The sequence below is a fragment of the Sphaeramia orbicularis genome, chromosome 1 (assembly GCF_902148855.1).
Source record: "Sphaeramia orbicularis chromosome 1, fSphaOr1.1, whole genome shotgun sequence".
Classification (NCBI taxonomy): Eukaryota; Metazoa; Chordata; class Actinopteri; order Kurtiformes; family Apogonidae; genus Sphaeramia; species Sphaeramia orbicularis.
This window is the reverse complement of record NC_043957.1, coordinates 38,734,769-38,878,947: the sequence shown is the minus strand read 5'-3', so window position 1 is coordinate 38,878,947 and position 144,179 is coordinate 38,734,769. Positions and strand designations below refer to the sequence as shown.

Below are 144,179 nucleotides of genomic sequence, written 5' to 3'. Positions count from 1 at the left end.
GAGCGGGGACGACTTTGACACCGTGTGGATTTGTTCTGGGCTGGGCAGGTCACGGCGGGTGCAGTGTAAAAGTAAGAATTAGTTTTATGTTAGTGTGAGGAGGAGGGCAGTTGAATGGAGGTTGTGTGTGTCTATCTGTGTGTGTGTGTGTGTGTGTGTGTGTGTGCTCCCCCAGGAGAAAAGAGGACTCCTAATCTGTTTTCCTGGCTCTTCTTTAAAGGGAGAGCAAGACACACTAGAGGCTTCCTCTGATCTGCTGCCCCATCCATCCCTCACTTTCTCTCTCTCCTCCATCTCTCCTTTCCTCGGTTCCATCATCTGTCTCTCGTTCTCTCTGCTTTTAGCCCTCGTTTTCTCGGCCCCCCGTCCCTATGCTCTCTCATCTGTTGTGTTGGCCCGCTCTGGTCTTTGTATGGCGACAGCCCCCATCTCCAGATACTGCCTAAGAGCTCTGATTCCACTTAATCACTCAGTTTTTTATTAGTTTTCCCTCGCAGGGTATTTTGTGTTCTGAATTGCGTTTATCTATTATGCTGTTTCAGATTTATTGCTTTAGGAGGCAGACTGTGTGGCACACTACCCACCAATACGGTACACGATGCTGTGATCTCTCTACGTCTGCCCCTCTTTATGCCTGTCTGCTTTCATCCCTTCAAAATTAAATGAACAAATACACAAAGAGGGTGCTGTGCCACATTCAGTCACAACTCATCTCATACTTTTTCCTCCACTTTTTTATTAGTTTTCTTTTAAGTATAGCAAGCACCCAAATGCATTTATTTATCGTGCAGCAAAGACCACAGGGGAAGAGTATGTGGTATCAGTTTCTCGGATGGTTCTCTTCACTTGGATCCATCTGTCCTGGCATCTTTTTGCGCCTCATTGCTTTACTTTTCCAATTTCAAAATAAAGATGAAAGTCACAGGTATGGCTTTTTCTGTGAGCACAGATGTCTGTCTTTGAATGAATTTTCTTTAATTTGCAGCTTATTTATTGTGGCTTAGCAGTGACTGTGGCACTTTTAAATTACACTGTAGTCCAAACATGAGGGGGAGAAAAAATACTGTTTATTATTCATTAATTAAGAGCCATTGAGAATTTTTAGCAAACAAGCACTAATGCTTCAGGTTATTTCAGTGCCATGGCTTTGCACTGCAGCCTGAACTGCTTATTTCTACTTAATTAGGAAACATGGCACACATGCTCAAAATATTTTGCCCCAAAATGGCGGCACACCATCCCGACCCTCCATTTTGTTCTGTCACTGGATCCAGTCTGGATCCTGCACCTGACTTGTTGGACCAGTGTTTGCATTTGAAAATACCCTCTCTCCGTGCCCCGCTGTTACTATGCATCCTCTTTAGGTTTATTGGTCAACACGAGTGTCGTTAACCCGCTGCACCAATGGCAAGGCTGTTTCTAACTGATGCTTCCTCCTTCCCGTTTTGCTTCCAGAGGCTTCCTGTGACCAGGGGGATGTGGAGGAGAGAGCAGGGTGGGTGGGGGTGTGGGGTGCTGGCCATCACCCCACTCACCCCACACCAAATCCAGAACCAAACAAGAGACAGAAGGAGGAGGAGAGAAACAGTGATGGAGCAAAGATTTGGTTAAAACACAAATGGGTGACAAATTATAGGAAAACTGTGCATCTTTGTGAGGTGTTGGTCTGTCATATATTGCCAGAATCACTTCAGTGTGCCTTGGCATTGATCCAACAAGTCTGTGAACTCTACTGGAGAGATGAACACCATTCCTCCAGGAGATAGTCCCTCATTTGGTGTTTTGATGATCTTGCATAGGTGTTGAGTTAGGCTGGTAACTGTGAAGGCCATAGCATATGATTCACATCATTTCTATGTTCATTAAACCATTCAGTGACCCCTGTGTGGATAGCAGCATTGACAATCTAGAAGTGGCCAAGCCAATCAAGTTTTTCCTTTAATTTGTCACCTGTCTCTTATTAAGACAAAGCTGGGATTGTGGTGGCTACATACAGAACAACGGCTCCTAATTATATTAAAAAAGAAAGAAAGAAAAATGAATATTCATGACCCTGTCCCTCCCATCCAAATTCAGCACCCTCTTCCTCCCTCCCCTACCAAATCCTCCCTCCTCCTAACTTCCTCTCCCCTCCATTGGGTGGCAACACTTGGTAGGGCACATGGTGAGACAGCTGTTGCAGGGCAACATGGGCATCTGTGGTGCTACATAGAGGAGAAGAGATGGTATGGGGGTGTGGAGTGTATGGTGTTACAGAAGGCATTAGGAGAGGGAGATAGGACCATGTCTCAGCTTTGTGTGCAGACGTGTGTGTTTGTGAGTGAGTCTAAAAAATGGGGGGCTATTAGTGGAACTGTGGGGAAAGGTTAAGAGGTAGAAAACAGGGGGCATACTTTCATCTTTGTCTGTGTAAGGCTGTCAGTGAATAGTAGCACCTTGTCTTCCAAGCTAAAAGACATTAGCATAAGAACACTAGGATGGACCACTCCAAGACTATAGTTAGTGTGTTTCATTCTGTCCCCCCCACCCCCCCCCCCACCCCCTCTGCACCTTCCACTTCAGAGGGAATGGGCGTTTTCCCAGGGTTATTATCACATGCCAGCCCCCCCCCGGGCCCCCCTCCCCATAAACACACCACACATTCACCTCACCCCCACCCATCTCCCCCCCCAATTCCTACCACACACCCTTGCCATTTCACTCTCCCCCAAAGCGCCAGTGCAGCCCCACCTCGCAGTGCCAAAGTGGGCAGCCTCTGCCTTGGCGTTGCCTAGGCCTTCTGGTGCCCTAGATAGCTGCATGAGTGTGTACATGTGTGTTTGTGTGTGTGCATGTGTGTGTTTGTAAGCACTGGCCCAGCTTTGTACGGACACAGCCAGCCCTTTAAACTGTGTCAAGGCTCCAGATGCTGGGAGAGACTGGGATTAACACAGGCGATTGTATGCAGACACATACGCACAAACAGACTCACACAAATAGTCTGTAGGTCCTTATATTGCATCACGCCTCATATGCTTTGTGTTACATGGTTTGTTTTGACAAAAGTTCCTTTGCTTGAATGAGTCGCAAAGAATAACTATGAAAAAGACAAAAAAAAACAAAACAACAACACCTGACTTAATATTAGTGAAACCATTTCACTTTGAGGAAAGAACAGTAATTGGCTTTCGTCTAAACCTGCAAACACTCTTTTATGACATTAATAAAATGTTGGATCACACACAAAAATGTATGAGATGGGATACAAAGGTATCAGAGATCCTATGGTGAATCAACAGACCCTGGCACTTCTCTGAGATGATGTACTGATGCCAATGCAGCACCTCAGAGAGTGGATTTGGATTAAGCAGACAGAGAAAAGGACCTCGGAGACCTGACATACACACACACCCCAGTGTCCGTACACTAGCCCTTTAGCAGCATGCCACTACCCTGAGGGCATGAATGCACACACACAAATATGCGAAGACACACACAAATTCAACCAAGTGTCCACCTACTGTTTCTTTAGTGGTGTGCCACTGCCCTTAGGGTATGCAGATTCTATAAACACACACACACACATACACACACAAGGACACATGCAGAATATACACACAAACATCCCAGTGTGCACATTCCACTGGTGATTCTGACAGGACAGTACCTGAAGGCACTGAAAAGGACTGAAATGATGTGAATGATGGCGAGTTACCGATGCAGTCTCCCCACAAGCTAGCAAAGGCTACTGACTGCTAATTACAAGTATGCAAGCATGTGTGTCCAAGTGTGTGAAAAAGAGAGTAAGTGAGTGTTTTCTTCTAGTGTTCGGCATCTCTCTCCCTCTCCCTCTCTCTCTGTGTCTTGCTGAGCAGTAGTTATGGTGCCAGTTATGGAGTGTTTGCCATAGCAGGGAGCTCCCTTGGCACTGTGCCCTAATTTAGGGGAATTAAAAAGCACTAGACAGGCCCCTTTGTGGCACCGTGCGCACGCTTTAATCTCCCCACGCCTCAGCGGGCACCCACAGCACCAGGAGTGGGCACCGTGCCCATATGACCCCAGGCAATATGGAAATCGCCACCAAAAATCCAAACTAAGCGCCGAGCCCTGCCCCTGGTGCACAGTGCACACAGACATACACAAAGTGATGCACACAAACACAGTGCAAGAGGGACAACGACCAGCTCACAATGGGGCTTTGTACACAGCCCTCACAAATACATACGTAGAAATATGATTTAAAAAACTGAAAAAGTAATTGTATACGGTTCACATGTCAGTGATTACAACACACCCGCTAACACATATAGTTGTTTCAGGAGGCCACCAGGGCATGAAATGAAATACTCCCACTGTTGTCCCTGTTGGCACACATGCTGGCATGTACACAAACACACACATTCACTTTTCCACTCATCCAAAGTTGGTGCGTGTTCTCTTTGAAGTGTAGGTGAGTGTAATGCTTGTCATGAGGTCATCCATCAGGGCTAATGAAACTGGCAGACCCTGACACTGTCTCACTGGGCAGCACCGCTGGCGCCACAAGCTAACTCAAGGAGAAATGGACTGATTTAATTACACAGCGAGGGCACGCGCATGCACATGTAAACACACCTGCGCACAGTAAAGCACATACATGAACACATGCAGGCAAGTATGCACACACATGCTCATACTCAGAAACTTTTTCATATACAGGTTACATATAGCGAGAAGTAAAATCCTATTGCATGCTGATTTACCCATATAAAAATGCATAGATACACCCTCACAACACTCATCAAACACTACCCACTTGTCACTTTTTGCCAAAAACCCAAAGTGCAGCCTAGCAAACTCATGCAACCTTTTAAAGTAGCTAAAAAATTCTGAATACATCCTTGAGTTCAATGTTTCCTGACATAAAAAAGAATGCAATTCACTATCACATTTAAAGTGGACTTGTCATCTTTACAGCCAAACTCAATGAAGGCACCATTAGCAAGCTAGCTGCCCCTCCTGACTGCAGGTTCACAGTGTTCCCAAAAAAAAAAAAAAAAAAAAAAAGAAAAAAACCCACTTTGGCCCTGGAACAGGACGCTCTCCCATCTTTCTCCCTCTCGCTTTCTCTCATTCCCCAGTTTCTCTGTCCCTTGTTACGTTTTCTCTCTCCCTCTGTGTCCATTTGTCTCCCTACTGGTTTCACTTAATAAGCTTCAAAGGTTTCTGGGCAACGTGGGTTTTAAAAAAAAAGTTACCATGGCATTTTTTTGGCACACAGCATCCTCCCTCTCGCTGAGGATATGGGGTTTCCATGACATCGGTGGGCACCTTATAAAGCATACAATTGTGTATATGTTGTGTGTGTGCACATGTGTGTGTATAGTGGACATCTTGTGCCAGCCGCGGCTAAATGATTAGACTCTGGTAGGAAAACCAGGACAGCAGTAAAGCCGGTTGCAGAGTTCAGTTTTAACCGCCAACTCATGCTCACAGACCGTTATATTCCCCAGCACATGATCATCTTCCAAACAGTAATCAATGAAAGTAATTAACACCCCCTGACTTCTGATAGTCAAACATACCATGAGTACTTTTACAACAATGCTTTTTTATGTATCAACATAAAATAAATATAACAATTGTTGACTTTGACAAAATATTAATTAATAAAGTCAATAACAAAGGAGCTTCTTAGAAGTGAGGAGCAAAAAAAAAAAGAAAAAAAAAAGAAGGAGCAGAGATGCATTTTCAGCTAGTACATTCTGTGTTTGTTTTTGTTAAACTTACCCTAGAGAGACTCAAATCCGAGTGCTAACTTTAAAATTGGCTGTAGAAACCCACTGATGGATAATGTTTTCGTACTGGCATCTCTTTTTGTTTCTGCTAATGTTTTTTGTGTGTGTGTGTGTGTGTGTGTGTGTGTGTGTGTGTGTGTGCGTGTGTGTGTGTGTGCTCTTCCATCCAAAGTAATTAACAGCGAGTGCCCAAGTACTCTTTATTTGCTAATATGCAAAATACAAAATTGATTATACAGAACAAAATGATCAGTCCAGTCACTTTTTTTTGTATGTGATTTGTGTTAAGTAATCTGAAATAAGAATAATTCTTGTTCTTTTTCATGGTATTCAAGTGGTGTCTTGACCCCAAAGTTGTATTTGCTCTGAGTAAAACTTCCATTTGTGGTCTGGCTGTAGGAGTTGATGTACACTTCAGCGCAATTCAGCCTCCAGTAATGTGAAATGAATGTGAGCAGAGAAGAACTGGAGCCTGTCTTTAACGTTGTACCATTTTAATAATCACACTCAAGAAAAAAAAAAAATAAAAAAGGACTGGTTTGAATTTAGGCTGATTAAATATAGCGCTTTCCTCAACTGAGTAACATGTAACAGATGTCCATATAATTCCACATTTTCAGTAATAAAAGTGGCAGAAATGTTGCATTGTCCAACTCTGTGTTTCCATTTTAAGTAGCATGAAAAAAAAACAACAACAAAAAAACAACATCATATCAATAAATCCCAAAAGTTATTATTATTTTAAGTTGATTTTCAGCAGTGGCCACAGATGTGACCTTGTATCAGGTCACTGTTTAGGACACCAAGAGGAATAATTTGAGCGAGGATGTGGATTTGTAAAGACAAACACATGGTGAAACATTTCAAACCATAGACTCTGTTATTCAACCTGATATGAATTATTGTATTTCAGTTCTGAATATAAATACTAAATACTAAAAATAAGTCATCATCAAAAACAACAACAACAACAACAATAATAATAATAATAATAATAATAATAATAATAATAATAATAATAATAATAATCAGCTTGGTTGGACCCTATTCCTCTACATACATCTACTGTATGTGTTCCTATGGATTGTTCCTCTAGTGGCCTCTAGTGGTTTTTATATGTTGTTACTATCATGTTGCATTTCATGATTCTTCAGATCTTTACTTTTTCATTTATTTTCCAGGGTCTTACAATGGGGGTAAGGCAAAATTGCATGTTAAAATAGAGTGTCACACAATTAAAACATGAGTTACATACAAAAACACAATGCAAAGATATATTTATCATTTAGTTCACACAGAGGAAGTTTAGCAGTAGAGAAATTTTGTCAAAATAGAGCACAACTTTTTTCCCCTTTTTTCTGTCCTATATTTTATTTTTTATATGTAATAAAACAAACTGGAATTCATCTCGAGCAAAAGCAGTTTCTTAATCATCATCCAATTGGAAAACTGAATTGAAATAAAGGATATGCTACTCCCAATCTTTTAAATTAAATAATAAAAAATAAAAGCTTCATTAAAATTCAAGTTAACGTTCTAGTAATCTTGTGTTTTCCTCCAAGTCAGTGCCATCTGTTCAGCGTCCACTGATTTTTATGTCCCTCTTGTCTGCTTTTCCAAAGCCTTGTGTGACCTTTCAAAGCTACCAAGAATGTGGATCATCTTTGGCTTTGCCAGAGTTTTCCTCAGTCTGTAAAAAGCTGAAAAAAAGAGGAACCCACAGCTTTTCAAAAATCAGTCACGATAAAATGGTCTGTTTTAAAGTATAATCCAAAAACCAAATATTGGTTTAATTTCAAATTTTCCTAAAATGAGATGAATTCTATTTTTAGGGTGTGAGACATGAGTGCAGACCAATGAGAGGAAACACAGAACTGTTAAGGCTTTCAGCGCCTCTCACAAGTTCTGCAGTTGTAGAGGATATGTGCAGTACTAATCTGTGTTCGGCTCTGGTTCACTCCAGTAGTCTAAAACACCCAACAGAGCTCAGGTCATATAATCTGCCTTCGTACAAAAATCCCACCCAGGGACTCAGAACATAAGTTTAATAGTTATTCTTACAACCCTGTACAACTGCTGGGAGCCTGAAAAGTAAGATAGCTGTTTTTCTGTTGATTTGTTTACGCTTGCCTGACGAACTTTACCGCTGAAGAAGCCTAGACTCCAGAGCAAAAAACCTTTCTCTCTCCCCCTCACAGCCAAAGTGGACTTATTATGTTACTGATGGCAGAATTCCCAGTGTGGAATTAGGACTTTGAGCTCTGATAACGTTCCTGAATCCCAGCACGGCGCTGCTTTTACTGGTGGTGGTCACACACTGCTCTCTGTCTTGCCCTGAGCCAAACCAGCCGAGGAATTAGTCATTAATAGGGGGACAACTCCAGACTGCTACTGTTTCCCATACTGATGCAGAAAGAATATAGTGCACAATGATCTTTGTGGTTTTGTGGGTGTTTTTGAGACTTTGTGTGAGGTAGGAGAATATTTCTTAAAATCTTGAGAATATGTTTTTTCTTTCCATCTGTTGGCCTGTCCTTACCTCTGAGAGCGTCTATCACATTACACGATTAGATTAACTCTCCAGCCACCTCCTTGAATACTTAAAGCCTCTCCATACTCTTGTTCCTCCCCATTACCAATATAGCCTTTGTGCCCCTGTATTGCCATAGTAAAACAATAGAGTGCAAATCTTCCAATCTCCTTAATGTTCACTAATCTAATGAGTGCGGCGGGGATATTAAGCAGATTGCTGAGCATTACGTTTTACCATTAGAGACGCAGCCACCAGCTATTTCAGCACTTCTGGGCTCTTTTCCTCGAAAGCCCCCTCCACACACACACACACAAGAAAAAAATTCAGATTTTACCATTCTTTCTTCAGTCTGATCCTATCGGCCTGCTGCGTCTTGGGTAGATTAATATTTGGCATGATGAAGAGAAGTAATCAAATCATGCTGCTGCTGCTAAGTGTGGTTACTGCTGAGTGTGGGAGAAAGTGAGTGGGAGTATGTGTGACCGTGCATTTGTGTGACCGTGCATTTGACATAGAAAGGGAGAAAATGGCACGATAACAAGCCAAGTTAATAAAGGGAAACAATTAGGACATACAAGATTGATATGGCCCACAAATTTTAATGCTCTAGTCTGTCTTAATGAAATCCCTTAGACTATATCTGCTTCACACATACACGCACACACAAACACACACATGTACACACTCATTAATGTGTTCTCATTGCTTCCCTCAGGCTCTCCTGACAGGTGTGGCTCCCACATACAGTCTCACATAGATAAACATTCACAAACACACACACATTCTGTCAGTCTCTCTCTCTCTCTCTCTCTCACACACACACACACACACCAAGCCCTACAGGGCATTTTCCCTATCCTGGGACTGCACAATGGGCACTTTGTACACCCTCCCACCTCCCCACCCCAGCCCTTACCATCAACCCCCCACCGGCTTCCAGCACATCCCTTTTTAAATGGGAGATTATGCAAATGAGCTCACACCGCCGCATATAAGTGATGTGCATTCAGTCAAATCTATAGTGAGTCTATGGGAGCATGTAGGAGAGTCAGCACATGAATGTTTCTAGTCACCGACAGACGGATGTGGCCTAAATACAGGGTCGACATCCCAGGTGTTTAAGCCTCACAAAATATGAATATCCTCTCAATCATAACTTTCACTAAATTTACTGTTGCATTCTTACCCAATTTTTGCTCATTTCTGCTCGCATTAGTAAATCAAATATTCTTCGGCTTGTGAGGTAATAAAAGATATTCATTTGATCCATAGCAGCTGTGGAAGCAAACTAATAATACGGTGCTTGGAACAAATTAATAACAAGCGTATTCAGAAATATCTACCCACACCTGTTTTCTTAATCTGTATTAATTTAAGACATGTTAATTTAAGTGAAGTTCATTGAATTTAAGAGTCAAGTTCAAAAGACGCAACTACTCTGCATCCTTTTTAGGAACATCTAAAGTGAGGAAACGATGCCACATATTTTGAAGAGTGCCTTGTTAACACTGATACTTACTTCCATAGGGTGCCGATTAAATGAGTGGGTAGACAGAGACGAACTAGAGATGAACATGTGCAAATACACACAAACACACTCCGCAGGCTTGTTACATACAGCAGTTAGGTTCGGGGTCAGGCTGGGACACAGGTTACCACAGGGTTAAAGCCTCGTGCACATGAGAAAAACAGCAGAAACAGATTTAAGAGAGAGGTGGATGCCAAGAGTGCCATCTGTTTTAGTTACCCCCCTTTCCAGTTTCCTCTCTCTCCTCTCCTCTCCCATCCCTCTCCGGCTTTCTCCATCTTTGTCTCTCCACACATTCCCCCCTTCCCCTCTCAAAGCCACATACAGTACATAGTTTGTCAGCAGCTAAATATTACCATTCATTATTTGTTTCTGAATACTGCTCGAGCACTGATAATAAACTAAGATGGTATAGATACAAGGATGGGTGGTGGGGGTGAGGAGGGGGGCTAAGATAAGTCCAAATCTGGCAACCGTCTCAAGTGTAATGACACCTCCATCTCTATGGAAAACCATCCCCTTTTGTCTTCACTTGCATGGGAGCTCTTTCTTTTTACTGTTTTGTTCCCAGAAAACCCATGGAACATTTGCCAACATTTTTAAGAGCTGCGAAAAGCAGGATTTTTTTTTCTGCCGGTTTTTTAAGTCTTCCACCTCGCAGGTGTTTCTTTTTAAGGCGTGCTCGACAATGCCAAGCTCGTCTTGGCTCGTCTTGAATGCCGTGGGCCTCGAGGGGAGAGAAAAAAAAACAAGGTTGGAGAAATCTTATTGATTAGCAGTTGTCGCTTCCCTTTTCTTTATCTCACTATGGCTCTCCTTTTCTACCTCACTCACTCTATCTCCAGTCACTTTTTAAGTGTTGATATGGGGGATGAGAAACCTTTGTAAAACAGGCCAAGAAAACAGAAAGCAAAAGAAATCTTAACTAAACTTAAAACCTTGTGCTCTCTCTAAGGAAATGACTGGACTAGAAGAGTCAAGGAACAAAGCTGTAGATTTGGAAGTGCTTTTTCAAATATTGTATAAAAATTACTGTATTTATGTGGGTCTGTGTAAATGAAGTTCACATGTCATAGACTCTCAGAAAGTCTATCTAGCTTGAGGCCTGAATATGGGATTTTTATTAAGAGGTGTCTTGTTTCACATAGACCTTTAGGCTAATCAGGGTTTCATTGATTCTGTCAAAATTGATTCATGATGCACGCCTACATGTTGTGCAGAAAATGAAGGAGAATAATCAATCTTATCTCATTCTGATGTGTTCATGTTTGTCTGATTAGTATTCTGTGGGTAATTGTCACAATTGCAGCCAAAGCTCAGTTCATTAATGTTAAGACAGATTGCTGCTCGTTAGAGCCACCATGTGGTGCAATCACAAACAACAGTCATCTTGCAGAAAGTGGAGTTTGTAGTTGTGTAAACCATGTTTAGTCTTACCAAAATGTCATGTAAAAAATAATAATCATAATAAATAATTATACACCACATTGTCATCCTTGAGGAGAGAAAAACTGCTTTGCATTTTTAAATTAAAGAGGGCTGCGAAAGACAAAATAAACAGGTGGACTGCCAGTTAGGATCAGTGGTATACTGGCTAGATGGAAATTAACACAGGACAAGAGAGAGAGGGGGGTGGAGTGTAGAAACAGGGATGAAAAGATGGAGCCGGGAAAAAAGTACCATCTGTTTTTTGGGGACAAGGAAGATAAAAATGTGAGGGTCTGCTCAGAGGCTGAATGTTAGTATAGACTCAGGGTGTGAGAGGACTCTGTGAAAAGGGGAAGGAAACTACGAGGGGTACAGAGAGGTAAGGGAGAGAGGGCAGATAAGAGGGAGTTGGACAGATGGAAGACAGAAAGATGAGAGAGAGAGAAAGAGTGATAGAGTGAACAGAAGAGGGGACCAGAGATTGGGTCTGGCAGCGGTGTGAGCGCACTGGGCACGCTTACATCAGGAGGGGACATGACTCGACATGCCGGCTCAGCCCAGCTGGGTCAATGCTCTGCACTGCCATGTTGTTTTGGCTTGGCGCACAGGTCTCTTACACACACATGCGCAGGCACACAAACCAACAAACAAATCCAGTTACCCCCAGCCCACTCCCTCATTCAGTCTCCCTCAGTCTCATATCTAGACACACACTCACTCACAGACAAACACACAAGCTCACACCCAAAATGCCATGGTTTTGGCTAGCACCGGGCAGGCGGGCGAGGGCCCTGGACTAATGGAAACGCCAAACTCGTTACTCTAACGCTGGGTGACAAGGGCACCTTGGGCTGCAGATGTTCCTGCTGATGACAGATGGAGCCTGGCACTGCCAGGGGACAGTGGGCCAGGCCTGCGCCAGCTCCATGCCACCTGCACCCCTCCTCTGTACCCCTCCACACAAACTCAAACATACACACACTCTCTAGCTTTCTCACTTGGCCTATCTCTCTTGAACACTGGCGCTCTACTCCCCCTCTTCCTACCCCCACCTCCAATGTGTCTGTCTCTCTCAATCACTTTCCTCTTTCTGTCTCGCTCACACACAACTGGCATGCTACTCTTCCTCCTTTGCCCACTGTGAGGATGACTGTTTGTCGACAGATACTGTGACACTGGCAGAATATGTTGGATAAATTGGTGTCCGTATTGGTATTGATCCTATTAACAGAAAGAAAGAAAGTGTTTTGTGAGCATTATTCAAGATGAGGAAATTAACAAACTGTTTTGTGGTGAAATGTCCACCGCAGCATCCCGATAAGCACTGCAGCTAAATGAGTTAGCAATGTTTGTCTCACATTCTGTCAGTGTTATCTGATGACTGATGTAATCCACAGCAATTCCCACTTTTTAACAGCAAGTGGATTCCAGATCAGCTAATGCATGATGGTGACTGTGTAATGATACCATTTATCTTCATGGAAGTGGTGACAGGCTTCTGGAGGTGATTCTCCGGTCTGGCTCGAAGAGACAGCCCACCAGGATAATTTGCTTGATGCTGTTAGTCGCCAGATTACCAAAGTGTGCTCAGCTGTAATTTTGATGATGGTGGTTTTCACAAGGCTTCTGCTTTCAACTCTCCATAAAAAACTATCTTGAATGTCACCAGTAATGTTTTCCATCTCTATCACTCTGTGAGGTAGGAAATTAATGTAGCTTGTCTCTATAAAGGCTTTTAATGAGTTGGTTTTACATGTACTTCATGCTATTACATGCATTTCCCACATTAACTTGTAGTTAAATATTATACACAAATAAATAAAAGGGAAACGGGCTAAAGTGGATGGACACTTGAGGAAAACAGGGGAAGGGCAAACCCAGAGTTCACATCAAAGTCATTTTCTCACAGAAAATGAGATACGATTCTGGAAAACTGTTTGTTGTCCAATGCCAGCTACAAATCCAGGCGCATCGTCTGTCAGTCTGGGATTCCAAGTGTTGAAAGAACACCAAGACACCAGAGATTCATATGTTTGCCGTTTCATAAAATTTGATAAATCTGACCAGGCCCAGTAGCCAAAGTTATGTCTCCAGCTTGGCCCGCTATGGTGATTCCCACTATTGGAATTTGATATTGAACTACTCTGTGATTAATGTGCATTTTGACATTGAAATGTTTTAGAATTTGACTGGAAAACAACAGTTTACATGATTAGAATCAGAGTTTGTTTCTGCGAGGTTCTGACCACTCATCATACTTTACATAGTGTAGAAGCTGCAGGGTTTTTTTTGGAGCATTATTCTACGCTTCCTGTGCTGCAAACCCCCCCCCCCCCCCCCCCCCCCACACACACACACACACACACACACACCCTCCTCTATACTTTCATCACTTTTGCATCTCTTCACCCCTCCCTTTGCCCACTTAATCCAAAAACCATGTGTGGCATGTCATTTCAACTCCCTCCACGCTGAAGAAGGGGCCCTAACAAAACAAAACAATTATCTCTCTCCTCGTTAGGACCTGGCTCATATCCCCTCTCCCTCCTGTTTCTCCTGCCTCACCAGGTTCTCGCTCCTTTCCTTCTGTGGCCATCTCTGTGACAATAAGTTGAGCTGAGGGTCTCTTAAGTGCTTCTTGAGTGGAGTGTTTAGCTGATTTTAGGCTTCATGTTTCTTTTAAAGGTCTCAGCTGGAGCAGAGGCAGTGGATGGCCGTGCTGGGAAAGGGGAGATGGTGAGGTGCCCACCGGAGAAAGAAGAATCAAAAGCAGGACAGTGAAAGCAGCACAATAGATGGCGGCATGTATCTTACGAGGTGGGTTCTAATGGAAAAGAGGAAGGGGAATGGATGGGCTGGCACTAGGCGGGTGAACAGGTTTCACCGTGCCAGCTCTTAATTACTTTAATTGGAGTCATTAGCTAAGTGAGCATGAGAGACATCACCTGCATGGCATGCAGGACCGCACCTGCCACAGCGACATTGCTGTCATCATCACACTCCAGCAGAAGGTTTGCTGACAGCTCAACACTCACCCACTCTAATGTGGCCACACTGAGGAAACAATCACACAGAAGCAAACACACTTAAACCCAAGCATGCAGACACAATCTTATACATTTTCAAGCTGCAGGCAAGTGATCACAGGTCAGGGATCCTTTCATTCAGTACCAGACTTTGACAAAGACAGTGCTGTGTAACCAGCTGACGGTTTGTTTTAGCAAGATTCTAAAGGCTGTAGGTACAGTAGGATACTGTGGAAACATTTTAGGGTATATTTATAATGGCCGCACATACGCATTTCTTAGGCCGCGTTTCCACTACGTGGAACCGGCTCGGCCTTTTTGCATTTCCATTACAATAAAGGACCTGGAACCTGGTACCCGGCACTAGTTTTTTGGTGTCACCTCCGCCGAGGTTCCAGTCTGGGGACCAGATACTAAAAGGTGACGTGTACACACTGGAGACCGCTGATTGGTCAGACAGTCGTCTCTGTGACCCGCCATTTTACAAAAATAAATGCGGAAGTTTACAGTAATGCCGCGTTTCCACTATGTGGAACCGGCTCGACTCGACGCGGGTACCAGGTCCTATTCCTGGAGACCGTTTCCGTTACAGGATACTACAGACTTTACAGTACCTGGACGTCATGGCGATGCGGCGGGTTACTTCCGTGTGGTCTGCTCAGAGTTGCTCATAAAGTTGCGTGTTGTCTCGTCAAACTCATACTGAATTTTTACATCTGAACCTCTCAACAAACCATGGTGTAGTTTTGCGGGCTGTCATCGTGTGGATGAACCTACCGCTATATTTACTGTCAACTTCCGCATCTGTTTTTTTGTAAAATGTTTTGTCACAGAGACAGCCCTCTGACCAATCAGCGGTCTGCAGTGTGTACACGTCACCTTTTAAGTATCTGCTCCCCAGCCCTGGAGCCTCGGCGGAGGTGATACCAAAAAACTAGTACCGGGTACTAGGTTCCAGGTCCTTTTTCATAATGGAAACATAAAAAGGCCGAGTCGAGTCGATACCATGCAGTGGAAACGCGGCATAAATATAGCGGTAGGTTAATCCACATGATGACAGCCTGCAAAACTACACCATGGTTTGTCGAGAAGGTTCAGATGTAAAACTTCAGCATGAGCTTGACGAGACAACACGCAACGAGGAGTTTATCAGCGACTGCCACAGCAGACCACAGGGAAGTAATGCACCGCATCGCTATATCCATGAACTCTAAAGTCAGTAGTATCCTGTAATGGAAACGGTCTCTAGGAACAGTTCCTGGTATCTTGTAGAGTCAAGCCGAGCCAGTTCCATGTAGTGGAAACGCGTTGTCTGTGTTAAAGCTGCGGGAGACTTTCGTCACCAGTTTTTCATCAGCTCTATCAAACCCCTGTCATGTCCTCAGTGTTATGAATCTGTAAGTCTGTCTGTGATTACTCACCTGAATCTCTTCCCTCACGGTGAACAATGTTGAAGTGTACTCCACCATAAACAAACCATTTGTTTACAAACACAGTTGGTAGGTAACTTGGGCCTCTTCGGAATTTTGTGGCGACGTGCTCTGTGGGTAGCGGAGGTTCACACACTGCCTGGCAGCGACAGTGCAACCATATGATATTATATGGTCAAACAGACACGCTTCCGTCCAGCCGTTTCCATGTCGTATTAAATATACATACAAAACCAGAAAAGCTCTCGGAGAGTGCAGACCTCCGCCAAGGCAGATCAGTCCCCCCCCATCACCACCAAAATTTAATCATTTGTTCCTTGTGCCAGTATCAACATGAGTTGTCTTGCACACGGACAGACAGACAGACAGACAAACCAATGCCGGCGAAAACATAACCTCCTTGGCAGAGGTAATAAGACTGAGAATAAGCCCTGTGACAAACTGTTGACCCTCTCGAAGATCAAACAGTTCACAAAATGAATGAAAAAATGAATGAACCACAAAAATATCAAAACAAAATAATATAGACTACAGTCAATTAAATCTATTTCAGGGATTTTTATGCATAAATATATATATGATATTCCATTTCATAAAATATTTAAGTTGCATACCCAAATTATTTTGATCAGGTTTCTATGAGAAATCTGCTTTGCATGTGAACTGAGGTTTAAATATTGATTTCTGGGCCTATTTTTTCAACTAAACACTCCTGAAAAAAAGTACAAGTTTGTTTGTGCCAGTGTATTTAGTTTATGTAGTTTAGTTATTGTTGGAGTCTGTGTTATGTTCAAAGTTAATCATAGCTAAAGTTGTAAACTGTAGAGGATCAGAATAGAGGCATTCAGTATAAATATGGGTCAAGTAAACTTCTTTCATCTTTTGAATTTTCATGACATTTTGTCCTGAATCTTCTACATAGAAATCAGTCTAGAGGCTTTCATCATGGGAGAAGGAACTCATTGTTTAAGATTTGTTATGATACATTCACACATTACAAATGAAATAGTAATTAGTATGCGTATATTTCTTCATGCATGTTAGATATTGTGTCTTTCAACCTACGTGCTTCCAAATGAAGAATATTGTGAGATATAATTACATTAAATTATGCAACCTAAATGGAAATACATGCACATACTGTATGTATTTAAAGTGAATTTGATAAACTTTAGCTGTAGTTGCTGTAAAGATGCTGTGTACTAAATACCACATACTAAAACCAAAGTAGGATTTCATCCAATGACAAACTTTGATGTTGTCCAGATCTGCGGGCTACACCTATCCCTGTCCTCCTCAGCACCCAACAGACAATCTGGCAGACAGGCCAGCAGCCAGCCAGAATGGCAGTAGGCTGGCAGGCTTAGCCCGGGGCACAATCTCCAGCAGCGCCAACTCTGACCAGCTGGTACGGACTAACACCACAGAGTATGGTGTTAGTCCACACTTGTACCACCGTATCAGTGGGGAGGTAGATTTTAACCACGGTCCAGACCCACTCACACCTTCAGACTGATAAGCCCGTAGTGGTGAGACTTTGGTGAGAAGATTCAATCTGGCCTTTGACTTAACAGGTCATTTCGCTGTTCCTCCTGGTGTATCCCTGTCAACTTCCCAGTTTCATCAGAAAGTTCATGGTGTGCCCCTAATGCCAAGTACTCAGTTCAGTCTGGTCCAATCCTCCATGATGGTTTAGCTCTACCAGAGCCCCAGGTGGCTGGGCAAAATCTGGTGGAGTTTCACTTCTGCTGCTATTTAGCAAATGACTTAGTTGAACATAGTTTAGTCTGTGAAGGCTTTGAGATCAAGAGGAACTACACATGAAGTCAGGAATATGAGGTTCTCAACATCAAAAATGGTTCAACCTGGGAATATTTGACATTTGGCCAAGTACCTTAAAGCACAGAGGGTCACATTAAGCACCTCACATGGCTAATTAACTGTATCTTCCAGCCTAGGAAATGCTTTTTGAAGTAAATGCGCAAAAATAGACCTCACATCTTTGTTTTGTAATACGGTTTCCCCTTGACACACCTTGATTGAACTGATGATATTGGTTTAGTTCAGTCGTCTGTGACATGCACCTCCCAACCATTTCCATGTCTAACAGTTAAAAGGCCTACACACACAGAGAAAGAGCAGGCAGCTCATTGTGCGTTTTAAAGCGCTAACTAGGCCACTTAGCACCCCGTGACGTTGATCTGATCCCTGAGGCGTTGAACTTGGCAGAGGGCCCGCCTCCTTTCGCTCCTTCCTTTCCTCTCGCCATGGGAACCAGGCCATCCTTAATGACGCAGGAGTGCTCCGCCGGATCCCACAATGCAAAGGGGGCTGACATCTGTCTTGCTAAGTGGTGCACTCTCTTGTGCACCTTGTTTGTTCAATCAACAACCCCCCCCACCACAACTACTACTCCTCCCCTCCCTCTTCTATGCCCATTTTCTTTTTTCTTTTTTTTTTTCTTTTTTATCTTTTTCTTCAGGAGAAAAGACAAAAGATTGCAAGAAGAGTGGTACAGAGTTCAGAAAGAATAGACAGTGAGATACTGAGATCATGAGTCTCCCATCCCCACAATCACTGCATGAAAACTTACCCTGACAACACACACAAACACAAAAGTGTGCGTTGGTTACAGACATCTGTTATTTAATGATAAAAATACAACGGAGGCCAGAACATGATGTAGGTCTTAATAACTGACTGTGATTCTGTCATGGACCACCGTCATGTATGAGCAGCGAAGTAGTGGAATCAGGTCACTATCAACTCTGTTACCCTCTACGTACGTACTTAGGAAGAGGCCTGTGATTAAAAGTGCCCCCTAATTCTTCATATTTAAGACCTGGGCAAATATTTGTCCCATCAATCTCAGAAAATATAGCCATCAAGGCAAGATGTTAATCACATGCTAATGGAATCCAGGGACTCAATGCACCCCCGTAGTGCAATGAGCGCTTTCACTTTTTCAGAAAGCCCACGTGAATGCAAATGGCCATCTAAGCAGTCATTTTGACAACATGCCAAGACAACGTAAAGAGCCCCCTTCTTTATGCTCCTCTGGGAATGTATGTAGGGACGTGTGGGATGAGTTCACTTTACCAGGCCCAGGTGCCAGGATATAAATGAATAATAGGTTTTATGGGCCCTAACTGAAAACAAAGCACATACACACATAGTCACACATACTCAAGTGCATCTGTGGTGAATGATGTTCAAATTCCCACATCTACACTGAAAAGAGATTGGGCATTAGAACTGGTGGTTCCTATACATAATTCAGGGGCCCATGCTGAAACAATTATGTTTGCTTACCGCTAAGTAGCTCAATAGCTCGTTTGCTCTCTAGTTGGGTGCTTTCAGATGTAAGTGCTACGTGCTAAAAGTCGCTGGAACAAGGCTTTTTAATAAAATATAGGAGCTGACACTTGAATACTTGAATACCAAAGTGGGTGGAAAAACAACAAATGCTCTTCATGCTTTTACTTGAGCTTGCAAGCAAACTAAATAGCACTACTAAATCTCATCTGTTGGCAGCAAACTATTATAATTAGCAAACACAGACAAAAGGAAAGTGGACAGAAAGGTTCTTTATTGGTGTTATTACAGGTCACAGTATTTCAGTTTAGATGAAACTAAACAGTTTTTAACATGAAAGTCCAATGTGGACTATTCCATCTACTTTAACAAAAATGTGCATGACCAAATATGGATCATTTTGTCAAATATCACTAGTGGAATATGTCACCAGAGCTCTCAGACTCATACAAATACACATGAAAATACATACAGTATGTAAATATTGATTACACTTGTCATAATTATTACACAGTTGATGAGATGTGAAATAGTGCCATTATCTTGCCATCAACTGATCGTAAAGTTGTGAATATTTTCCTCATTAAGTGTCATGTCGTTTTGTGTGTGGCAGCCACGGCAATCCTTTCCTCACGTCCAGTTTCACATTTACACTCCTCCACCACCATCACGCGCTTCTGCCGGACCTCGGCTCCACAGCGCAGGGGAACGGTCACAGTGTGGGTTTTGGATGGAGCGCAGCGGGAGCAGGGGGTCCGGCGATGGGGGCCCATCCCAGTGCCGGACCTGGCAAACTCTCCCTCAGATGGAATGAACAAGGAGTTGCACTGGCCAAAGCACAAGTTATTATACACTGTGACTGTTTCACATCCGTCGGCTGTCACACGCTGGGAGGATAAAACAGAAGGCAAAGATAAGGACAAATGTTGGAATATTAGAAGTGCTTTTTCCACTTCTGATAAAGAATCAGCAGTATATGTTGATGTAGGCCATGAACCATCACTATCACTGCTAATCCTCCACTAAAGCCATAATCAGTTCCATTGTACATAGGTCTGGCTTCTGATCTGTCTAACAATCATATTACAATATATTACAGCAACCCCATTAATTACATTACGGGAGCATTGTTTGGAACAGCTTGTTGAACACAAAACACTACAAACAAATAGAGAGATATCACGGATGAAATCAACTCTAGTCTTTATAGGTCTGTTAAGATGACACACACACACACACACACACACAAATTAATTTCCTCAACATTTAACCTTTCTTAAGTAATTTATCACTTATTGTTTTATTCTGTGAATTTTTCAGAGTAAATCAGGTATTTTTCTATATTTAATTCACTGATCATGTAGATGTTCATAAAATATCCGAACTCAAAGGTTATTATACAAAAAAGAAAATGGAAGAAAAAGTCTGAATGTCCAAGTGATCTGATGAGGAAAAGCTGAGAAACTGCATTTTACCAGAATTATTTACATGTATTGATAGGGTTAATGGATCAGTACTTATTAGACATTTTCAATTAGAAGATGCTTTAGGTCTAACCTACAGATCATTTTAATGTCAAATTACAGAGAGAAGAAAGGAGTATTTAAAACAGCATAACAACATCCTGGAACTCAGAAAATTAATGTAAGTGTCTGAATATTCAGAAAAGCCAAAGATACATGTGGCTTTCTAGAGGACTTGTTGGCTAAGGAGAGAATTCAGATCTCTAAATTTTTCCAAATTATTGATTGCACTGCTATGAAACCAGCAAATAAAAGAAAAACTGTGCATACTCTCACTAAAGATTATTATTTATTAAAAAAAAAAAAAAAGACAAATTGCACAACACAAATTGCACCAAACTGCATAGAAGTTGATTCTGTGCCCTTATGTATATACAGTGTCTTTTAAATTTAGGTTTTTACATTATTTAAAATTTCTGTCTTCTATCTATAATGTACTAGAGAGCATATTTCGGCAAAGAATTCGTTGTATGTCTTTATATAATTGTTGAATAAAGGTGATTCTGATCTTCGTGCACATGCTCAAGCTGTTTTTTATGTCAGAGAAACAGGGAATAAATATAAAATCCATATAATATGGATAACCGTTGTCTTACCTGTGTGAATGGTACTGCAGTGCACGTCTGTTTGGTGTCCTTCAGGCTGACGGGCAGGGACACGGCCATCTTGTCTCCTTTATCTATGGCTCTCTGCCACATCTGCAGACCTTGCCTCTTCTTCAGTTCCACCTCAGACGTGGTTTTAGAGCGCAGATAGTTCAGCGGATTCACCGGGCCTTTAGGGATCGGGGCTGGACCCGGACGCCCCTGAGACAGGAAGGCAGGGAAGGACAATCTGGAACTGAGAGAGGGGGCCCTTCTGGGGGTCGGGCCCCTTCGGAAGAGACCTGACTGGGCCAGGGTATGAGGATCCAGCTGCACAACCTTAACTATTCCCCGGACAGGTTCATCTGATCCACCGCCAGATGATTCCAACTCGACCCGTGACCCTCTCCAAGTGTTTTCGAGAACACTGTGAGGGAATGTTAGACCTAGAGCCGCCCAGCTGGACAATAAGATGAGACCGATGAGAGAAGCCATACTCACACACAGACAATAATTCTCAAAAATGACTGGGGATATCTGGAATATAAAGTTAATTTCCAAAAACAAATAAAATGACTGAAGAAGTCACAAGTCAGAAAAAATAAAACTGGAAAACCTCTGGTGTTTGGTCCAAGGTTCCAAAGGGTAACCTTGCTGTCAGTGTTCTATCAGTGTGACAGAGAGACTCTTTTATACAGTTGGAGCCAGTTCTCACCTGTGTTTTAATGCGTAAAAGGTGTCACAATTCCCACACCAGACAAAACATCACACCAAGCTTAAAAGTACAGGTAGTGGATAGCTGCCAGACTGAAAGGATTTCAGTTTAAGAACATGGTCATAAAAAATATCTGAAAAGTTTAACTTTGAGGTAGTATTGTATTGAAATGTTAGATTTCATGGCCACAGACAGTTTAGTTTTTGGTTTCAGTCATTTCTTTTCAGCTAGTTTTGGTGTAGATCAGTGTTGTCTAATCTACATCTACGTGGACAATGAGAGAAAACATATTTTCTAAGGCATTAGGTTAAACTCATATCATCTTGTACTTATTCTGGTTTTATTGATGAAATGTTCATGTTGTTTGTAAGTATCAGATACATTCCCCAGAGGTGTTGAGTTGGGTTGACTATGACCCCATCACACCATTCACACTGGGAAACATGACATTAGATTGAGTTATTATAGTCATTAAATAAATGTGACATTAATTAAATAGACTAGACGTATTCTTTAACAAACATTAAGATGAATTAAGTGGCATCATTAAATCACTTACTGACAATATTTTAACACTTTTCAGCAGAAAATTTAACAGAGAAAACAGAGTGATTTATTTTAATTATTTAACTCACAGATTTCAGACATTTGCAAATATCTGCTTGATTTTTTGTTTTTCTGAAACGTTTCTTAGATAAATATAAAGTTTAATGATACTTTAGTGATTAATACATTTACAAATAATTCTGACAAATGGTTGGAAGTAAATAAATTGTGGTAACAAAATTACACTTAATGTTTTTCTGCAGATTATGATTTCTGGAAGAAGGATATGAGATGGTATACTAAAGTGATTTGCATAAATCTAACTACATTTTACCAAAGGTTTTTGTAAATCTAAAATCTCAATATGCGGACACAATATTTAGTAAATGTAACCACATATTTGACAAATTATAAACAGATTTTATATATATATATATATATATATATATATATATATATATATATATATATATATGTGTGTGTGTGTGTGTGTGTGTGTGTGTGTGTGTATGTATGTATATATGTATATGTATGTATGTATGTATGTATGTGTATATATATATGTATATGTATGTATGTATGTATGTATGTGTGTATATATATATATATATATATATATATATATATATATATATATATATATATATATATATATATATATATATATGTACTACATTCCATGAGCAATATCAAATGTAAAATACAAAAATAAATTAAATTGAAAATACCAAGTGTATAAAAATAATAAGAATGTCATTAAAATCACAATTAACAAACAAATGTAATTTGTCATTTATCATTTATTTTTCATAAGCAAAATAAGTCAAGATGAAGTTTTATATGGATGATACTTGATGAAACATCTTTTTAAAATGTTGTGTACACTGAACTTGTAAATTTATCATTTTTATTGACCACTAACCAAAAAACACTTAATATTATTTAGTTAATGATAAAACAGTTGTGTCAGGTAGATGACGCAGTTTATATAGTTTAACAATGAAACCCTTCTTATTCAGGAAGAGTTCCTGTTACGTTCCCCCCAAAGGAATAATGACTTTACGCTCTCTGAGTAAACAAGAAGTCTCCTGTCCATTTATTCCCACAATCAGCCTCTCAGCCTCTCCCTTGATGTCCCATTATTACACCATTAGAGTTCAATGTGCTCCGTCACCCGTGACGTGATCACTCATTGTTCTGTTGGTGGCCGGCCGGCTATCAGTCCTACAACAGACAGGCTGTTTGACTTTCTCATAGAGATCTGAGCATTAAGAAGCACTGCCTCCTCTGTCTGTTTCTCACTGACACAGACACATTAAGATCCAGACTGGTGCAGATTAATAACACAGGTGACATAAGGTGAAGATTTTCCTGTCTTCACCATTGATTCACACCCTATTTTGAGATGTATAATAAAGTAACTGCAATACATTTAGACATTTTCAGATTGCCTGTACTCTAGTTGCAGAATAAGTTTTGCCACAAGAGGGCAGACTTTACAAAGTGTTGCACCCTCCACCTAACTGGTAAAATAAAAAGGTCCCTTCCTAGTTAATAATTCACCACAGTGGATATGATTGCAACAAACCACTAAGTTGAAATGTTGGTTCCCTTCATTTTACAATAATGTGCAGCAAAGCCTAGCACTGTCCATCAGCTGCAGGTTCTAAACGCAGTTTACTGTGGAAGATGTTTAGGTCTTACCTGAACAAGACAAATATTTTCAGAAGAGGAATCTCAGTTGAAATATTTTTTTTTTTTGTGATAAACTTATATAAACACAAGCATATTTTCCTTCACCCAATCTGCTTTCCAATCTGCTGCTTTTCAATTAATATGTTAACTGAAACCTATATAATTCTTCTGAAACAAATCAAACTGATATATTCATTGGTAGCCCTATTTTTTTTTTAGTTTTCTGGAGAATATTAGATGTAAGAGTGTATTTTATATTTTGTGTATTTGTAAAGTGTTTTTGTTACTACTGTGCCTTGTGTATTTAGTGCGTTTACTACTGCTGCTGGATGCTTGGATTTCCCTCTGGATCGATAAAGTATCTCTAATCTAATCTAATCTAATCTAATCTAATCTAATCTAATCTAATCTAATCTAATCTAATCTAATCTAATTAGCCTTTATTTTAGACTTGAGTACATGATGGCTTCAGATATACAGCTACACACATATAAAACAGAAAAAAACATCACTATCACGAGTTGCATTTAAGTGCATGGCCAAGCAATTTTAGCATTTTGACAGAAAGGGAGATACATATTTTCACAGTATGACACTGTGTAGCTGAGTCATATTGAAATATTGGCAGAGCATGTGACGCAAAAACATGCTGCTGCTACAGCAACTAGAAATGAGCTCACATTTAATTTTACTGGTGATATACATTTATTAACTTTTATGCAGTTATCAGATTTGCATGGTTTTATGTCTCCTGAAATCTACCAGCAGCTATTAACAGGACAAAAATGGATTTGGTCACACCAGAAAACAAACCACAGCAATCCTGACCATAAGGCCTGACCATATGGGTCTTTCCTAAATGGACATCTTAATTATTTAGAGCTGAGGGCTTCGTCCACGAAATTACCTGCAACACCTGCAACAATCCACTACAGAAGTTATCCATATTTGATAGATTCTAAACATTAGAAATGACACTGATAGCATCTGTTTAACAAAATAACTCACACATGGAAAACTGGTTTTAAAAAGTATAGTGAATTTTGTGAATTTTGTGTGTGGTTTTGTTTTTTATAGCCATAAAAAATATGTTTATTCTTTTAAGTTTTCAGTCTTTTTTCCGTGTTAGCAAATTTCTGTTTAAAGGGATCATATTTAGCTAAACCCACTTTTATTAGTCTTTGGTACATTTATTTCTATATTTGGGGACCCTAATAGCTCAAAAAGTTTGAATTTGAACCCTCCAGGTGCTGCAAAGTTATCTTTACATTCATTCTGGCAAAAATCGAGTGGATTTCTACAACCTGTTTTAATTCCTGCTTAATTTCTTGCATCTATAACTAATTACGTCATGACATTTGCACATTTAAGGTCACAACTTCCAACGAAGCAGCAGCAGTTGTAGTCCATACTGAAAATAAATCCAAATTTTGAGCCGATAACCTAAAATGTTCAGTTGTTGGTTGAACAGGACAGAGCAGCACAGTCAACAACCTGGAGGGTGGGACGTGAAGTGGCTCATTTGCATTTAAAGGGAAAGCACTCAAAACAACCTTTCTGGCGCCATTACTCGGAAATAGGGTTGAAAATTAACCTGTTGAGTTTAATTAATGAACAATTCAGACCCAAGCATAGCATTCACAGTTTATGTAGACCACAGGGAAATGTTTTAAAATGCATAATGCCATTTAAAAAGAGCAAAATAACACTCCTTTAAGACTTGAGGAAAAGCCTACAAAACAACAGTTAATATTCAGGACAGTACACTCCAGACTAATTCTAAGACAAATTCTACTTCAGCCATCACATCTTAGCATTCAGGTTTAAGTTAATAAAGTTTATGGGCTAATTAAACACTAACATGTCCCAGTTGAAGGTCTATCAGTATGCATACTGGAATAAATTTTCCATCGTTGTTACTGATTGTAATTGTTTCATCTTTATCTTATCGTCCTTCTATTCATGCTGATAACTAAAAGGGTCGGCGTTATTAAATTATCATATATGTCATGCATAGTTCAGTATAATATAATTTGTTTTTTTATGATTATCATATGTAATTCTTCAGTTTATCTCAACAGACTTTGTTACTTGCAAATCAAACCACATCCAAATCCACATCAAAATTGCTTTATTTCAATTTGATCGAACATACAAAAATATTTCTATCTATCATGTTATTGCAGTTTATATAAGGGATGCAGCTGAGACAGTCATACAAATCCTGTGCATCATTACATATCACCAATGTTTCAGCACATACGGTCAGCTGATCACAACATTTTTAAAAACATAAATAAAATGTACACCACATGTGTAATGACACAATTATAGCGCTCATCAAATACAAAAAAGATAACACAATTTATACAATGGAAACAACTTAGAGGCACAGATATTACAGTGTTGTTATTTCATTCCCATTAATCCTTGGAGCCAACCTGCGTATAGAGGATCATGGACACCACCATGGCTGCAACCTGCAAAAACAGCAAATACGCCCAGGTTATATAAGGTATATATTGCTAATATTATGCATGATAAATTGTTTAGAATGAAATATATTTTAAAAATTTTGAGGTGCCATTTTAAAGCAACACAAAAAACTGATATTGCAAATAACTTAAAGTCAATGCACAGTTCCATTGCAACAGAACAGCCCTGTAACCGAGCGCCTTCTCTGCCATTATGGACTGAAAGCTGATGTCACAAAGAGTTTCAGAGTTTCTAAGCTCTTTTGTCAGTAGTTTGTGTTTTGGCTCTTACTATGATGTTTTTTTTAACCAAGGTAACCATTAAGTGTGGAGCTGTGGGGGTGTTAGGGGTCAGACTAAGGGCCATCTGTAAGCGTTCATGAGTAAAATACTGCACGTTATCTTAAAGCTTGACCTTTCATAAATTTACCTTAAACTTCTCTCTAAAAAACTCCAAATCAGTAATTTTTTAAAGGACTTATTCTGGTCTCATCCATTTCAGTTGGTGCTTCTAGAAGTGATCAGGTGATGTATCTTTAAACCAAAGGAGTCAAATTCATTTTAGTTCAGGGGCCGCATACGCTCCAATATGATCTCAAGTGGGCCAAACCAGTAAAATAATAACAGAGAAAAAAGTAAAATTACATTATCAATAATGATATTTTGTAGATGTATGTTTACATTGACTAGGAATCCTTTAAAAGATGTCAATAACATGAAAAACCATGAACAACCTAAAATTTTTAAAGAAAAATAAATGCAATTTTAACAAAATTATGCCTCAGATGATCAATTATACAGTTAAAGATCGCAGTGGATCTACAAAGGCACAAAACATTTAGTAACAGGTATAGTATTGATGAAATTGCACTTACTTTTAAGACATTTTATGTTGTTCATATTTGTAATTTTACTTTTTTACACTAAAACAAACAGACATTTGGAGCTGTCATTTATGGTTCATTATTATAGTATTTTACTGGTCCAACTCATTTGAGATCATATTGGTCTGTATGTGGAACCTGAACTAAAATAATTTTAATATAAATTACTGTTAATATCTTCAATGTAATTTTTGCATGGCCTCAAAGCAGCATTTCATAAACCAATGGGTGACGTCACTGTTTCTCTGTCCACTAATTATACGCAAACAGTGACATAACTTCATCAAGCATCTGCGTCACAAAGGCATTTGATAATCTTTTTCGTGTACATTGCTCAGAACATCAGTGTCCTCTAGTCTCTCTATCCACACTACTGACTGCTGGTAAACAACTTAACCTTCCTCTTGTGTTATCTTTCTGTTATCATCTCTTATGTTAACAGGTCACTTTTGACCCATGTCTTAAATCAGCTGTAACATACACTAAAGACAATTATTTATCATTCAATTTGTTTCTCATCTCTGGTTTTAATATTTTTGGTGTGGGCCTCTGGGTCTTTTTTTTTTTTGTCAGTATACCCATCGATGTGCACTCTGCAGTCACCAGCTCTATACTGAATTGACCTCACATGTGTGGACATGCTGGTCTTTGCTTGTTTTGTTTTTGTGCAGGTATACTGGATAACAACGTAAAATGAGAATCCCCATAAGTTCACATGATTGGGAGTGGAGCTGACTGTCAGTGCTTTGGCTGACAGTGCACTTACGATTTCAGTTTGGGCTCTAATTATTGCTTTATAATCTAATTTTTATAACTGGGTCGAAACCGACTCTATTAACACAAAGGTCATTATTTCAACCAGAGCATTTCATAAATTAGTGAAAAAGCTTTTTTTTTTTGTATTATTTTGTTGAAATAGAGGTACCTGACAAAGTCAAAAAGCCTTGATGCAATAAACAAATTTTATTTGGTTCTTTCATGCATTTAAAACCTAAAATGGGTCGGTGCTGACCCTATCAAGAGGAAGGTTAAATTAACAAAATGTGAAATGTGTCAGCAGCACAGTTAAAGCCCTGCCATTTGGACTGAAAGCGGCAGAGGCTCATCTCTTTGCTTCTATTCTGGCCTAAAAACTCATTAATAGAGCAATATTTTAAATAATAACCACCAGAACACTTATCAGGAGGTCCAAAGAAAACAGCTGAGACCAGAGTGATTCCTGGAAACCATTATTGAATTAGTATGTTTAAAGAGAGCTATGTAACTGAACTTGTGGATCAAATGACTTCTGTGTTAAACAGAGTGAACATATTCCATTGGTTTAAAAAAACCTAAAGAAACTGCTGTGATCAGATGTAGGTGTGTGATGTACCTCAAGAGCAGCAATGCCCAGAGCCACCGCTGCGATAATCACAGCATTTTCCTCTATGAACTGCACCAGTTTGCTGTAGCACCCATCAACATTCTGGAATAAAATCAAAGGCAGAGGTAAAGGATCACTGTAACACTGTCATTTATAGTGATTTTACTGCTGACCAGAATAAAATGGACACTCACTGATATCTCTGCATTAACTTTACTGCATGGTCCATTCTCAGTTAAAGTACCATTACAGCATTGGACGGGGTAAAAGAGTCCACCATGTTCAGTGTAATAAGGAGATTCGTCAAAGTCAGTGTAGTTGGTGAATCCACAGCACTTAAACTGGAATGAAAACATAAAATGTTACAGACAAATTTCATCATGAACAACTACGAGGCTGTAATAGTTGAGTCAAGTTAAGCAAAAACACTCTGTATTTATTTTTTATGTATTATCATTTTATGCAGAAATCATAAAACAAAGTAAGTGAGTTTTCTGCAAAATCATGGAAACATAGACTCTCTCACAGATATTACAACATTTTGAGAACTGCTGTGTCAAACATAGGATGATATTTTTGCTTATGACAGTAATTTTCAACCTTGGGGTCAGGACCCCACATGGGGTTGCCTGGAATTCAATTGGGGTCACCTGAAATTTCTAGTAATTGATAATAATAAAATAAAAACTTACTAATAAAAAGTATGTGGTGAGTTGAGAGAGACAATCACAATACATAAAAGATATGACAAACTGTGAAGCTGAAACTGAAGCACTGTGGTACTGTTTGTCTTTCAAATGTTCATTGTGGTCGGTTCAAGACGCTGCAGCTCTTTCATTATTCATAGTTTGAGTTCTTGTTTGTTCAGTATTAATTGTCAGCCTTGTAAATCCAAGCTGGACTGACTGTACATATCCTGACCAAGGAAAATAAAACTCTCACTTTGTGCAGTAATCTACACCTGGCTTTTCTGCCTCTGTCCATAATAATATACATTATATAGACTAAATGTAGTCTAAAATTAATGTTTATTTGCAACATAGTATAGCAAACGATTACATAATCAAAAAAAAAAAAAAATTTAATTTAAGCAAAAAAAAAGTCTATGTTTTGAATGTCTGGGGTTGCCAGAAATTCAGGATGTTAAAATGGGGTCACAAGACAAAAAAGGTTGGAAACCACTGGTTTATGATGAAAACAGGATACACTGTGGAAATGGGTGGTTAATATTTGTGCATGTAAATTTACATAAGTTTGTCTCATCACCTTCTGAACTATTGATAGACACAATATTGATACACATTACCTCTTTCATGGTGGCGTTCCAGAGAGAGGTCACACTATTGTCTGGTCCGTAGTTTTCAGAAATATCTTTCCTGATTTGATTCTCCAGACTTCCAACCAGGTCCTCAGCCTGAGAAAGACATGTGGGCACTTCTGTAAAGTGTCTGTGACATTTTGTGAAGGTCTTTTGTGACAGTCTTTGTGGTTTAAAAAGGGTTCTGTGAGAGTCACTTACCAAACCCTGATAGACCAGCAGAATCACAGCTCCTGCAACCTCAGCGATGAAGATAATCAGGACAATACAGAAGAACTGAAAAGGAAGGGGAAAGGCCACGGTTAAACACTGGCAGCAGTGTGATGCATCCTTAAAAACCAAGTCTAACAGAGTGAGAAACAGGCTCAGGATAGAAGAGGTAAATCAAATGTCCTTATCTTTAAACCAAGGGCCAAACCATCAAATATTTAACAGCCTACAGCCAGTTGTGTATTAGTAAATACACAACATATACACCGTTGCCCATAATGTTGGAGTAATTCTGATTTCAGACACATTGCTCTTTTTATTCTTATTCATACACATCAGTACTAATCCCTATTGACCCCGCCCCAGCTACACAATATCTATTAAGAATAAATCACATTATTCCAACGTTATGGGCAATAGTGTTCTTTGTTGCTTGTGATTATCAAAACAATAGTCCATAAGTTCTACAAATGTGACCCATAACATAATCAATACCCTTTTCTTGAAAATGGGTTTAATTTGCTTATTTTACACCTAACTGGTCACAAACAGAGGTTTATAGTAACTGTGAACAGATCTCACCGCACTCAATTCTCACTTTATCTTTGTAACACTTTTTTTTTTTACTATAGTTTTCAGTGAGAAATTGACCTAAGTAATGATGCTCACCATCAGCAGCATACACCTGCTCTCCCTTATGGCTCCACAGCAGCCCAGGAAGCCGATGACCAGCAGCACAGCGCCCACAGCGATGAGCAGGTAGCTGACGTTAACCAGCTGGTCCAACCCTGGTGGGGCGCCATCCACTTCACTCAGGAAGCCCAGCAGGGACCCGGTGTCCACCTTCGCCCATACCCCCACACCCAGGATGGCTGCACCTGCCAGCTACAGAATGAGAGTGACACAGATGTTACAGGTGAGTTTTTTCCACAATGAAATTAAAGCATTAGCTGAGCAAATGAATTATAGCCAGAAAAGTTCAGTCAAACTGTTGTTTGAGCTCAGTGTGCTTAATCCTCCGATATCCCGTCCAGCAAGGCCCTTACTAAGCACCAAGTGTGCCTTTTTGGCACACTTGTGAAATAATGTCAAAAAAATTTTTCATACAGTTTGTTTTTAATTCTTTTACACTTTTTTCTATTTCATCAACTTGAGCCATAAATAAAAATACCAAATACTCAATAATTGTCACATTTTTAACCCATTAAATGCTGTGTTTGTAATGCAAACAAACCATTTTTTTTTTGGGATGCAAAAAACACACAAAAAAAATATTTTTTCAGTATTCTTCATAAAAAGTGGATCACATATTATTTGATTTTTGCAGCCTGGCATATGTCAATGATTAACAGCAACACTGGTTAATTTGCATTATTATTTTTGGCGCTAGGTCAAATGTTCAAAAATACTAGCATCTGTCACCAAGTGTGCCAAAATGACACACCTATAAATCAAACTATTAAATATTATATATTGATTTATTTTTCTGCTCTAATTTGATTTTATTTTTACAAATCAAGGTCAGCCCTAATCATACATATCAAATAGAAGAAATAGTGTGTTTTAGGCACACTTGGGAGACAGATGCTAGTCTTGTAATTTTCTTTTGTTTACAATGTGCAAATTTCAGTTGGTGGCCAGAATTTAAAGATCATGCAAAAATGAACAACTTTTGAATTCTAACCTTATTTAAATTGTAAAAAATAATATGAAATTTTTTAAAACGAAGTGCAAAGTGTGCCTAAAAGGCGCACCCGGATACCGGAGGGTTAAAGTCATATTTTACACTTTTAACCATAAAGACCCAAATATCCACTAGCAACCTAAAGCATCTACTGATATAAAAACCTGCTGATCCATTTACCCTGCCAATCCATGCAAATAATTGGTATAAAATGCAGTTTGTCATCTTTTCATGATCATCAGATATGATCTGTTTGGACGTTCTGAGGGTCTATAATGAATATGGAAACACTGTCATCTTCTACAACACTGATTCACCAGTAAAACCCATGGAGTTTAATAAATGACAGTGGATGGACACACTTGAGCTCACACTTGAAGTTCAAGTTATTGTAACCATTTCATAAATAATTATACATTTAGTGTCATAAAAAAGTGTTTGTACATGATCACATGAGCTTTTATGAGCGTCTATATGATTAGTGAATTAAATATAGAAAAATACCTGAGTTTCTCTTAAAAATGCAAAATACTGAGGGTAACATGATAATAAATGGTGATAAATCACTTAAAAAAGGTTAAATGTAGAAAACAATTCATTTGGGAATTGCCATAAAAAAGCACTGGGTCTTTATGGGTTAAACTGAGGCTTATCAATAAAGATAAGACATGCACACAGTTTTTGTCCATGTTTAGCCATACAAACTCGATGGGAAAAGCTAAGAACTACATGAAATAAAGGTTGACAACACCAGCAAAACTGTTTTTCAACTTACAAAGATGGCACCATTGAAGATGAACATCATAATTTTGAGGAAGCCCTTGCAACACATCTTGGCTGATGTTTTTTCACACTGCTGAAAAGTAAAAGAAATGATTGTTAGTTCAGCAGGAAATCCAACCTGGTCATTTCCTTATTCAAATACTTAGGGGGATTTTGGTAACATGTACTACTTTGCATTTTAGTTAACCATGGAAATCAATGGCTTGAGCCTGACTTTACAGCACAGTAAAGCACTGACAGGGGTCAAATGGCATTTACTCTAGTTATACATTAACAAAGGTAACAGGCCACAAAGCAGGAGAGGGGTTTAATCTTCTTTAAATATGGCAAGCTTTTCATGCTGACGTAATCAAAGGTTTCGGTTGAGCTGTGAGATAATTTTCTTGTTTCCCTGTTGTCATTTTGCTTTGCCTGTTATTCACCCAGATATTATCAAGCATCCATCTGAATCACATGATATATTTGCATTTTCTATTTATTTATTTTTGCTTATCTAATATCAGACTTGGTAAAGAAAGGAACTTTTTTTTTTTACTTCCTCAAACAATGAACTTCTGTATGTGATGTTGTGAAACTTTATCATCAGTGCAGTGGTACAACTCTGAATTAATCTTTATAAATGTGCCCCTAAAAATGAAGACCGAGATGCCATTAATCCTCACATGATGTCAGATGAGTGTGTAACTGATTTCGGTTATCAATTCTTCTTGGTAATCATAGTACAAGTAGCACAGACAGAATCATAAAAGACTCATATAAACCTTTACAACATTGCACAACTTAGTTTTCTTCTGTTCTGTGTCAGGAATCAGCTGAGTTTTACTGTTATTGAATTTTGTTCCTTATTGCGCTTTTAACTGTCATTGACGGTGGAAACCTACTTGGTAACCTTACCTTTGTTCCCAAAGACAATAAAAGTTTTCAATAAAACACAAGAAAATCACATGTTTTTCTCAATGTTTTTCATTAAGGCTCAGAGGTGACAAAGGCGGCAAAGAGCAGAATGTGATTTGAGAAGTAACAGGATATTTAAAGGTTTTGTTGGTAAGAGAAGAGTCACTGTTAGCTGTTACACAGAATGAGAAGGACAGTAAAACACTGTCATTGTAATACGTTAAACCACCTGAAAATGACCTGAAATGGATAAAATTATATTGTTTGCACTCGTAGGTGGAATACAGCCAAGTGCTTTCACACAACTGAGATACTTGTGCTATACCTGAACATTTCCATTATTTATGTCTTTATACTTTTACTCCACTACATCCTAGCTTTAGCGTTGTATCAGAATGACATTTTTCTGCCTTTTCCCATCTGGTGAAAAAACTCCATGTATCCAAATGTATTTCTGACACAGAGAACACATTACATTTGTGACAAACTCAAGGATTAAATGTTCCTTTACAGGCTGAGAATTTCCTATTTGTTTGGCTTCACAAAGCTGAAAACAGGACTCAAAAAAGTCACAAGGACAGTAGCACCGCAAAAAACATGATTATGTCACAGACTGTGGCAGATTAAACGAGCCAGTAGCTATAAAGCACTTAAAATGGACTCATCCTTTTTTACACACTGACATGAACCATTTTACTTAAGGTTGTAAATGCAGAGGTTTAACTTCATATTTTCAGTGCTGTATTAGTACCTCCTTTTCTCAAATAAATGCTGGGAATATATCATGTGCGCGCACACACAGACACAGACACACACACGCACATGCGCACACACACACACACACACACACAAACACACATTTCATTAATTAGTAGGGAAATGATCTTTATCCTAAAACACAACCATTAACTAACAAGTCCATCGAGTGCAAAGTCATTCATTCATTCGTCCCTCATGTCCACATTTTTTTAGTAGAACATACCAGATTAAGGTCTCATCTCCTTCTAAATAATGTGTTTTTAGTTTGTTTCAGATCTCAAATAACAGTCTTTTTGCTTATGACCTAATGATTGAATAAAAGCTTGAAGGAATAATAATGAAAGTCGTACCTGGCTGAAGGGGTGTCTGTCGCTGATGTCTGAAAAGTCAGGAGTGTCTGCTCAACAAGGCTTCCACGTGCCCTTTTATCTCCACACAGGTTTCATTCGCACACACATGTACACACACACACACACACACACACACACACACACACACACACACACACATGCACGCACACACACTGATATCGGGAAAAGTGAGTTCATGCCCTACACGTCACTGACTTTATTTTGGAGGAAAGCAGCATTTCCTGGTGCAAAGTCTTTTTTTTCAAAAATAGACTTTTATTACCTGAAACTTTACAACCAACCTACAGTTAACCCAAACATATTGATGTTAAATAATCATTAGTGGAATGTAACACTGAACCACATAAAGGACCACTTACAAAAAAAAGAAAACAGAAGAGCGTGTGATGAATTAGCTATTTTGCATTGAGCAGAAACTGTGGATTGACTGGATGGATTAGTTCAGTTGGTTTAAAAAATATAACATATGACAAAGTAACTCAATAAAATAAGAATAAATAGGGAAGAAATTCTCCACATAAAAATAACTACAAATCCATGTCCAAAAGGGAGTAGGAAGTAGAATAAAGACAGCATATATGTTTCTATTCCACCTGATACTTAAATGAACACCACTATTTGTCTTATTTACTGGTAAATTATCAGTGTGCATAAGCCTCTTCAGCAGCAACAGAAAATAACAGAATAACCAAGCACTGCAGTCCTGATTGAAATATCATTTCTTCATCCTTGTGCCTTTCTTAAACAAATGTTTTGCACATGTTTTTAAACTGCTACAAATTTTATTTCCATAGTTAATCTAGCCCACAAATTTTTCCAACAAACTGAAATATACAGTACTGTGCAAAAAGTCATAGATCTCCTCTAGCTTTGTTGTTTTTCCGGGTTGAATCGAGTATACATATTTATTCTTGTTCTCTTTTCTACAGATGGAGCAACAAAATACAGGGAATTCGTGCACAGCCTTGAAAGACAAAAAGCTGAAGTAAATAAGTCACTATTTAGTGTGACCCCTGACCCCTTAACATGAAGCAGCACAAATAATTAAAACATCTGACATATGTTGAATGAAACCTGGTATAAAACATCAGAAAATGAATGCAATAAATCTCATATTGTCTGAACAAAAGGGTTAAAGACATGTTACGTACAAAGGGAGCTCACACTAAATATGACCGCTTTGGTTTATAGAAGCTGTTTTTTCCATGAAACTTTTGTTTTTCCTGCTGTACATATTTCACATATATGCAGATTGGATCTTAATACAGACACTGATAAATGTAGATGTCATTAGAACTTTACTAAACCAAACAGAAAATCAAATGTTGGCCTTGGACTTTTGCATGGTACGGTTTATGCTCTTCAGTGTGGTCTGAACATGATGTTTTACTAAATTAAATTTTCCGTTTGAGTCATAACCCTCTTCGCTGAGGAAGGACATATTACCAGGAAGCTGTCATAAATTCTACCATATCTATAAACTTAAAACCCTGTGTCTTTAAAAGCACTGCAATAACTATACACATGACCCTTTACAGCATATGGAGTGTAAAATGCTTTTTTTTTTTTTTTTTTAACGTGTTACCCCATGCCTTCACACAGTGCTTCAAATATTGTACAATAAGCTTCTCTGTGTCATGTTTTATGTGCCTGTTTTTACCAGAACTGCAAAGTTCCTTTCCACCTTTTCCGACACATATTGAAAATAACAGGACAGTAAGAATATCAACCTCTCTAAATAAGAAGATAAACAGGCCCTACATGTAGACTGGATTATTTCTATAACTCATTTGTGCCGCTTACTATTAGGCTTCTTAATACAAAGTCAATCATGTACAATATAACTCTACACTAAATCCTGTTCAGTATCATCAGAACCTAATACAGGGTCTGAGTTATATTGTACTGAGAGCATTATGAATTAGAATTAGTCTTATGTATTTTTGGCTACACATTGATTCTATATTTTTATTTACAGATTGGCAGCTTCTACTTATCGACTGACAGTTCTATTTATTGTTTGTATCTTTTACTGAACCCATAAAGACCCAAACAACCACCACTGACCCAAACCATCTACTGATGTAAACAGTTTAATACCTGTTAATCCATTAATCCTAATAATACATGTAAATAATTGGTGTATAATACAGTTTGTCATCTTTTCATGGTCATCAGATGTGACCCATTTGGACATTCAGAGGCTCCGTGGTGAACGTAGAAACACTGTCATCTTCGACAACATTGATTCACCAGTAAAACCCATAGAATTGGATCAATAACAGTGGATGGAGATGCCTGGTTTATGTTCAGTTAATGATATGTTTTGCAGAAAATGCCACTTATTCTTCACTTTTCTCTGTTTTTGATACCATAACCCTTAACTTTAACATGAGCTTTAATGAACTTCTACATGATCAGTAAATTAAATATCGGAAAATACATGATTCACAATTGAAAATGCAAAATACAGAAGATAATATTAGAATAAATGGTGATAAATCACTTCAGAATGGTTAAAAATAGAGAAAAAAAAAATTGGGAACTGTCACAAAAGTAGCACTGGGTCTTTATGGGTTAATAACTGAAGCCTCATGTCTCATGGTGATAAATGTAAGTATGCAGCACTACTGAGCCCAAAACAAGTTTCCCCTAAGGGCCAATAACGTATAGTATGTACTAAGTATATTTAGATTATGATGTTTCCAGCAGATCTTATGTCATAACATCACTCCTAAAAATGTATTTTCATACACTCTTTCTATGTAAAGATAATCTGTTTGTACTTGTACCAGGGTGTTTACTTGAAATGAAATGATTGTGACAATGTGACTTAGTCTTGATAAAGAAAGTGTGACTGGGATTTGCATGTGTAATCAATGGACCTGGCTAAAGGGAATTACTGATGTATATAAACTGGAATAAAAAGAGGAATGTGTCAGAAAAGAAAATTATTTAGTGTACTATGTCCAAACAACATATTTTTATGTATGAAAAGAACATTTTGTATATATGGGTATGATATAAATGGTTCTATGATTAATTACTGATGTGAGTGTTGAGAATTTATGGAGAATGAATAATCTTTGTGCTATATTTTATAACATAAGTGCTTTTTATAGTAATGTGCCAAAAAGCTAGGTGTATAACATATTTAGATGCAGATGAAAACATACACCATACATACACCATAGACTGATCTTTTAATGTCCATTTTAAGAGGGACACAGTAAAGGAAATATTGGACAAAACAGTAAAAAAATATAAATTACAAGCCAGTGTTAAATCCCTCATAAACAGCGATAAGTCGTCTGGGCTACCGTCATAAATCTGGAATGACACAGCAACTCTCAGGTGTATATTTGACTTTGTACTGTGAGTTAGCAGGCCTTCTTCATCAGCAGGATTATCATGTAAGGAGCATTTTGTTTACGAGATGCACAGTGTAGGTCGATGAGTCACAGTGATGCAGTTTTACAAAACTCCCACAAGGGGGAAGCATGATACAAATGAAGCACAGTGATCCTCAGCCATGCAGATAGGAGTCATGCTTTTCATTCAAGTCCATGTCGCACCTGCAGCAGGTACTAGAGAAGAAACTACTGGAGAAACATGAAAAAGTGAGCAGATACATCGGGCAAAAGGCACAACTCGAGCATTTCTTTGGCATCTCAGTGTAACAGTCACATTCTAATGATTAGGGAGCGCTACAGATGCCACCAGTTTAAGAAAAGACTAAATGAGTCAAAAGAGAACCAAGCATTTATGATAGTGTTACAGTAACATATAGTAAGAAACATTCACAATGATTGATTTTTGGCAATTTCCTTGGTGTGTGAGCACTTCATGAATTTCCCCTGTCAGTTATCAGCATGCACAGCCTCTCTGAGAACCAGGCGCCGTGTTCTCCTTCAGCCCGCCAGATGGATGGTTGGGTGATTGACCGGCATCGCCGTTGACACTCTCGTTCATTTTCTCGCAGATGACGTCCACCAGCTTCTCAAAGACCTGCTTGACGTTGACGTTGTCTTTTGCACTGGCCTCGAAGAACTGAAAGCCTACAACAGACAAAAAAGGTACATGAGCGATGTGTCATAATCAGGAACTGATGTGGTTTGTGTGATACAGCATGTGGTAAACTACGTGCGCTGACCTAGTTCTGCAGCCAGTCTTTGAGCGTCTTCAGTTGGGACCTGCCTGTCGTCCTCCAGGTCCAGTTTATTGCCGACCAGGACGACCTGAGCATTGTCCCATGAGTATGTCTTGATTTGGGTTGCCCTGGGAAACAGAGACAATAATTTAAAAACTTTGACATAGCCTTAAATGATTCACTGCAAATGAAGGAACACATTTCGTTCTCTTTTTTTTCCATTCAGCTTCAGTTTTGGTAAACCTTTTGTACTCATAGTTGCATTTCAGCTGTGTGTCTTGCATATTTAACCCTACCTGATTCTTAAAACAACCATCAGTTTGACAGACAGCATAAAGATTGGACCATATTTCAATGGAATAAAAAGTCATGTGGTCTGATGAGTCCATATTGACCCTGTTCCAGAGTGAGAAGAGAGGTGGATGAAGTGATTACCCATCATGCCTAGTGTCTACAGTACAAGCCTGTGGGGGCAGTGTTATGATCTGGGGTGGATTCTTTTGGTCAGATCTAGGTTCAGTAACAGTATGTGACCAAAAAATAACAGAAACAAGTGGTTCCAGGCACAACAAACCCCGCCTCTCGCACATATTGTAAATTATTTTGGCATTGATCCAGCTGATGTCATCATGTCTACGCATGTGCTGATGTCAGCATATCAACTGCCTCTATATATGAGCCAAGGTTGACATAAATTGAAACAAAATTGATGTTTTTATAGACATTTGAATTTTCACTCATAAGTAAATGGGAGGAAAAAAAAAAGATTTGAAAATTCATAAAATATTTGAAGTTTGACCTACTTTTCCCAAAATGTAATCACATCTATTCTGGGTCACTGGAAATCTATAAACCAAATTTGGTATGAATTCAACCATTAGTTTTGCTGTTACAGACATGTGAAATTTCGCCCATTATAAGTAAATGAGGAAAAAAAAAGATTGAAAAAATTCATAAAAACTTTAAACTTTGACCTTCTTTTCCCAAAATGTAATGGCATATATTCTGGGTCACTGACTATCTATGAACCAAATTTGGTATGAATTCAACCAACAGTTTTGCTGCTAGAGTGTTAACAACAAACAAACAAACTGAACTAAAACTAATACCCCTTTGGAGGGTGGGGTAACAAATGTTGTGAAATTGCATAAACTTTCCATGACATGCACGCTGTAGTCAACGATAAAGGCAGTCCAATGAGATGAGTGTTCAGCTTTCTGTTGGCCGGGTTGTATATTTTACATACACTTCAGTCAGTTTTACGGGCCAAATGCTGTCAGCTGTTGTAAAGCATGCACACAATGATACATATTAAAGTTTGTAATATGTGTCATATCTGGATCTCTACCCACCAATCCTGCACAGCACAGAATGACTCCTGGCTTGTGATATCATACATCAACAGGAATCCCATGGCTCCTCTGTAGTAAGCTGTCGTTATGGTCCGATAACGCTCCTGCCCCGCTGTGTCCTGTAAACATGACACAACAGAATGGGATGGGGAGTCAATGAAATGTGGCGTCTATATAAGAGCAAAAGTTCGACAGCATTAGCTTTTGGAAAAATTGAGATTGAAAGTCTTATCTTAAAATAATAGTATGCTATCTTAAAATAATGATTAAAAATGATGAATCTGCCATATGTCTCTCAATAATCGTGAAAATACATGCGGAGGTAAGAACATAAAGGGTTAATTCAGTAAACCTAAAAGGGAAAGGTGAATCATTAACTTGGCACAGAGGTGAATTCCTCCTGCCATGTGTTGATGTTGCCACACCCTCAAAGCACACTGTGATACGCTATCTACTTTTGGCTTAACTTTAAGGGACAAAATGAGCTGTGAACATCTGTCATTTTATCTTAATGTTCTTTGCGGGAAACTATTAAACCATTAAATGATATCCCATGTAAGAAACTGAGGAGCATGGCAGTAGCTGTAACACACTCTAATGATATGAGACAGACGTAAACCTTATCAGTGATGTCTACAGCATGTGTAAAAGGAATCCTACTGTGGGTGCTGCTCATTTCCCAATTAGAGAACATACTCAACTGGATCCATAATAGTAGGAGTGTTAAAAAGAGCACGGAAGGCAAACTGTGCTGAATACATTAGCTGAAAGAAATAGATGTATTACTTTCATCTAACAGGCGTACTGTGGGTTACTCCGAGCCTTCCACCAGCATTCAGTAATAGATCTGTCCTGGGTGTCAGTCTGCGTAGCAAGCACATTCAGCTCCGGCTGCTTAAAGCCATGCATCTTTCATGAACCCTGCCGTCTGGGGACGATGTCAAACATCAACTGTCATTAACTCCAGAGTGTGAGAAATTAGTTTACACCACATCCATGACAGGCAGCAGCGTGTAAAAGGGCAAACTAGAGAAAGGGGTGAAGATGAACAGACTGTGTTGCGTAACAATGATTTGGAAAGTACTTTTTACTCCTTCACTGCCTTTGGTTAAATCTGAAGGTAACATCTTTAAGTACATTATGGATCTGACATTAGGGAGTATAAAGCTTTTTATACTCAATTTTCTTGATGTATTATCTAGGGCTAGGTACTAAGCTTCAATGCTTTTACAGCATCAAATACTGGCTTAAATTCTGTCAAGTACTATTGAGAAGCACCTTGTCATTTGATACCGAATGATCAGTCTCATCAGTGTCAGTGAATGCAGCATGTAGACAAGGCTTAGATTTAGGCCATTTTTAATATGATTTAATATAATTTCAACAATACCTCAAGTTGTGTTTTTTATACTCCGTTGTTGTAAATATGTTTATATTTTTTGTGTTACGAAACTGCTTTGAGGGCATAAAATACAGAGGGGCTGAAAAATTACAAATTGCATACCATAATGTGTAATGTAATTTTCTTTGTAAAACTGGTACTAAAGAAAGTGAATCGTTATCAATATTGCACTGGAAATGTGCAATGTTGCACTAGTACTAACTATCTAATGCATTCACTCTGTTCTGCTGTATTTTTAGTCTGGTACAAGAACAAGAGCAAGAGCCTCCCAAGCATTTCACTGAAACTAATGCAACACAATACTCTCAGATTCAATATTTATGCACCACTTATAAACACTAATGAAACAGTGGGCCAGTTATTGCTTTTGTGTGTTTTTCCTTCCTAACCACACTTACTTATCACTGAATAAATATCCTGAGAACTATCACAGCATTTGCAGAGATGGCTCATTCACTTGCTCACCTTCCTAAAAAAAATGAACTACTCATCTATGCTGAAAACATGCTTTTAGTCCTTCGTGTTACTTTCCTTTGCTGCTTTTTGCAATTTAAAAAAAATATTCTACAGAGAGTTCTGAACTTCACACACATATTAAGGTATTCAAGTACACTGAGTGGCAAATATCAATGCAAAGTTAAAACACATCAGTCATAAAACCATTAGAAACCCACAGACTGCTAAAAGCAACAGTGAAAGGCAAAATTATCTTGAAACATTTTAAAGACTAACCAAAAGTGACTAATTCATATTTCCAGGCTGTCTGTCATTTTGTGAAGGTGAAAACCAAAGGGAAACACTTCATTTGCAGGGCCAACATGACATCTGCCATGACGAACATTAGGGAGAATTCATGAATATTTATATTTTCTGTCATTAAGTGTCATTCAGTCAGTCGTGTCATTTTTTTATGTAAAGTAACAGGGCATGAGATGTTATGAGAGCTTGACGTTAACAAAGACAATATATCCTGCCATAATAAAATGACATAGCGGGCCTAATTATCAAACTTTTCTTTTCCTTCACATGTTGACATTGCATAAAACTGTCATATGTGACTGGTTTTGACACTGGCTGTCATGAGACTGATAGCTGTGTCATGAATAATTCTCCTGACCTCAGTGACAGTGGTATGATTTGGACCAGTCATTAAAATGTCATTAGATGTTATTCCACTGTCAAATGCTTTTATAAGAGTGTCATGAATAATTCTCTAATAATTAGAGCTGCTATGTCATGGTTGTGACAGGTTATGTTGCCTTGCTTAATATTCAGCGAACTAACAATAGAATTGCCAGGGTTTATTATATACCACAAACTGCCAACAGGGTCAAATGTACCTGTGGCCTCTTTCTAGTCCACAACCATGCCCCTTGTCATTGTATTAAATAATTATCTTCATAAAGGAACAAGTCATAACATGAGTTTGTTAAATCATCACCTGTATTTGTCGGATTTCATGAGTAAAATTTTTTTGATGCCACTAGTTGCTTTGTATGGATGTCGGTTAAAATTAGTTCAAAGCTGCGTATGACATTCATCTCCAATTTTTCATCAAATCTGTAAAAACCTGAGTGATAGCCTAAGTATCACAAATCCATTAGTCTTTCTGCGATTATGCACCTGAATCACTCTCCTCATGGCGAACAACTTCGAAGTGTACTCCACCACAAACAGTCCATTTATTTACACACCAAACTGAAACCTAAACAAAACCGTCACTCTGTTTTTTTCAGAATTCCACACAGCGGCAACAAACACGGAAAAGGCGTCATTGCCTCTTGCTACTGCGGCTGCGTGAAATTCCCCCAGAAAAACCAGAGTGACGGTTTCATTTAGGTTTCAGTTTGGTATGTAAACAAATGGATTATTTGTTGTTCACCGTGAGGGGAGTGATTCGGATGCATAATCACGAAAAGACTAACGGATTGGTGATACTTAAGCTATCACTCAGGTTTTACAGATCTGATGAAAAATTGGTGACAAACGTCATACACTGCTTTAAAGTCACAATGAAAATAGGTATTAGAAGAAAATATTTGCATATCTGTGTGGTTCATTAATGTCTTTCTGTTATCCACTGTCTCATCAACTGTTATAAGTGACATCTTTTTCAGATCACATACAAACAAAGGCTGTTTCCTATAAACCTACTGAAATTACTGCATGTTCAGTATAGAGGGTACATTCTACCTGTTGGAAGTAACAGGTGGAAATGCTCCTGTTTTTAATTGGGATTTATCTAAAGTGAAACACAACACAATTTTAGGAACAGTCAAAAATGGTGAGTTTCAATATTTAACTAAAACATAGTAATGTAAAATAAAACATTCCAACATTCGATTTTAAATGTATTATTATGTTTATTCTGTTGTTTGACTTGGTATTTTTATTTCACTATTTATAACTGTACAGCTGTTTTTATGTCATTTTTAATCTATTCTTGTATTTTAGTCTGTCATTTTGCTTTTTTATTCTTCTGTACGTCAATGTTTTTAATTGTACAGCTGTTTTATGTCTTTAATCTATTTTTGTAGGTCTTTTATTTTGGTTTTTCTCCTGTAAGTCACTTTGGAAAAAAGCCTCTGCCAAATGCATAAATGTATATATAAAATAAAACAACAAAAAAACACGAAAAAAAAAAACACTGTGGGAAATTCAACCAGTTGATGCTTTCTAGTGTTAAAATGATAGGCCTATATTTCACCAATGCTATGTTTACACTGCCAACTTGTCCTTAATTCTGATTTCCTGCTCAGATCTAGCTTGTATTGATTATTCAGATTTTTTTTTATTTATTTATTTTTTTTTTTAAATGTGGCCAGTATCAGGTTCCAGTAACTACTCACAATCTTAAACTAAACCACATCAACCAAACCTAGAGAGTGTTCAGATCCTTCTCTTCTGTTAAAGCACTGACACATACAGTGAAAATACTCCATTACAAGTAAATGTTGTGCATTCAATCCATACTTTTAAGCTAAAATGTGTATGTATTATCAATATTCACTGCACAGTAAAGTCCCTGTCAATCCTTTACTATTAAACTCCAATTCAGAGTTGTGATGCATCTATTTAAAGTAAAGTGAAAGTTGCATGAATTCTGATCTGAAATCACTCAGATCTATATGTAAATTAGGACCCCCATATAGAGAAAAAAAAACCAGATCTGAGGTGCACATGAGTGAATAACTGAGATTTTGGATACTTGCCTGCAGAGTGAATGTATCCTAAATGACGCTTTATGAAATAAAAACATAACATTAATCATAAAAACTCCAGACACTAAACACTGTGTCGTATCATCTTGTACATCCGTCTCTTCCAATGCCACATAATCAATGCAGTTAAAAACTAAAGACGTATTGATGCCTGCACTCTCGACCTATTCAAGAACCAGATTCCTGTGCCAGATTAATTACAGTTAAATCTGGTCGAACTGTAACACAGTCTGCAGCTTTTAGTTTCCTGACTTCTGCGCTGAGTAAACATCCTTCTTTGTGTCAACACGTCTGAACTGGGCTTATCTGTCATACTTAAACTCTTTCTTCCTGCTGCAGAGGAGAAGCCAGACAGAGTGCATGTAATGGTCTGAGAGCAGGAAGGTGAAAGAAAATGGAGGGCACTTTCCCCTCAGCTTGTCTGTAGTTTTTATTTTATGCCAGAGCCTTTTGGCAAACACAAAGTGCAAACCTGTTCGAAAAAGATCGTGATGTATTGCAGCCATTGGTTTTAAAGCTGTTTCTCTGAACTACAGTAAAAGAGAATCTGCAGCCAGTAACCTTTAACATTAAAATATCTACTTTCCTGGCCTTCTTTCTTATTTTATTATTATCTTAGAGATTATTACAACTATTAACAGCAGAGTTTTAGTGATTTCATTTGATTTCACTACTTTTTCTTTTGGCTATTTTTCTTTTTATTCACTGTTAAACATTTTTATCTACTGCTCTTTTTCCCTACTACTAGAGAAAACGTAACATTGAAAAAACAAACTGACAGACAAATTTATTACTGCTCCTCATGGACATAGATACTGAGCATTTTTCCCAGTTCAGTGTATCAGTATGTATCTCATCTCACCCAGATCTGGAGTTTGACCCTCTTGTCTTTCCTGTAGATGGTCTTGACTTTGAAGTCAATTCCCACTGTGCTGACAAATGCTGAAGTGAAGGAGTCATCTGCATAGCGGAACAAAAAGGAGGTTTTCCCCACGCTGCTGTTGCCGATGATCAGCAGCTTGAACATGTAGTCAAAGTTTTGGTCAGCTGCATCTCTCTGCTCCTGGCTCTGCTGGCCTGTCCCTGGATCTCTAGCTAATGCCATCTGTCAAAAATGCAAAAAAGAGGAAGAAACAGGAACTTTTAGACTACAAACTTTATGAGTAAACCGTGAAAATCATTCTGCTGTAATTTTACCATGATCCTAATGGAATCTGTAATAGAAATGACTGAAAAGCCTAATGAAATGGTGTAATACACGCAAAATAAGTCACACAAACATTATTTAATGGCACTGCCTTTAATTTTGATTACAGTAAATATTCAGCGTGGACATATTTATGTCACACAAGGCTTATGCAAATATCAAAGCATTTATTTCCATCCAGAGTTTAATTAATTTTTGGCCAAGATTTTTAACTGATGATGGGAGAGCCTGGATTTCTGTTTAAAGTCTCTTCCAACACATCCCAAAAAACTCTCAGTGGGGTTCAGATATGTATGTGTAATGATGTCTCATGTTCCCTGAATCACTCTTGCACAACATGAGTGGGATGAATCCTGGTGTTATCTTGGAATATGTCTATGTCAAGAAAAAATCCACTGATATTCAGACCTGGTCATTCAAGTATACATATGTTGCTGACCAACTGAATCAACCCCACATCATAACACTACCCCCACAGGTTTGTACTGTAGGCACTAGGCATAATGGGTAATCACTTGAGCCACCTCTCTTCTCATCCTGATGCACCCATCACTCTGGAACATGGTCAGTCTGGACTCCTCAGACCACATGACCTTTTTTCTTTTGACATATACTCTAATCTTTATGCTCTCTATCAAACTGATGGTTGTTTAAGAAATGAGAAGCTACTCACTGCATCAGTTAGTGTAGCTGAAACATGGTAATCACCGCAGTAATCATCCAATTCATCTTGCTTAATATTTTTCCAATAAAACTCTCTTGGACAGTTGGCCAAAACACAATATTTAAGAGCATAATTATGGGCTCTTGGTGTTTTACATGGTAAACATGAAATAAATTAGTAGAATAAAACAACTGACCAGATCAGTTAAAAAATAAAATAATCCTAGTTGTAAAAAAAAAATATAACAGCATCTAGATATAAGTTGTACAATAAGTACAGAGATGTGTATTTAAAGGTTGTGTTCTTGGACTACTGACAATTGACTATTGTTACTTAATCCCAAATCTATACTGTTACCTTCCTTCTAATGTCAACATACTGTCATATTAAAGATATGGAAAAATTAAAGCAGAAGTCTGATACAAGATCTGAGAAAGTATTAATATTATTTCAGTCTGATGAAGGTTTTTGTCAAGGGGAGGTGTGACTGAAATTAGTTAAAAGTCAAAGCAAACGATGGTTTACATAAGCAATGAATTTGACGTCATGAGGGTGGATGTGTGGGACAGGGGTGAGATGAGATGGTTTGAAGACTGATAAATAGATATAGCCTATACTTAACATCCCTCAAGGAAAATTTAGCTAGACCACTCAATGTATTTATTATAGTGTATATTATTGCCTTTCATTATGATTGCTTCATATTCATTATTTAGTGTATTTGATATATATATATATATATATATATATATATATATATATATATATATATGTATATATATATATATATATATATAGTTAATCAGTATACTCTATCTATCTATCTATCTATCTATCTATCTATCTATCTATTTCAATTTCTTAAATAAATAAATGTGAGACATGTACAAATAAATAAACTAGATATGTGCACATGTCCTCAAGAAAATGTAATCCATGTGCTTGCCTCTTGCTGGATTTGTAGACATGTGAATAGGTACGATGTAGAAGCAACAAATAGTACCAAAGAAGGACTGTTTATAAATAAAGCACTGCATATATTTGGATGAAAGTTATGTTGTTCTACATTGCATTTGTATGTACAAGTTATTTATTGCAAAAAGTGTTTGCTCTGACTGTGTAACAGTGCAACAGGAAAGAGAAAAAATAAGGATCAGCTGAATTATTGATTGTTTTTCAAAAACTAAATTTCACCTAAAACAAATCACATAAGATTAACAGTGGGATTTGTAATTTGCATGAACAATTTTGAAAACACATACACACACCACAACTCAAGGACGGAAGTCACAAATTGGGTAAGCAACAAAACAAACTTGTACAAAAACCATGAAAAGGGGTCAAACCAATAAAGGGCCCTTTTAGGGAAACTGAAAATCCAATTTCTAACCACCCACTGAGTCTATCACAGAGAGAGATCAACAAAAAGATGGGCCTTAAACAGTATTTAAAATGGGAGTCAGTGGTCAGGATGGGGGTGGGGCAAACTGAGGTGGGAGGGAAAATCTCCTTTTAAAGACTTCAACTGACTAATTACAACCAGGTGAGGACAAACATGGCAGGTGCACCTGATAACCACTAACGACCTGTGGACAAGATCCAACCAGAAAGAAAACAGCTGTGGGATCTGTGTGTGGAACAAATGACACTGAAAAGATGAAGGGAATTCACTGAATCCATGAAAATATAAATAATAATAGTTGACAGTAAGTCTATGTCTTGTCCACCCTCTACCATGTGTCCTTCTGGAATGTTCTGGAAAAGACAAAACATATAGTCAATGAAAACCTGTTTATAAACTTTCCTCCTTATGGAGGAGACATGGGTGTCCATGTTCAATTCACTATGAAACCACCTCTCAAACAAACTGATGTCAATCCACAACCGTACATCGTATCTCAAAAATTCTTGCACGTGAGACTTGTGGTGAGTCTTCTGAATGTATCAATGTAAAACATGTAAAAAAAAAGTCAGACATCAATAAGCAGTGATTGTGGAAAATAGAGTTAGTCAAACATGTTAGTGAGAGAAATTTAACATTGGAGTGAATGAGACAAAAATGGTCAATGTGTGTGCTTAGAGGCCTATAGAATGAAAATGAAATGTTTTAAGATTAATATGTGGATAGTCTTTGAAAGAAACAGTTTTTCCAACATTTTGATGTATAACTTGTTGCTGAAATCCCAGAAATGTGAGAGTTATGAAGAGTCGTTTCTAGATTTTCTAACATAAAACCCAACCCTTTCCACTCTAAGTTAGAGTGGAGATGATTTCAGCCAATCAGCTGTCAGCACCCCCCCCCCTCCCCCCCATTAATGTGAATGGGGTTTAGTGTATCATGTTGTGCAAAAACCACACGTGATATCGTTACGTGCCACATATAAAATCTTTGGGCCGGGCTGCACATTTGTCATATTGACGGAATAATTTTAGGATCAATCATGTGGGAATGGCAGCCACTTGAAAATGGCCCAATTCATTCTGGATGGACAAATTTGGCCGTTTTTTTGCAACTTTAACAAAATGCATGCATCAGAATGTCAATCCAAATAATAACATATCGTTCGAGATCAGGCTGCAAATTTTTGCATTAATAGAATGGGTCTATTTTCAAAGCTTTTGTATAAGTCATAATAATAAATCTGACAAACAATAGTCCCCTGTGTTTTGCATTACATGCAAACACAAGGGGAATTAGCTCCACTGAACTCTGTTGTATGCAGCCTGAGGGACTTGAGCAGTTTGGAAATACAAATTAAGTGAAATATATATTGGCGTGAACAGCCAAGCAGATGTTGCTGTTGATAAATGGAAATGTTACTTTCAAATGGCCTGTCTTCCTCCATCATCCCTCTTGGCTGTCATCTCTGTGGTAGCTATGAATCACAGCCGGGCCACGCTCCGTCCACCATTTCTCGCTCAATCACTCACCCGCTGCTCTCTCTCTGCCCATTTTTCTCTTGGACTCATGTGTTACAAAACTTATGAGATGAGTGGATGCTGAGCAGTGGTTGCTGGGTAATTCCTCTCCCCCTCTCCTGTATATTTCATCCATCATGTATCTGACCTTTCATCCACCCGCTGACACTCCCATTTAAGCACACACACAAACACACTCTCACGCCCATTAATCTTCCTTTACTCTCCCTCATATTCATCCATCTTTTCTCCCCTTCCTGTCATCATTCATCCGTATCTAAACCTCTCACTATACTCCACTCACTCCTTCCTCTATCTCTCTGCATCATAAGTAGGATGAACCATCCATTCATCCATATATCCACCCCTCCTCCCAGTCTGTCTGTCTGTCTCCCAAGTGACCACCTCAGCATTACCACTTCCAGTACTGGGAAGAGAGTGTGGCTGGCATGCATCTGTACGCACTCAGCAAAACCCCAGCAGCCACGCATGCGCACCAGCGTAAACCGTAGAACTTGATGTGAGGATGTATTTACTTTTGCAACCTACCGTAAGAAAACAGTCACTTAGTCAAATACGCCATATGGGCTGGTCTGACATTTACAGAAGTCCAGTTAATGCTGATATGTAAAGGTAAACTTGGGAAAAGGCGCTAAAATAAGGAGTAACTTTTCAAGAATAGGCCACTTGTTGAGGAGGAAACGTCCCATTTGTTAGAATAAGTATGTACATGTAAAGAAAACCACTATTCCATTATCAAAGTAGACATTCGTAACTATAACATGGCACAGACGGCTAATACATTGGATAGAGTGCTACCATACGGTACAGCACACTGTCATTGAACACTTTCTTAACAGTACTGGGGTGTTAAATACCTTGGCTGGTGGCTGTGGGTGCGTCTGGTCCGTGCGTCTCGGTCTTCCACCTCCACCTGGAGCGGGTCGCAGTGCGCGGCGGTCGGACGCTCCTCCTCAGACGCTCCGCTCCCGGATCTCCACACTTCGCATGAGGCGGTCAGCTGGCATCCACTGCGCAACCTGTCATCTGCGCCACAAGAAGAACGAGGCCGCTTCCGCTGCGGAACTTCAAAATAAAACGTGTCACGAGTCTCCTCTGGAAACGAATGAAAAATGCGTAAAGAGGACAGTGACCATACTGCTCTGTTCACAGCTCAGTTTATTCAGTCATTGGTTTCAACTCAGAAGTTTGTATTTATTTTTTATTTATATATTTTTACTGGTTTTTACTTACTCGTGCAATCATCTTTTAATATTCCATTTATCTTCCTTTATTTTGTTAATCATTCTTTTCCGTTTTTAATGTGGACTCCTCTTTTACTATTTTACTTTTACTATTATTTTAGGACATTTTAACTTTTGATATCTTAACTCACACCTTTGTATATTTCCATTCCGTCTCATTATATTAGGTGGTTTTATTCCTTAGTTTAGATGGTTTCAATTAATTCTCTTGGTCTATTGTTGGCTGGGTTTTTTTTTTTTTTTAATTCAGTCTTTTGCGGAACACACTGTGCTTCCACCTGGTATGAAATGTTCTGTATAACTGTTTCTTGCTGACTTAACTGTCTAAAATTTAAATTTTCAAAAAAAATGTAATATAGTAAAAACCTCACCTAATTGTCCTGCATTTATTTTGAAGTGAAAATTCCTCGTTTCCTTCATTACCTCATCCGTTTTATGTAAACTTTACAACAATTTAGGGTGAACATCTGGTGTGGGCTGCATGGCACAGGCCTTACGCACCAGTTAAGCATCTAAACCCATGGCCTATGAGTTAAACTGTTCAGTTAAACCATGGATAAAATACAACAGCTGATTTATACATCTAACTCTCAACTTCAAGATGCAAACTGCTGCTTCACTGCTTGACTTGAGTAAGACAAATCAGTTCAAGCCTTATCAACAAGCACCAGCCTGACCATGAGCAAAGCACATAATGGGAGTCATGCAACCAGGTACATAAACCATGTCCAAACCAGACCAACCCTGCTTGTGTTTGCGACCTTAAAAGAACAGTATTGCTAAACACAGAGGATACCCAAATCCTTCTGCACTGTAAGGCTTTTCTGTTACTGTAAAACTGAATAAATCATGTTGGAACAAGAAAAATAACCAGACAGCTGCGGGGCAATGGTACAACAGACCTGCCAAAAACTGCAGTGAAAGAGGTTTTATTGGTGTTTGTTAAAATATATGGCCACAAAGACCAAAGAAGCACACCCTAAACACTTTACAACAAGTGAGATTCAACCAAATTTCACATCAACAACGTAAAATGAGGAATAATTTCAAAAGACATGAAACACAATATCCTATCTTGCCTGTGTTCCCTATTTTTTGTTCTACATTGCAGGATGTATAATAAGAGATTGATGACTGATGTAATGACCACATAGAAACAAGTCCAGTGGAGAACTTTCAAGCATTTATAATCATATCAGTCTGTACTTGCACAACAAAAAACAGGTCCTATCTTTAGAACTAGACCAGACCTTTGCTTTGGATCACATCCTAATCAGGTCTGTTTTAACACTCAGAACTTCAAAGATAAAATAAAATCCAAACACAACCTGTAACTGCAGACTTAGTCCTGAGACTCACAAATGAAAACAGGTTAATGTAATTAAATATAAACCAGAAAATACCTTTACTACTCACAAATTCCCATGACGTGAGATTTTCACATTAACTGTTTTCTAAAGCTAAAGAAGAAAACCAACACAGGATTCATGTCAAATATTTAGCCATTTTGTAACTGACTAAACAGATTTCACATGGGTAAGTCATATTTCACAGACCTCTAACTCAGTATTTGTCATAACTGATTAGTCATGGGCTCCGGCTGTAACATGAGCAGGTTTTTGCTTGTTTGATCGTTTTCTGTCTGGGTCATTAAGCAGCCACAACCGGTGAAACTCCTTGATGAAGGGTCTCACCAGGTCTGGATCCTGGGTGATGACGACGTTCTCCATATTACCCTGCACTGCTGTTATCGTCCAGTTGAGGGAGCCAGTGATGAGCAGTTGACTGTCCACCACTGCAAACTTGTGATGCATGTAGCCAGAGTCTGCATCACACCGTACACAGATTCCTGGGGAGTTAGTCAGAGAAGGAAAATTACTCAGTACATCATAGATGTGATGATCACCTCCAGTATCCTCTGTGAAAGTCTGGAATGTGCACAAAGAACATCAATCAAGAATCTGCACAGTAGATCTTCTATTGATCTTTTATATTCATTTTCTTTATGTTGCATCAAGGAAAATGCTGATCTCTAAAATGTATGCAAGGGCCAAGAATGAATACAATATTGCTGAAACACAAACTCCTCAAAATTGCACATGCACGGTTCATCAGCCTAATAAAATCACACGACACATTTGCTCCCCCGATTTGGTCTGAGCAGGAAACTGAGACTCTAAATCTGAGAATGCACAAACACAAGATAAGCCCACCTACCTTCCTCTCATGTTTAGCTGTATATTTAATATGATCACTTTTATCAGCTAATGCAAGAATTTAAAACATAACACTACCACAAATCAAACTGACAAATAGTGGATTTTTAATACTGATAGTTTGGAGAAGATTTAGAGCACAGGTGTCAAACATGAGGCCCAGGGGCCAAATCTGGCCCGTCAAAGGGTCCAGTCCGGCCCTTGGGATGAATTTGGGAAATGCAAAAATTACACTGAAGATATTAACATTCCTTTTAGTTCAGGTTCCACATTCAGAACAATTCAATCTCAAATGGGCAGGACCAGTAAAATACTATCATAATAACATATAAATAATGACAACTCCAAATGTTTCTCTTTGTAAATGTAAATATTTTCATGGATTTACACTCAAACAAAGTAGAATTTTGCAAAAAATGCGAATAACCTGAACAAATATGAACCTGAAATGTCTTAAGAGAAGTAAATACAATTTTAACAACATTCTGCCTGTTATTAAATGTTTTGTGTGTTTGTAGATCCACTGTGATCTGTAAGTTATAATGTACATGTGGAAATGATAAACTGAGGCAGAATATAGTTAAAATTACACTTATTTTTTCAGTTTCCTCATGTTATTCACATCTTTTCAAACTGTAAATTCACTTTTTTCGCTCTAAAACAGAGAAAAGTTTGGAGTTGCCATTATTTATATATTATTATGTTATTATTTTACTGGTTCGGCCCACTGCAGATCAAATGTAGCTGAACCTGGCCCCTGAACTAAAATGAGTTTGACACCCCAGATTTAGAGAATCACTGAAAGCTGATGAATCGGCTCATATCAATGGTGCAGCTTCTTCTAAAAGTTTTGCCAATGAAAACGTATTAGGCATTTCTGAAATTAACAATTGTTGACTTTATCAAAAACTGACAAATGCTGAACCTAAGATCTGAGTCAAAGAGCAGATGTCCAAATAAATCTAAATCACATTTTTAAAAAAAAATCAAAGTCAGAGAAAATCAATAAATGTGAAACTCAACTCAGGTAATTTTTATCTTTTGAGCTATTACTTCTTCTACAAAGTCAGCATTTCCAGTTGAGAAGACTAATATTAACAATCAGGCACCGTCGGAGATTATACCCATAGTTTGTAAAGCATCATATTGATCAGTCAAAGCAGTTAATGTCTGATCTCTTTTTACAGCATTGTGCAAATACTATTCTTGCCATAAATGGTTCACGGAATTCTCTCATTAGGGTACCAAGACTTTTAGCTCAGTTATACAAACCAAGTATTAGAGATCAAAAATTCTAACACACGTACTAATGTAGAATCTATTTGTCGTTGAATATATTGTTGTATTTGTTCAATAGCTACACAGTTTTAGCAGGTCTGACACCTTCATGTTTAATTTAATTTTGCATAATTCTTCAGAAGAGATAGCTTTTACATGAATTGCAGACTAATTATGGAAAGAGATCAGACATGCAAATTCTGTCTTGGAAAAAGGCATGCCCTTAAAAACAAGCAGAAACCATTTCCAGAAATGTTAATCACTCCTGTGAGGCTCCTCTACTCTGCCTTTTTGGCTTTGGAAAACATTTTGTCTTTCTTTTTTTTTTTTTTTTTTTTACAAGAGCTTAAGGTGAAAGGAGCCAGAATCTTTTCATATTTGACCTAAGTAATCTTTGCCCTTCCCATTTTGTAGAGCATTTTATTTAGATAAATAAGTAAGTAAGTAAGTAAGTAAGTAAATAAATAAATAAATAATTAAAAGAGTAACTGGAAACTTATCTGACATACTGTACTTTGGTGCCATACACATTCAGCTACTGGGGCATATAAGGCTTTTTCAGCACAACAAAATACAGCAGATGTGGTTTGATAAAGGCCCCTTCCTGCAAAGTGATACCGGTGGTTTGCAGTCAACATCCACACACAAATACACACACTCTGAAACACTTTGCCTGATGAAATCAGCTGTTTGGTTGCCAATTTCTTACTTATTTAATTCTTAAGAACCTACACAAGCAGTAATTTCTTAAAAGCAGTGGGCTGACAGAGAAAATGACACAGCATGAGACAGAGACGTGACAAAAAATCTTTTTCTGATTCATAGCAGGACGTGTAGTAACAGCCTCTTTCCCTGCAGACAGTTCCTGTCATGTCTCTTTTCGCCACTGACGACCATCAGAGACTTACTGACAATGACACTGGTAGTCTGGGAACACAGAGTGAGCACCTTTCAGTGAGAAAGACACAAGTCATCCTTTCTTGTATTTCAAGTGGAAATAATAACCCCACAAAGTGTGATGTGGCTTTCTGAAGTGCTATGTACAGTACCATTCCCTGAGCTGGCATGTGTGAGATTTCTTGCCATGAGGATACTTCATCACAGCGACTAGTAAGGTCACGGAGCATTAAGGCAGATATTTCAAAGTGAAAGAGAAACCTGTCTGTCTTCTCACCTGCCTTGCGGAGGATCCCTACCTGGGAGCCCAGGATGGCACTGTAGTCATTATCAGTGAGCACCCGGATGGTGACTCCTCTTTTATGAAGCGCTACCACGGCCCTGCTCAGGTCCATGTTGGAAAAGGCAAAAACACACACATCCAATGATGATGATGCAGACAGGAGGTGGCGGAGGAGACGAGAGAAAGAAGTCTCAACACCATGAGGCAAGGGGCAGTAACAGGAACTGGGAATGCACAAAGCAACAATAATCAGCGTGTGCACATCCAATATAGTGCCTGGATAGACTTCATATGATGTAATAAATATCCTCTATGCTGTCTGTCTTTTATAGACTCAACCTCTGTCAAAACATGTCTACAAAGTAAATAAATTACAACTATCTGATCGCTTAAATTATTTTTAAAAAGACTGAAGTCCACAATGAAAGCAACAGTAGGATCATATTCAACCACTCTTTCATGATTTAGGTTCTGTTTAGCACGAACATTTCCACTCTATAGTGTAAAACCAAGTTTTTGAGAGAAAAGCAGTTGAATAAGGATGAGTAAATCTGTTTATTAAATGAAAGATTTATGTAGGAGTACTTGACATTACTAAATGTTATGTAAGAGTGTAATTCATGCATTAGTGACCACTCACAATAAATGTTAATACAACTGTGCATACCTTCCCTGTCCTCAATACAAGAATTGAAATGTTTGACTTACCAAAGTAAAGAAGGGGTGAAGATGTGCTCCAGACAGGCCAACTCTGAGGGGAAGAAGAGGACCTCACTCAGAGGTTTTTTAGTCCTACGGTGATGCAAAAACCACCCAAGTAACTCCACACTGAGAGGAATGGCCACCAACGCCAGGCCAACCACCTTCATTGTCCACATCACTGACACCTAACAGGCACACAAGAAAGGTGGAGAACTGCACACATAATTTAGATCTGGGTTGATATAATTTAACACAAATAACCAATCTGTGTAATGACTGGGCTGCATGGTTTAGTGAAAATTCATATAGACATTATGGTGGTCAACATTATGATTTGGATTTGATTTCCTTAGTTATCATGCATGGATTACTAATTTTGACATTTGAATTTTTTCAACTAAAACACACAAAGTTAAAGTAGCATTAAAAAACATACAAACTGTATAGGGTTGTACAATTAATCGATTTTCAATCAAAATCAGATTATTTAATTTGGACAATGTTTAAAAAAGGGGAATCGTCAAATCAAATCAAATTGGTCTCCACACACCAGTACAAAAATGGCGTTTGTTAAGGAGAGTGAGAAGTTCATGGCTAACAATAGCAAGAGCAAGTCGGTTGTGTGAAACTGGTACGGCTTCGAAGTTTCCAATGAAGACCAAATCATTCCTTGCTGCAAACTCTGCCTGAAAGCGGTGTCTGTCAAAGACAGCAGCACAACCAACTTATTTCAGCCCCTCAAACTTCATCACATGCCATAGTGCATTGCCAGCTGCACACAGAAATGTCGTGCTGACTTCTGTTGTCTTTTGTAGTTTTACCCAGAAATTGAAATCGAAATTGAAAATCAAGTTTTTAGAGGAAAAAATTCAGAATTTTATTTTTTGCCAAAATTGTGCAGACCTAAAACTGTAGCATGTTTCACTTTGCATGTTTTACACCGTGTCTCTCTCGCTCAGGGTCACGAATTCCAAATCACTACCAAATGATTTGCAATGAGACCAACTTAAATCCTATAGGCTCATACTGTGAATGCTATCCAATTAATTGTGCAGCTCCATGCACTACTATAAGTTTATAAATGGTATATTTAATAATGTAACAATAAGCCTAATATGTTTTTTTCTGTATCGTCTACAATTTCATTTCTACCTTTTTAAGGGCTGGGTGATCTAGTCTTAGACCAGACAATGTTCATTTGTTATATGATCTGCTTTTCTTTTTAGATATATAACTTTAGTTAAATAAATTACAGCTGTCAAAACTTTCCTACTCAACCTAACACTTATTTTCAAATGGTACGACTGCAATTGTTTGTTGCAGGGTGTGCTGCATTATTAGTTATCTGTAGCACTATCGCTGCTAGGCTAGCAATTTTGTGTTGTTTTTTTTTTTTTCCCCCACATAAATAGTAAAACCACATAAAAAGAAACAACAACTGACAAAATGACGATCCCAGACAGCAACTCCATAAGCTGCTGGTACATCCTCTACACTCTGTTGTGCAGTGAATCTGATCTACACAGATGCTTTGTTGAAGCAACAGTGCAAAATACAACATTAGAGTGTAAAAACATTTTTTGTTCATTATAAAATTCCAGTGGGACAAATTAGGCCACCGCAGTCTGGGTAATGAATGGAGACACTGCAGCTGTCACAGATGTATGGGTACTGTAAAGAAAATGTGGACTAGTGTTAACTTTGTAAGGGAACAGATCTGCTTCAGGTTTCTTCCAGCTATTATCAGACTATTGAAATATTTTTGTAAAATAATGCACATTTTTTCTATGACATACAATCAAATAACAAAAAGCCATCAACCACAGACCAGGTCCTATATAACCTTAAGAAAACCGGTTTACACTGGTTACACTTTGGATTGAACCAGCCTACATATTATGAGGTGGAAAAAATGTGATTCAGATCATGGATCATGATACTACCTCAAAAGATTGCCTTATGATGTTTTGATCAACTTGTACAGCACTACTTATCTTATTATTACAGCCAACACTACAATTAAGTAATTTTTGTTTACAAATATACCAAAAATAATAGAAATGAATGATGTTTAGTATTGCAGTTTACTGAGATTGATAAGTATGCATTACACAAAGTATTCACACATCCACAGATTAATCCATACACATACAGAAAAATTCAGCATTCACTCTTCACCAAAAACAGACATATTGGTTCAGTCCATCCTGAAGAGAGCAGCTAATGTCACGACAACTGTCGATAAAGAACATAAACACTGCACTTCATCATCCTCAGAGTTTTTTTGTTTTTTCTTATGAGCACCTACCAAGTTCTGGGTAGAGAAGACAGACAACAATAACCGACTAACTATGGTGACATGCCGACAAATGTGAAATGAACCTCAACACAGAGCCTCTACTAGCATCTGTCGCCACCACGCGGGTACAGCCTGCCGTTTGTGTTAAAACCTGTGTCGTCATCATGATTGACAGGCCTGTAGACCAATCACTGGCTAGAAAACGGCACACTTTCCTCCAATCCTTTAACGCAGACAGTTGCCGGTGCTGCGTTTAGGGACGGCTTCCTGCTCCCATCGACAGCGCGTGTTTTCCACAACCAAAGGTAAATAATCTGAAACTTTTACTTGAGATATGAACGTAGGCCTGACATGTATAATAACAGCTGTTTTGTCGAGCATTGTTTGTTGGTGTCCTTTTAAAAGTGTCTGTTTAATTCTTCATCGTGTAACAGTTGTTTTTTGTTGCACTAGAAAACAACAACAAACATGCTAACATTAGCCTGCTAATGTTGTATGTGGAGCAGCTGGTGGTCGGGGTTGTTCTCTGGCTAAATGTATTTTCTCTTTATTGGCATTAACTCATTACACGTGTCAGTCTTGATGGAGCTGCTTTATTCTTGTCTCATTCGCACGCAGAGTTAGCTCAGTTTGTGCAATGGGTCGTCGCAAGTCCAAAAGAAAGCCTCCTCCGAAGAAGAAAATGACAGGGGATCTGGAGAGTCAGTTCACCTGCCCCTTCTGCAACCACGAGAAGTCCTGTGATGTCAAAATGTAAGCTATCATCCTTATTAGAAGAAGCATTAGAAGTGTGATCCTTTTATATACTAGAAGTGGTTTGTGTCAACTTTTTTTTTGCTTTCTTCTGAACAGGGAGAGGAGTAGAAACACTGGGATAATATCATGCACAGTCTGCTTGGAGGAGTTCCAGACCCCCATTACTTGTATCCTTATTCATGCACTAGCATACTTCTGTCATTACAAAATGGTAATGATAGAAGTGCAAATCAGCAAAGTGCATCTCATTGTAACAAAGAACACACCTATTTAATTAGCTTTCAACAGAGATGCTTATTCTTAGCCATGGGAAGATTAGTTTGCCGCATCATTTTGGCTCGACATTCACCTACTCTGAACTAATGTGATAACAGGTGCTTGTGCAGTTAAGATCAGAAGTTTATATACAGTGTGGGTTAATGCAAACAAACTGCTTTTCCTATAATAATGAATATTGTATATATAGTGGCAATCCAGCTACAAAAAATGCCACTTGGGGGATTTTGGAGTCATTTCCAACTCGTGATGGTGTGTAAAAACAAGGTCCGCCATGGATGTGTGATTAATACTTTATTTACTCATAAATCTTAAAAAAAAAAACACCTACAAAAAGGGCTGAATGACTTTAAAATGAACTCATATACAAAAAGACAAAGAAAATACTAATGACACCCATTCAGACGGTCACACACACAGGCACGGTTGAAAAACTGTGTGGCTTCCTACTGCTCAAAATACCTCTCAGATCACTTGTGTCTCCCTTATATAACCTCTGCCTGGCTGATTGCTACCTATGCCCACAGGTGTGCAGGTGACCCTAGCAACCAAATGCCTCACCACAAATACACCCACTTTCACACATACAGCAAAAATCTAAATTGGCTACAACAGTATATATTGTATATGTTTTTTGTATTCTTTAGTTCCAAGTTCCAACACCTTTTCCAGTGGCTTAGCTGTTGTCCTGGGTTGCCTGTGAACTTGGTGTACCTGATGATGTTCTGACAGTCGTTGCACATCTCCTTTATGCCCAATTCAGTGGCGGTGTTGTCCCTTGGTGTTTAAATTTGTGTGTTATTGTTTGTACCTTTCAAATAGAGGTTGACAGACAATACATTTATTTTAAAACATGATGTGGGTAGTTTACTGTCAGAGCAAAGCCGCTAACTTGCTAATATTAACCCTTGAGGGAAAAAAAAGTGACAGTCACTGACCCACCTGAAACTGGTATTACAAAGCTGACAAGTGTTACATTGAGCATATTACTCAAAGTAATTCATGCTTAGATTACTATATAAATCTGGATCACTAAAACTAATGAATGAATAAATCTTGGAAAGGCTATAACCTAATATCAAATTAATTCTTAACAATCTGGATAATTCTACATGCAGTTCTTATTTGTTAACCCTCAGTCACTACCAGAGCCAAGTTTGGTTTCTGGAGAGACCCTGTATTTCACATTTGATTATCATGTTTAACCCATAAAGACCCAAAGATCCACCATCGACCAAAAGCATCTACTGATCTAAACCATTGCTCCACTAATCCTATCAATACATGTAAATAATTGAGGTAAAATGCAGTTTGTCATCTTTTCATGGTCATCAGATATGACCTATTTGGACGTTCAGAGGCTCCGTAGTGAACATGGAAACACTGTCATCTTCTACAGCATTGATTCACCAGTAAAACCCATGGAGTTTGATAAATGACAGTGGATGGAGACACTGGGTTTATGTTCAGTTAACAATATATTTGCCTGGAAAAGTCACTTTTTCTTCAGTTTTTTCTCCTTTGATATAATAACCTTTGACTTTACGCTGAGCTTTTATGAACATTTACATGATCACTGAATTAAATATTTAGGATGCACCGATACCACTTTTTTTCCAGACCAAGTACAAGTACTTACATTTGAGTACTTGCCGAAACCAACTACTGATTTGAGCACTTAATAATACCATTACAGTTCTTAGTTACTTTTGAAAATGTGCTTTATTGTTGTTGTCATCAGTCTGACTGTAACAAAGTCCAGCTACTGACATTTAATGCGTCGGAATGAGTGTTTCTCAATCAATCCACTAGGGGGTGCTGCTCTTTATTAACCACACTGGGCGAATACCACGAAGAAGAGTAAAGTTTTTTTGAGAAGAAGAAAGTCAGTTATAATAAACATGGAGACGACAGAGGTAACACTAATGTGGATACTAATGTTGATATTGATATTGATGAGGGTTGTTGTCATAAGTATGTCAGTAGTTTTTCACTAATTCACACAGTCGCTCTTTGAAAAGATCCGCTACCTCCATGGTTCCCGGTGGTATTCTCCATCTGGGTACACATCCGTGAGCACCTGGAAAATGAATGGAATGTACACAGAGGACGGACAGAACCATATTCGTCTGTGTCTTTAACGTTACTTGCAGTTAGCGTTACTTTGGTCACCGTGATTTATTTTGAAAAATCTCCACATTGCTGGCATCACTCCCCCGCCGCGTACCTACTTCACTTAACTGTGGATGTCACGCTGCCATAAGAAGTATTGGTGCGGTTGTATCGGAGTACTTTTACGAGTACAAGTACACACCCTGAGTATCGGACCCCATACCCAATACTGGTGTCGGTATCGGTGCATCCCTATTAAATATAGGAAAACAGATGATTTTCACTGGAAAGAATGCAAAATTCAGAGGATAATATAATAAATGGGGATGAAATAACTTAGGAAAGGTTAGAGAGAGAGCTTAATTTGGGAACTGACACAAAAGTCACACTGGGTCCTTAAGGGTTAAAGTGTGGCACCCCGGTTCCAAAAAAAAAAAGAATCCTGATCCCTGAAGCATATATTTTTCTTTTTTTTCCCCCCTCTTTACTGATTTGCACTTTTTGTGTGAGTTCTGAACCTTTTAACAGCAAAAGTTCTTTGATCCTTAACTCATTGTTCTGCAGATCTGTCAGAACCAGTTGACGTGTACAGTGACTGGATAGACGCTTGTGAAGCAGCCAATCAATAACCCTCGTGGAGCTGGATGTCTTGCATAAAGAGGATAAAGGTGTATGTGGTAGTGGCCCTTCAGGGATCAAACTGGTTCAAAGACATTTATGAAACTTTAAATAATTAGACTTGATAATTTTAGTTATGTGAACAAGCCTCAGTTTTGAAGTTTACAGGGCAGTCTCCAAGACAACAAGATAATTTTAGAACATTTTATTATGTAATAGAGCTCCTCTCACAGAATGAGTAAAACATTTAAGATGAAAAGGAAAGTTTTACTAGTTCTGTGTTGTATAGATTAGCTCTGTTAGATAATTAGACTGTAAAACTTTGCCAAAACAGTTTTCAGTTTTGATTTTATTTTTGGATACACCTTGAACACCTATTGGATGCAGTTTAGACTGTCAGCCTAAGTAGTGGATGTTGAACATTAGAAAAAAAATAATTTTCTTTTTATCTGCTGGTGTTGAGTGAAGAAGTAATTTTCAAGAGACTGATTAAGACAGTGGGCTTTTTGGCATCATAGTATTTTAATGTGATAGCAGTACAGAGTGAAATATTTTGCTTAGAAAAAAGGATGTTGACAGTAAAAGTCAGTAAATAGAAAATGAAAAGTACATGGATTTACAAGCTGGAAGCAATAATTTTATACAGATACTTCATGCCATATAGTAGAATCCAAAGTGAGAGGAAAAAAATGACAGGTGGATGTATTTGGCTGAATGTACAATGTCTCTCTTGTGCAGAAAGTCTTTTTGTGATGAGCATTAAAATTCTTTAAGGCTGCAATTGTGACAGCTTTTTACCTCTGAAAATTGACTTTTTTTTTTTTTTTTTTTTTTGGGTGTAGGGTACAATTAATTTTGAACACTTTCAATTTAGGGCCAATGTTATGAGCGCTGTTCAGTTTTAAATGCAACCAGCCCTCCTCATCCTCATCTTCATCACAACTCTTTTGCGTCGGCATTAGGTCATTCCACTGTAGAGAAAATGTGATGTGTGTGCTTAGCTGTTAAGTTTGCATGTTTTGATTTAATTTTCAGTTTTTTTTAATTAACTGTATATTTTTAGATGAACTCTTCATGTTTAAGAAATGGAATTGTTTGAGAGGTACCAGAGACTAAGTATCCTGAATTCATGCTGTAAAATTGAGTTTCTATTTTCCTATGCAACAGCTTATACGTCAGTGTTTTAATATGAAAGGTTTTTGAAACAATGATCGTTGGAAACTGTGACTTTGGAAATAAAGAAGCAACAAATGACATTACTTCAAAGTGTTGGTTTTGTTTGAGATTGTACTGAAATGAGCTGTACCATAAACCATTATTCAGTAAATTAAGTTTATTTATTTCATTGGTCATCTGGCCATATCAGTCATCTATTACCATATAATTTTATAATGTGTCAGATGATTTTTAATTCTGCTATGAACATCCTGTGTAGCTGTGGGCACCACCACCTGGCAACAAGTGGAGAGATGACCTCAAAGTAAAGGCCTTTCGGAATTTTGATAACATGACAAGAAAATTAAGATTTAATAAAGGAAGTGGACTCATTTTAAGTATTATGGATCCAATAGAGAAGGCAAACAATATGACAAGGTGTGATGGTGGGTTTGTATCTGACTATCTTCTCATAAACTGGTGTTAACCAGATTCAGTTACCAGTTTAATTCAATCCAATATAATGGCCCTGCGTTAAATCCTCCCACTGTAAGGTTGTTATTTTTGTTGAAGCTTTTAGACAGGGATTTAGATTAAACCTTGGGGTCATCATGGAGGCTGGAATTTGTGGCCTTATTGAACTACGCTGTTCATACTCTATCATGGGGTTCTCATGTTGTGAACACCATATTTATATTACTGATGTAGAGAAAATACTCTAATCTGTATAATGAAAAACACTTCACATCACAGCCTCTGGAAAAATCATAAAGTTGAAATAACACATCTCTAATCGCCTAATCAGTGGAGAAATGATCACAGGGTTGTGTAAGACTATTCATTTTTGCCAGGTCTAATCATGCACTAGCAAGTGAGTGTAATTTCGACACCCTTATTGCGATTAACAGGAAACCCACAGTGAGTAAAGGTGGAGAGATGACCACAAAAAGCACATTTTGACAATTAGCACTTAGTCAAATCCCAAGCTGTCAAAATCACCAGTGGTTTTAGTTAAAACAAATTGCCTCCATGTATAACTTCTGATCTACTCTCCTGTGGCATCTGTGACCATGACAATTTTAGAAGTCCAGTATTCATTCATCCCCCACAGAGCGCAGGATGTAGCAGATCACAAATGAAAGAAGACACAGTGTAGCGAGGCTGTGCACCAGGCAAAGCTGAGTGATAATAGATGAGATGTGGAGTGCCTGTCTGGGCTCTCCACCCAGGAAGAGTGTGTCCATGCATGCACGCACTGCACTGTGTATTGTGTTTGATGATGGACCCCAGCTGGAGAGGTATTGACGACGCCTTATGAAACATGCTGGAGGATGATTACAATGGAGAATGATTATCACTTAGTCTCTCCTCTGTCTCTGCACGTCCCCTCCCACTCCCTCCCCCTCTCTTCTATTTCTCGCTTCTTCTTTCTCCTCTCCCATTCAGCACGCGAGGTCAAGTGTCACTCCGTCTTCGTTGTCAAGGCTGCCAATCACCCACACAGTGAGTGCAAGGCAACTGTTGCCAAGGAAACAGAGCGATTCGGTTGCTAGGCACCTGGAGCTGTGCTCACAATAGTCATTTTGTTGCTTAGAAGCACACACACATGCATACACAAATACACACAAAACCACAGAAATGGCTTTGCCCATTCAACAAGTTTACACAACGTCAGAGCGAAATTTGTATAAATCATAATTACATACTGCGCTAATGAATAAGAGATTTGCTTACACAGCTTTAGTAAAGCATGGAGACTAGTAAGTGATAAGAGTGTAATTCATCATGTGCAGATTTGCAAACAGATGCTAATATATTGCTGAATTTGCATTGAAATGCTGATTTTCTAATTTATAACACTTAGCAATAATGTTAATGTATCAAAATATGTAAAAGGTGTTTTTTTTTTCCTACACATTTGCTACCTGATTAATCAGCATGCCCTGACGTTCAAAAAATCTTCAGACCCACCTCTAAAATTGATCAATAAAAGACATAAACATCCATCATTCTGACTAAAAATAGTTACCCTCCAAATCAATCGGTCCCTTATTTCCCCACTGGCACATGGACCCAGTGAACTTAGCTGTGATGTATTTGTATTTATTCATAAAGACTGATCTTTATGCTTGTTTTCAGACGACCGTCAATCCCTTGTTTCGCTACTGGCATGTAGATCATGTGAACCGCAATGCAGTTTATATACTTGTGTGTGTGAGAGTCTGAGTCTCCATCATGACAGCCAGTCAGCTGAGCTGAATGCTGAAATGTCAGCCACGGGTGCAAGCCTTGACATGTCCTCATGTGTTACTGTCTCCTGTTGCTGCTACAGGCATCAAACTCTCACACATTTTTAGCATGAGCTGGGGAGTCAAAAATAGGAGAGCAGGAGTAGTTGGTAGTGCTGTGGTGAGATGGTTATGCACATTTATAATACAGCAACCCGTGGCATCTCAGTTGATAATATCTGAGGATCCACAAAAAATGAATTCTGGAACAAATTTTGCAAATACATGGCTCCTGTTCAGGATGAGAAAATTGTGTGAAGGGCTGTGAAAGACACTCATCAAATGATAAGATTATAGGCTCAGTTGTCTGCACAAGTGACTGACAAGGCTATGTAATCAAGAAGGCTTGGTATTAACGCCTGCGTCTGAAGACTTTTGTGTTAAGCTCCCTGAACTAATGCTCAAGGTTTAGCTTGGTAGCATGGTGGAAATTTTCCCAACCAGTGGCTCTACAGGAGAGACTGGCACCACTAAGTCTTTTCCACCACAGGTGTAAGGAGTGATATGGCTGTTAAATGATAAAAACCTTTGAGTTTGGGGACCTGCCTCGCCTTGACTGTTCTGTTTAAAACCTTTCCGACAAAGCAAAATATGCTGTAAATTATTTGTGGGTGCTTAATTAAAAAAATAGCCCACATCTGTCACACCTAATACATTTATACATGGACGTGTTTGTCTCGATATCGTTGTGTTGTATCACTTTAAGTCCAGTTTAGACGATAAAGCTTCCACTCGACTACGCGTATTCTCAAGCAATAACATCCACATCTGTATTATCAACCCAAGAATACCCGTGGTCGAGACTGGAGCAAAGAGGCCCACCTCCTCCCCTCCATCTCCATCTCCATCTCCTCTCTGCTCTGGAGCTCATTCTCTCCTTTTCTGTGAATATCCTTTCAGCTCGTGCACTCTGAAGAAGATTGCAGCATGGAAGGAGGAGGTCTGTGCAGGCGAATCTTTAAGGACAGCACCTAGAATGAGAAAAAGAAAAGAAATCATATTTATCCTTGAATAACAATGCAGCGGCAAAGCTCATACAAATTTCACACATGCTTCAAGTCACGTCTCGAACACATTGTTGGACTAAATGCCTGATTGTAAGCTTTAAGCAACAGCTACACACACCCCCGCACACAGACAGCCAGCTATGCATCCTTACCTGAACTGCACCAAGTAAACAGATTACACTGCCAACAGCTAGTCCCTTTGCTCTCACTGGTATCAAGCAACCATTTAGCCAAGTGCTGGGGGAGAGGGCAGGCTCACCAATTATCAAATAGGTGTCAGTGTGTGTTACACTGCACTGAGGGGAGAGACTGATTACCAAACAGATGTTCAGCCTTCACCTCCGCCCAACCCCCCCCCCCCCCCCCTTCAGCTCCTGCCTTCCTTCATTCCATTTTTCACTCCTATCTGTCCAATTTTCACTGTCTTTGTCTCCCCTCTTTCCTTCCTTCACTTATTTTTCTGCCCCCCATCTCGCTCTCTCTCTTTTGAAAGACTCCCCGGTATGTCCCCTCGTCTCCTCCCCCCTCAACACACAGTCTCTCTCTGTCTTCCTTGGTCCGTCCCACGGAGAATAAGCCTGGCTCTTCCCTATCCACACTTGCCAATTAGAGACACAGTAGTTGTCAATCAACGGCCAAGCAGGAGAGAATGTGAGAGAAGCAGAGTCATTGGGAAAATAGGGGAGTGTCGAGGGAGGCTAGAGGGAGGGGGGGTGGTATCGGATCAGGTGGAGGGGGGGATGGCGGGGCATCAGCACCACAGACAGCTCCCTCTGGAAAACTCAAGCTAGTTTACAAACATGACTTGACTGTCTCTCTCTGCACTTCCTCTCACGTTTCCACTTAACCTTTCCTCTCTAATCACTACGATCCCTCTGTCGTTTCTCTCACTCTGACCCTGTGTTTACCCTTCTTCTGCCTACTTCCTCAACCACAAATTTGCTTGTTTATCCATCCAGTCACACTGTACACAAACCATACAACCCTCTCTGTATCCCTTTGGCTATAAATGATGCTGCACAGCATGAAACCAAACACCAGCAGAAAGTTCCCATTTGCCACTGACAATCCTCTCACCTCACTCACACCTGTGGTAGTCTACTTCCTAACCTGCTGTCATTGTGAGGAAGTGCCAAAACTAGCTGGGGCAATCATGTCGAGAAGACCCTGACACTCATCTTCCTCATTATACCTCTACTCCTCTAATCCTCTCTCCTCATCTCTCCTTGCTGTTTGCCTCTTCCTCCATCCCAACTGTCCATGTCTGGGCTGCTGCTGATGACAACTCAAGTGGACGTGTCTTCTGTTCTCACCAAGAGCTGTGAAGAGATGTACGTAGGTGTCAGAGATCTGGTGTAAAAATACATCCTGCTGTTGCCCTCTTCACTACAGAGGAGCGGTCTGTGTCTGCTCGGTGTCACTGGAATGTCTCCGTCTAATTTGAAGACGTGCTTCATAGTTCTCCTGGCTGTCCTCAGATGCATGTGGGAACTGTGAGTGCATTACTGTCACATATACATACAATGGACGGACATGTAGCAGCTTTTTTTGTCACCTCAGTTTCACTTTCCCATTCACTTACTTTCCTTTTTTTTTTTTTTTCCATACCCCTTCATTCATTAAATTACAACATAGACATTAAGATAAAAGAACTTTGGTGGCTGAAGACATCTGGTTTGCATTTATAAGAAAATCCATTTCCTGAATTGACTTGATTGAGAATGAACTGGCTCCAGCTGGAGGGCCTAATGAAAGGAAATCGGTCTGTGTTTCACATTTGTGTCTGATTCAACAGACTTATCAATATTTTAACATACCTGGTATTTTCTTTTTTTACATAGTATGCAAGATTACAAGTGGCTGTGCCAGAGGCAGACAAGACAGGCTTGAGAAAGAGACTGAGCGGACGCTTGCACATTACTGCTTAATTGCTTGGAACTAAAGGCGCTGTTATGAGGATGTTTATGCTTATGCCTGCAACAGCAAATCTTTCCAGTCATTTTGGCTACACTGTGTAGTCTAATAGTCACTACCCACACAAAAAATAAATGACCCAGTGATGGCTATTGCCACAAATTCAGCCTAGAGTGCAGAATGAGAAACTACCCTGAGCCTTTGGCTAAACTTTCAGTGACAAACTTAATAGAGACACTTGAGTTTTCTTAATCTTCACAGGCCTTAAAGCACAGGCTCCAGTTGGCCTACTAGCCCAGATAACCAGACAACCAGTCACCACTGTAAAATTGCAGATAGCCAGCACCTGTCCTCTACGTGACAGGCTTGGATATTAAGCTTTCTTTGTTTGTAAATACATCCGCTTCCACTGACAAGGAGAACCCAGTTCAGAGTGGCAAGCGTGGATTGAATCTTTAACCCTTTCCGTGGAGTGTGGAAAAAGACTCAGGTTTGTTGCCGTTTGTATTCACCTGACAGGATGCAAAGAATGAAGCGATGCCGTTGTGCTGTGGGTGAAACATGAAGCTGCGTGCAGGTGCAATTGCCGTCAAGTAATTTGATAGGCACTTGAGAGTGATGCTGATGGGACCAACCTGTTTAGTTATCAAATCAGAAAGCGTGCCAACGACAAATCTCGAGGCTTGATCTCAAATCATGCAGTGCTAGAAATGTTAAATCTACAAGTCTGCAATCCACAAATATGTTGAATTATCAGGACAGTGTGTAAAAGTGATGGAACCCGGAGCAATACCGCGTTGTGAACTGTGTCCAGATCGGCTTTGAGGATTAAAACAAATAGAAATAAGAACAGAGCGGAGAAAATATTAAACTCACCGTTATGTCCAGCTTTATATGAGCTCCCCTGAAGAAGCCGCTCCATTTGCCATACATTGTATCCACGCTTAAGTGTGAGAATAGGCTATGCTGTGCAGGGAAACGCCCCCCCTCCCCTCCCTGCTATTCCTTTCTCTCCTGTGCGCTTCTCCTGCTTGTGGGGAATCACATAACCACTCCTTGTTTTTTCCATTCTCTCCGAGGGAGGGATGTAGTGATGGAGCCTATGCAGCAGCATCAGCATCCCATGCAATTCGGCTGCAACCTCTCACCTCTCCTCCTCTCCTCTCCTCTCCTCTCCTCTCCTCTCCTCTCCTTACCCCTTCCTCTTGTTCAGACCTCCATCCAGATCCAGCCCCGCCGCTGAACAACATCCCTTATAGTGCTGCGGTTCCCAAGCTAGGGTCCATGAACCTCAAAGAGTCCATTGAGTAGCCACGTCAGGCCATAGTAAATTAAAAAAAAAAAAAAAAAAAAAAAAAAAAACAGGGACACGGTGTTGGGTGTAATGAGGATGTGCAACAATTAGTTTGTCTTAGAATCACACTACCCAAATGCAGATGGAGATTTTTTTTTTTAAATTACAGCATCACATCAACATATTTAAAGATGCTTTTTGAGATCGTTTGTGTAAAATGGACCTGCTCCATGTTTTTATTTTCTCACATAGTAAGCTACATCAGGCATTATACATTTAATAGCATATTTATGTTGACTGTGGTTTTTTGTGACTCCTACCTACTCCTCTTTGTGCAACTATCCCCATCATTGGAGTGGACAGTCCTGTAAAATACTATGCAACCTTGTGCAATATCCATGCAATAAATCACCCCAGTCTGTCTACTGTGTGAGCCTTATAATATTTTAATGTTATTACAGTATGATATTGATTCAATCCAATGGAAATTTTTAAGACACAGTTTGTGGTAGCTTTGAGTAAGATGTTTCCAAAACTAGATCTAAATGGCCACAAGACTGTATGAAATTATAATAATCTAGTGATAAGTGATTTTTTTTTTTTTTTTTTTTTTTCATGATTAGGAACACACCAATATAAAGAGTTACTCACATTACAATCCTCCCACAGGTTGAAATGTGGGTTACATTTCACTGTTGTAATGCTATTCTAGCATGTGTTTTTATCTACATTTATAGAGGTCATCAGTAAAATGAATTGCAGGGCTATTAAGTATTTTGGAAGTGATATTAAAAGTGACACTTCATGCTGTTTGACAACGCTTAGAGCCAGTCATCAGGATTGAAATCCTAATAGACTCAGTTTGCATGTCTCCAATGGGTTTTCCTGCAGGCTCTGAACAGAGGTTTTTACGTTGTGAGATGTTGTGTGTGTGTTTGTGTGTGGATGTGGATATTGTGTGTGTGCCTTGAAAATCCTAATCCAGTCTCCTGGGACCTCTGTATCCGGTTGATGGTCTTCCCTAGCAGACATGCTGGATGGGATTGGTGGTAAGGCCCTTTATAATCCTCTGCTCATCTGGTGGCCTGTAAAGGAGCTGCCCTCTCAAAACCTAAAATGTGTGTGTGTGTGTTTAGCTGTGTATGTGTGTTTCTGAGTGCTGCTTGTAAGTAATGATCCACACACAAGCTCCTAACAAAAGCTAAATAGGGTTTTGTAAAGATTCTTTGTAGTAGAGGAACATCTTAATTCCCTGCCCTTTTTTGCCACGACTCTCACTTTGCTGGTTTTATTTTGGTCGGAGATGTCAGAACCAGACCTGCAGACAGACAGCAAACATGTACAACTGATGCTCTGAGGTACCGGAGCCTTCAAGGCTATAAAGATCCAATTGCATATTTCCTCAAATAAGCAGCTGTGAAGCCTCTCTCTCTTTCTGTTCCCTTCATATACACACATACAAACTCACACACACTCAGTGTTAATGGCTTCATAATTGTCAGAGGCAGACCATTGAGCATAATCAGGAGACTGCAGCAAGGCGAAGACCAATATTTGTAATTTACTATGACAGATAGTACGTTTTTATTACCCAGGGGCTGCTGGTTTGTTTTGGGATGCAATAAACCACACTCATCCATGTAGTTTTTATCATAATCCACATGCTTTTCTTTCTTTCTTTCTTTCTTTCTTTCTTTCTTTCTTTCTTTCTTTCTTTCTTTCTTTCTTTCTTTCTTTCTTTCTTTCTTTCTTTCTTTCTTTCTTTCTTTCTTTCTTTCTTTCTGCAAAGTTCAGCTCATGAGCATGCACACACTTCTGAACACATTTATGACCATACAATTGTTTACATACAGTATATTCAGAATATCAGTTTGTTCACTGACATCATTTTTCTAAGAAAATGTATGCATGTTATACCACTCATCCACAAATATTTAAATATATTTACCGTGTGTGTATTCATGTAATTTTATAGCAGCATTTAAAGTAAATTAAAATTATGTAGACATTTCCATAGCAAAAACAAATTAGAAACTTACATCTGAGAGGACTACATTAACAATTTCAGTTATCAAAAAGAAAAAAAGATGTAACACTACATGAAAATAATGTAAAAGGAACGAGTCATTGACATTGCATGCTTAATCATGCTAAACAGTGTAAAACTTTATCTGAATCATTCGAATTAGTTTTGTCATTCATGTGTTATTGACTAACCCAGGCAGTTTGGTGGTGACATGACATACTATAAAATAATTAGTTTTCCTCATGTGTAGGCTTGAGAGAGAATTACTCATGTCCAAAATACTGATTTAGTAATCACAAACCATTAGAATAACACACGTAAATTATTAAATTGAGTGGTTTTGCACTCTGAGGTAGAACTTTAAAATGTCAGTGATTCATACTCTAATTGGAGTGGAAGGATGCTTATGCCGCACACTAGTCAGTTTGTAGGACTGAGGATGGGGAAGCTGGCAATCAGGGTGGAGAAACTGTGTGTGTGTCAGTGTTAACAAGAGAGACAAATAGGACACACAAATAGGGACAGAGAGAGAGAGAGAAAGAGAGGCAGAGAAGCAGGTGCATCACTAATGGCTTTTTAAAAAGGTTACAGCGTAGAGCTCTTCTTTTCTAATGGGGCTCCGGCTGTGCTTGAGAAGCAATTTCCGGAAAAGATAATGTTGTTGAGAGAGTGCAGAGAGTTCTCTGTTTGCGTGTGTGTATGTGTGTCTTGTCGTTAACAAGACTGACAAACGCAAACTCAAAGGAACACAAAGAGGAGGCGGGGAGAGACTGTGGCAATTAAGAGAGAGAGAAGAGAGAGGCAGAATGAGCCTGTATTTCAATCATTTCAAAGTAATTGTGCCATTACATTACCTTTATTAGTTTCATAACCAATGCCTAATGTGGGCTGATAGAGGTCTCAAGTGAAGCACGTTTTAAAAGGCTTGTATCTATTTTAGCATGTTTTTACATGACTAATGTGCTGTTTGATTTCATAAACATTAAACTGGTGAATTCTGAAAGCCTGCCCTTTTCCTCAGTTTATCATGGTGAACGCTGCCATCTTGTGTTCAACGCACTTTGCTGCAACCTCTCAAGTCTGCAGGGTTTTTCTAAATACATCCACAATTCCTGTCACGTAGAACTATATAATCCTGCCTGCTCATTTCTTGATAAAAAAAAATATATATATACTGTTTCATTTACTTTAGGTGATGTGGCCATCTGCACAATGGGGCAACACTTTACCAGTTGTGGCATTCATTATTATTATCATTTTTTTTTTTTTTTAATTTTCCACATCACACATCATGTTTGAGTTGAAACTCAAAATAGTAATGTTTATGGATATTTCTGCCTCCCAAAAAGGACAAAAAAAGCAACCAAATTCATAGGTAGTTATGAAATACTAATCAGAGAAGCTCAAAAATTAAGACAAAAAAAAAAAAAAAAAATTTTGCTGCAGTTCACCACTGAATTGACAATTTGTATACAGCATGACAGAGAATACAATTGCTGATATCTAAACTGCAAAAAAGCCATGTTTTGGAGTTTATTATGCTGCAGGTACTGTATTATTTTAATACAGCTTATACTTGGAGATCAAACAAGGACACAGCTCACATTGCCAGCTATTATGAGACACTCTTAATATGGCATGAATGCAAATTATATTAATTTATCTGCTTTGGTTTCATGATTCTGCTGCTGCTGGTTCACTGTCATATTGACATAGCTTATTAAGACAAATATAACTAAAGCAGAACCATGGATAATCTTATTAATAACATTGATGATTTCCTTACATGGCCAAGGAAAAGTACTTGCTGTTAAAAAAGCGTATTACTCTTAGTCTGATATTCACAACAGACAGTGAATATATCCTACACCCACCACTCTATGCATATGTTTAATGCCTACTGTATGTTATTAATTTGAAACAAACTGTAGCTGTGACAGCAATTATGGGTATCAAATTAAAGTAACAAACAACAGTAACACACTTGGTGAGGAACTTCACTATCTCTGTCAACATATCTGAAATCTTCTAGAGGAATGAACACAATTCCTCAAAAGTTATTCCCCAATTTGCACTGGTCCACAATCTCCCATAAATGTTCAGTTGTGGTGAAGGCCATAACACATGCTTCATCTGTGCCCTATGAATGAAACTACTATCATCCCCAAAGAGATGACTCCCATCAAATTTTCCCATAATTTGTTGCTATCTTTATCTCCTGACTAATGTGAGAGGAATTTCAACAAATCAAAAAAGTTAAAACAAAGAAACCAAGTGTTAATTGTTATTTATTTTGGCAAATAAATACAAAACAGAGACATTTTAACATAAAAATAACATTATTTGGACTGTTATGGACTTCTCTACCTCTTCAGTTGGTTACAAAAGTTCAGACTGAAAAGTTTTACTGTAGGTAATTTCAGAGCTATAATGAGCACCTTCTGCTATAACAGGCATTGTTAGGACGCCTTGGCAGGGGTCCTTTGAAGGCCTGGAATTACACACCAGCACAAGTGAGTAATTATAGCAGCTACTTTTGACAGTTTAACTTAAGAAAACAGATTGCCAAATTAACAGTTATGCTGCCATACAGTGTGCTCATTACAAACATACTCAGGAATCCCAATAAGCACGCACATCCACACACACACACGCTTAACAAAACCATAATAATTTCTTCTCTATATAACCCATTGTGTAGTATAAGCTTCCTGCAGTGTCCTTCTGAACTGAGCAGAACCAAAGCAAGTTGTGAGCCAAACACACCAACCATGCTGTTAGATTTCACACACTTCTCCAATGCGCTACATTCCTACTTTAGATCAGGCTACCACTCATGTTCCTGCAAGACAGATTCAGGTAGCTTCATATAATTCATATGCTTTAACGATAGTATATACTGTGTAAAGAAACCTATATACTGTACAAAACTATACAAAGCTCCAAGGTCTTACCACTGTGTTAATACATACTAGTCTGTGCCGTTGGTTTCCTAGATTCATTGTGAAGAAATGATGATGGTAAGCACAGAGAATGAACACCTGCTGTTAATGCTCCTCTTCAAAAAAAACATTTGTTTAAGAAAAGGTCAGATTGGTGCTTTGTGAACAAACAGAAGCAAATACATTAACAGTTGGATAAAGGTCATTTAAAGAAAAGGAGGAGACACATGGAAATCAAAAACTAGTGAAGGGAAGAGGAAAAAGTGAGAGTTTTGTTCAAACTAACACAGACAGAACTCTACACAGGATTAGGCAGTAAGTCAAATACTTCACAGCATGAACACAGATCCTACAGACATCAATAAACACACATCTGAATAATAAATAGATAAAAGTTATTTAAGTTGATTGAAATCTGGTGTAGTTCATTTCAGAGGGGATGAATGAACAGATGTCTCAAAACAAATGTGGTGTCAGTAGCACAACTCTAGTGTGTATAATCCTTTCAAACAATATACAGCAAAAGATCAAACCCACATCCCTCAAAAACAAATAGAATACAACACAGTTTACTGAACTGAACTGGTTCATCTGTGCTTTAATGTACAAAAGTGCTTTCTTCTTTGACAGAGTCTTTTCTTAGTTTTGAGAACAGAAACAATTCTGTACCAAAAGTTCGATGGTACCTGCATTGTGATTATATAAAGGACTTTTGTCAGTTTTTTTTCCATTTATTTCTCCTGAGTGTTACAAAATGGTCTTTTGAGGATAAACCACTAGTGATTAGGCTTTTCTTCCATCTGCAAATCCTCAGCTCAGCTGAGTTTTTGATTTGATCAAGTTTTATCAAGTGATCACCAGCCAACAATCTTTAGAAGTAACTGCTGAGTCTTTGTGGAAAAAAGGACGAGGAAATAGGGCACAGTATTGCTTCAACAGCTCTGGCTTTGGTGAGCCATTCATCAGGTCTTTTATGAAACGGAAAATGAGGTCCACTTGGGCGGCAAAACGGCACACAACAGGATTGGACGTGTCCATCTCCTGGAGCAGAGATCCAAAAGCAGATCACAGTTTTCAGCCATTTTTTTTTTGCTTTTTTTAGTCTCATGTGACTAACAGATCCTCAGACCTGGGTGGACTTGACTCGCCGGAGAGGATGCCGTCCTTCAGGATGGGCGGGGCATGGTGGGGGGCATTCAGAGGGCAGATCTAGACTGCGCTGGTGAGGCAACGCCGTGAGGGGAGAAGTACATCGGGAGGGGTGGGGGACGGGATTGGCTGATGGTCATGTGATCTCAGAATACGGTAACCCTGGAGTCTGAAAACAGAAGAATAAAGATGAAGATCAGCCAAGCAGGCGACATGTACAGACCAACACAAATCACTGAAATGCTCAGTGTGTATTTGATGTCAATAAGCAATTAAGTTGTAGACTGCAAACAGCTAAATTCCCCTTGCCTCACCCTCCACTACGGTGGCCACTGAAAACACTCATAAGAGCTAGTGTTTGTCTGTTGTGGTTTGTCCGCTGTGGGCTTTTTGGTTAAGGGGATATTACGTCAGGTTCACACTTAAACATTGACAGTGATGGTAATGCATGTTAACACTGGATGCCACATGTGAACTAGTGTGGAAATATGTTGGCTCATGAAAACACAGCATGACAAAATTCTCAATATTGTGGTCCATTTCCACCTCCTAAAACCCCTCAAAATCTTTCACAGTGAACTTTTCAGATGGAAAAAAAATCCAGCATAATGAGAACATAGCAGTAAAAGTCAAAAGAATAAACAGACAAACATAAAACTCATGCAGTTACAAAGGTTACCAGTAAAAACTAAACAGCTCCATATACATACCTACAAATTGCGTGCCCAAACATATGAAAACAAAAAAGCTTTCTTTTTCTCTACTTTCCTCCATACTGCTGCCCCCTCCCCTTACCTGGAGGCCACTTAACTTTTCGAGTGGACTCTCCACACGGGGCAGACTGAGGAGCGGGAGTCCAGTCGGAGGCTCCGGACGTTGTGGAGGAGGAGCTGGTGCAGCCAACTGGGTTTGCTTGAAATAGTTGATGACACATGATACCTGATGGAGAGCAAAGAAAAGAAGTAACAGCAGAACCACAGTATAAATGCAATCCTATGTAATTTTATGTGTTTATGTTTATACCTCTGTAAAGCACTTTGATTTCCCTTGTGCATGAATGGTGCTATACAAATAAATTTGCCTTGCCTTGCCTAAAGACAGGGTTTTTTTCAAAAAACATCGATCAATATGAAGGAAAAAAAGAAGACACAACAAGACAGAAGGAATAGTTGGAGGAGGCATGAGGGGGACAAAAGCTTTACAGTAACTGAGGTAGGCCTGTGAAGGATTTTCTTGAAAAAAAAAAAAAGAAAAATTCAAGACCTGTGCCTTCTCTCTACCTTCATAAATAGCTTATTACCCCGCCCCCCCACAGGGGAGGCAGAAGTATTGTTTTTGGTTCGGTTGTTTGTTTATTTGTTAACACTCTAGCAGCAAAAATGTTGGTTGAATTCATACCAAATAGGGTTTATATATTGCCAGTGACCCAGAATAGATCTTATTAATTGGGATCGAAATGTAGGTCAAAGTTAAAATTTTTAATGAATTTTTAAAATCTTTTTTTTTCTCCATTTACTTATAATTGGTGAAATTTCAAATGTCTATAGAAACATCCATTTAGATTCAATTTACCTCAGACTTGACACATATATAGAGACAATTCATATGATGACGTCAGCATATGCATAGACATAATGACATCAGCTGGATTGATGCCAAAAATAAGCAACAATACGTGCGAGGGGCGGGGTTTGTTGTCCCTGGCACCACTTGTTTGTTTGTTTGTTTGTTTGTTAACATTTTGTTAGCAAAACTATTAGTTCAATTCATACTAAACTGGGTTTATAGATTGCCAGTGGCCCAGAATAGATGTCATTATATTTGGGGAAAGGTGGGTCAAATTTCAAATTTTGTATGATTTTTAAGAATATTCCCATTCATTTATAATGGGCGAAATATGTGCAAGGGGCGGGGTTTGTTGTGCCTGGCACCACTTGTTTATTAACATTTTGATTTGGAATTTGTATCGAAGATCCATGAAACTGGTAATTTGCAACATGCATTGATCAATAAATATATACTTATTGTTGGTATCAAACCCAGTTATCTATTATATATAGCTGATGTATAAAGTTATTATTAAACAGTTCACTGGCGGTGATATTGACTGGTTTTATTTTATGGTGAGGCAGCAGCACACTGTATTGACTTGAAGAATCCTTTCTCTGTGTGATTTCTATGTGCCTGATGTGTTCTGTTAAATCACAAAAAAATCCATTGCATGAACTGCTCTGTCTGGATGAGTTAATATGGATGATTAGCACCGCTCAGGGATGAACCACAAGTAGCACTTTAATCTTTAAAGCAATAATCATTCTAAGAGGTTTTCTGGAAAATAGATTAAAGCCAAGACATCCAAGACCAATTTACACTATTTTAATTTGCCTTAACTCTGGGTTCAATCTATTTTTAATCTTTCCTAGGTGCACCAATCTCCTCCTCCATCTCTTATCGATCACAGAGTCTCCGACACCCAGTTTTCGTCTTCTCACCAAAAATGCAGCGATGGCCCCTCCGGTCACAAATCCCGCCAGGATGTCGTTCCAGTGGTTTCTGTGTTCAGTCACTCTCACCACACCCACGAGCACAGCCAGGGAAAGTAACACCAAACAGAGGGTGGGCTTGGTCAGACGGGTCCCTTTGGTTTGGAACACCAGGGTCACGTACATCTGGAAGACACAAATGGGATTTTTACAATTATTTGTTCAAGATGAGCTGAACTGGGACTCAAAACTTCTTTAACTGTCACTGTAATAAGCCACAAAAGACAAAAAAAACAGACATGAATGTTTATCACAATGTGCAACTGTAGAAGTTTTGGAGGAGAACAAAGGTTTCACACCAGTTTTAACCATACTTAGGACATTTAGACTAATTTTAATATTAATAATAGTTCTAAATTAATAGGTCCAAGCATGCATCACCAGCAGGTATAATGTACTATTTTTACTATCTGACCTCATCAGTTATTTATTTTGTCATAATTTCAAAGGAATCCAGGTTTATCTATTTCATGGGATTTGGTAATAGCTTGTATGTCATGTTTTGTCCGAAATTTTGTCAATTTAATATTTATAATGCATTGAGAGGTTGTAACTGTTTTGTTTATAGTCTTAAAGTCCTCACTGCTTCACTTGTAACCAACCTATAAACTGTCTATAAACAGTACCTTTATGAAGTGTCTACACTTACATAGGTGCTGTTTGACTCGTTACACCCAAGCACAGGCAAAAATATGTGTAATGTTATATATGAGGTAAGTCTCACAAGGTTTAGGTTCATGATAGATCTGACACCTTGACAGAGCTTGAGTTTTGTTGTTTCTATTGTAAATAACTTTCATTTGCAGTATGGTTGGGTTTATGCATCCCTTGGATAGATTGGTTAGGTCTGTCATTCATCTTCCAAACTGCTTAATCGTCAAGAGAGTCATGGGGGTCTGTATCCCAGCACCATGGACATGTTGCCACTTCACTGCATGGCCAGTACATGGACAACCATTCAGTCGTTAAACTATTAAGGTGCATGTCTTTCCACGGTTGGAGGAAGCCAGACAGAACCCACACAGACACAAGTAGAACATGCAAATGGCCAGTGCTGGGATCAGACCTAGGACCATCTTGCTGTGAGGTGACAGTGATAACCACTGCACCAATGTGCCACCTAGAACCATTATGTTATAAGGTAAAAGAGTCCCTTTCACAACGTTAACTACGCTTTACAAAAGTATTCTGGACGTCCAGAATGTTTTCACTTCAGTGTACCCATCAGACAATAGCAGACCACACTCAAGTGTCAATAGCATGGTGAGCTCTACCATTTAACAACATGGCCTTTTCCACCCCAATGAATGTCTTCATTATACAGCCAGCCTTCAACATTCAGTGCATCTCTGTATCTTTTCATATCCTACCACTGTGTAGATGGCTGAATAAAAGCTGAGTGCAGCATCTTTGGAAGGGAAAGATTTGCGAGCGGATGCCACCAGGTATGGGTTTCCTGTGCAGGCCCGGTGATCTGTGATGTAGTGCAGTGGAGACTGGCAGCCCAAGGCTGTGTAGTTTGGCTTGCAGGCAGACAGGAAATGAGGCGTCTGGTTTCCTGTCACCACTTGGCCAGCATTAGCAAAGATGGTTGTAGTAAAGAGGCCAAAGGAATAGACACCTGTATGAAAAAATGAAGAACAGTGAGAGTGAGGAAGAGCTGATGTGTGAGTGTAAAGTAGATTGGAGTTTAACAGATACAGACTGAAGGCTGTGTGGGAGGGAAAGGCCAGACAGATAGTCTTTACTTAGATATATTTCAGGCTATGGTTTTCAATAATGCACAACTTTGATAAATACAGGCCACAGAGATAATGAAAAAGGTTATAGAAATTCAACAGGCCAGGGTTTGTATAGAGGAGTGAGAGAAATGATCCCACAGGAAATCCAATTTAATGACTAGTTCTCTGTCTGGTCAGTCTACGTATGACAGAGGAGCACTACCGTCTACTGTCTGATCTGTAGAACTGTGACTCACCAAGGAACCGTACGATCCTACGGAGAAGAGGGTTGAAATAACAGCAGTCGGCCGTCACTATGGTCTTCTCCTGAGCACCCTCTGTTTTGACAAAAAAACTGGTCACCTCCCCAATCAAGATCTGGAAAAAAAGAAACAGAGAAAAAACACAAATGTTTTTGTCAAACAGAAAACTAAACTGCGCAATTAAGGACTGACATACTTTACTACATATTCTATCAAGGGGGTAAGAAACAATATTATTTATGAGTATACCTCCCTTGGCCTTGCAAAGATGAGATGTTTCCCTGCCCTCCTGCTTTAGTGTTTTCTCATTATGTGGTTAATTTCATGCTGCTTTAGTGAATTCCAACATTTTACACCTCCCATCCGCTTTCATCACAGTGAGAGCTTGGTGGCCTCAATGTCTCATAGACCATTTATCTCTCTCTTTTTTGCTCATTTCTCTCAAGTTTTATTGCAGCTTTAAAATCATACTGTGGTCATTAATCTTGCCATGGAGGTCAATATAATGTGAAAGTGAAGAGATAACATAAATCAAATGCATCCAATGAAATCTTCATTAAATATTTTTAAAGCATTAAGTATTGCCTTACCCCTTTAATTTGCTATATGGGTTTGCTATTACTGCTATAACACATGTTAACGCTCTACTTAAAGTGGACATATCCTCTGGCTTCATCAGCTATTCGCAGTTTCAAGCCTTTAATAATTAAATGAAATCAGATGGTCATTGATCTCTTTTGACAGTGATTTAAATTGACTAAACACCATATAAGACATTTATGGAGACCAGTGCACCCAGTGTACTGATCAAGGGACCCCTGCTGACAGGAACTGAGATAGATGTAGGTTACGTACTCATACAATATGCTTGGCACAGAGCCAGGAGCGTGGGATGATGCTAATGCACCAAAGCTCATAGTAGGACAGATGAAGGCTGTGGTTTACGCCAGCACTCATAGACTAAGAACCACTGACACAGGCCTAAATAAGAGGAGTGAGAACTGTGCATCAGCATTATTCACATCTTTGGAGCATGACAGAACATGATTGCTAAAGCACCGATGCTACATATGTTAAGGAAAGAGTTTGGATCCTTAATATGGAGCCTATGCATGTTCGTGGAGTGAGAGCCCCACTCCCCTTCTCACATCTACACACATTCATAAAGAAAACCATGCTCAGTTATATATTTGTTTTCTTTCTTTTTCCAAGTAACATTAATGCTTTGAGCATGACCTGCTGAATCACTGAGAGCAGCCTGGTAGCAACAGTATGTAAACCTGATTCTGCAAACTCAACTGGCTTCAATAAATGTCAGCTTCTCTTATCGTGGATCTGCTAGAATATTCTCCTCACAGACTCAGCTTTATTTATTTCTAAAGGGGGGTTTGTGTGTAGGGTCAGCCATTAATCAGTATCCTTGGAGCTTGTAGATGGTTGCTACCTTGCTGCAGGCAGTTTGGCAAAGCTAGTGGGTGCCAAAGATTAGACAGCTGGATCATAAGTACCTTTTTTTTATTTTTTTTTTTTATTTATTTATTTTTTTTACCTGTAAGCTGTTCTAGAAACACATCACTCACTGTCTTCATGAAAAAGACCCCAACCAAATACAACATATGAGCTATAGAAAAATGAATGCTACACCCGTCAGGTGTAGATGTACAGTAAATGTAGCATGCTGACAATCAAATGCCAAAAAATAAAGAAGACCCACATTCTCATTGAAAATCTGAATAACACAGAACAATTGAATTTGTAATTGACCAACCAGTACTTTCACAGAACCTCTAATAGTTTTCTAGAGAGCCATGTTCACTCATCATCCTGTGCAGAAGCCACTGCAGAAAGTGAAGTGACACCTATATCAGCCAAACAGTGCAGGCTCAAAAGAAAGCTCAAATGAAATGACTTGTAGATGGCACTTGTGCAATATATACTGGACACAGCAGCCATTGTTTGGCCTCTAAATGACAGCAGGATACCTACACCTATAGAACCCTCTGACTCATTTGACTGTTTAGGTTCAGATTAAAAAAAAAGGAACTGGTGTAAAAAGTATTCCAAGTCTATTAGATTTTTCCTGGTCTTTCTTTGAAACATGCAGTTCCTGTAGCTCTGACAAAGGCTGTTACAGAGGTTTTGGCTGCTGCAGGAAATTAAAGCAGCCTTCTCACAATTCTCTGAAACCGATTTAGGTCTAGAAAAAAAAACATGAATCAGAAGATCTGTAGATTGTGCCAGAACATATGTAGAAAAAGGGAAGATAAAGAGATTTATGAAAGAAAAAAAAAAGACAGAAACTGTGTTCGCTACACCCTCTCATCTTACTGGATGGAAAAACTTTGTCCAAAGTGATATGATCAAATTGATACAGTTCTGTTTCTTTTAGGTAGGGTGCTTGAGTACAACCAGCTAGTGGGGAACAGAAAAAAATAAAAGGGTAGATTAGACAAAAGCAACTAATAACAGTCAGCACACAGCCAAAAGGGAAAATGATAAGACATGTAAATGATGTGGCTTGGCAATCAATCTCTGCAAGAGTAAGATTCAATGATTAGGTTATCAGTTTAATTTAAAACACGCTAAATTAGTTTCAACAGCTTTCAGCAGAGCATGGACAAGTTTTATCACAAAAAAGTGTCTGTGCTGAGCTTTCTATAGAGCTGCAACTTGTCTGAGGTCAAAACACAGCATTTCTGCAGGGTTTGTAACCAGCACAAATAATAAAGATTCTCCTGCTGCAGCAGCAACAAACATCAGTAATAGAGAGCAATGCATAACACAGAATGGTAAAAGTACAAGGAGGGTAGTGGTATGGTGGGCATCTCAAACACTTGGTAAATATTATGATTTTACCTAGCACACAAAGAAGCATTATCTGCAGGACTGTGACAGGATGTAAATGTGAGAGGTAAAACATCATTCATAACTCATTGTAAATAAAGATAAATACTACCTCTATTCAGAGTGGACATACTGTTACTGCAGCAATCTACAGCCACTGAAAAAAGCACACAACACACACTGACAAAATCTGACAAAATAATTTCTTCAGAAAATTCTTCCATTTTCAAGGACAAAAATCAAATTACCCTGTTTTTGCTCTTCACGTTTGACAGCCGATGACTCTATAGTCAGATTGCACTGTGACTTAAAAAAAAATTCAGCTTCCATGCTTTTCACTCCATGTTTAGGTCAAACAGCAAAAAGTCACGGGTTTTCTTGATAACCTCTGGAAGGCTCAATCACAACAAAGCAATTCAACTCACATGACATGCTGGAGCAGAGAGATGTGAAAGTCTTCTAGCCTTTGTGAATTATATATAAACGTCTACTGTTGGAAATGACATGTTGAAACATGCATTTCAGCATTTACATTTTGATGAATTATTCATTCTCGCTGCAGCTCTGTTTGCAGCACAAAACTGCTTATGTTGTGTAAAACTGCTTTAGATGATGACAGTGGACACTGAATGATCTGGTTTCTTTTTCTCTGCCATGCTTCCTCTCTGCTAAGATGATGCCACTTTCACTCCGTTACTTACTTTACATACACATTTTTTCATCTGCACAACTCCTGTGTTTAATGTTCAGATTAGCCCCAGACAGCGATAGGCTCTTACTGGGTTGTATATTGTATGTGTATTTGCAGTTAATACTATGCCCCCCTCACACCGATCCAAAAGGTTACTTCAGTTCCTTTATTGAGCCTCCACTTTAATCACAATAAAAGGCCTGTAGTAGAAATAAACATAAACTGGATTGACAGTATTAACCTTTGAAGTGACCTTGGCTCTGACCAACCTTTTCTATTGAGAATTTCTGCACAGTAATCAGTAATAATGCAAAGTATATAGACAATAAAAATCAGTCTGTGGATCTTTTTTCTTTAAGTGCCTGTACATATGGCAGCGCTGTGCTTCATGTAGGATTAAAGTGGACAGAGAGAGGGAGACACTCAAACGTTTCCTGCACCTAAAAGTCACAGATTTCCACATGCATTATTATTGCTCAGACAGTGTTTAGAGAAAGAAGACACATTTAGATAACAAAATCTGAGTGTATTAAGGCACATTTACATTTTAAATAACAATCCAGATACAGTTGCATTCTTAAAATCAACATATTATAAGGTAAACTACCTACTTACATCTATCGTTCTAATAACTACAGCACTAGGTCGACTTCTCAAATTCTTCTAAATGTTTCCAGGATGAACTAGTGCAAAACATCTTTTCACTTTAAATACTTTTTAAGACATTTTGCATAATATTATGAAAGAAACAGGCTGATTTTTTTCTTGCATAACCTCTGTAGAGGGGTAAGTTGTGAATATCACTGGTATGGTTATTATTTGTGTCTTTCTTTTATTCTTCATTTTGCTATGTTTTTATGTTACTTTTACACAATTAGTGCAGTTTCTGTTTCTGTTTCTGTTCAGTTTCTGTTTATTGCTTCCATTTTAACCATGACTCCCTGGAAAAATATATTTTGTATCTCAATGGAACGTTCCAAAACCAATAAAGGATAATTAATAAAAAGAATATTTCAAGAGATAATATTTTAAATTCTGCTTTATTTGCTTTATATTTTATTTTCTCACAAGTTGCTGATATAAAATAAAGCCCAAACCTTATTAAACCCTTATTACCCTAAACAGGCTGTGTACATAATGCAGCATGTATCGGAACATACTGTACAACACAGAGGGTGGCGCTACAACATCCACTCATCTTTCAATGAACAGTAAATTTATATTACGTTATCATCCATAAAGTTGGAATACAATATATTTACTGCTTCTCATGAAATGATAGTGACAATATGATTTATTCTAGATAGATAAAGCTTCGTATATACTCATTGTACCTGGTCAAAGGTCATTAACAATGTGCATAAATAGGAATAAAAAGTGGAATGTGTCTGAAAACAAGATTATACCAATTTTATGGGCAACAGTGTATTTTTATAAATGCTACATCCTTTTCACCCATTCCACACTATGTGAAAACCCAGATTAAATCTGCTCTTTGTGGTTTCAGTTTATTTGAGGAGGATCAAATAATGGTTTTCAATTGATCTTGATGCAGTTGGAGGAAGATAAATCTTTGGTGTTCACATATGCATAACTTACATCTTACAGTGAGCGTATACATTAAAAAGTGACCCCTAGATTCATTCCGTTTTACATGGAAGTATTGTGTGAATGCCACATCCATTCACACTGTTGTACTTAACCCTTTAACCCCTGAGACATTATTCCAGGTAAACATGCTGCTGTGAATAAGCATCTGTAGAAGTGCTTGTGTTCCTTTTCTTCAGTGGTTTTGCTTTACTGTGTGTTTTAGGGTGAAAACATGGTGGAATAACAGAAAAAGACAAAGAGAGGAACTGAAATTTGACAGGTTTTTACAAAATAAGGCACTCAGATTGCATACCAATAAGAGATTTAGGATGATGAACATGAACTGTGGACTGGAACACACTGAACAACAACAAGTATTTGAATTTTGGACCAGTAGTTTTTGTTTTGGGGCTCTTTTTTTTTTTTTTTAATAAATCAGTCCAGTTGCTTTTTGACACCTGGTTAAACTCCAAAAAGGAGTTACACGGTCAAAACTCAGTAAACAAAAAAAAAAAAAAAAAAAAAAAAAAAGTGTAAAAAAAATAAACAAAGGAAAATCACCATTGTACTGCAAACAACAGTAAAAACAAAGCAAAACAAAACAAAAAAAGACAAGGAAAACAGTGTAAAAAAAACCAAAACAAACCCAAACCATCTATTTTTATAGCGAGTCGGTCTCACTCACTGCTCTGTGTTTTGCCGCCCATTCCACAGGTGGCGGAAGTGTACTGAGCATGCTCAGATGTTTATGGAAAGGACAAGGTCTATTACATTAACACATTTTGAAATTTTTAATATTGAGCAAATGATTGAATTTTTAGAATCAGAATCAGTTTATTTGCCATTTGCAGAAAAACTGTATTGGAAAACCAGTTGCAAGAGCTCAGCATAAAAATACATAAAAGACAGTACAAAGTAAAAAACAATGAAAAATTACATGAATAAGAGTAATAAAAAGACAGTTGCCCCCATAGATTAACCGACACTCACTTGGACAAAGTGCATGAATATAAAATGCATTATTTATACACAAATACAAAAATAAAACATACACCATACATTGTTAAATATGTGATACTGAGCAAATGGTTGAATTTATATGAACATTTAAAATAAATCATACATTCAGAACGCTCACCACAGACACATCAGGGGTAAAAGGGTTAAGATAAGACAACACTAAATCATCCAAAGTGTTCACAATATGTTACTTACTTTGGATGATGTGTTCTGGAATCTGTTGTGAAATCTATTTGAAGTCTTCCACCTCATTTTCCAAATCAGACACTCCAAATTGCGACTGTGCGATTGTATAAAGCTTCTTTCCCTCTTTTTCTTTTTGTATTTGAAGCTATCTTGAGGACAATTAGGTATTTTAGGGAATTTGTTTTTTCTCTATTTGACATTAAAAACACAACATTCCACAATTTCCACTGTAAAGGCTGCTTTTAGTCCTGGGTAGGCGGGTGGTGCCACATTGGTGGATTACTTCAGTACAGCAGATGGGGATTATCATAGCGATTGTGAGCAAAAACAATTCCTAAAAAATGACTTCTTTATGCACACAGCAAGTGTCTCCCTCATCCTTATACCTGCCAAGAGATTGTATTACTTGAGGAAATAAATCTGCAATTTACTGGGGAGGTGTAATTTATCTCTTCACTGAATCTCCCAAGGTATCTAACATAAGCTGCTTTATGTTTTTAGTTATATCTTCCTGTGTGATGTGTCAGTAGGTTCAATGTTGACTCGGAAGATGTATTTTGTAAAGTCTCAATAAAACCACTGGAAAATCCACCGGTGTTAGGTAAAAATCAAACCCAACAGCAAATTAGATTTGAGGCAGATGTTGACTATTTTCAGGATGCAATTGCTACGTTCTTTATGATATTCTAGCGTAGACATAGTGGGATCTCAGGTCGGAGATGGAGATGGGATGATTAAGATACAGATAACTGAGTGAGGATGTAAAGACAAAGAATAGAAAATAAAATACATATGAAGAAGAATGAGTATGAGAAAATATGGATGAGTTCAGAGAGTTGGAAAAAGGGCAGGGAAAGAAAAGAACATGACGAAGAGAAGATGGGGGAAGTGATATGATTGACTCAGTGTTTTCTGGTACAGACAGATATCACATGACCGTCTTTAGTAAGTGCAAACAAAACTGTGGGTCTATGTTGTGAAAGTCGCACATCACAGACTTTTTCAAGTACAACCTCTCAACCTCAACCTTCGACAACTATATAGAAAAGGATGCTTGAGAACAGGGAAGTAAGGTGAAGAGCACATCAAAGTGTCTGTGATAGTGTGAGGAGAGACACTCTGCAGGTTGACTTGGTATTAATTGGTATGTTTTTTATTTCCTGCCTTTCACGACAAGGTGACAGTGACAGTCAACGGTGAGAGGTTTTTGCTTTTGAGAGAGTTGCCTCAAATACTGCGCTTGACTATGTGTGTAACTGTTTGATTCTCACTGTCAGCTTTTGTCAACCAATACATCATACTAGCTCAAAGTCAGCAGGGAAAAAGAACTAAAAGAGAAGAATAAAACAAAAAAATGCATTCTTTGCAAAGCGAATATGCAAGACAAAAGGGTATGTAATGATCATTTTTGTCTTACATGTATATGATCAGGAAGCCATTACTTTTATCTCTTTGCGGCTCATTCAGAAAAATACAGCAACGACTCCGCAAAAGACATTAAATCACACACACATAGACGTATTCAAATGCAATGCACGAAAACAGAGAGATGTGAAAGACCCACACAGACTCACGAACCCACACAAATATGCACGCAAAACGCTCAAGCAGCAAAACAAATACAGAAATCCTGTAATATAGACGCTGTATACTATGAGCCAAAAGCAATTAGAAAAGGAACAGGTGATGCAGCATTAGATCGTGGTTTGACGTCATGAAATATAAAAAGCAACTTAAGCTTATGGGGGAGTGTGAATATTTATGTGAAAGTGTATCAGCTTGTTTTTGCAGATGTGTCTGGAAGAGGAATACATTTTCTTTTGGCATATTCTGTGATAACAGTAAATTTATGTAATACTAATAATACTGGAAGGTCTCAGAGCGTCTGTGTGTGTGTGTGTGTGTGTGTGTGTGTGTGTGTGTGTGTGTGTATATCTACATAGTTTTGAGAAATTGAGATGTTTTTAACTGGCAAATTTGGTACCTACAGGTGAGGAGTAGTCCCATCTCCACATTTAACATCTCGGCAAGGTGATAGGACTAATATTTTGGGAGATATTAGTCATTTTGGAATACAACAGCCTTACAATGCTCAATTGATGGGAAGTGCAGTACCACACTGCATGATGGGAAATTAAGTTAAAAACAGGAATGACACATTATTTACTAACTTCAGTCCCTACATTTCAGTATTAATATGACCCATGGTTCCCCACAGGTCAGTGTGCTAGTATATATTGTCACGGCCCCTCCTCTGCTTTGCAGGAGCGGTTCCTCCTGCAGGTAGAGGAGGGTCATGTTCATTGGAGCCACCTGGGCTCAGTATAAAAGAGGCTCCATACTACTACCATGATAACTATGATCATTATTTACAATAAAGCCCTTTAAATGGCCTGTGCTGTTGTCTGTGTCTCTCTCTGCCCTCAGGTACGACCTTGTTTGTTTGTTCCAGTTCTGTTCTGTTGTGCATTCATCCACAATCCCACCTACGATTCCACTCACACATGTACCTTGCATACACCCTACATGTTTACACACTCACACTCCATACCCATTTTGTATTGTTTGAATTTATCATTATTTACAATAAACTCCTTTAATTGGTCTATACCGTTGTCTGTCTGTCCTCTCATGTTTGCTACAGGCTTTGAGCCGGCCTGTGACTACATATATATATATATATATATATATATATATATATATATATATATATATATATATATATATATATATATATATATATATATATATATGTACATACAGAACATGCACCATGATGTAATGTGTTACAGTTTAATGTTAATTAATATTTTCTACTGTATCTTTTCAATGGCTGCTTTTTATACTTGTGCAGCCTCTCAAAATAAGACCATCTTTTTGGTAGTTATTGGAAAAAGAAACACTAAACCTTCATGAGGATTACACCAAGTCTACATTAGGCTTCTGCACATATCACATGACATCTGTTGACATTGTGCGCCCAGTGCTCTACTCTGAACACACACACATACGCAGACACACAAACTGCCTTCTCACACACCAGTGATGGTAACCATGACAATTTAGCTGCTTCACTTTCATCATCACCCACACACTCTCCATCCATCTCCTTCTCTATGTCTCATCCTGCTTTTATTCTCTGCTTCATTCGTGGCCAAGCAGCTTTCCCAGGTCTTTGTGGGGGAGAAACTAGGTTACCAGGAACACATTTCTTTTTTATTTCTTGATATAAATATAAATTGTCCTTTTCTGCCAGTCTAACTCCCTTTCTTCCCCCTTTTCACAGATCCTGTTTAGACTCAGTGAGGTTTTAACCACGGTTGGAGGTGCAAACCACTTCTTCTCTTCTCACTTCTTTCCTCTTTTATTTTCTTGTCTCCTTTAATTTCTCTATCTTGCCTCCATTTTCACCCTCTCTGCCCTTTTCCTGCTAACTCTGTCTCGGTCTCTTCCTTCTTATTCCTCCAAGAGGTCATACTGCCCCCACTCTTCTTTCCCTTAACGAAGAAACAGAGTGATCCTGGTTCTGTGTGGGAAGAAACCTTGCTGCTAATCTCTTTGCGTTAGCCTACAAGTGTATCACTGAATGACAGTTCTCATCTAACAGTCGGAACGTGTCTAATAGAGTATCACAGTGGGAGCGAATAGCTGGTCAGGCATGTTGACATGGGGCTCTATGGCCTGCTGTTTCAACTACCAACCCTCTACTCACAGTGACTGGCAGTGAAAGGGTAAAGCTGTGATTATCCCTTATTACCTCTGTCCCTTTTTCCTTTTTCCCCCACTTGTTCATCTTATAAGAACTACTCCAATGATGTGTAAAGCTTCACTGAGACACAAATGTAGACAGACACAGACAGAAAAATGGTGGTATAATGAAAGTAGCATTAACACTGCATTTTTGTGAGGATGGGTGTTAAAGTAGCTCACAGAACAACATAGTTTAAAGGAGTTGTATAGAGTATAGATATTCATTGATGCACAACACACCCACAGATTAACCCTAAGGGTCTGATTTACTAAAGGTTTGCACGTGTTTTAATGTGTGTGAACTTGGCTGCCCACGCAAAAACACATTGAAGCTTATCTATTAGCAGGACGCACCAAGGGTTGCGTCTGTCAAATGGGCAAAATAGTGTGCACAACCCATTTAGCGTGTTTGCCTTGATGATTATGTAATATGGGCGTTTCTGCCAGAACGCGCAAAATTATTGGGAGGAGTAGATGCCAATATTTATTTAGCGCACAAAATGGGATTTACCAAACCTGAAACTGATTGCTGTGGCTGATTTTGACTCTATATTTAGTACCTCTAAAACGCAGGTTTTAATTGGCACAGCTTCACCCAAAACTGGCGGTAGTTGTTGTGGTGAAGAAGCGCCATAGGCCCAACCAAAGGCAGCACAGAGATCCAATCTATTCTGCTCAGGTCGACATTTTTGGATCGACAGAAGAAAAAATAATTGAGACGCCTGGCCTACCCAGTAATGCCATTTTAGAATTTTTAGATGAACTAGGGGATGATTTCGAGCCAGTCACAACGAGGAGGAGTCATGAAATACCTTCTATGACTAAACTCCTCCCAACGTTACATTTCCATGCGTCTGGATCCATTAGTACCGGTGGATCCCAAAGCAGTTTTTCCAGCGTACTGTCTCCATGACGACAACCAGTAGCACACACATAATCCTCATTTAAATAGGGTGGTCTCCAAGACTTTGCACCTGTTGTCTTTTGTGCAGGTAATCTTAGTTGATCATCTGTGACACGCAAATCAATAGCACGCACATTTTTTAGCACAAGCAAGAAAATTTGTGCCTGTTATTTGTGATCTTAGTAAATCAGGCCCTGTGTCTCCAAAGACTGTCTCACTCACTGAATAAAGTCTAAAGTGTAATGTTTATATACATCTGTATTATGGTATCATTGAGTTTTATCCTTCAAACAAACACCCAGATAGTTGATTAAAACAACACTGTGCCTTTAAAATCTTCACATGCTGCGTCAGCTGATAGTTTACATTACAGCTCTGTTAGCTTAGCGCTGTTTTTGGACATAAAACAGCCCCAGTAAAACCTGTTACCCTTGTCAGTAGCTGCTGATGAGATCAGTTTGGAATCATTCAAACTGATCAGAACTTTCACAGTTTAGTTGACTGATCCAGTTTAGTCTGGATCAATATCACTCAGCAAACATAACAACATAATATTTTAACTTCATACTTTCATAAGCTTCAAAATCAAACTCACCTGTGCAGAGGAAACAGTGTTATTGCAGCAGAAAACTTCATTCTTTTACTTTAAAGCTGTGTCCAGTAGTAAAACACTGGAAACTGATAAAAACTCTGAAGTTCGTTTTGTTTTCAATTTGGAACCTGGCTGACTCACTACTGCCTCTAGTGGTCACATACTTGACAGTGACACAGTGGCCTGTGGCTGTGAACACATTCAGTGCACATCCATGCAATATAATATGAGGCACTGACATCTTTGACATAATGACAGAATTCTTTACTCTAAACACTCTAATGACATTTCTAGCTAATTTTTTCAAATCTTTTAAAGAAGACTTGAAATAGGAACTGATCTAAGATAAAGACAAACCTGACCTGGTTAATCTTATTTTACTGTAAATACAGGTCAAATCTTATTTTCCAGAGATATAGTAACATGGAACGGGAGTACAACAGTAATACTTATTTGGTATGTTATAATTAGGTCTCTTTTTCAGTAATTTAATGACTGACCTATTCTTTTTTATGGACTGTATACTTTAGCTGATTAGCCAAATCATATAAAACTGGGGCAGGACATAAAGTGTCTGAAATGGATGAGCCACAATGAACTAGTTGTACATGGAGTAACATTAAATTTTTTTAATTATTTATTTATTTTTTGGTTAACTAATTGTCTTCAATATTCTAGAGTGTTCAGTTCAAATTTTTAATTTCTCATTGATTTTTGTTTAGTGATGGGACTTTTGGCTCTTTGAAGGGAGTCGTTCAATCAGGAGCCGTTCACTGAAAAGAGTCGTTCAAAAGACTGGCTCTTTTATGTTTTTTGCATTATTTTGAAACACCAATGTTTTAATGACTAAATAGGCTACATGTGATGACTGACATTACATTTTAAATGTGTTTAATTGGCGCGGCAGTAAGTATTATCTTACTTTAAAAAAGAATAGTTAGTTCAAATGTGTGGGCTAAATACATGACATGAGAGGTGACATTAGGCAAATGCTGGAATTGGACTAAAAACATCACGGCACATTATGTGGACTAGTCTGTAGCCTAAAAATGAAGAAGAAAATAAAACATTTTCTTATGAAATAACATTTTATTCTCCTCAAAACAAGAACAATAAATGTGTGTAAACATGCGGAAAAATTGCACAAAACACAACAGTGATTAATCACTGCAATTACTTAAATACCTGAACTGTAGTGCAATTCTCAGAACAAGAACAGTATGTTGGTAAATTGACAGGCAATCGGACACTCCCTCCTTAAAAAAAAAAAAAAAATGAACGGCTCTTTACAAAGACTCGGTTCCGATTGTTCATTTCAAAGAGCCATTCAAAAGATTCGATTCATTCGTGAATGTCACATCACTACTTTTGTTCACCTTTATATTTTATTCCTACTTACGTTCAAAATAACATTTATCATCATCATCATTATCACAGTATATAACTTTCTGTTATGGCTTTTACAAATTCAAAACAGCAGCTTCATTATTTTTTGCCTGCTTGATTGCTAATAAGACTTCTGACATTTCTTCAGCCTGCAGTGGTTAAGCTCTTCCTAGGCTCCTGCTGTTCATTCCTTTAATTCGCTGTACACAGTGTACCACTTCTCTGTTTACATCTTGAGTCATCTTGTGTTTGACCTAACTGGTTGTTATGACTACTTTCCTGTTTAGACTGACCTCAAAATGAAAAGCTTTTCATTAGAAACCTGTACAAACACACAGACATCGTTCATTTTGCTGTGATTCTTCCTGTCTGGCTGAGTCACTCATTTGGATAAATTGCCTTTTTAATTGCAAAGTTGCATCCAAATGAAGCACATTTCTGCTTTAATGATCTAAGACATTTCAGATCATATTAGTGATTCTGCTAACTTTGCTAATTCTGGTGTGCTTGCAAAAGGGAAGAAAATGATCAGTCTATTTTGTGGGGCTGCGATTGATATAAGATTTCCGGTGTGACATCTAGATTCTCTCCTCCTTGTTCTTTCCAACCCTCTTTTGTCTGTCATATGGGACTCCATTATTCATGAGGAATGGTCCCAAGGCTGAACAGTACTCAAACTTCTGTCCAATTTGCATATGGGCAATGAACTGATATATGTGTGAGAGAAGTAGTGCTTTCAGAGTATGCAGATGAAAGTGTATGCATATCGGCTGTTTGTGTGATAGAATACAAGGCAGATGAAAATTGCAATCAGTTTAAAAATGTCAGAAGGAGAGGATGATTGCACCCACAAACTGCCTCGATTCCACTTTTCTGCTGTCTATGAAAACACTTGAACAGTGTGAATGTGCGATTGCATGTCTGGGTGTTAAAGTATCTGTGCATGAGCAGATTTTTCTTTTGAGTTGCTATCAGTGTCAAAGATGACAACTTTGATTGCAGTAACAATAGAAGACAAATCCAGAAAAGAATATGTGGAGCCTGGACTTTCTGAACAATATAATTTGGTATAAAATCAATGTAACTATAGAGTAGTCAGTCTGCATGATGGAAACCAACCTATTTCATACAATACATGAGGTTTTTCTTCAGTAAATAAAATATCAGCTATTGGTGTGATGACATTTCTGTCTGTGATTTTCTGTAGTTACCGAAATGTCTTTTAGAAACCCTCAGAAATCTGGGTTCAAAAGTTGGCTGTAAGTACTGACTCTAAAAATGTAGAGTTTCCCTACAACATCCATTAACTCTTTTATGCATGAATTATGGAAAAAAGTATCTAGATTTTTTTTAGGTGGATTTTATTACTCAAAATCAGGCTAAAGTTGAAATCCATTTTGAATTCTTTAAAAAATGTTTTTTTTAAGAAGATATTTAACCTCCTGAGACCCAGGAAAGTACAGGTTTGTTTTTTGCTTTTAATTAAATAATTGCCTATATTGGAAACATCATGATGCAACATTTTCTTCAGATGCATTTTTAAAATTTTCATGGAATGTCCTTTGCAATGGACAGTTTTTGTTTTGTTTTTTTTTGTATAGAGCTGTAAAACTCTTGTCCACAAACGTGGACAGAAAACCCATAGTCAAAATTCTAAAACTAAGATGATACTTTTTTCATTGTATTGCCTAGGGTCTATAGAGACTGCCCCCATGTGGTTTGGAGAATATTGCCTTTATAACCCTTTGGAAAGTAAGTTTCAACTGTGTCCACAAATGTGGACATCATGCATGACAGGGTTAATAATAATTCTCCTCAAGCTTTTGATCACTTCATAATGTATCATATTAAAATCTAGAACATATTAAACCCTTGAAATGCAAAGAGCAGGAAATTCTTCATTTACAGTTCTGATAATCAGACAGTTATCTGCAGAAGACTGAGTGAAAAAAATACTTAATGCAATTGTTTTCAAGTAGTCTCATTCCTCTTTTACCACGGTCTTTAAATTATGACTCAGCCTCAAATGAAGCAAATGTATTTTCCAAATCACACTAAAAAACATCCATCCAATGTCACTCTTCAAAAACTATATGTACACAGCCTTCAAAACCCACTGTTTTTACTTAATACATATTTGTGGAAACTATTTTTGTTCAATTAAATTTCAGTTATGACATATCACAAATGCTCCCTTTTATTGTCTCTGTGTGTAAATCCATATTCAAAGTACCTGAGGTCATACTTGCACTGCATCTTTCTTGCAAACAAAAATGTGGACCCGTCATCTTTCCAACAGCCAGCCTCCATGTTTATCAAAATTTAAGACCCGATTAACTTCACCATTGATTCAGAACAGGACTGCAAATATGGTCTTAAAGGGCCTTATGATGTCTTAGTTCATGGATGAACCTGCATGGCCTTCTGTGAAGATGTTGGTTTCAGCAGAAATGGTATTTTCTCTGCACACCCACAATCTGAGTTTCAAAAACACCTTTAGCTATTTAGATTACTGTCAACATACAGTAGTATGTCATTATGTGCTGATTCCAAAAAGGTTAATGTCATTAAAGATGTAGGATTAATTTAAGACGGTTGATGAAATGACATCACTTCATGTGCTGAGAGCTACTTTAACCCATAAAGACCCAAACATTCACCAGTGTCCTAAACCATCTACCGATGTAACTGTTTAATAAGTGTTGAGCCACTAATCCTATCAATCCATGTAAATAATTGATGTAAAAAACCAGTTATTCATCTTTTCATGGTCATCAGATGTGACCCATTTGGACGTTCAGAGGCTCCATAGTTACCGTGGAAACACCATCCTCTTCTACAACATTGATTCACCAGTAAAACCCATGGAGTTGGATCAATGACAGTGGATGGAGGCACTGGGTTTATGTTCAGTTAATGAGAGATTGGACTGGAAAAGTCAGTTTTTCTTCAGTTTTTTTCTGTTTTTGATATAATAAGCCTCAACTTTAATCTGAGCTTTAATGAACATCTACATGAGGATTGAATTAAATACAGGAAAATACATGATTTACACGGAAAAAACACAAAATACAGACGATGATAGTAGTGTTGTAGTACTCAAGTCCAGTCTCAGACTCGAGACCGGTCTCGAGACTATTTTCTGCTTTCTCTGTCTTGTCTCGAACTTGACCCTTCAAGGACTCGGTCTCAGACCACAGTGGGAGGAGAAGGACTCATAATTTCAGAGTGAGTCCTCGAGTCCTTGGCAGAAGATGATGCATATGGTAGGGATTTTTTAATGATAGTAAAAAGTCCATATGAAGAGGTTAGGTAGACAAGAGAGTGCCAGCCTGGTCCTTTAAACAATTCCCAGTCTAGCTTAGTCTGTATCTGTTGATTATTAATTGGGGTGATATTAAATCATGGTTATGAAAACTGACTTGTTTTGATGATCTTGGTCTCAACTCCTGAAAGACTCTTCCTGGGCTCAGTCTTGCTTCCTCAAAGATTTGGTCTTAACTCGGTCTCAGCTGCATTTGAATACCAACGGTCTCGGTCTCGACTAAGTCTCGACCCTTCAAAGACTCGGTCTTGACTTGGTCTCGACATAGGTGGTCTTGTCCCCATCACTAGATAATTGTATAATAACTGGTGATCAATCACAAAGTAGCACTGGGTCTTTATGAGTGAAGATAGTTGATAATAAGACCAACACTGAGTGTTGTTGAACCCCTCGACCCCTTTTGACAGTGCAGGCTGCCCTGCACCTATACCCCTTTTGATCCCTGCTCCCCCACCAATATCACGGTCCCCTCACCTCATCTGTGCTTCTCCTATCTGCTACCATGATCATAGACTGAGCTCCAAAGACCTGAAAAATGTAGGTCAACAGTGCTGTCCAAATTTTACGTATTAACCCTGATTTGACCTTGAAAATGATATCTGAGAGCTTCTCAAGTAAGTTTCACGTAAATACCAAACATGGGATGATTTGGTGAGGAGTAATCGCATTGACACTGATGGACATTCACACAGACGAATACCGCAGGACACACCAATACTCCTGCAGTGGAGGAGAAAAAATGACCATCATGCAAGAACATTTTCATAACCTGATCTGAACTTTCTTTTACTTTTTAAAGTACAATGGGCTTTTACAAGAATGCCATGTCAGATTCAGCATGCACTCATACAAACTGTGTAATTGACCTGCACAAACATGACATAGCTAACATGATACCACCACCTAAGTTAAAGAGTATGTCAGTAAATGATGAAGTACACAAGCTCAAAACTGCATCAAGCTAATGTAATAATATTTAATTTAGGTTAAATAATAAATAAATAATAAAGGTTAATGGTGCTGTACAGACTTTCTGCGTGATCTTGAAAAAGTCTCATTTTTATGCTGATTGCAGTCTGCAATTTAAAATGAGACTATCAGCACCAAAATAGATTATTTCCAAATACTATTTCCAACTTCCCTGGTCAGGTCAGACAAAACTGGACTGATTACGGCAGACTTATGTCACTATGACAACAACACACCGACCGGTAGAGTTAAGTAGTGAGACATAAGCTGAACGAGTGAGAAGTAAGATCTGTCCTTTTTCCTAAAGAAAGGGATTTCATGGATTTATTTAGTTGTAATGGTGGACACTGGAACTGGAGCTGGACTGACAGAAAGAAGAAGAAAACTAAAGGGGAGAGTGACAGGGCACGGGCTAAAACACCGGTAAACCTCTGCATTGAACCGATAGATAATTAAACAAATGAAAACAGAGCTGGAGTTGTCCCTCTTCCTTCTCCACAGGTACAGAATGCTTCTGTTCTTTCTACATATGCATTGGAACATTGCATTTGACTATAGTGTCTGTTGGTAGCTCAGTCAAACACTAGTAAACACTTGTGTGTTAGCCACAGGGCTAGCTCTGTGATGTGGCTAATCTGTTTTATTTGGTGCATTGTTTCAGTCCCAAACTAAGGGCTTTGGAAGGTGAGACTTTGGTTTCATTTTCACTTTCACACCAGTTACTAAACTACGCTACAAACAGACTTTATGTACTTTGCTTGTCTCGTTTCAAACGTCACTTTGCACCTGCAAGTTACTGTCTGGATAAAGGAAGTGCAGAGTTGTAAAGAGGATCCGCTCTTCAGTCATTAGCTTCAAAACAAATGCAGGCCTTGGCCACAGTTATGCCCTTACAACAGTAGGTGCTAGTGCTCATGGGAAATGAAGTCTTTGTCCCTTAAATACACCACCGATTCCAGCCGAAGGTGTCGCTGCAATCCACTTTAAACAAACTCTCTGTTCAGGACATTTAAATAAAAAAATATTCAATTTAGTTAAAAACTAAAGCTACAAGTTTTCCTAAATCACTCATATGTGGCTTTTAGAAACAAATCTGTTAGATGTGTGAAGTGCAACTACATATAAAAAGGGTGTACTTAATATATCTTTGTTAACTAGGTGTGTCACAGTTTAGAGCATTCAGTCTTATATAGGATACATAGATGCAAGGAATGTAAAATGGAACCAAATGTCCAGAAAAGTTAAACTGAGGAGTCTGCAACATGTGAGAACAGATCCCCAGCCTTGTTCTATAGCTGTTGTGTTGTGTTATTATGCAAAAACACACTTAACACACTAATACATATTCAACAGCTTCCCTCAGATACGCTCATCCTAGACATAAAAAAGGAAAAAAGTACAACTATTATCTCCACTGCTTTTTAAGTAGCCTCTAGACGCAAAAAGCAGACAAGGCCAAAAACATTACAGAAGTAAAAGGCATTTACATTTCATCAGCTCTGCATCCATTATTGTCCTTACAGGCTGTACAAAGTGTCTCAGGAGACGCTAAACCACACAGGGTGGAACAAACTGTAACTTGCCTGTTCAACCAAATCTAATGCCTCATGAATGTGGGGTATTTTGGTGTTTTATTTCCTCTTCCATTCCTATCTACTTATGACTTCTGTGTACAGTACAACCTCTGTCCTCAACATTTCCTGTGTTACATCTACATCAGCGTCACCTGTTCTTCCTCTTAAATCCTGTTTATTGTCTGTCCTCTCTTCACTTTAAAGATGGACTGCATAAAGACTGTAGGCATAAAACAGCTTCCACATCTGTTTTTAAAGACGTGACATGATGGTACATTGTAGTTTTATGCATTCTGAGCTCTCAGTTAATAAACTTTGAATAATAATCTGCCCCGGGGGTTTGCCCCAGTATCCATCTTTGCGTCACATGGAGCTGCATTATGTATGAAGGCTCTTCCCAAGGTTTAAGAGACAGTCTTGAGGGTGAGCAGTCATTGAATAGCAATGGACTTCCTGCATTTTCCCTCCTCTGTAGCTGCTCTACGTAAGTTTCCTTTTTGGTTTTGTTCTATCGTTTTCCCGTGGTGCCTTTCTTTCTTGTTTATGTATCCTTCTTTCTCTCATTGCCTTTTGTTTTTGCAGAATTTTGCATCTCAACTTCTCACAAAAAAACGCCCTCGCTTTGCCTTCATATACTATTTGAGAAGTTTATATTTAGCTGCATTAGAACAGAGCCCTCTAGGGCAAAAGCATTTATCTCTATTCTTCTGACCCACATAAAAAGGTAGAGAAATAAACATCCACAGTTAAAATGCCATTCATTCACAGCAGCAGCCCTCTTGGTTGTGTTTACAAGGGTGTGTGTTTGTGTGTTTGTGTGCCAAGGCTCACACTTTGCCACAGGCGTTTGAAGTCTGCAATTACCATTTGATCCTGTGATTGGTCACAGCTCAAGCACATTCGCTGATGAGTAGTTTGTGTGGTGCAATCATACATCCAAACAAACGAATAAATTATTCAAAGCGTGCCTTATTCGTATCCCTTCTCATTCAGGTAGTTTAGTTTAATCATTGGTAGAAGTGTTGAAATCTGCTTTAGGGGGTTGCATGTAGTATTGATATTAAAAAATTAATCCAAATCTGAACAACAGGGAGCGGTCGTGTAACAGAAAATGCACCCACAGTGACCAAAGACATCAATAAATGAACACTCTACCTATCCATAGACTAAATAAAGTCTGAGGCTCATTGTTTGTATAATGGTGTCATCAAATTTTCTCATGAATCTTGTTTTCTTAACACCCATACATGTAGTGTTTGAAAGTAGAAATACAACCACTATGTGTTTGTGTTCAAGTTGTGTTTTATTGTACAGTACTGTATATCTGTCTACAATACTTAAAGGGGTTATATGTAGTATCAATATTCCACACTCTCAACAGCAGAGGGAGGTCATGTACCAGAACACACTTATGACGCCCAAAACCACCAACGAATTCATGCTTATGTATCCACTCACTGAAAACAGTATAAAGCTCATTGTTTACACACATTTGTATTATATCTGTTTTTAGACAGAAAAACCATTACTGTAAAAACCACAAAAATTGCCTCTATTTTCTGTACAGTTTGTGTTGTCAGTAGCTGCACTAAAGATCTGTTTGGAATCATCCAAACAAGGTCAGAACTGTTACAATTTATTCTGGATCATCAAATAGTGAGTTTTAGCAAAGATAATAACATCATACAATAACGTTATACCTTTATAAGCCTCATAATCAACTCCCTCGTGTAGAGGAAATGCTGCCAAACTCCATTCTTTTCATTTACAGCTGTTTCCAGTGGTGAAAACAACAACAATGCTTCTAGCTTTTATCATTTTGTCACTTTCTTTGACTCTAAAAGTTGTTTCTGTGAAAAGATTCGTTTCATATGTCTACAATCCATTCAGAGTTCTTTATTCTAACCTCTCTGTGTAAGAAAATATCAGTTCTGATATATCACAATATTTCATTTCACAATATTGTATCAATATTAAAAAGTACTGTGTCGATATTTTTAAGTATTTATTCAAATGCAGACATGCAGAGGTTTATTTTGTTTTTTGTTTTTCTTTTTTGTTTATATTTTTGGGGAATCTTGCAAGCTCTTTTATTGATATATTCACATAGGTATTTTGGCTCTGTTGTTTATATACTGAAAATGTAGTCTTGTGATATTACAGGTGATGGATGTAGTTTTTTGAAATTGATAACACTGTTTTGTTAAATGATGGTGATTTCAAGCATCCTAAAAGCACTTTTTTCTGTCAGAGAGGCAGATGTTAGTTTTTCAGGACATAATCTTAAAAAAAAACAACTAACCAAACAAAAAAATATTGTAGTATCGTGATATATGGTATTGTAATCCCAATACTGTGATTTGTATCATATTTCCAAATTCTTGCCAATGAACACCCTTAAACCTCTCAAATGATTATTTTGAGCAATTTTAATGTTTGTAGAAATACAACATACAGCTCCTTTAACCCATTAAAGACCCAGTGGAACTTTTGTGGCAGTGTCCTAATGAACTTTTCTCTCTATTTTAAACTCTCTTAAGTAATTTAGCACCATTTATTATAATATCATCCTCTGTATTTTATGTTTGGTTTTTTTTTCAGTTAAAATAATGTATTTTCCTGTATTTAATTCACTGATCATATAGATGTTCATAAAAACTCAATACATTCAATGGTTTTTATATCAAAACAATGAAAACTTCAGAAAAATTTCACTTCTTCAGCAAAATATATCATTAACTGAACATAAAACAAGTGTCTCCATCCACTGTCAATGATCAAACTCCATGGGTTTTACTGGTGAATCAGTGTTGTTGAAAATGAAAGTGTTTCCTCTGAATGCCCAAATAGGTCATATCTGATCACCATGAAAAGATGACAAACTGGATTTTACACCTATTATTTGCATGTATTGATAGGATTAGTGGCTTTAGGGTTATTAAAAATTTTAGATCAGGAGATGCTTTTGGTCACTGGTGTATATTTGGGTCTTTATGGGTTAATTGAAAACTTTGCAAAAACTTGAATGACAGAAAAAAAAAAAAAAGAACCACAAGCAGCTCCTTTCAGTATATTTGTATACTTGTTTACATGGTCTCATACAGTGGCTGAGAGTAAAAATGCAGGTCTCCTTAATGAAAATCATTATACACTATTAGGATTTGGACCTGCTAAGTTGCTATTTAGTTCAGTCAAGGTTTGGTGTCCAAGAAAGACATGTTAGTCCACACAAGAGCATTTAAGTATCGGAAACATGACCATGTGAATATCAGAGTTGTGTTCACATCCTAGTGACTATATCTGATCTCTTCAAATGTAACTGTATCCACACAAACCACAGTCACACATGCATATCCCAGCACATGCAAACATACAAGAATATGCGAGCTGAAATACACACACCAACTTGACTCCCACCTGCGCATATACACACGATCAGTTCTGGGTGGCAGTGGAGGAGCGGATGTGCGCCGTCATCCACCCACACATTCACCTTCACTGATGCACTGAAACTTACAGCATTTTTGCCAAGCACCACACAAGTACTTCTGTTTCACTCACCTCTCACTTCCTCTTTGTCTTTCTTTGTCTCACATACAGTATTCTGACTTAACACCAATCTGTTTCCTACCAGTAATCAAACACAATCAACTGTACAGTGTTATGTGTTCCATTCATACTGTTTCAGTAACATGAAAGACATGACTCATCACTGCTTAATTACAACACTGCCATTTTTGAGACAGAGATTTCAAAGGGGAGAAGAGACGTGTCAGATTCTGTTTTATCCTGCACATCAGCATTTAATGAGCCCAAACCCAAATTTCACATGCCATTACAGCCAATAGCTTTTTACCTCAGTGGCTTTATTGCTGCAAGCAATTAACAACATTTTCTGCAATAAAAATGTCTGATAGATGCATCGCCAGTAATATATGGAGGTCAAGATGTGTCAAACTAATAAAAGAGACACAGTAATGTAAGTGAAATAAGTGCATGGAATGAAAACAAGTATAATACTTTAGTTGAGAAGCACCTCGAGTTGAGCTTTTGGTCTTGCCTTTCCTCATTCATGGTTGTTAATATCTTTTATTAAATAAATAAGAATCAATAACCTTAGTTCTTGCATATATATATATATATATATATATATATATATATATATATATATATATATATATATATATATACATACAGAACAATAATCACAATTATAATCAGTAACTAAAAAGAAATGGCTTATTGTTGCTCATCGTATTTCTCTTCCTTGAATTGCACATTATACCTACATTGCAGAAAAAATAAACATATATAAATAAGCTAAGATTAAATTCCACTCCTCAAGTTTTTAGAAGGAAATCATTTCTTTGTAGATTCAACAGGGAGCTACAAAATCACATTCAGTCATCTCTGAGTTCTTTCCATAGTTTCACTACAAAAACAGAAACACATTTATATTTTATGTTATATTTATTATACATTCTCACTTTACATGTCTGAAAGACAAACAGCGCTCTTAAATTATGAATAAATTATAAATCCCTTCTTCTAAACCAACAGTCTGAGGCCTAAGGATAGAGCCAGTGTGTCCACTGCATTGAATAGATTTGTCTTGAAGGCCAGTTTGTTTGCAACACATATAAACGAAAATTGATGTGACTCAAATTGAATGAGGACCCACTTACTGCACCCTTCAGTGCAAGCATCATTCTGTTAATTTACAGTTGTGTAATGTCTCCTGTGGATTTGGATGGATCTTTCACACTTGTAGGCAGAGTTGTGAGGCACAAATATATAAGTATAGTGTTTTCATGCATCTATGAGTATTTCTTTTCCTGACAACTTATCTCTTCTACTCTACATTTTAAAACAAATATCTCCTTGACTTCTACTTTGATTACTAAAGCATTTGAGGGAACTTATTGATTTAATTTTGCCAATTTTATTTCCTTATTATTTCTTTTATTATTATTATTATTAATAACAATAATAATTTCATTTTACTTATATTTTACATATATACAGTATATTCCATATATATATATATATATATATATATATATATATATATATATATATATATATATATATATATATATATATATATATATATATATGACTGAATTCAACCTAAATGGATTCAACCAAACAGAAAAGACTGGATCACAGAGAAAAGGTGTCATATATTCATGACACTGAAAACAGATGTGTACATTATAATAAAGCTGATGTTCATTGTTTTCAGTGTTTCAATTGTATTTGAAGTTAGAATAGTCTAAAACAAGAGTATCAAAGCCATTTTAGTTCAAGGGCCACACACTGACCAATAAAATAATAGGCATAATAACCTAGAAATAATAATCCAAATGTTTCTTTTTGTTTTACTATGAAAAAAGTAAAACTGCCTTATGGAAATGCAAATAATCTGAACAACCATGTACAACCAGAAATATCTTAACAAAATTAGAGCAGTTTCAACAATATTATGTCTCAGCTTATTAGTAACTCATTGTGCAGATAACAGTGGGTCTACAAAGGCACAAAATATTTACAAACAGGTAAAATATTGTTAAAATTGCACTTATTTTTCTTAAGACATTTCAGGTTGGTCATATTTGTTCAGGTTATTTACATTTTATCTTGAAAGGATAGCTTGTAAATGTAAATATTTTCTTAGTGTAATTTTACTTTTTTCACATTAAACCAAAAAAAAAAAAAGTTGGAGTTGTTATTATACATATACATACATATATATATATATATATATATATATATATATATATATATATATATATATATATATAAACTTGAGATCACATTGGGCTGTATGTGGTCTGAATTTGATGCTCTTGAAGGTTAATAATATTTTCAGTGAAATTCTTGCATTTCTCAAATTCATTTCTTTGGACCTTTTGGCTATATGTTTGACAGCCCTGGTCTACAATGTACACATTATTACCTCTGCCAAGGAACGGCGAAGGTTATGTTTTCATCAGGGTTTGTTTGTCTGTTTGTTTGTCTGTTAGCAAGATAACTCAAAAAGTTATGGATGGATTTTGATGAAATTTTCAGGAAATGTTGATACTGGCACAAGGAACAAATGATTAAATTTTGGTTGTGATCGGGGGGGGGGGGGGGTGGGGGCTGATCTGCCTTGGGGGAGGTCTGCGCTCTCCAAGTGCTTTTCCATTATTAATACATGTGAGGTTCAGTTTACTTTACACAGAATCTGTAGATAGAAATGGTCTTCAAAAGCTTACATTTAACTTTTTCCTATGAGGATGTTTCAGAGCCTTTTACTTTGATGGAGAAGATAAATCAATATCTCTACCTTTACCAGTCTATTTTTAAGACAAGCAGCAGTGTCTGCACTTCCACTTGAGTGAAGAATGTATGTACTTTGGCCATGTCTCCTTTTAGTAATGACATCTGGGCTACCTTTGTTTGGGAAAAAACAGATAAAATCAGGAAGATGGTATCTAACCCTGTCAGGGCTTGTCTTACAAACTGGACACAGAAGGATAACATTTAAAATTAATTTAGAATATTTATACTTAAAAAATATTCTATTACTGTAAAGCAAAAAAAAAAAAAAAGAAGAAAAAACCCCCCAGTTATTTCTGAAAGCATGCCTGTGCTTGCTGATACATAGAGAAGGAGCAAGAGGAGAGGGAGTATGAGGGAAATATAAGTGAATCCAGATCCTGGTAAGTTTGGAAATGTGTTTGAGCCCTCACACTCACAGATACTGGTACACTCTGCACACACTGCAGCAGCTTGGGTTGACTCAACAAACCTCTTCACTGTCAGCTGAAGATGCATTTGCTGTTTGTGGCTAAAAGTCTGACTTAAATTTGAGAAGTGAGATGAAAACCCTGTTCCATATCATATCTGAACACGGGCTTCTTGGATGGAGCTATATCTTGGAGTCAGAGAGAATGCAGATGCAGCGACTTTTTAAAAAAGCCGCTTCACACTCCAGGCAAAAATCACACCACACCACTACTCCCACTCAGCTCCCAAACACCGACGCCTGCAGCCCCAATCTCCTCACATGTTGAGCTCAGAAAAGGCCCCCAAAGGAACAGATTCACACAGAGTGTGTATATATAAGTTTGTGAATTTGTGGCTATGTGCAGTTACATCATGAGCAGAGTCACAGGCCGAGGACTATTCCTGCTATTTAAAGAGTATTTCTAACAAATATTTTTTTCAATTTTCCATTGCTGATACCGTCCACATTGCTAAATTACATAAGTAAAGCAGACCTAGACTATATTTTTAAAAATGAGAACAGCTGAGGGAGACGATAGAGGAGAAAGCTTTCAAATACAAAACCAAACGACCATGACTGCTGGTGTGTTTGTGAGTTTTTTGGTAAAGCATGAATGTGTGGCTCGGAGGCAGCAATGTCATAATGCTACTTAACTGTATGACATCAAAGAAACAAGCCCTGTGGGACAAGACAGGCAGTCATGGAGACAAAGCTTTGATGGGGATGTGACACTATGTTTCATTATTAATATCCTGCTCTACTGGCAAGAAAGTGTGTCTGTTCTGACATAATTCAGGATAATCTACACATAAACATATAACAACAATGACTGTCCTTTAACATTTTCATTTGAAACCGATTTAATGCTGCCAACTGTCATAAAGGACCAACAATACTCCTGTTGAATAAGGCTGTTGTTTTAATGTGAACACTGCTAGGGATTCCTGACCTACAAATTGCAATTCTGTACAGACGATTAATTATTAAAGATGCTTCAATGTGCATTTTTAAGTCTGGGATGACGAGCTGAAAATAATGAAATTGTGTCTCCTCTGAATGTCTCTGAAACAATGAGACATTCAGAGCTGATGCTTTATTCTGTTTTAATACCATGTAGTGTTGAGAATTAAGAGGAGACTCTGTACACTCTAGCTACCTCCGTCTGCTCTATGGAGGACAAATATAGTGTCCGTTGCCATGGTTATGACAGAGAACGCATCCACACAAAAAGGAGCAATGAGACCACAAGGATAGACACCTACACACCTCTCACATCTTTCAATCCATAAACACCACGTGTACATGAGGAGGAACTGGATCTGTTTTTGCATGTGTTTCACATGTTTTGGGTAGATCATGCGTGCACTGTCGCAGGCAACTGTCATTTTTGTTCATGCAGTATTGTGTGTGATGAGCACCTGTGGATGGAAGTTGGAACACAGACTCACCGTCACAGTGGGGATGGCGGTGACGAGGGAGTAGACTAAGACGGGTGGTGCCTTACTGTTGTCCTCCGGTCCCGGGTATGGCTTGGAGTAGGCTTTGTCGAAACAAAAGAAGCCCTGGATGTGCACAGGGAATGTGTCCGTGTACTCAAAGTAGTATGCCAACAGTACAGTCCCTGCCATGATGACCAGCTGGAAATAAAACATATTGGTCCCAGCGTTAGGATTGATCCACAGGAAAGTGTAGGAGTAGGGTAAAGACACAAGGAAAGAAAAAAAACTGTAAAGAAAAGGGTAAAAAAGGCGATTTTTCCTTCACAGAGCAAAATGATGGATGCTTCCGTAATGTGTAAAATGAATCAAGTGTGCGTGGAGAGATAGTCAGGGTGGGAGGCAGGGAGGGTGGGAGGAAGGGAGGGATAAAGACACAAGGAGACAAATAAGGAGAAAGACAGAAAGAGAGGGGGGAAAAGGAAAGAGAGAGCAATGACAAAGAGAGCGTGAGAGAAATCCCCTCAGCAGTGTCAGTATGCAGAGTGGGAGGGTAAAAAAAAACAAAAAAAAAAAAAACAAATGGAGACCAATCAAAGACAATAATGATGGATGAAGGAAGAGAGGAGGGATGAGGCACAGATGGGGTGAAAAAGAGCACAATTCTAGAAAAAAGAAGAAGAGGAATGAGGAAAAAAAACTTCACTGGGATGAGCAGAGAGCTTATGACAAGAGGAAATAATGTGTGTACGTGTGGATTTCTGCATGATATAAATTGTTAATATTCAAGACTGCTGTGCCACTAGCTGTATGCAAAGTATATGCAAGCCATGAAGCATAAAGTATGACCTTCACACGAATTAAAAATTAAATAAAAAATGTTTCTAACAGATTGGGGTGAGGATAAGAGAGGAAGAAGGGAAGATAAACACAGAAAGCATTAAAAAAAAAAAAAAAAAAAAAAAAAAGCTGGCTGCTCTGCATCTGAGACAGATGCATGAGCACTAATTATTCATTTATACTCCAGTGAACAGCAAACTAACTCCTTCACTCAGGTCTTTTCAGGAAAAAAAAAACAGCTGCACAGTAAGCTTATCTAAATCTGTAACTGAAAACTGGAGGTTTATGCAATATTTATTTATTTTTACCATGTGGAAAAAAAAAGCCTGAACCAAACACCAAACACCATGAGCTAATTAAAAAGTGCATGTGCTTTAAACGTAGTGAGCTGATTAGTTTCATCATAATCTGCTGACTAAATGTTGGCTAGATGAACTCGCATTGTGTTTGAAGGACACGTTTATCAGCAGCAAAACATGGGGACCAGCAGGCTGAGCTGGTTTAGAGCTTTGGGGACGCTGAGACGGGGAAGAGGCAGTGGTTTGGCTGCTATAAGCAACAACTGAAGATTTATATAACATTATGACTCTGCATCACCACGTTCATAATCGTATAAAAAAAGAAAAGAGATAGAATACCATGCGTCAACTACCTTAAGCGGCTTGTTTCAGAGGTATGGATGAGCGGTAGCTGTTTTCATAAAATGTCAAGTGAATCTGAGGCAAACTGTTGAAAAAGTATAGAAGTAAATCTGTCTCATCAGATTTTGAACTATAAAAGCCACTGAATCTCTAGCACTGAATTTTTTTGCACTGAAATTAAGTATCTGGATTTTTTGTCTCTGAATTCAACTATGTTCAGAAATTTAGAATAAAAAAAAAAAATCCAGATACTTAATTGCAGTGCAAAAATAAATAAATAAATAAAAAATCAGATACAAAAATTTTGATACTTAATTTCAGTAAATTCAGATACTTACTTTCAGTGCAAAAAAAAAAAATATCAGGTACTTAATTACAGTGCAAAAAAAAAAATTAGATACTTAATTTCAGTGCAAAAAAAAAGAAAAAAAAAAAAATCAGATGCAAAAATTTAGATACTTAATTTCAGTAAATTCAGATACTTAATTACAGTGCAAAAAAACATTCAGATACTTAATTTCAGTGCAAAAAAATTCAGATACTTAATTTCAGTGCAAAAAAAAATTCATGTACTTAATTATAGTGCAAAAAACATTCAGATACTTAATTTCAGTGCAAAAAAAAAATCAGATACTTAATTTCAGTGCAAAAAAAAATCCAGATACTTCATTTCAGTGCAAAAAAAAATAATAATAAAATCAGATACAAAAATTTAGATACTTAATTTCAGTAAATTCAGATACTTAATTTCAGAGCAAAAAAATTCAGATACTTAATTTCAGTGCAAAGAAAAAAAAAAAAAAATCCAGATACTTAATTTCAGTGCAAAAAAAAAAAAAAAAAAAAAATCAGATACAAAAATTTAGATACTTAATTTCAGTAAATTCAGATATTTAATTTCAGTGCAAAAAAAAATTCAGGTACTTAATTACAATGCAAAAAAAATCAGATACTTAATTTCAGTGCAAAAAAACCCCAGATACTTAATTTCAGGGAAAAAAAAAAAAAAATCAGATACAAAAATTTAGATACTTAATTTCAGTAAGTTCAGATACTTAATTTCAGTGCAAAAAAAATTCAGTGCTAGAAATTCAGTGGCTTTTATAATTCAAAATCTGATGAGACAGATTTACTTCCATAAAAAAGTGACAAAAAAAGAAAATGCAAATCATGTATGTTTCCATAAACTGCTTTGAAGTGAATAACACTGGACAATAAAATACCTTTGGTGAAGGAGGAAGAACATCTGACTTTGACTAAATCATCGTCTAATTTTCTAATCTCGCTCCGGCACCTTTTATTTTTACATACACAATTTGAAACTAATGTGTAAATATAAAACCTATGTATCAGCTTGGCTTACAATTGTTGCATAATTTTTCAGACTTTGTAATTCTGTAAGTCATGTTTGGGTTGAAGCCCCTTAGTACATGATTTTCTATTTCAGAAATATCTTGATGAAACTGTTCGCTATGTTCACAACAACTTACACCACCCAAACTAGGTAGGAAAAAAAAATCAATCTGTGTGGGGAAATGAATTTTGTGTTCACGTTGTAGCAGCCAACAGAGGTCATTGGTGCTTTATGGTTGCCCACCTGCACAAAAGAATCCCTGGCTGTTAATTCTCTCGGACTGGAAAACTGGATCATAATGAGCTCTCCAATCTGGAGCCCAGTGAAAATTCCAGCTTTCAGCTTTGCATCATTTTACACTGCAACAAATTTTCTCTCAGGTATTGAAAACCATCGGAACTTTGACCGCTAAGAATTTCTAGAGTATATAACACTGGTGTAATATGCAGCTAATGGCTATATGTTGACATGTGAGTAAATCAAAATCCTGCGATGATGGAGAAATTTAGATCTGGAATCAGCGTTACTGAGTTAAGTAAAATCAGGTATTTTTTGGCTTGTAGCAAAACCAGTATTGACCAGTGTAATCTCAGCTACACTGGGTTGGCTGCAGGTTGCACTGTGCTGTAGGCGCTATATCGATGGCCAGAACACAAAACCTCCTATCTGAAAAAATCATTTATTTCAGGAAACAAAAAAAAGTTTAGTTTTATTATAGTATGGTCTTTGTTAAAGATATCCAAGCCTATTCTACTGTTCTCAGACTCTCGTTCTATATTATGTGTTAACAATACATACTAGGTATACTAGGTTTAATGTGAAAACTCAAAATCTAAAAAAATTGCAGATAGGAGGTTTTGTTTTTTGGTCATCAATATGTTACACATCTTTAATAAACAGAGCAGAAGTAGATCATTCTGCTGTTTTCCATCTGAAATGGCTTTAATGTCTTTTATTTCATGGATGAAACAGAACAATAATCTGGTCTCATCAGCCCATGCACAGCAAAAAACAGAGTGCCAATTTAACTCTTAGAGAGTTGAATTTAACTTGGTTTCAGATAACATTTGGTCCCACTCAAAATTAGAGTAAAATTTACACTATGGCCAGTGTCAAATTTTCAGAGTTAATTCTACTCGACTCATTGTCAAAATTAACAATGAAAAGTGTAAAAATATTTAACACTGTGGTGTTTTCACACTGTTGACAGTAATATGATTACACTTTATAGAGCTATTTTTACTCCAGGTTTAGTTTAAAAATGAGTATTTCTGCAGTGTTATTTTCTTCATCAGTTTGCACCCTATGCTAATATTGAGACAATGCAGAATTGCAGGGGTCCCCAAGGTGGGGGTCATGAAGGGCATAGGTTTTGCTCTATGGGTTTCAATCGCCCTAAGACATGCTTTTATACATTAATAATAAAAATAATAAACATAAAAAGACCGATTAACATTGTAAAACAGACACATTAACCTAAATAAACTTTAACACAAACCCCCCCTGAACCCCTGCACATAAAATAGAACACAATGAGTAAATGTCCAGTACCCACAATGCAATGCAGCAGACTGGCACTAATCATCACTCTGTAGAGTTGAATTTTACACTGCATCTGTGCAGACTTTACACTGACTTTTAACTCTACTGTTAGAGCTGGTTTACTTTCCATAGAGCTATAAATACTCTATCTAGGTTACAATAGCTTTACTCTGAAATATTGACACTGCATTTTTTACTGTGTGGTACCTCTTGAACCATATTTTTACACTTTATCAGAATATCTGGAAAGATACTGCTGATTAGCTGATTGGTCATGTGAGTAAAATGTTCACTACGTTTGATTTTTGTCTTAAAAAGTGTTTCCAACTCCTTTATGCACATTTACTCTTCTGTGAAAAATTGTCAAAGTCACCTCAGGCGAGAGAAAAACTCTCATACAATATTCAGGATGTTTTTTCCACATTTTCTGTTTCCAATTCTACATGAAACTGCACTTGAAATATGTTTATGGAAATGCACCTAATGAGCTGAAACACAACCATACAAGCAACTGTCAAGTGAAACGGATCTTATATAAGTAACACTGGAGCTACAGTTCAAGTAGCTAGTGGTTAAACATTAATAAATACTGTGGGGACAGTGTTTATTCCGGATACACAAATATTATTTGTGCAGTGTTTTGGAGTTAAAGTATAGCATAATAAATCACAGTGAAGAAACTGAGTGTGTTTAGGACAGTTGGGCAACTTTTCCTTTCAGAGAGATGGTAAAATCACCATGAATGCTACCATTGTAGGTTTCTGCAAATCACAGATATGTATAATCTTGATGGATTTTGGATGGATCCATGACTTTTGTCTTTCCAGGGGCAGTGGGCATGGATAAAAATCTATGGTTCAGGAAATAAAAATGCTTCACACTTTTGAATATCAGGTTATGACACATTTTTATCACGTTTGCAGACTTTTCCTCTATTAAACTAAGCCCTCACGATGTTGTTGTTGTTGTACAGGTCTAGAAATGTTTGCATTAAATGGTATACTTTTTGTTTCAGAAATTTTGATTTTATATGACAGTTTATCAAGAATAAATCCACGGTCAGAATCATTTCATGAGAAAAGGTAAAGATATTTTATTCCAACTTTAAGGACAACAGTGTATATTCAGTATATGAAAATAAATTCTATACCACGGTTGTTCTTTTTACCTAATTGTTCTTTGGGTTTTGTGGTTGAGCTCATTATCATCATTAACATCATCACTCTATGCTTTAGAGTACAAAATAAAAGGCTTTCATGGTGGCAGACGACTGACAAACCACTGAGAAAAGCTCCTCCAACATGTGTATCCTCTTCAGTAAAGTGACAAGAGTACCCACTTGGACTAATGCTATAGGGAAGGGAAGGGAGAGACGTGCACTTTCCCGCTTTGTTACATACTCAAGAGTGACAATGAACTCAAAAGAGAGAGGTTGACCTAATTTAAATGCCTATGTGCTCGACAGTCACATCTACTTTTCTGCAAGTTCTATGTTTCCATTAGTGCCATTGAAAGGCTGTTGATAATCCCCTGCATGAATGCGCAAATATGAAAGTGACGTGTTTGTTCCTATGTCGATGTGGAAACTTATTCTACATCAGTCAGTTAGTTAAAGATGTGTCTGAGGATCCCTGGTGAATCCCTGGTGAGGAAAGCGTCACATCCACTCAGTGGCTACGCATGTATCCTGTAGCTCTTGCAAGTAAAATGATAAGTGACAGAGAAAACACACGTAATGCGCTCACATATCTACTCATACTGGCAAACTATACAAGCACCTCCAGCCAGCAGGTTTATATATAGGCCAGGAATTTTAAGCAGCTTGTTCTCTGTGTTTTTCCATGTTTGTTGCCATCTACATGAGCTTTGTGTGTGGGTGTGTGAGTGTGTTTTTCCGTGAATGTTTGTGTCAGTTTGTCTGTAGGCATGTGGGTGCCTTCCCATGTCTGAGGAGGAACTCTGACATGGCGCGCTGTGTCGAACACTTCTTTCCTTCATCCGTCCCTCTCTTTTCGTTGCACTACAGAAGGCTTGAGGGAGGAAGCGAGGGAGGGAGGTGTGGAAAGGTGGGAGGACGAGAGCGAGGAAGGTCTACGAACGCCCATCAAACTTTAAACAAACACTGGAAGACAAGTATACAACACCTCTCAGAGAGATTTCTGAATAGCATTTTGTGTCTATTTTACAAAGCACAACATAGGCTTTTAAACGTGTGTGCTTTTTTGTCGACATTGTCGGTCTGAGCTTCGACAACCATGTCTGCAAAATAATACATGAGAGCCAGAGATAGCGTTTCTGGGACAAGACTGTCACATTTAGTTTCAGTATTGCCCAGATAAGATTATAAAACAACAGCACGGATACTGATGCCTTACATTCTACTGTTAAAGTACAAATATTCAGTTTTATTTTTCAACCCTGTGGCATTTTTACATACAATACAGGGTGGGGAAGCAAAATTTACAATGAACATTTAGTTGTTTTTTCTCAGCAGGCACGACGTCAATTGTTTTGAAACCAAACATATATTGATGTCATAATCATACCTAACACTATTATCCATACCTTTTCAGAAACTTTTGCCCATATGAGTAATCAGGAAGCAAACGTCAAAGAGTGTGTGATTTGCTGAATGCACTCGTCACACCAAAGGAGATTTCAAAAATAGTTGGAGTGTCCATAAAGACTGTTTATAATGTAAAGAAGAGAATGACTATGAGCAAAACTATTACGAGAAAGTCTGGAAGATACTATTAAAGAAGAATGGGAGAAGTTGTCACCCGAATATTTGAGGAACACTTGCGCAAGTTTCAGGAAGCATGTGAAGGCAGTTATTGAGAAAGAAGGAGGACACATAGAATAAAAACATTTTCTATGATGTAAATTTTCTTGTGGCAAATAAATTCTCATGACTTTCAATAAACTAATTGGTCATACACTGTCGTTCAATCCCTGCCTCAAAATATTGTAAATTTTGCTTCCCCACCCTGTATATTGAGAAAAAAAAAGTACATGTCACATTTACGCCTGTACAACTTCACATTCTTGTTGATTTGAAATATTATTATAGAAATAGAATAGAATAGAATAGAATAGAATAGAATAGAATAGAATAGAATAGAATAGAATAGAATAGAATAGAAAGCCTTTTATTGTCGTTATACAAGTACAACGAGATGTCAAGCTACACCATCATGTGCACACAAAAGTAAGCAAGTAGCAATATATACAATAAGACTAATATACAAACAATAAAATAAACACTAAAGACTACAAGAATTTACATAAACTGTACAGTAAAACTAATATAAACTACTGGCTATTAAACTCATATAAATAAATTGTGCCTCAGGCATGTGCAAACCCTGAACGTGGATAGGCACAGCAGCAGGTATGGGCATAAAGTGGCTAGAGTGACTGGTATGAATATAGGTAGCAAGGCATTATAACACTTATTTGCAGTATTTAGGTAGCTAGACAGTAAAACTGCAAAGGTTTTCAGTGAAAATATGAAAATAAATAGGATAAGTGGTAGTAATAGATACATTGCTGACAGGCTGGCTGTCTTTGGAGGTAGTGCAGTAAACAGTTTTGCGACAATACTAGTACAGTGGAAGTTCTAGATGAGTCTCAAGCAAGCAATCAAGTCAGTTCCTTATTGTAGATTGGAGTTGAGTATGGTGACAGCCCTTGGGAAGAAGCTGTCCCTGAGTCTGTTTGTCTTGGCTGGAATGGCCCTGTAGCGTCTGCCAGAGGGCAGCAGGTTGAAGAGGTGGAAGCCAGGATGTGTATAGTCCTTGATGATGCTCCTGGCTCTTCCAAGGCACCGGGAGTTGTAGATGGTAGTCAGGGGAGGTAGGGGGCAGCCGATGATCTTTTACGCGGTGTTGGTTACCCTTTGCAGTCTTTTCCTGTCAGCTTCTGTGCAGTTTGAGTGCCACACTGACACAGCGTAGGTCAGCAGGCTCTCAATCGCTGATCGGTAGAAGGTCACCAGCAGGTTTGTGTCCAGTTGCTCCTTCCTGAGTACTCTCAGAAAGTGGAGTCGCTGCTGTGCCTTTTTGACCAGCGCAGTGGTGTTAGCTGTCCAGGACAGGTCTGCAGAGATGTGAACCCCTAGGAATTTGAAGGTCTCCACTCTCTCCACACTTTCGCCGTTGATGTACAGGGGGGCAGGGGCGACTTTGTTCCTTCGGAAGTCCAGGATGAGTTCCTTAGTCTTGGTGATGTTCAGTGATTTGGTGATTTTTTATGACAAAAATCGTTCATGTTGTCAATAATTGTCACAATAAATGTCAAATCAGGATTTCTTACAGGCTGATTTTCCTTCCTTAGTTATGGTAACTTGCAGTTTAAAATTATTATTTGTGGTTGAATATGACAAAGAGGTTATTTTAGAGGTAGAACATATAAAACAATTATAATGATACAGAAAAATCACTGTTGACTAAAATTAATGCAGTTATTATGTATACTGTATGTTGCTGTTTTATATAACGGTGTAAAAAATGTAACCCTAAAGGTGAAAAAAACAAATGTTTACTGCAGTGCTGCTTATTGCAAAATGAAATGTATTATGACTTTTGTCACTATTATTTTGTAGCTCAGACCCCTATTAGCAAACACTTGAAATCAAAGTGTTTGAAAACTTTTGTCCAAATAGTGTGTATAATCAAAACAGTGTGATAAGAACAAATATCAACATACAGTCAGGTCCATATGTATTTGGACAGTGATGCAAATTTTGTAATTTTTCCCTGTAACTGACTCTTGATTTTTCATCTGCTTCATTTGTCATATAATAACCAGGGACAAGACACATGTGGACATGAAGCTGGTCATCACTCAGATGTCCAATTACTTTTGACTGGCTGAAAATGGTTGTAATTCCTACACAGTTAATGCCTTGAATGAAAACTGGCATCCAAATACTCTGATTGTATAAAACATAATGTGTTGTAATTTAACTTGCTTGTTCTGTCAACATAATATTAGTAGTAAAAATCTATGAGAGTGTGATGAAATTTCCTCAAGTACTTTTTTTAAGCATGTTGGTGAGTGCCATAAAAATAGACACTTGGTATCCAGCCTTATGGTCCAACATTATCACCTTTACTTCTCAGTCATAAATGGGAAACGTAGACACTGTCCTTAATATGTATTTAGCTCTCATACGCTTTCCTGTCCACATGAACCAATGACCAAGTTCCAGTCGAGCATGCACAGCCAGTTGTCTAAATATTCATAAAGGTCAAAGCTACTCCAAGTTGAGTCTCTAATTAGCACAGAGGCGCACCCTGCACAGGTCACCTTGGAATATTCATTTGCATGAAAAATTGCTCCCAAAGTGTCGGGTACATGTATGGGATGAACTCACTGACAAACTGGAGCTGCAGGAGGGTCAAGAACAGTCAGGACAGGCTGATATCATCCTTTCATATTTATGTAAGGGTGGTTGGCCCAGGGACATCACATGGGAGCGAGTGTATGTTGAAGAGCAGACTAACAGCAGTACAAATGCCTAAGTTTTCATGAAACTTGTGCAGATTTTATGGTACTTCTCTCTTTTATATTAAATGTCCAGTGTGCAAGATGTAGGAGGATTTGGCAGGAACTAATTGCAGGGATGTTAAATGTTTAATATTCATTATTATCTTTTTATTACTGTATAAATGCACAAAAATGGGAGCTGTTTAGATGTCCACCATGTTGTTTCTCCTACTCTTTTTTTCCTCTTCTCATTTTTTTCTGATTTATTGTTGCTTTTGTTTTATTTTTCAGTGTGAACCAGAGCAGATGTTCTCACTTTTGGGGTCATAAAATGGTCATAATCTATTATTACCTGTCATTTCATTTTTTTTAAATTTAACTCATAAAGGCCCAAACAGCCACTGACAACTACAATAATCTACTGACCTAAAATATTTAACGCCTATTCATCCACTCATACAATCAATACATGTAAATAATTGATGTAAAATGCAGTTTGTTATCTTTTCATGGTCATCAGATATGACCCATTTGGACGCTCAGAGGCTCCGTAGTTACCATGGAAACACCGTCATCTTCTACAACATTGATTCACCAGTAAAAGCCATGAAGTTTAATCATCGACAGTGGATGGAGACACTTGTTTTTATGTTCAGTTATTGATATCTTTGCTGAAAAAGTCACTTTTTCTTCAGTTTTCTTTGTTTCTGACATAATAAGCCTCAACTTTAATTTGAGCTTTTATGAACATCTACATGATCAGTGAATTAAATACAGGAAAATACATGATTTATGCTGACAAAACACAAAGCAAGCAGGATAATATTACAATCAATGATGATAAATCACTTTAGAAAGGTTAAATATAGAGAAAAATTCATTTGGGAACTGCCACAAAAGTAGCACTGGGTCTTTATGGGTTAACATTTATAAGAAGGAAAATAAAGGTGAACAGAGACTACAACTGCATGTTCACTTTTCATCTATCACATCGTGAATCGACCTTTGTTCCTCCACAGTGGCAAAGCAGAGAGCATGAATACAGCACAGACATTGTGTCTAAATAGGCAAATGTGAACAGCACCCTTTTACAAAACTATACATTTAGGGTTAGGCTTCAGATCTTTGCCTCAGACAGATGTCTTCTCTTTTAAAGTCAGGGGAACATTTTCCTGGACAAGTTGGCAAGACTCTCTGAATATAGGATGAGCCTTCATTTCACTGGATGCACGAGTCAGCAGCAGTCATCTTTGACCTGCACTCTGAGGCCTCCAGTCTGTAGCTCTTCAACACACTGTTTCACCCATATAGGCGAGGCAAGACAGATTTATTTGTATAGCACAATTCATACACAGGGCAAGTCACAGGGCTTTACAAAAAAGGAAAAGAGACAGATTAAAAACACACAATTACAATTACAACATAATCAATAAAACATAAATAATAATCAATTAAAACAAAGTACAAGAGAAGAGTGCAGATAGAACCCTTTCAGTTGTTCTATGCACAGTTGAACAGAGCTGTTTTTAGCCTGGATTTAAACATTGTCACAGTAGAGGTGGCCATGGCTTAGGTGGGACAGCGGGTTGTCCAAGAACTGAAGGGTTGGCGGTTCGAATCCCACTCTATCCTAGTCAGTCCGTTGTGTCCTTGGGCAAGACACTTCACCCTCCTTGCCTCCAGTGCCACTCACACTGGTGTATGAATGTGTGTGAATGTTTGGTGGTAGTGGGAGGGGCCGTAGGCGCGAATTGGCAGCCACGCTTCCGTCAGTCTGCCCCAGGGCAGCTGTGGATACAGGTGTAGTTTACCACCACCAGAGGGGGAATGTGAGAGCGAATGAATAATGGATCAATGATGTAAAGTGCTTTGGGTGTCTAGAAAAGCACTATATAAAATCCAATCCATTATTATTATTATTATTATTATTATTATTATTATTATTATTATTATTATTATTATTATAGGCCTGTCTCACATTATCAGGAAGACTGTTCCAGAGTTTAGCTGCATAGAACTGAAACACAGCTTCACCCTGTTTAGTCCTGACTCTGGGCACCAGCTAAAAACCAGTCCCTGAGGTTCTCAGGGTCTGAGATGGTTCATATGGGACCGACATTTCACAGATGTACTTTGGTGCTAGACCACTGAGAAACTTATAAACGAGCAGAGCTGTTTTAAAGTCTATTCTCTGAGCCGCAGGAAGCCAGTTCAGAGATCTGAGCACAGGACTGATATGGTCGTACTTCCTGGTTCTAGTCAGGACTCAAGCGGCAGCGTTCTGGATGTACTGCAGATGTCTTACAGCTCGTTTAGAGAGTCCAGTGAGAAGGCTGTTACAGTAGTCTAACCTGCTAGAGATAAATGCATGGATGAGTCTCTCTAAGTCTGGTTTAGACAGTAAACCTTTGATTCTGGCAATGTTTTTGAGATGGTAAAAGGCTGATGATGTAATAGATTTAATGTGGCTGTTAAAGTTTAGGTCTGAGTCCATTAATACCCCTAGACCTGGTTTTTAGCTTTTAGAGTAACAGGTTCCAGATGACTGATGACACTTTCTCTGGGTTTTTGTGGGCCAAAGACAATGACTTCAGTCTTGTCTGAAATATAGGCGATGCATTATTGACAGCATTGCATGTGAATTATTTAAAGTTACGCTAGATCCCACTCAGTGTTCTAATCTGTTCAAATGAACCTCAGATTCTTCCTAAATCTGTCAATGATGTATATTAACATGACTTCTGGGACAGAGTTCACATTCAAGAAAGACATTATCTGTGGTGAGGGCCTCTCGTGTTGCTTGCAGCCACTATAGGAGTGAAATGGGTGCTCATTTAGCTGGAATCCAGTCTCCCCTAGATGACCCCAAATATCACACACTTAGACAGTAAATACATAGCATATTAACCCCAAACCATTTGTATGTAACCTGTAATTTTGAAGATTCAACATGCACGGTACTGACGTCACCATGATGTTGGGGTTTTTTTTGGAAAGAATTTGTTGGAATTGGAGAAGAGTTAGGGATAAAATGGGAAAATACTAAAAACACCAGTCACATCCACTAACAGTGTTATAACACCATCAAGTAATGTCATCTTACTTAGCTACTCAGCTACTTACGGGCAGCCATGGCTCAGAAGGTAGAGAGGGTCGTCCAGTAACCAAAGGGTTGGCAGTCATGTGCCGTTGTGTCCTTGGGCAGGACACTTCACCCTCCTTGCCTCCAGTGTCACTCACAATGGTGAATGAATGCGTGTGAATGTTTGGCACGAATTGGCAGCCACGCTTCTGTCAGTCTGCCCCAGGGCAGCTGTGGCTACAAATGTAGTTTACCACCACCAGAGGGAGAATGTGAGAGTGAATGAATAATGGATCAATAATGTAAAGTGCTTTGGGTGCTTTGAAAAGCACTATATAAATCTAATCCATTAATATTATTAATAAATGTTAAAGCTATACTGTATGATCTGGCATTTTTACACTTTTCTTTAGTAATTTTAAAATGCCGCTAATAGGCATGTGGCAAACTAAAAATGTAAAGGAAATCCACCAGGTTTTGAAACTCAAAAATGTTTAATTCTCATATATTTCTGATAAAAGTCTGACCAGTCATTTAGGCCAAGCTTCCTGTCTATCATCAATTGCAGCGTCCTGCATTAGTTGCCTACTGCTGTTACCACTTGTTGTGTGCCTCTGTGGCAGGACAGTCTTTGAAAAATATCAAGGAATGGCGAAGAACTTTTAATGACTGAACAAGGCGAGCTCCTAGTTCCACCCCCAGCTGCTCAGACAGAGAATAAGATGCAGAAAAAGACTGTAGCAGAAAAAGCTGCCCAAAAAAGACTTCTCAATTTGGCAAGAGGCAAGACGCGTATATATTAGGTCTGCCTTCGAGTGATGGCGGAGGCTAAAACAGCTTCAGCTGAAAAGCAATGAGATTATTGTGGAGTTTCTGCTGGAGAGATACTTTCAGTTTGTCTAATCATAGAACACAACATTACATGTGATAACGCAGCATCCAGACGCTATCAGTTACTATAGATCTGTAATATTATGTTATTTGTACAATGAAGATCAGCGTTAGCATCAGCGTTAACTTCACCATTAGTGTAAACAAACCAAGCCTGTAGCATTAGCAATCGCCTTAGATTTAACTGTAGTGTTATGGACAGTGTTAGCATCAGAGCTTGCAGCAGCCTCAGTGTTTTTTATGAAGCTGTCATTAACCCTGTTCTCAAACGCAACTCTGGGGTTACATTTGTCTATGTTGGTCGTACAGTAACCAGAGCTAGTTCAGCACATTGCTAGAGGACTTCTCCAGCTAATAGATAAGCATCAGAGACAGGCAGGGGGAAGCGGACTTTCATGACATTCATGTTCAAATTTTCACTAAGTGCTGTGCAACATGCCCGATCAGTAGGTATAGCTTTAAGACATCCTGTTGTGCTTCACAAGTCATGAATATGTCTTAAGTCAGTCATAAATTGTAGGCCTATATAGTACATATAGTATATATAGAGTCTCACTGAGCTAATTAGCAGGCTAACCGATAGAACATAAAATCCAATCCAAATGAATCCTACCATCAGCTGACACAGCTAAGTTTAACAGTTATTGTAATTAAAAATCCCCTCACAGTCTTGTTAGTGTAACTCCTTGAAACAGCTGCAACAGAACTGCCTGACAAGGAGAAAAACCAGTTTAATTCAGTAAACAACAGATCTGAATGTCTGACTCAGTACCCAAGCTAATGCTATTAAAGCACAGAATACAAACAGGGCCCCCACCTGTCAATCATGGTGACCACTCCCTTCATTATGTATAAATTTTTGCCATTGGATAATCTAAACATGACTTCTATATAAATAGAGGGTATGCATGTGACGTCACCACTAGCGGAAGTCACCGCAGTTCCGCCCACTGAGTGGAAGAGAGAGGGAGATGAGTGGCAGTGTTGGCTTCAATACTGTCTAAACTTAAGAACAATATTTGGGGAAGAGCTGTTGTGCGATTGATTGTATGAACAGGTTTGAAAAGCAGTCGGAGCTATCGTTTTACAGGCACCGAAAGACAAAGTAAAGAGAAGTAGATAAATCCACCAATCCAGGAAACCAAACCTAGATTTGTGGATCCCATTTCGTGTCAGGTAACATTAATTTATGCTGTTTTTTTGGGTAAAATCATACCTTAAATTATGTATTGTTTTGGCTTTCGTTACTTCTTAGTAAAGCTCTTGGTTTCATGATCAGATCTTTCATTGTTTTTGTCTTCATTTTGTGATTGTGAACCTTGTGCTCCTACATGATTAGTAATCTAAACGGAAGCTAACCTAGTTTTTCAAATACAGGGGTACTCAAGCACAAAGCTACGACAGCGTATTAGGGCCACATGAGAAAATAAAAACGCTTGTCACTATGAGTATAAAGACATAAAATATCGATATAAAACCCGCAATTTTATGATAATAAAGTTGAAAACAAAAAGGATCACAATGTTATGAGAATAAAGTCGTAGTTATAAAAAACCCTCATAATTTAACAAAAATGTCATTCGTTTATGAGATTGAAGTCATCGTATTCTGACAATAAAGCAATAATATTACAAGAATAATGTCGTAATTTAAAAACAGGTGGGAAAAATATCATAATTTACAAGAATAAAGTTGTACCCCGCTCGTCCACAGCAGTAGTATCTGTGTTGTATAAAGTACTTGATCTGAACTAGAGGTAAATCTCCTCAGTACCAATAGATCATGCATATATTCACTGGGGTCAGTACACTGTCTACTCTAAATGCACTTTGGATCAGTTGGTTCTGGGCCCTAGTTTTGGACCCTGGTTATCAATAATGATGAAACCATGTATATTTGTTTCGAGTAAAAATAGCAATGATCCCCTACACCCTGGATGTCCGGATACGCAATTTCGGGCCACATGTCGATATCTGTGGACCACTTGTTTTTTGGTAGCTCGTACAGATCCATGTCCAGTTCAATTGTCCTTAATTGAATTTAATATTTCACATTTTCCCGGTCTCGCTGTGTTTACTGCTGTACTCCGTTATGTTGAACAGGTTAGTTTTTGCCACTCAGTCTGACTTAGAGGGGCATGGCCCGGGGAGGAAGTGACGTATGTGCATACCCTCTTTTGACCCCATGCAGTCCTCACTGAGGGGCACATAGAAACCAAACCTGGTTTTTGTACCAGGTTGTAAACATGTTTATTTCTCCTGTAAATTTGGTTCTGTTAACATGAGGATTGGCTCACTGTTGGAACCAGTGGATATTCAAGTAACTGCAGATTTTGGCCCTTCAGCACCCACTTCACTTTCCAGCCTCAGAGATTTGATCCCACAGTGAATCTTTAACTCTTGACCATCTTTTGCTGTGGTAAATCCCAGGGGAAAACACTTGAAACCATGCAGAAAAACTGGTATGTTAAAGTTGTAATTACACTAATGGCCTGGCTCCCACACGTATGTGTTTATTTTTTTCCAGAAGTCAGTCCAGCCTCATTAATTTTACATTCAACCTCTTGTATGTGATCTGGTGGTCGATCTTTTAATTGTTTCTCCCTTAATAAGATATCAGGATGAATAGAAAGACTTCATGTTTGCCGTATCGCACCACTTTGGTCCAAATGTGGTCACTTATGGTCTGAAAAGCCAACGTAGCAACAGTCAACATGTCTAGCTTCAAAACAGCAGTTGAGAAACCCATGGGTGACGTCACAGTTCCTCCATCTACTAATTATATGGAGTCTATGAGTAAATTATTAATGAATATTTGGGAACACTCTCTGTCTCTCTGGGTAGTTTAAAGTAAAGCACCAATGGCAACAAAGTGCCACTTCTCATAAATCTGCTCATATTTATCCCATCCACAAGCATCAGAGTAATTTCCACACAAAGGAATTTTCAACATTTTACATACACCGACTCTTGACATCTGTTTCATCGAACAGGCAGAGGTGGTGCTTATGAATAGACAAGACAGGAATCTGCTAGGGGCCCCAGGCTATTAGAGGGGCCTCAGAGAGATGACAAATCCACAGCAGTGTCTCAGCATATGAGAACTGCAGCGACTGCAATTCCCTCCACTTTCCAAAAATCAATGGATAGTTTGAAATGACATCCCGTTAGCAAAGGGGCCCCATTTCACTGCCATGACACAATGTTAATAAGACTTTACAATATGGGTTTAGCTCCATAACAAAACAATTTAATTACCCCGCCCCCTGAAGGGGAGGCAAGGGGGATTGTTTTTGGTTTGGTTTATTTCTTTGTTAACACTCTAGCAGCAAAACTATTTGTTGAATTCATATAAAATTGGGTTTATAGATTGCCAGTGACCCAGAATAGATCTGATTACATTTTGGGAACAGTAGGTCAAAGTTCAAATTTTTTTAATGAATTTTTAAAACCTTATTTTTCCCCATCTATTTATAATGGGTGACATTTCAAATGTCTGTAACAGCAAAAGTATTGGTTGAATTCGTACCAAGTTGGATTTATAGATTGCCAGTGACCCAGAATAGATGTTAACATTGAAGGAAAAGTAGGTCAAACTTTCAATTTTTATGAATTTCTTCAATCTTTTTTTTTTTTTTTTCCATTTACTCATAATTGGAGAAATTTCACATGTCTGTAGCAGCAAAACTATTGGTTGAATTTATACTAAATTGGATTTATAGATTGCCAGTGACCCAGAAAAGACGTGGTTACATTTTGGGAAAAGTAGGTCAAAGTTCAAATTTTTTATGAATTTTTCAAATCTTTTTTCTTCTCCCATTTAATTATAATGGGTGGAATTTCAAATGTCTATAACAAACATAAATTTTGTTTTGATTTACTTCAAACTTGGCACATATATAGAGGTAATTGATATGTTCACATCAGCAGATGCATAAACATGATGACATCAGCTCGATCGATACCAAAATAAACTACAATACATGTGAGGGGTGGGGTTTGTTGTGCCTGATATCACTTGTTTTTGTTTTGTTTGGGGGTTTTTTCATAGAGATTTGAGTATCCGCAGAGATTTTTAACTTTTTGTCTCATTTGGTGAGGAGGAAGGGTGAAGGCCTCTGTGAAGACATGGTCCAGAACAGTGACAGGTGAGGAGTCTTAATGAGGTGGATGGGGGCTACCTATCAAACAAAGTGTGAGGGGCGGGGTTTATTGTACCAGGCACCACTTGTTAACATATATTTTGCATTTTGGTTATAGTACTTTTTATTTGAAGCAATTTACAATGTTTTCTACCGTTATAACTTTTCACATTCTACTCAAAAACTATTATGTCCTTGAGCCTGCACAAATTTTAACAACTTTACTGGAAACAGGTTTAAAGGAGAAGGATCACTGCATCCAAAGTTGCAGTCTCTATGAAAGTTGTAAGAAAAAAAAACATTACTGGAAGTTTGACATGTGCCGCATGCTTTTGGAAACAACTGAAGCACAAAAAAAAGATTCCTGAGACGTGACCTACATTACTAATCCATTTATCGTTTCAATTGTCACTATGTTATGTTGCTACAGATGCTACTGAATTGCTGATTTTTTTATTTCTTTATTTAAGGATCCCCATTAGTCTCTACCAAAGCCGATGCTAGTCAGTTGACAGCTATTCTGAGTAAATAAGCCAAGACAAGCTGATTACTTTACAAAAAAACTCTTGGAGAGAGAGAGAGAAAAGTAGCATCTACAACAAAGTAAAAAACCAAGACATTTTACCGTAGTGATGAATTCAGAACATTAATTACATTTAAGCCAAAAACAACCTCTGGCCTGTGGCTGTTGTTAATGTCTTAGAAAGCACTGTAATCAAGTTGCTGAAATAGTTTTGGGGACACAAAGTTTTAAAAAATTATAGGATCTGCAGCACTAAAGTGACAAGCGATGCATAATATCAACTCTCTGTGATCCTTTTTCATCTCAAAAGATTAAACAGTTGACATTAAGATCCCAGAGACACTCACACTCTTTGTCTCTTCATTGTTACAAATGAACCCACTCTCATTTTTTCTTATTTAGTGACTTCTTTTCACACATTTACTTCACAAAATATCACTTATAGTAGATTGATGGTACAGTGTGTCTTCCTGCTCCATTCCAGCCACTGAATGCAGGAAGGTAAAGTATGTGACATTTTCTCACTTGTATTTGTCCCTTATTACTCAGCAAATGAGGGAAAGAGAATGATGGTTTAGCAAGAAGAGAGAGCGATGTAGAGAGAAAAAGCCATGAAATATAAAAACAAAAGATTATTTTCAGAAAGGGCGAGAAAGGCAATAACAGAGGGCCCATGACTGACCAGGGCCCGGTCAACTTATCACTGTAAAAGAATGTTTGCTTCACAAGGCACAATAAATATATTAGTTCTTTGCATTGTTTTTTTTTTTTTTTTTAATAAATAAATAAAAATCCAGTCAGTGTCTGTCCCCTGCTCCCCCCCCGCCTCCCTCCTTATTACCCCGCCCCCTGAAGGGGAAGCTAGGAGTATTGTTTTTGGTTAAGTTTGTTTGTTTGTTAACACTTTATTCACACCATACTTGAATTCATACCAAATTACATTTATAGATTGCCAGTGGCCCAAAATACATGTGATTACATTTTGGAACAGGAGGTCAAAGTTCACATTTTTTAGGAATTTTTAAACCTTATTTTTGCCATGTATTTATAATGGCTGAAATTTGTCTATGCTGACATCAGCACACACATAGACATGATGACATCAGCTGGATCGGTGCCAAAATAAGCTATAATACATGCGAGGGGCGGGGTTTGTCGTGCCTGGCACCACTTGTTACCCCGCCCCCCGAAAGGGAGGCAAGGGGTATTGTTTTTGGTATGATTTATTTCTTTGTTTGCTAACACTTTAGCAGCAAAAGAGATAGATAGATAGATTTGATATCTATATAAATATTTATGTTATTATATTATATTGTAGAATCTGAATTTTTTTTAAATTAAGTTTAAGGCTGTGCACATATTTTCTGTATTTTCTTGTTGTATCTGAATAAGAGAATATGAGAAATAAATATGTATACTAATTTCAACCCTGAAAAAAACAACAAAACTAGAGGAGACCTATGTTGTTGTAGGGGAATACTTTTTTTCTATGAATCCCATAGATTTGCTATCATCAACTCAGTGTTTAAATATCCCCGTTGATTACACCCTGACGGGAATGTTAAATGTGGAATTACTGTTATGGAATTTGATTCAGCTGTTAAAACCTGTCAGCAGTTTATAAAATGAGGCAAATTTGAGATGACCCCTTTCTGGCTGACCCAGTAAACTAAAAGGAGTTATCAAGCCGTGTAATTGAAGTGAAATGCTCATACCTCTGAACTTCAAAGGAGGCAAAAGCAAGGAAATCAAAAAGACTAATATGGCACTGATGTGACAGAAACAGAAGAAAATCTCTAGCCCTTAAAAGCCCTTTAAGTGGAAATGGGGAAAATAAAATGTGACAATAGTAATGTGTGGCAGGTCAGGAAAAAACAGCAGTGAAGATAGATCTGGGCATGACGACGTCTCCTGGGGCCAGACTGTGAGCTTGTGCATGTTTGGAGTGGCCAGATGGCAGAAAAGGCAACTGATAAAGTCAAACATGTTTATGGAGGGTGATAATGTGTGGATGGAGGCTGGTGGTGAAATGACAGAACCCTGCAGAGTGAAAACGAATGTCACACCTCTGAGGTAGACCTAGGGACATGCTGCTTCTGTTTGCTTGGAAACAGTCTGATATGTTTTTGAAGGAGCACAATTTATTGTATGAATGAGTCCTGTTGATAAATGTACCCGCAGATGTGAATAAAATGTGTTTTTTGACACCAGTGAGGGACGCGTGTCGCTGTATTCAGGACTGCACTGCATTTGACATCGCAATATTTTCTTCTTCAATGTACTGTATATGACAATATTAATCTGGCAGACATTTCAACAGAAGACAGAAAAGCACATAGAATATAATGAATACGTATTTTTGAAAAAGCTGAATAATTACTTTTTGCTCTTAAGGTTTTGGCGTGTGAACTATCCACTATTGAATATCGATATTAATTTAATTTCAGTCAGAAATAATAATAATAATAATAATAATAATAATAATAATAATAATAATAATAATAATAATAATGGATTAAATTTCTATAGCGCTTTTCAAGGCACCCAAAGCATTTTACATTACTGATCCATTATTCATTCGCTCTAACGTTCACACTCTGGGGGTGGTAAACTACGTTTGTAGCCACAGCTGCTCTGGGGCAAACTTGGGATGGCTGCCAATACGCGCCAAACGGCCCCTCTGACCACCACCAAACATTCATACTAGTGCGGTCAAAGGATAAACCTTTTTAATCAGATTAATCACAAGGCTTGATTGTTGAAGGTTGATTAAATATCATTTATTTTTAATATACATTAATTGTTTTTCATTTTGCATGAGCAGACAGGCTCAAGAAAGAAGGGAATATATATGCACTTAATGTGTTTATTCGACACCTTCAGTAGTTTCAACAAAACAACTTGAAACAACTGTTTCCCATCCAGAAGGCCAACGTGCTGTTTAGCATCTTCCATCTTTACGGGTTGGTTCTGCTGCCTGTCACTACCGGATCAACTGCCCATTTGTGCATGTGCAATGCTAACTCTACTTGGACAAACTGTCCCAAATGCGTTGGCACAGATATTCAGAGTCATTCTGTGCTACAGATGGATTAATTGCGTTAAAATTTGTAATCAGATTAATCATAATGATGAATTAATCTGTGTTAACACGTTTATTTTGACAGCCCTAATCGATACACATTCGTACATGAGGACGACCCGGTCTACCTCCAGAGCCATGGCCACCCAAAAAGAGCTGAGTGCTGTGACAACTCTATAAAAGTGATTATTTTGGAAGAAAATGAGGTAGTTTAATACACCATGAAGGCAGTATCAACAAAGATGGTTGATAAACTAATTAAGAATGGTTGAGCTTGTGCAAGAAACTCATCCAAAGAATTTTAAATCAAAGTAAATAATGCTCTATCTACAGTCGTCTCATGGATATTAGTTGGAGAAGTATGAGTCTCATCCTCATCCTTATTTTCTTAATGCACCTACCTTGTTCTTTTTTCAATGATTTTAATGTCTTTTATCTTTAAATGCTATTTTATTGTCCTAGTTTCTGATCTATTTTGTCTTAATACTATGATTTTAATGTAATTTTCCTTGACTTAATCTATTTCCATGCCTTTGTAAAGCACTTGGAATCACCCTGTGTATGAATGATGCTTACCTTAACTTATATCAAGCAGAAAAAAGATGTAGCATGATTTCTATTTGTTAATTATTATGCAATATGACTGCATAATATGTTGGTCAGCATTGTATAGATGTTTTAGAGTTATTACAAACCACACTTTGGATAAATTTGTACTAACATGTAGTAAACATCTTCATTAATATGTTGTACTTTCAGAACAGTTAACACCTTTTCATCTCTAACCAACACATTTAGTGTCCAACTGGTATTATAGGTCTTCACTTTTACTATTAACAGTGTTCAGAACAAAATGATAATATAAGTTACCAGTGATGAGACTGCAGTGCCTCTCCTCTGGTTTCTTAATGTGCTCATATAATCACTGGAACACGCCATTTCTGCTGTTAATTATTTAACAAAGAAGAGGTTAGCTGAGGTTTTATCTCTCAAGTTTTAAGCAGATAATTAATAAAATCCACAGCAATAGATTCTACAAAGTCCTACATGTACCAATCCTCAAATACTTACAGATCTCATGTGTATAAATCACAAGTAAGAGCAAGATGCCAAAATACTCATAAGGACAAAGCAAAGAAGCAACATAACAAACAAATGAATGGGCTTTACTGCCGCCTGGTGTACATACATTGTACTGCAGCACATTGAGCAAGACAAGAGCATGATAGATGAGCTGACTGAAAACAGTGGACAAGCCAAAGGGGTAGAGACTTAACTAGAGCGCTGGGAAAACCAGAGGGGAAGAGAAGGAGGATAAACAAAGAGATAAAACAGTTAATGAGACATTAGTATATTACAGAATGCACCAGGGCAAAGCTCAGCCTACCACTGGGAAATAAAGCTGAATAGAATAAAATAAAAAATAAAATAAAATCAGCTAAGAGAAGAGAAAACAACAGGGGAGAGGAGGTGAAAGGGAGTAAATGAGGATATATGAGAGCCTGAAAGAGGGTAAACTGGAGCGAAAGGTAAAACAGAAAGAGGAACAAGGGAAAGGAAGAGGATCAAAGCAGGCATTCATCTACACCACCACCCCCCGTCTCCCATCGCCTTCCCCCTTTCTTTCCGCTCCCACCTCTTTTTGTACTGTATGGCTGATTACTGGGTGTATTTTATCGTCATCCGTTGTTTATCTTAACCTCATCTATTTTCTTCTTTTATCTATAAAAAGCATCTTTCCTCAATCATTTTTTAAACCCACTCTCTCTGCAACACCATGCCTTATTTCCTTCCATGTCTCTAAGTCATCTTCACTGTCTAAAGTGCTTGTACAGTTACATTCACACACATTTTGTTTCTCTGTATCCACTATATCTACTCCACTCTCTGACTGAATTTCCCCCTCTTGTCTCTTCTCTGTTTCTTTATAGCAGATAAATACATGTGGAGCTTCCTCGAACAAGTGGACTACGGCTGCACTGCACATCCATGAATAGCACATTTAAATGTACGCTGCCATACACCAAAAAACAATCACATCATTCTTCAAAATCCCCAGTCCTCAAGCACATATGCCCCCGCATCCTACAAACAAGGAGGAATAAAAGCAGATGCAGGCTCAAATACAAACATGCTCCCTGGATAACACCCTACAGTGCAATTACAGGGTTTACTCCAAAGCTCTCTGCTTTAACTCATATTTACTCATGTATTTTTAAACAACTGTCTTCTTTAATCTAAAAAAAGACAGCAAGTATGTATCCCAAGGAGGAACACTGCCTGTGAACCTCAAAAACACCCACCAGTTTCCAAGGCAGATGTATTTTTTAATTGATTTTACTTAATGTTTTTCATTTATTTATGCGCAAAGATGATTGCATCCTCTTTAGAACCACAAAAATATAATCGATTACACATTTTACTCATATCTGAGAATACAGCAGCAAGTATTTTTAGATTTTGCACTGCTGATTAAGAAAATGTTATACAGGGACTTACATTATCATGGGCTGATGGAAAGTATGGGCACAATTTCTTATACAGGATGCCCCATAAGTCTCCATACATAGGAAAAATAAACGTTTCTTGACATAAACCATTTTTATTTATATAATATGCTCTATATGACTGCCATTTTGTCGGGAACACACTTCAGTGCATGTCTGCTGAAGAACTATAAAGAAGAAATATAAAGAAATACATGTTAGAACCATATATGTATGGAATGTATTATGTCTCCTATGTCTGGAGACTTGTGGGACACCCTGTATGTGTATATATATATATATATATATATATATATATATATATATATATATATATATATATATATATATATATATGTATATATATATATATATATATATATATATATATATATATATATATATATATATATGGCTTACATATCAAAATAATCCGATTTTGGGCAAATATATGTTATCCTCATGATTTACTTAAACAGTCCCTTTAATGTATTGAAAAGTCTGGCAAAAAAATATAATTGTGTCTATGGAAATCGTATGATCTCTATAATTTACTATAAAACACACACATTGAGAGGTCTGTCTAAGTAGATTCACAGACCTCAATGAAGATAACATATATTTTTCCAATATCAGATAACCTGGTAATGATGTTAGATTAGATTAGATTAGATTAGATTAGATTAGATTAGATTAGACTTTATTGTTCCCACAATAATCAAGGCAGCAACACAATAAATGCAAGAAAAATTGTGCATGTATAACAATACTGTAAAAGACAAACAATATAAAAAATGACAATAATAATAGAAGTAATAGAATACTATAGGCTATATACATGTTATGCAATAATGTTATCATTAGTTGCAGCTGTGATCCACTTCAAACAGAAGGCGCAATGACAACTCTGGTTTCATAAGTCATAAATTGTAAATATGTTTTGCAAACAGTCTTCAGATACAATTAAGGCTGACTTCATCTGAAGAAACATGCAATATGAATTGCAATCAGATTCAGTCTGTATTTCTGAATCACACAACCACAAACAACTAATACAGAACCTAAAAAGAAGAAAAGGATTATTTTTCAGGAATATTTCAGCCTACAGCAGAAGATCATGTAGCCCTAATGCAGCCCCCTATGTGGGCTATTTTATCCTATATTCTACAAGCCCACATTATATCATAATATACAGGGTCTCTCCTACCCGCCTAAAGTGATAACAGGTGGCAAGCCGCCAGCTAGCAAGTGTTTCAAACATCCTCCCAGAGTGCTGCGAAATCCCAGTGCAGCAGACAGGCGGGCAGGTGCTATTCATGGAGTCTGAGAAATAATGAGGGAAAACTAGCAAGAGAATAATGTGGCAATGAACTGCTACTGAGTCTTTGTGATGCTGTGTGTGTGTGTGTGTGTGTGTGTGTGTGTGTGTGTGTGTGTGTGCGCACGTGTGTTTCTGCATATGAATGTCTGTGTGCACATGTGTTGAAGGGGGAGGGGACACACAAGGAAACCAGTGTTAGCAGTGTTTTAAATGAGCATTAAAAGTAACACTTGTGGATCAATGGGATTTTATCACAATGCAATGAGTTCAGCAAAGTGATGAACTCTAAATTATTTTTCTCAGAGTAGCAGAGTTTCTCTAATGTGGTAATAAGATGTGTTCATGGTGTGTTAATTACCCATAGAGAGGTTCAAGAAAAGTTAAAGATTGCCATTAGTTATATTAAGAAATAGCTTAAAGGATGGCTGAGATGCCTCTACATAAAAATGCACTATGCAAAATTTGGAGTTAAATTGAGCAGAGGAGATTATTTTGTACTGAAAGGATTTTTTGTTTTGAATCAAACTGAATAAAAGGAGATACTGGCATGTTCTATAAGTATATTCAGTGTTTAGATATGTACAAACTGTTCTTAAAACATTGTTGGGGGTCTTGGTCTTGGCACAACTAAATCTGTGCAGAACAAAACATCTTCAGAAAAACATAAACAGACATAACAAATGCAATGCCTGGAGGTAGAAAATGTACTGAGGCAGTGTTAACCCAGCAGGGAATATGGATGAAGTAAAAGCACATAAAGAAAAGAAGACACTTTGTTGTAGCAAACTGTGAGGCTTGATGCATTTAGGGAGTTATTCATTACAGGAGAAAACTCTGCCTTCTCTACAAAAACAAAAGCTGCTAAAATACCATTGGTCATCTGCATGTAGACACAGCAACACATATCCTGTCAGCAAGCAAGGTAACTATTTCCTGAAGCTGAAGCATTTGGCAACACAACAAAGCACTGAGGAGACTGACAGTACAACAGATTAAAAAAATAAAGCAGAAGGTTGTCTGTAACCATTTGGAAAAGGGAACCTATGAATCATAACTTTACATGATGACAAAAAGTCTTGACTGTACAAAGGAGGCCAAGAGGACAGGACTTGGGAAATGCAAGTAGACTGACCCCAACACCTTGAAAGAATCATCTGAGACAAAAAAAAAAAAAAAAAAAAAACGTCATAGATCTTAAATATTACATGGTCCAATGCTTGGAAGTCTGTTTATTTTACAAACCTTGTGGTATCACAGAAGAGCACAACTAGCGAGGTGTGAGGAAGGAGCGGAGACGAGGAAGCTAAGCCACTCTGAGCTGTCAGTAGGAGCTGAACAGCAAAGCTGAAAAGCCAGGATACACATTGCAAAGGCTGGGTGCCATGAATTTGCAACAATTTTTGCTAAACAGTTAGCAGCATTATCACGTCTTGCTACTAATACAACTCATATCACTGCTACTCTTGGGCAGTGAGGTGTATACTCTGAGAGATCCTCTCAAAAAACCTAGTGTAGTCACTGTGAGTACTTTGTAACTGCTTTAGCACAGATTTTCACAGTAGGCTCACTTGGCCTAGATCCTACCAACTCACAAAACTCCTCCCTCCCACTAGTGTCTAAGGCAAGTCAGGAATCTGTTATATCAAAATGACTTTTTTAGGAGGATGCTTTGAAGCTGTGCCTCTGTTAGTGCCCAGACCAGTCTCTTGTGTGGCTTTGCAGTATGACAGCAGCAGCAGCATGGAGGGAGCAGCAGAAACACAGTGAGAGAGGACCTATCTGCTTTTGATTTGGTTGTTTTCCAGAAGTGAAATTGTGTGAAATCTTCCTCATTTGTAAAGGAGATTGATAAGGCCAGTTCACAGATTTAAAACTAGAGGGGTGGAAATCAGAAATGATGACTATAAAAACCAGTGGAATAGGAGGAAGATATGAGATTTAGGAAACATGGAGAGAGGAGAAAAATAGAAACAGTTATCAAAGTTACAGATAGAAAATATGCTTTGAGATAAAAAATAAAAAAACAGAATCCTGAAATGACAGTGGGAATGACTGAGAAAGAGGGAAAAGGGGCCATCATAACACAGATGGAATGATAAAGAGGAGGAAACTGCAAGATCGAGTGTGAGACTGATAGAAAAAGAGGCAAGAGGAGACAGCTTCAGCATCAGCATCACCAGAGAGGAAGAGAAATAAGACTGGGCATTTGAATTGAAAAGAAATGGATAATGAGATGCTAATGTAACAACAAAGGAGTGAGTGCCCTTCGGGGGGAGCTATGCTACAGCGAGCTGCTTCACTATGAACACAGCAAAAGTGGGAATCGCATTTAGAAATGCTCTTTATTAAATGGCTCTAATGTGCACCAATCCATCCAGGTGCATATGCTCTGATTAAAATTAAATCATGCTTATCTCACCCCATCTGTGGCTCTGCAGGAGCAAGTGAAGACAGTAGACACAACCCTGGAGAAGAGGTGAGTTAGGGGGAAAAACCAGCAAAAGGCAGACACTGTTGACACAAGGACAAAGTCGACAGAGGGCATGCTGGGCATAAAAAGAAGAAAAACAGGGTGAACAGAGACAGCAAAAAAAGCCAAATTAGAGAGGAAGGAATGATGGAGACCCATGAGGAGATGTGACGCTGGAGAGAAGCACTGATGAGAGATGGGGGAGAATGGAGGTCGTTGTGACAGCAGACATGCTTTTGAGTGGGAGGAGGAGGAGATGGAGTTTTACAAGTAAAGGAGAATAATGTAGAAATACATGGTGCAAAAGATGTAATTACTCAAGGGAATGAGCGCTGGAGAGGAGTGATGAGGAGAATCTGACTGGGCAGAACTCTAGAGACCGTCAAAAAGAATACAAGAGGAGGGGAGGAACACCACTGACAGATTTAAGCCTTGGGATACTATAGATGCACTATGAAAATTAGAAAGCTGGAAAATCATTATAACAAGTCCTCAAGAGGATGCCGAAGATGAGCCAATACCAAAGTACAATGAAACAAAATAAAAGCAGGCTAAAACTGTACGCAAACCTGCAGGGATTTGGGATATTTGTGCCACGAGGAGATACATGTTGAAAGATACTGTTTAGCCAAAAGAATGTAAGGTTCATGTGTTGGATGCGGCACAAAGAACAGATAAAAAGCTATAGTTTAATCTCAAGAGGATGCTATGAATGAGTGAATGAGTACAATAACATACGAAAAACAAGGCTTCCTGAAATCCTCCTGGTGACTCACTAGAAATGACTGATGCTTCTGCAGGTGCGCCAAGGAAATGTGCTGCTTTACTAAAGATGGTTTTAGGAAAGTTTGGAGGGGAAAATGTTAACCTTGAATACAACGGACATGTATTTACTTAAGTTTGATGTCAAGACAAGTCAAGTAGCTGTCAAGTACAACTTGAAATGTCCGTATCTATGCCTGTAGGTGGTATCTACTGGTGCAAAATGTGAACATTTGACTTATTCACTTTAGTTTCTATGGCACTATACAACTTGGTAATTTTCACCAACATTAAACTTTAATTTGTTCACCCATATGCAAAATGCTACATCATATTTTTTAGCTGAATACAAAAGCAAAGATGTGTTTTATTGCTAAGAGCGGCAAATTCAGCTCATTCAGCTACCATGTACTGTAGCTCAGAGGACCTGCAGGCTTGGAGCGAGTTAGCGGTTGCACAGAATAATTGGGTTTCCGTTCTTAATTAGGCCAATTAATTAGGAAATGCAGCTGAGGCCATGAACACTCCACCAGGTCATTTAGGGATTACAAGGAGACAAGAAGAAGTCATGGGAAGAGCGCAGGAGTGAAGGAAAGGAATCGAGGAGCTTATAAGTAGTCAGGTCACTGGAGAAGGCCTTTGTTGCCGTAATAGATCCTCTCACCATCCTGCTGAATGTTATCACTAAGTGATTCATGGACTCGGAGTAATTATGCAATTGTGACACTAATCAAATCAATCACTTCTTTTGGGATTCAGTGAAATGAAAACAGAGCCTGCTAATTTATGCAATTTCTCAAATGACACTCATTGTTGTTAATCTGCCATGAGAAACATGTGGAAAGATAGAAGAGAGTGATGTGAAAATGAAGCTGCAGCAAAAGACAGAATATTGGCAGGCAGAAGAGTGAAAATGTTCATTTGTCCATCAGGCTTCTCTGTGTGACTGTAACTTCCCTAAGGTTTATAACACATCCATGACCTGAAGGGTACAGTCAGATACCTTTTCACTTCTACAAAACTGTAAAAAAAAAAAAAAAAAAGATACCTGTTGAATGCAAACTGCACACTAAATATGAGACATTTTTAAGACTTATATTCAGGTTAGGCCAAATATAGACCATTTTCTAAGGGGTCATAACTACTAAAAGTAAGGAGTAACATCACTGTCAGTATGACTTTCAGTGTTCAGGTCAGATCAGGCTCAAATTACCCAATGTGACTCAAGCCTGAGGAGTGCAACAAGCTCCAGAGTGCTGAATAATATTTCCTTCTAACATGAAGAAAAACCTTACCTCCACAAAGAGAAAGCAGGGCACGATGTATTTGCTGTTTTTTTGCTGGCCTGTGTCTGCAGGGAGGTTCCTCATCGCCCTCCTCTGCGCTGACAGCCGACTATCAATCATCTGTGGGGTCAGAGAACATTGTGAAGCTTCAGTCAGATTTAGATATACTGAACACAGAGTCACTGCAGTGGGGAGAAAAAAAAGTTAAAATCATGAACATTGAACTTGACCTGATTCAATTTACTTACCTAATTTACATCCAACTTCAATTTTGTGACTATTATCAACAGCGCTCTGAGTCCCTGGCAATGCAGCAGTGTAAATAGTGGTCTATTTATATTCATTGCCTGGCTTAGAGTAAATCTTTGGTTCTGCTTTTCATACTATAAAGTCACAACAAAGAGGCTAGCAGAAAGGACTGAACAAATTTAAAATGTATTGGATATTTGTGTTAAATTGTGCCATTCTCTGAAAAAAAAATATTGACAGAGAAAGATGGTCAGGTGGATGTATTTCACTGTTAAATTTCAACACCAGAGAAGCACTGTGACAGAGCTGTGTGCAGGAATTGCATTTGTATTGACCACTTCAAATGTAAGTGTCAAAATTAAGTGCAAGTAGTGCAATTGATTTAACACTGGAGACCGGAATTCTCGACCCCTGCTCAGTCCAATATATATATATATATATATATAAAATTTTGCCTTATTAAACATGACTCTTATCTATTTCATGTTATTCAGTTATCTAATATTTAGTGTTTATTTGTGATATGTGTATTACTATTACAAAAGGGACAGAGTTTATTTTGATTTGTAACACTGTTGCGAAAGGGACAGAGTCTATTTTTGATATGTATAGCATTTTGTGTTTTGTGCTTCATCAGAATTTAGTCTGATGTGTAGGATTTGTTGAGTTACTTATGAGATCTGACATGGGGTAAGGGAGTGGTAATATATGAGTTAAACTTCATCCCAGTCCTTTTCAGATATGTTTTCTTTTCTTTTTATATACATTTTTGTTGTTTTGGTGTTAATGTTAGTTTCAAAATATAATAAACAATCAGTTAATCAATATTTACCACATTTCATACACGAGTGTCGCACGGAAACACATTTTCTGAAAATAACTTAAGCAGTGAAGATTAAAAAACATCAGGTTTCTGGAAACATCCATTATGTGCACACTGTCTTGCAGTCAGATTTATTTTCCCTATTTGAGAGACAATGCAAAGCTTCATTCACTCTCAATAGACCAGCTCAACAATATGTTTCTCTCTGATTCACAGATGTGGCACCGCTCAAAAATTCACAGTAAGAAACAAAGACTGTGCATCTAAAACCATAGCATCTCCATCTACAGTAAGTATCCTCTACACTTGCTACAGTCACCTGCTCAAAGTGTATTTATCTCAAGCTCAAAATGTGTCCTCGGCCCATTAATAAACCAGGCACCTTCAGTGCTGCATATAGTCCCTGTGCATCACACTGTCAATTGTGATAGTAATCAAATCTGAGCACAAAGAGAGATCCCTTTTATCTTGTATCACCAGTAAAAAAAAAAAAAAAAAAAAATCTATTTTTATGCAAACACCCCTACACTTTAACATATTCACACAAACTAACACACCTATGTGCAGCAGTGCCCACAAAGATATATCTGCATGATAAATTAAAAATGCACTCTCAGGTACACACACACACACACACACACACCAGCGTGGGTATGCAATCAAAAGAACTTGGGGGGAAATGAGGTTGAAAGGAGGAGAAGTAGAGTGGAAACAGAGGAGCGATGATCAAAAACAAAAGCCTGACAGAAAGAGATAAGAGAGAGACAAAGTCCTGATGCAGACGTTCAAGACGCTTCAGAAGTACTGAGGGTGGGGTGAAAGGCAGCACACTCAGCAGTGGGGAATGATCACAACTTGGGGAATACAGGTAGAAGAAAAAAAAAAAACAGCCAAAGTTGGCATACACAGGTGGAAACAAAGGGAAGGGATGATTTGGAAAGTTAAGCGTTAAGGAGAACTATGGCTTTTCTGAAGAGCACGTTTTGAGACTCTTTAGTATTTGCTACTCTACATGACATGTTAGGTTTGAGTTCAGATTTGGGTTTAAACATCAGAACTTCATGATTTAATCAAACAAGAGGCAGCAATCTCTCAGAATCTAGCGCAATATTAATCATTCAAACATCAATTGTTCCCGTGTCAGATATTGAGCACATTGCCTCGTCTCATTGACAACAATTATCTCCCTGACTTTATGGCTGAGGGCAAATCTCTGCTGCCTTGTCAGCCCTTTCTCTAATCAATGGTCATTATGGGTGAGAGGGGAGGAAGCAGTTTCACAGAGTTGGAATGCATCCACAGCTTTACAATGCACCTGATCAGTGATCATCAAACCACAAAACAAAACATTAATATTGTCTCAAAGATACACGGGAACCAAAACTGAACCTGACATCGACACAATCCTGTCACTTACTTACAATACCATACACCATTTCATCATGTCATTTAGGATACATTTAGTTCAATTTGAAGAGAAAGGGAAAAGATTCCTTGTGAATATCCCCATGTTATCTGTGTTCAAAACCATAACATATGCATTTAAAGTATAGAAGCCAATTTCCAAGATCCATCCTGGTTTTCAGTGTTCCTTCTGAGGCTCCTTCCCCCAAATCCTAATTCCTTCCATCCTGTTCATGAGCATGGATGCCCTCTGTTGCTGACTGTCTGGTATTAACAGCCAAGGACAGTGTTGCCTTGATTACTTCAGACTATTTTTTTTTTTTTTTTCCCATTTCAGGGATAAAGATGTGCACAATAACCAAATGTTTTTTTCACTGCACACACAGAACAAATAACTAGTAGAGAATGAGGAGGGATGAACTGACTCTGACAAAATCTGCAATGGATTTGAATCGCTTACTTCACTTTTAATAACGAACAACTACAATACTCCTAGAATCCTGAATTTTCTCGTATGCTTTTCTCAATTTGTATTAGATCATATGGTCACATGGTATCACGAATTCTGATATTCCCTAACACCGAAAAGCTAAGACTCAAAGAATGGTGCTCAATATACACATATAAATTGCAGCTGACTGTATTTGAAAGACATAATAATGGTCCCATTAGTTTAATGCATAGGATTTAAGGATTAGAAAGCATCCTTTTTGCTAAATCTCCCTAGGTGTCATCAAAAGTCCACCAACTTGAACTTCAATTATCTTGCACTTGTGTCCCTGCTGACAGTGTGTGTTCCACAACATGGATTTATCATCATATTCTGCTATTTACAGACTCACATGAGACTTGAATATAGTCACAAATTTCTATTCTTGGTTCAAAGTGTGTCTGTATAACACACATTGAGAACACTGTGAACTGGAAAATTCACATTTGAGTGGATTTCATCACAGTGCTGTATGAATACACACATATGCAGCACACTGCACATGTGCATTTTAGATGCATTAATTATTCATGCTGGGGTTCATATACTTGTTTTCACCCTTACACTGCTGTCTCACGGGAGACGCTCTTCCACTCACCCCCACCAGTCAAATATAAGTACCCTGTTCTACTACAGCCAAGTAACAGCATGAAGTATTACAATTTGAGACATAGAAGCATTTATCAGTATGAAGAAGACCGTTATGCAAGTTATGTCATCAGATGAAAGAGATTCATAAATACATTCCCATCCAGGAGGTTGTCTGCTGTATATACAGTGTGTGGGTCTCCCTTTATGGTCCCATCTCTGCGAGCAGTGAGAAGCAGTGAGGCATTAGGCTGGTGTGACGGATTGTCTCTTGTGTTGCTGTCCATGTCGTTCACTATGATGTGAATCCTTAAGCCTCGCGCTGGCACCACAGAAATAAAAGACCCACTCACTATCTCACTGGCACACAAACACACACAGGTGTACACAGTCATTCTCACATACATACATCAGTGTACATACATGCACATTTTCACTCAGGCGTGTGCACACAAGTGACCATTATCACAGCACTCATTACATAGCAACTTGGATTTCAAGCCAACAAGTGGTGCCACACACTGGATGCTTGTATGTGTGCGTGTGTGTGTGTATGAGAGAGAGAGAGAGAGAGAGAGAAAGAGAGAGAGAGAATGCAAGGAATTCCTGCTGTGCTGCATCCTCAGGTTCAACAATGTGGGTCATAGAGATGCACAATCACACACACATTCACACACTAACGCACTTTGTCCCCCCCAAAAAGCAGTGAAAGCAGGGCAGTAACTGCTTTGAAAAACTCTCACCTTAAATCTCTGAATGTTGCTGCACAGTGACCACTGTGTGTCCTGTAAGTCTTTGTCTTTAGGAGGATTTAGTCTCACAGCAGACTTCCATCCTGTGGTTTCGCTGTGGTCTCAAATGTGTTCCTCTCTCTATTTCCTTCTTGTATGTTTCAAAGCAAACCACCCCTCACTTCCGACGATCTGTCAGTGCGTAGCCCACGGCACTGAGTGTGAATAGGGAGAGATAGAGAGCTTGCCCACTGTCAGGCACCCTGCCTCCAGTCAGCCTGGTCTATATCTGTCTGCACTCTGCCGTTAGGTCGCTAAGCTAAATATGATGATCTTCAGCAGCACTTCAAGGATAATTAGTCAAGTGAAGGGATCCACAGGCTTGGTGAGGGTGAGAGATGCTGTTCAGCGCAGTTGCTGGTGGATACGAGGAGAGGAAAAGAGATGAGAGAGGGGAACAGAGAAGAGAGAGAGAGAGAGAGAGAGAGAGAGAGAGAGAGAGAGAGAGAGAGAGAGAATGTATGCATCTGAATGTGTGTGAGAGAAGAAAAGGCAAGGAGGAGGAGGAGGAAAAAACAGAGTGGGAAGGGAATAAGAGAATGAAACAGCAGGAGCTCAGACTTGGAGCAAAAAAGAGGCAGCATGAGAGAGAGAGAGAGAGAGAGAGAGAGAGAGAGAGAGAGAGAGAAGGAGGGACTGTATATGTGTCAGAGGCAGCTCTGTGGCTAAAATGGTAGACACTGTGCACTTTAGTACCCCAGGAAACCACTTTGATACTGGCAGTCAATGTAGCCTATATAGAGTGTGAGTGCACAGGTGTGTGTTTCTCTAGAACTGTGTGTTTGAGTGGGTGCATGTGTGCAATTATAGAAAAATGGAAAGTCCAAGAATAACAGAAAAAGGCATGTGTAAAATGGGACACCTCACACACTTAGGTCCAATGAGGCTCTCAAGTGCAAGTCTGTGCTACACTACACCAGTACACTAAAGTATTCTGTTTTACCAGGATTTCTGTTTTAGGACTTTGTAGATAGATAGTACATAAATTAACCAATTAGCATCCTCAGTTGGAAATTAGTCCACAAATGCAACTGTCAACACCATAATTTTCTACAAATAATATCAGTGTAAAAGATGCTTGCACCCAGTATCCACACGTGCACATTTCGCAGGCCAGTAGAGGGCAGCATAAGAAGAAGAAGACCTGTTACCAGCAAGCTGTGTTGATATGAGCAAATGTTTTGATTGGCAGTTAATGATCTGCCATGTTTAGACTTAAAAGATTAGCTTAAAACCATCATTAACATTCTAGTTTCTCCAGTTTCTCCCAGTTGTAAAAATCAGCCATAAAGACAAGACTGACTGGCTTAAAAAAACACAACAACAAAAAAACGGTTGCGATAACAGTTTTGGCCATCCTTCCCACCCTATGAGTTACATCAAAATTTAGTTGATGTTGTCTCTAGACAGCTACCCTGACAATTTTTAGACATCATGCAGTGGAACTGTTCGGGTAAATGCAAATATCAAAATAAGTTGGAGCGGAGATTAAACAGACTTGCCAAGTCTATGCAATGTCTGATTGAGCCCATGTGTGAATAGAGCAGGTCACTGTCTGGACATTTCACAGTGTGTGAGTGGGTGTGTTGATGGCGTTAATGATGCTGTGCTGAGTGTAGCTGCATTCCCTTCTGCTTGTCTGTGCATTGCATTCCTGTCTTTCATAGATTTTGCAGATGTATGTGTAGTATTGATGTCAGTGCAAATGCAGCCATCATTAAGGATGTCCTGCTTCTCTTCCTGTACACTATACCTCTTCACTGATATCAAATAAGATATGTCTAATAGTGAACACAAGACATGGACTGACTGTGTGAAAATAACTGATGACATTGTCTGCTATTTGTATGTTAAAACGTAATATGTGAAAATGGTTTTTCTTTATATATTCTCTCTTAAGATTTTACATCAAATTTTATGGAGAAACACAATGTGTGTTTCTGTGCACAAGTATATGTGTGTGTTGATTTCTGTTGGTACACATAAAAACATGCAGTGACTCCAGAGGTCTACTGGACACTGAAATATTCACTGAAGGCATTGCTGTAAAGGTCTGTACTTGGCTTGGACTGACAGGGCTTGATAGTTTTTTGGCATCCTTGAGAAAAAATTCCATAAGATCCTTTCGCATATTGTAATTCAA

The 144,179-nt window shown here is 38.2% G+C and overlaps 6 protein-coding genes and 1 long non-coding RNA gene across 9 annotated transcripts; 2 read left to right on the top strand and 5 right to left on the bottom strand.

The window, feature by feature from the left end:
- Positions 1 to 19,606: 19,606 nt before the first annotated feature.
- Positions 19,607 to 21,618, bottom strand: dand5 (DAN domain family, member 5). Its single transcript, XM_030131890.1, has 2 exons — positions 21,136 to 21,618; positions 19,607 to 19,903 (listed from the first exon to the last, which is right to left on the bottom strand). The coding sequence occupies exons 1-2, from the start codon at positions 21,616 to 21,618 to the stop codon at positions 19,607 to 19,609; spliced, it is 780 nt and encodes a 259-aa protein (XP_029987750.1).
- A 4,600-nt stretch (positions 21,619 to 26,218) lies between these two features.
- Positions 26,219 to 34,859, bottom strand: LOC115426760 (tetraspanin-1-like). Of its 2 annotated transcripts, none has more exons than XM_030144984.1 (8): positions 34,799 to 34,859; positions 32,788 to 32,868; positions 30,998 to 31,213; positions 30,320 to 30,394; positions 30,107 to 30,214; positions 28,995 to 29,141; positions 28,810 to 28,902; positions 26,219 to 26,559 (listed from the first exon to the last, which is right to left on the bottom strand). In XM_030144984.1, exons 2-8 carry the CDS (start codon positions 32,842 to 32,844, stop codon positions 26,503 to 26,505), a joined length of 753 nt encoding a protein of 250 aa, XP_030000844.1. In that variant the 5' UTR covers positions 32,845 to 32,868; positions 34,799 to 34,859; the 3' UTR covers positions 26,219 to 26,502. The 2 variants fall into 2 exon arrangements, with proteins under 2 accessions (XP_030000844.1, XP_030000852.1); XM_030144992.1 differs by having other exon boundaries at positions 32,788 to 32,865; positions 34,799 to 34,832.
- A 3,144-nt stretch (positions 34,860 to 38,003) lies between these two features.
- rab3da (RAB3D, member RAS oncogene family, a) lies at positions 38,004 to 50,779 on the bottom strand. The gene is made up of 5 exons (XM_030143874.1): positions 50,613 to 50,779; positions 45,807 to 46,049; positions 40,322 to 40,440; positions 38,973 to 39,097; positions 38,004 to 38,877 (listed from the first exon to the last, which is right to left on the bottom strand). The coding sequence occupies exons 2-5, from the start codon at positions 46,047 to 46,049 to the stop codon at positions 38,687 to 38,689; spliced, it is 678 nt and encodes a 225-aa protein (XP_029999734.1). The 5' UTR covers positions 50,613 to 50,779; the 3' UTR covers positions 38,004 to 38,686.
- LOC115425988 (uncharacterized) lies at positions 43,603 to 68,438 on the top strand. The gene is made up of 3 exons (XR_003936294.1): positions 43,603 to 43,729; positions 58,655 to 58,661; positions 68,426 to 68,438. It is a non-coding gene; the product is annotated as an uncharacterized LOC115425988 (long non-coding RNA).
- Positions 51,913 to 69,920, bottom strand: pld6 (phospholipase D family, member 6). Its single transcript, XM_030143861.1, is given in 8 exon segments — positions 51,913 to 52,848; positions 55,668 to 55,897; positions 56,382 to 56,560; positions 59,862 to 59,869; positions 67,692 to 67,710; positions 69,701 to 69,796; positions 69,799 to 69,830; positions 69,833 to 69,920. Coding segments are annotated over 8 exon segments (918 nt in total). The 3' UTR covers positions 51,913 to 52,582.
- LOC115425980 (transcription elongation factor 1 homolog) lies at positions 58,925 to 63,695 on the top strand. Its single transcript, XM_030143887.1, has 4 exons — positions 58,925 to 58,979; positions 59,293 to 59,427; positions 59,527 to 59,597; positions 62,383 to 63,695. The coding sequence occupies exons 2-4, from the start codon at positions 59,312 to 59,314 to the stop codon at positions 62,445 to 62,447; spliced, it is 252 nt and encodes an 83-aa protein (XP_029999747.1). The 5' UTR covers positions 58,925 to 58,979; positions 59,293 to 59,311; the 3' UTR covers positions 62,448 to 63,695.
- A 4,470-nt stretch (positions 69,921 to 74,390) lies between the features above and the next one.
- On the bottom strand, positions 74,391 to 142,515 carry LOC115427525 (phospholipid phosphatase-related protein type 5-like). Of its 2 annotated transcripts, none has more exons than XM_030146111.1 (8): positions 141,989 to 142,515; positions 137,701 to 137,811; positions 107,793 to 107,981; positions 80,733 to 80,853; positions 80,125 to 80,375; positions 78,704 to 78,880; positions 77,023 to 77,150; positions 74,391 to 76,380 (listed from the first exon to the last, which is right to left on the bottom strand). In XM_030146111.1, the coding sequence occupies exons 2-8, from the start codon at positions 137,809 to 137,811 to the stop codon at positions 76,272 to 76,274; spliced, it is 1,086 nt and encodes a 361-aa protein (XP_030001971.1). In that variant the 5' UTR covers positions 141,989 to 142,515; the 3' UTR covers positions 74,391 to 76,271. The 2 variants fall into 2 exon arrangements, with proteins under 2 accessions (XP_030001971.1, XP_030001979.1); XM_030146119.1 differs by having other exon boundaries at positions 77,007 to 77,150; positions 141,989 to 142,514.
- Positions 142,516 to 144,179: the final 1,664 nt, after the last annotated feature.

Coding starts and splice junctions, on each gene's coding strand:
- LOC115427525 (XM_030146111.1), bottom strand. CDS start 137,811: ATGATTGATAGTCGGCTGTCAGCGCAGAGGAGGGCGATGAGGAACCTC. Junction 77,151..78,703: donor GGGCCATCGCTGCATTTTTG/GTGAGAAGACGA, acceptor GCTCTCCATCAG/GTATCATGTGTCATCAACTA. Junction 76,381..77,022: donor GTGGAGAGTCCACTCGAAAA/GTTAAGTGGCCT, acceptor TTCTGTTTTCAG/ACTCCAGGGTTACCGTATTC.
- LOC115425980 (XM_030143887.1), top strand. CDS start 59,312: ATGGGTCGTCGCAAGTCCAAAAGAAAGCCTCCTCCGAAGAAGAAAATG. Junction 59,428..59,526: donor AAGTCCTGTGATGTCAAAAT/GTAAGCTATCAT, acceptor TCTTCTGAACAG/GGAGAGGAGTAGAAACACTG. Junction 59,598..62,382: donor GTTCCAGACCCCCATTACTT/GTATCCTTATTC, acceptor ATTGTTCTGCAG/ATCTGTCAGAACCAGTTGAC.
- rab3da (XM_030143874.1), bottom strand. CDS start 46,049: ATGGCATTAGCTAGAGATCCAGGGACAGGCCAGCAGAGCCAGGAGCAG. Junction 39,098..40,321: donor TTCTGTGCTGTGCAGGATTG/GTGGGTAGAGAT, acceptor TCTGTTTCCCAG/GGCAACCCAAATCAAGACAT. Junction 38,878..38,972: donor AAGACTGGCTGCAGAACTAG/GTCAGCGCACGT, acceptor TGTCTGTTGTAG/GCTTTCAGTTCTTCGAGGCC.
- dand5 (XM_030131890.1), bottom strand. CDS start 21,618: ATGGCTTCTCTCATCGGTCTCATCTTATTGTCCAGCTGGGCGGCTCTA. Junction 19,904..21,135: donor CTGCAGTACCATTCACACAG/GTAAGACAACGG, acceptor TTATCCTCCCAG/CGTGTGACAGCCGACGGATG.
- LOC115426760 (XM_030144984.1), bottom strand. CDS start 32,844: ATGTGTTGCAAGGGCTTCCTCAAAATTATGATGTTCATCTTCAATGGT. Junction 31,214..32,787: donor TCTTCAATGGTGCCATCTTT/GTAAGTTGAAAA, acceptor CTCATTCTGTAG/CTGGCAGGTGCAGCCATCCT. Junction 26,560..28,809: donor TGGGCATTGCTGCTCTTGAG/GTACATCACACA, acceptor CTGTTTTTGCAG/GTTGCAGCCATGGTGGTGTC.